This window comes from Mugil cephalus, chromosome 6, assembly GCF_022458985.1.
Source record: "Mugil cephalus isolate CIBA_MC_2020 chromosome 6, CIBA_Mcephalus_1.1, whole genome shotgun sequence".
In the NCBI taxonomy this organism is placed as follows: domain Eukaryota; kingdom Metazoa; phylum Chordata; class Actinopteri; order Mugiliformes; family Mugilidae; genus Mugil; species Mugil cephalus.
Window position 1 is genome coordinate 13,006,281 of NC_061775.1, and position 125,556 is coordinate 13,131,836.

Genomic DNA, 125,556 nt, shown 5'->3' on the forward strand with positions numbered 1-125,556 from the left:
ATTACGGGGGCAACTGCTGAAAAAAGGACCTGAAAGGAACCTTAATTAATGTCTCAGCAGGGGTGGGGGAACACTGAGACAGAGCTAAAGCCCTCACAGGCCCAGATCCAAACTGGAGCTTTACTAGCTGGGAGAGCATTTTATTTCAGAGGGTTGCATCATCACGGATTATCTAACAAGCACAAGTGTCACTAAGCCAATAAACATCGCTAGGACCTCGAGGGGTAAATTAGTCTCTTTCCTTGCACCCAGAGTGTAAAAAGTAATAAAACAAAAATCCAGCGCCTTGAAAAAGCAGGGACATGCCTTCTCTGAATGCTTTAATTGGATCTGTATGTTTGCACAGGGCACCACATACTCCACTTCCACAGATACATTAGCTAACAAAGACAATTCATCTTATATTTGGGGGGAAATCTGATTACGGCTAACACTTTGACCCTCTTTGCTGTGATGAATCGGGCGAGTCGTACACGCGGATTTTGATTTATCTTCCTGACCTTTTGTATGCAAAGGAGACACGTTCTGTATAACCATAATGTGACACGTCAGGAAAAGAGGTCAGGCCTGTGAGAAAACAAGCCTCCCGCCTTCTCCCCTCCTCTGTGATGAGTCTATTGTTTTGCCTCGCAGTGGATGCTTTTATATTGCTGAGCACTGGAAGTTTGTGTTCCCCGCCAACTTAAAATTCACGCTTCAGTGTCAGGCAACCTATAATCTGCGATGCGGGAAATGTAATCTTAACAGTGACTTTTAATACAACTGGTCATTTATTACAAAAACATTCTTGATTTTAATTTCCTTTTTTGCCCCTTTTAGGTAAATATTCAAGCCTGAATTGAAATTAAGTTTTTCTGAAAGCTATGTTATATGGAGAGTGAAGTGTTTTAATTGAAAAATGTTCTATAGGCTATATTCATATTTTAAATTAATATTTATTACTACTTATTTAATATTTTAAATCATTAAGCTATTATCCTTCAAACAAGTGTACTAGGGCATATCCTTGGCATTAGTTCTTTGTTTTATATTAGAGATTAGAGCAACATCACTGTAGACTGATTAATAAGGACAGAAACAGTTAAATAACTCTTTAGTCACACAGGCAGGTAACACCCTGAAGAGTCTCTATGTTACTTTGACTTTATGCTTCGCTCGGCTGAGGCTAAAGGTCAACTGTTTGTTGTTCGTTTTAACAGTCTGGATTCATGAAAAGGAAAAATGTGGTGCTAGCTAACCCCTCACTCCTTTTTCCTGATCTGTCAATTAATTCCACCATTCTTCTGTGAATACTCACAGTTGACCACACTGATGTAACACTTTATTTTCATCCCTTTTTCTCCATCTGGCTACGATTCAGTGACAGAAAAACAAGAAGAGTGCACATCAATGGAAGTCAAGCCAAAGCAGCAATAGGCTGGGGGGGATTTCAGCCTAATGGCCAAATTTACAATTACGCAGGATACACATGAGACCAAGAAGTGAATTAAAAAAAGAGAAAGAGAAAAAAAAAATTTTTGTTAATGTAATTAATCGTATACAGCAGGGGTCTTCAACATTTTTCAGGCCAGATTAAGAAGGGACCCCCTACCTACTATGTGTTCTATATTAAACTCTATAGCCTTGTGCTATTTATAAATATACATTATTATCATTTTGCATTCAATATTAAACTATCCCTCATCCCTTTACTAAAATATGTTGGATTCATGTCAATGTGTATTTCAAGAAATTTAAATTTTTATTGTGGGGGAAAATTGCAGGTGAAAATAATAATAAAAAATATTATATATATACACAAATATATATATATGAAAAATGTCTAATCAACCAAAGATGTTGCAGCCCCCTGCAGTACCTCTGCGGACCCCCTAGGGGTCAAGGGCCCCCTGTTGAAGACCTATGCTCTACAGAGAATTTTTTTTTTTTCTAAATGCCATTACTCCTATAACACTTGAGAAGTAAAGGACTATAGGTTTGGTTGTGGATGTTCTACAGACTTGATTGATAAGGACACCAATGCACATAGTCTGTGAGTCAAAGACTGTAGAAACACCAGGGAAGCACGTGTGTGACGGCTACTAGGTCTCAAGACCTACTTCCTCATGCGTTGGTGTTTGGGGAGTGGTTCACTAGTAGTGCTCTCTGACACCTGGATTGATGCGATTGATAACCTACATCTGTTGGCGTCCGAGCAGTTATTTTGTGTTCTTCTGTTTCTGTTTATCCGTCATTTGAGCCTCGTTGTGACACACACGCAATGAACTGCTGCGACTTTCAATGAATGAATCAGATGTCATGTTTTAACCCACTGCCCTGCCGCCCTTCAGATATGCATGACGGCACGACACAGTATGAAGTCTGAAAATGAAAAATCCTGTTGACAATGTTTTTTTTTTTGCTACTGCTAATAAGTGTAAAATGTTCATTAGACACAAGAAAGAAGCTGCATTGTTTTCCTATAGGATCAAATATCGTACATAAATGTTTCAACAGTATATGTTTGAAACAATGTAGACATTATTCTTCATACTAAATCCCAAATCAGGACTGGATTAACTAGAGATGTGTTTACATGTGTGTGTGTGAAGGGACGGCAGCAAGCACTTTAAATATTAATAAGGTTTTTTTTCTCCTTGCTATACTTCAAAAAGGCAAATAATGCAGGGGCGCAAGGAGGCGCCTCCTCTCAGATGGGAGGTCTGTGGAGAATATGAGAGAGAGAAAGTGTCCTGTCATAATTAAACATGCATGGGTTTTTCTATGTTGTTTTTTTTTTTTTTTCTTCACAGACGCTGTTTGTTCCACTGGCCTGGGTTTTGACAGGACGCCAAAACAAGCCCAGGTGGAACGGGGTGCGCAAACAAGCTTGTGAGTACAGGCATGAAACACACAAATTAGCACCTAGACCAGATGAATATGCAAGCGCTGGGATCGGGGCCAGGACGGCATCCCATGATCGGCACCCGCAGCCAAGTCAGGTGAAAGTAAACAGAACAACAAAGACGGGGGAATGTGTTTCTCCAGGTAGAGCGAGCGCAGTTGAGTCTTTGTAGTTGATTCTTTTGCACCAAAATATCACTCATTCATTAGGGAAAGCAGCCAAGAGAGCATTAGGCAGTGCGTTTAAAGCCACGCGATGAGCCTTCAGCCTTCTGCACAGCTCCATCCCGCTACTCACTCAAGTAATTCATTCAGGAGCGTTTGACGCATTGGTCAGCAGGCAGCAAACCATTTGTGAATACAGGCCTGCCAAGCCTAAAAGAAAAAAAAAACAATAACAAGCCAGGATGTGCTGGGAAGACAACAGATGGATGCGAGAGTCCGGTGATGGATGTGATACGGGCTGGTGGAGAGGTAGAGAGGGGAAAAAATTAGGTTGGAAAAATGGATAGAGTTGAGAGAGGAAGCAGACAGGGATGGGAGCTGTGGAGACAGACTGAGAAAGAGTGAGTGGTTGCCGCCGAGTCCCACAAGAGAAATTGTAAAGTAAAGCTGAGTGAGCGAGCACCACCAGTCCAGGGACATCTCGCTGATTTTTTTTTTTTTTCTTTTTTCCAGGCTGGACACTTCGGAGTGCATGTCAGGTCCCCGAGCGCCCCGGGTAGCCGAGGCACTCCCTGACATAAGTAGCCTCCCAAAGATGAACAGCATCACCTCGGCTACAGTTAGAAGGTCGAGAAATTGCTCCCACTGCACATGGCCCTCCTTCCCCCTTACATCATGTGACCTCCCCTCGTTCACCCGGAGATGTTTCCCTCCTTTCGCCAGTCCACTATGGCCTCTCAAAAAGGCAGCTTTTACACTTCTTAACTCTTCCACTTGGCGGGACACGGAGACCAGCGCAGCACAGCAGACCTTTTTCCACATGAGTTTACCCCGTTAAGGCTGTTCTAAAATAAAGCCCTCTTAGTCACACATGAACTGGGGGGTGAATTATGGATGGGGCCTTAGTGATGAAGTTGTGGGATATCTTAATGACACCCAACACGTCTCCCTTCGACTCCCCCGCCGCCGCGAATTAACTAGCTCTCATAATTAAACCGCGGAAAGAACAAGCTCCGTCATCAATAAGTCATCACTGGCAGCTCTAATTTACCAGCGCTACACTCAATGATTGTGTCGTCCTGAAGTGATTCCGCACATTCTTTGGGGTGGGTGTTTCCACAGCCTTGGTCAGGGACAGACGTACATTAAACAGTGTCACTATGTCAATAAGAAACGGTGAATTATGGATCGTGCGCCCTATTTGGACGCTCGAAACTCCATTTCCGTAACCTGTGGCCGTGATCGCCGACACGGGGCATGTAATGACACCGCCGCCCCGCTCGCCCGCTCCCCCGAGGCCCTTTTTTAGAGCTTCGTCAACATGGAATTCAGCCGAGGATACGCACGGGAGAGACGCGGAAGCAAAGAGGGAACCCAGATCCGCGTTCATTTATTCACATTAGAACGCCGGTACGTCGCTGTCCCAAATAAGTTTGCAGTGTATACTTCAGCAGCGCATCCAACATTTATGCCTCCTTTTTATGCTTTTATCACCTCGGATACGCCTGACTCAGCCAACCGTGCGCACTCCTCCCTCATTCTGCCGGTCCCAGGAACATCTAGCGGCCCCCGCCGAGGTAAAACGCGCCCTGCGCTCCGCGTCGGCCACTTCGCTTTTTGCCATTTAGTGACACAAACATCGAGGAGCATTATACGGCTGAGAGACGACAACAAATGGCGACCTAGCTGTTTTTCCATAGGCCGTTTGAAAGTATACAACACGCTACTACTCATTCTACTTAGAATTTAGAAAACTGAGGGAAAAATTACATGATTTTTTTTTTTTGCATATAAAGTTAATCAAGTCAAGGCCTTCTAATGATGCAACAATGCAAGTCAATTACAATATGGAAGTTTAGTCTGTCCCTAAACTATCTTAGTAAATTTAATGCACGATTTCTTATTTATTTCGGACTGCAAGCGTTTGCATAGAAGGAAGCGGCAGACTGCAGGCCTCGCTAACAGGGAGGCTGCAGAGTGTGAATAGAGTGCAGGAGTCAGGATGATTGAACTTGGCTGTCTTCAGGGAGGGGGGAGTACATGTGCTAATCCTAATCAGGACCTGTTCCCTGCCATGTAATGGAGTAGGAACAACCCCGAGCTCCACGCCGGACACGCTGAGGCTACATTAGTGAATAATGTTTTCTAGCATGGGACACCGTTTCTATTACGCTCCACATGCGGGAGGAAGAGGAAGCTGTCACTGTGAATTAGCCGCGGAGCGCGGCGCGCAAACATATCTTGTGTAATTGGAGTAAAAAAGTGAGTGAGGGGAAGAGGGGGCAAAGCCTTTTAGAATAACACTCGGCTCTTCCACATCACCGAGACGCCGCGTTTGAGACATTATGAAGCTTTTAGCAAACTGTCAACCTTCAGGACAAAAGGATTCTTACTCCCCGTCCTCGGGAGGCTGTTTTATTTTCTCGTTGCGCACCAGTCTTGCCAGAAAAAGCCTCTGCTAGTGTTTGTTTGCTCTGAGCACTGCTGCAGCGTTTTTCCTAAAAAAAAAAAAAAGGGAGAGAGAGAGAGACCAGTTTACCTGATTATATCGACAGCTCTACTGTAAAATCTCCTGGCATTAGAGGTCAAAAACACTATGTTTTCTTATTGTCTCGCTGAGTTCACTTCCATCTAGAAGAGAGTAAATCTCAGAGCGGAATCACTTTTCTGACAATAATTTATAAATTATGCACTGCTTGTGTTTGAATTGAGAAAGGCTTTCATATCTCTTCCATTAACTCAGATTAAGATTTCATAGTGATGCTGGGGAGAATGCTAGCAATATCCCCGTCTCATTTCGATGAAATTTTTATTAGTGCTTTTTTCTGTAGTACACTCCTATTGGGATGTCTGTGAATCTGAAGCTTGGCTTTGGACATGAACTCCCCTCAACCTGCCTGCCAGTGGCTCTGAAGGTTTCAATATTTTATGGGCTCGGGCTAACTCAGCCGTGAGATTCCAGCTGCAGAGATTTAACTCTAATGTAAAAATTGTGAACGGATGAAAACTGGGATGTCATAAGTAATACATCTGTTTCAAGAGGGGGGTCATGGTTACCATCCACGAAAGAGAAAAGAAAAAACACACACACACACACGCACACGCTGCTAATAATAAAATAAAATAAATAAAAGAACAGAGGGAAAATGGCATTTAAGAGTGAACGCTCCACTCCATTCTTCTTTTGTATTTTCAAAATGAAAAGACCTAAAGCTATAGGGCTTAAATATACCAACCTTAATCTCGCAGTGCTTCAATTGACTCCTAATTGTGTGCACTCTTTACCCCCTTTTGTGCAGCCATCAATAAAAACCCGGTCCCCTAATGTCATCCCTCTGAAGAAATGGGCATCACGCCACTTACACTTTATAGGCCAAATCCATTTCTTTGAGCATCTTGCCTTTTTCTTTCTCGCTATCCTAACGGAATTCAAAGCATTTGGAAAATATGTCTATTCAGCCTCAGCATCCCGGCGCATTCTCCCCCTGAACCGACCGAGGTCAGACGAGATGGGCCTGATGAACTTTCCTATTTCCTCCATTCGCGCAATCTATAGCTTTCTCCCTTGAGCAATGCGTTGTCCAGTGTAGTCAAGACTGCTTGTAATGGCCGCGCTAACAATGCACTCTTTGTGCCGGATGAGGAACGGAGAAAAGCCTGATGCCAGGGGGCAAAAGGCAGAAGAAACACTTTTAGTGCCTGCTTATATATATCCCTTTTTCATTCTATTATACAAGTGAACTGCACTAGAAATATTTGTCTTGACAGTAGTTTAGCATTGCTCCCCACTCCACCGCCCTCCATGAAAGATTAAACTTTTGAAATTGTCATGAGCACAGATGCCATGCTCTTTTGTGCCGCAGAATGTCCTAAACTAACATTTTCCTAACAAACTTGTTTTGTTTTTTGTTTTTTTTCTGAGGCAAAGACGGACACAGATTCATCTACGGCAACTCTCGAAGGTGCCTACGCTCAGTGGAGTGGAACTTCCGTGGAGCCATACGCTTCCCTCACACTGTATTTATTGCTTCTTATTACCAATAATAACATTGCTCCTCTGGGAGCTCAAGGGTAAGTATGCCCCCTAGCACTCCAGCCCTTTTAGAGACCCACTACACTGGACTGAATACAGACCCTGCACTTGCAACATATCAACTACTGAGCACTCTCAAGAGACAAATTCTCTGCAACTGCAACCGTAAGATTTGTCTCACGGCGAGATCTGCAAATATCACAGACTTTTAGATCGTAAATAAATATATTGAGATCAGTGGGTGGATATGTTCATTTGAAACTTTCATTGTCATTGTGTCTGCACTTCTGGACAGATTCCTGGTTCAGAAAAGCTCAGCTAATGCCAGAGAAAACACATATTATAATCTGAATAAAAATACATATCAACATATTTGTGTTTGGGATAACACTGGACTAAAGGTTAAAACTGCCACCGCTGTGGTCACCATTAAGAGGTAGACTGTCAGATACAATAGGGCGACCCAGAGCCTATATCCCACTGACCTGGGTCAGTTATAGCAACTGTCCCACTTATAAGAAGCTAGCTCAATTCTATTTGAAATAACTGTAATGGCAAAACATAATTGCAAGATAAAGACGTGCTTTCCCACATCAAAGTAAAATACCACAAATTAAGGTTATAGTTAGCTTAAAGTAACAAAATGGTACGATTAGAGTGACACATAAACAGTAGTATTAGTAGTTAGTTAGGTAAAGGTAAAAAAAGAAAGTATCTAGCAGTTAGTGGTTATAAAGAATTGATTTTGATGCTACATCAATTGATAAAACTTAAAATGTGTTATGAGTTACTGTTAAACTGTTAAACTAATAACCTAAAAGTAACTATCAGGCAGCTTAAATAGTCAGGAAAGCAAAAAGTACAGGAGAGGTAGTAAACATGATCTAAAACCGCAGAAATAGTTGACATAAAAGGACATGAAAGACAACTGAAATAATTAAGTAATAATAAACAGAGTAATCAATTAGCTAGAGGAGTGAAATTAAAATTATTATCTACGCACACGTGAGATCAATGACCCAAACTTGACTAACAAGTGTATTCCCCCCTTTAGATGAACCATCTCGTTTTCGAGGGGGTCCAACATTACATGACAGAGACATGCTCATTGCTAACATATGATATTTAGATTTTAGACAGTGTGCTCCAAGGACATGTTGGAAATGTGGGCTAACAGTTAAAGCACACACGTGTTTTCCATGAACGTGTATGAAAAGTGTTGGATTTCTTCATCTTGACAAGTGCATTTTTAAGAGTATTGTTAACTTAAATGAACAAACAAATTCTAATTTGGTAAATATATGTCCTGTTGCACCAAAACTTAGCTGCTCTACTTTGGTGAGATGTAATTGGAGCGATTCTGATTTATATAACGTATGTGTGTGTGTGTGTGGTGGCAGCAGTGGGGGGACACAGAGGCCAAGCAAGTAAATGTCCAGGTCACTGTGTAAACACAGCTGATTGTCTGGGACACTCTTGTTATCTAAAAGTCATTTCTATCATAAACACGGAAGGACACACATCTCCTCTGGGAGTAGACTGACAGCTCCGGGGTTAAAAGGCACACGCCGAACTATCAATAACTTCCACTAATTGTATGCCTTGTAATTAGAAGCATAATCAATTATGAAATCGTTTGTTCTGCCACTGTGACAAGATGACAATGGGGCCGCGTCTATATCTGCACGCAACGAAGCTGCGGAGGAGTCCATGCATATGACTGCAGATCATCACATGTCAGCGGCGAGCATTTGCATTTTGGAAGCGAGGCTCCGCGCTCCTGTGACAGAGAAGAACTTGATCGTTTGACCTCTACATCGTTGAACTGCAACTGATGCGCTTAATCGTCAGCTGTCACTTCCTATCTTAATTAATCCTAATAGACTATTGATGCGACACAACTGTTAGGCTTTATAATTAGTATTGCAATTTAGACCGGATAATCTAACAGGGCAGTCCAATTACTCCAGAGGAAATAGAAAGCTGTGAGGCAATAATTATGAAACAGTCACTGCACAATGAGAAAAAAAAAAAAAAAAAAAAAATCAAGAGCGTTTCCTTTTGAAAGAGAAATCCATGCATACATTAAACAGTAAATGACAAAACACTACCTCGGCTAATCTCATCAGCCATTCAACAGAGACGAGTAATTGAATTGATTGCTGCTATCAATAGCAAACAAATCTGCTGGGTTGTCCATGCTCATATAATCTGACCTGATTCCTTCAGCTGTCACTATCTGTGAGAAAGCTGCCACGCTACGCTTTTCTAAATCTGTCAGGCCGGGGCATTTACATGTCTCTGTGTTTCCATGTTGATAGGGCAATTAATAAAATATATGTTAATAGGAGCTTAATTGTTTTACAACGGCAGTTTGACAGGGCTGAGGGAGAGGAGACTTGTCAGGGATATGAAATGCGTGGCTACTCTCGGCAGCGTAGCCCTCAGCCTAACATATGGTCTCCTTTCCAGGCTTTAACTGTAGCACATAATAGGAGCCTGCTGTTTATTTTGAAACATTAGTGATGTCACTACTCCTTTTGTCTCTTCAAGACAATAGCTGCTGTCTCTGCCTCGCAAGCAAGACAAGCCCCCCCCACCCCCGTCCTCGTCCAACAACCCACCCACCCACTCACTCAGCCACTACCAATCTCCCCCCCCACCCAAACCAAAAGATGACATTTGAATAATAATAACAAATCCATCACTGAACGCCACCACACGTCTCAATTACGCACACGGATCAGATTTACAGCTAATTCTTTTGTTTTTCTTTACAAAACAACCATTAGGAATGAATTAAAAATAGAAAAATAACTACTGTTTTTACGATGCTTCACCAAATACATCAAGAACATTAACACTCAGCTGCTGTAACAACCAAACACATCATCACAGAGCAGTAAACTGGTTATTGTTTGTAAGAGTATGTGCCTTTTTTTAAAAAAAAATTATGTCAGCAAATAACAAATTAAAACAAAAGTGGATGATAAATTTGTTCAGAAATGAGGAGTAAAAGCAGCCTTTTTTTTCTTTTTTTTCCTCTTTGGCACTTTGAAAGCGACTCATTGAGCAGCTGGTATTGGGGCTTTCACGAACGCTGTTTATTTGTAGTTGTTTCCGTGGCGGGGCTGTGCGTTTCAGTGCAGGGCGATGCCAAGTGATTCATACACAAATGACCTGAGGGAGGCAGCAGTGCAGCGAACAAATGTGAGCACAGCGTCTCACACTCTGGGTGCGCTTTAAAGGCCATTTACATAGTGAAATCTAATTACCCCGGCTCTATGAGAGAGTATTTGATCTCAATCTTAAACAGAGCAGAACATATTATTAAGAAAAAAGAAAAAAAAAGAGAGGGGGGTGGGGGACTTTTCTTAGATGAAGGTGGCTTACTGAACAGAGGAATCAGCTTGTACACAATTCCGCACTCCCTTTTTTAATTATTTTCCAACATAGATGAAAAGGGAAGAACACTGATTTATTTGTGTCCTGGGAGACAATGTGGGCTTTTGAGACATGAAATCCAAAAAAAAAAAAAAAAAAAAAAAAGGAGGGGGGAAACTTGTGTGGACAATGCCGGGAGAGCGGAGTCTCTCCTGTTTTGTCGTTTGAGCCCAAAAGGAAATCAAAAGTTCCCAGTGCTCTCGCCCTAACAGCCTCGTTTCTGAGCGACATGCTGTTTTTAGAATCGTAATTACGGCGCGGCCAAATAGCGTGCCCCTGTAGGTCACTAATGTCAATAATTCATAACATTAGTCGGGTCCTCTTTCACTTTACAGGTCTGCTCACACGAAGAAAAGGGACAAATAAATAAATAGAAGCCCTCATAAAATATTAAAACCATCTGCATTTCCATCCATCTACGGAGATTATTCAACTGGAGGCGCCTCTAATGTTTGGCTAGTTCCCAGAAAAAGTGTAAAACTTTGTATTTTGTAGTGCTGATTTTATGTGGCATCCTACGAAGACAAAAAAAAGTGTATCTATATAAACGTGACAGTAATGTCTTCCACTTACTTTGACTCCAAAATAAGCACAGTAATAACATTATTTTAATTTCAATGTTCGCATAATATCCAAAGAAGGACGTAGTGTTTCCTTCAAATGAATCAAACCTTAACCAGCTTCTCCAACTGTGCATCATCTATTGTATCACACGCACACACACATGTGGCTGCTAATTTTCCAGTAAAAACAAAGCAGAACACGGTCACGAATGTGCCATTTCGGTCACGGTGCATGGGTAGGAATTACGAATCCCCTGTCGTCAGCATTTACCTGTGGAACGCCTGGACGGGGCAGGCGGCTCTGATTTCGGAAGCAAATATTGAAATGTACAGTTTAATGCTAGGTGCTTAGAGGACGCTCCTCTTCCATTTCATTCAGAACGCGAGCTCTTTATGCGCGATTCAGTGAATCACACGTACCCCCACCCACCCTTTGTTGTGTTAATACAATTCCAGTACCTCGCCAATTTCAGACTCCATAACCTACAGGATGTTTTTTCCATTACTCAGGCATCGCCTCGTCCTTCTAACTTGCCCTTATTTTCTGTTACGAAAATTAGGGCTTTCGGAAAAATTACCGTGCTCTTTCGGTTCTTTGTTCCTGGTCTTCCAGGAACAAAAAAAAAAATCACATGTAATTGTAGTCACTTCAAGGAAATTTTTTAGATTTGACCTTTAGTGCGCGGTAATTCAGAAAATGACGGGGAGCACATTTCTCGTCTGAGCCTCTTCTCCTTCTCGCCGGCGTCTCAACCTGTGAAGGATAGATGCCGTCTCTGGGGACATGTCCATGCAATCACTACCACCGCTGTCTGTGAAGGTTTCTCAGTCATCCAGGTCACGGTATATCCAAAAAAGCGTTAAAGAAAGTCAACTGGACTTGTAGAAGTCCACAGGTCCAGTTGCCATTTGCCACACTACCTCTACTGGTAGTGGTGTTATAAAATGCAGCAGCTGTGTCTTGATTTTAGCTTAAAATGCAAGAAAAACCAGTAGATTATGGTTATTTAAAACCACTTTGTCATACACTATAAATCTACATAATCAAATACTATTAAGTGATGACCATGCACTTCTGCCATTAAAAAAAAAAATAAACACAAGAATCAAACCTTGCACTTTTCAATCCCTTCTCCTGCACCGCACTAGTGTGTATGTTTCCCCAACACATAACTGACTTCCCGCGGACCCAGCAGGGATCTAGAGTATAATAACATCGGTAGGAGCCTATGGATTTGCTGTATAGATAACTTGTTTGGGAGATGCTGGCTGTTAGAGCAGCGCATTGAGAAGCCAGCGTGTCTCTAGATCTAATGGCTTCACAAGGGAGAACAATCAGGATGACTTCACTGCATCATCCAGGGTGGTGGTAAGCTGCAGGAGAGTGCAGCGAGGCCCTCCGCTATTCCCTTCAAGCAACGTGAAGTTCGCTCCTTCCCAATAATCTGGGCTGGGATCTCAAAGTCACGATAGGGAGCACTGTTGTTCCCCCCGGTCCATGCATGGGCCCAACATGCGGCGCGCTGCTCATTTCCGCCGCCGCCCGCGGCTTCTTGTGGACTTTTTCAATCAGGGGGTGAATGCGGCCTCTAAAACTACGACTGCCAGGCGCCGCTTCACACCGATAACAACACAAACAATGCCGGTCACCTCGCAGGCCTCCAGTGTTCGGTTAACTTAAAATAAATAAATAAATAAATAAAATAACTCAAATGGTGTGCAGTGGAGGCAGGCACAAGACTTGTTAACCGCATTGGAACATTTGCAGGAAGTGTAAATATTTAATACTAGAGTAAGCACTCAAGTACTTCGGTGAAATTAGTGAAATAAAAATTAATGAAAGTACAATTTTAAGTACTTTTTTTTTTTAACTTTCACCGCATATATTTTACATAATGTTAAGGTTTTGCCTATAACACACGACTTAAACATAAAATACACTGTGTTGTTATACGGTATAAGAGTAATAGTGACCTCCACACACCAATGACAAACTATAATGTCACTATTCATGATTAATAGACAGAATTCTGCTACTTTACTGTTTATAAGTTTGCACGATTTACAATTCAGGACATTTATATTAAATAACTCGAAGGTGCTTTAACTCTGGTCAAGGGTCAGGGTACTTTTTCCATTGCTACTTGCGCAGATTTGCACAACATACACCTGCTGATTGTACCGCAGCAACTGAATATTTACAGATCAACAAATCTATTGATAGATACCCTATACTGAACCTGAACTCACATTTAAACTCTGAAGTGGTTCATGAAAAGGTCCTCCATCAATCCTGCCGACGCCCCCAGGTACATGGCTGGAAGATGCATTCACATCCTTCACTTTAAGTACAAGAAAAAAATTTAAATGAAAAGAAAATGCAACATTATAAAAATACAGGTTTACAAGAATGCAAGATCTGCACTGAATATATTATATATTGACTATACGTGAATATATTATGTAAAATTATGAAAAAAGAGTACGTGGGAAGTATTATCCATTATGCAGTAACTCAGTCAGTCATACTTTAGTAAAGAACTAGCAAATAAAGCTCTTAAATACACGCAGTGGAATAAAAAATGCAGTATCTGCCTGTGAGCTGTGCTGAAGTTGTAAGCGGTGTTTACTGGAGTTAATACTTTTCCACAGCTGTGCCGGCGTCCCAGCGTAGTTCTTCTCACATTAATAAATCCACGCTGTCACAGCAGCGCGCCAGATTTTGTAAAACACATGGACGCAACAATCACAAAGGATTGTCCTCAAAGAGATTTTTATCATTATTATTTTTTTCTTTTTTAAACCCACCTGAACGTGGGTTTCTCATCCTGTCTCAGCCGTGACGCAGGCAGCTAATAACTTTTCTGTAACGACTCACTCAGCCCACGTAATGAGGACTTACACCGTACTTAGCAAAAATTAAAGCTTTATTTTAAAATGCGGGGAGATTTTAAATGTTAATCATTTTATATGCACAACCTGGGGCCTGCCTCGACCTACGAGCTAAAGCTTAAAGGGGTGCAGGCTTGTTCTTGCCTGGACATTGGTTATGTGTTTTTTTTTTTTTTTCCTCTTTTTCTTTTTTAAACCAAGCTGCAGAAAATCCAATTATTAGCAACAAACCAATTACTTTCCCCTCAGACTCAGCGGCTCAAATCCAAGGTTGGCTTTGTGGATTAGCAAGGTTTACCGATAGACTCCTAAAAAGGGAAGCAACAATGTCGAATTTACTGGCCGCCTGTGCTCTTCCGGGATTTGGAGTCAGAGGGTGACATGATCATTGAGAGGTGGGATAATGACAGAGTAAGGGAAAGAGGAAGGCAGGAAGGAAGGGGAGAGCGGGGGAGAGCGGAGCGGTCTCTGGACAGTAGATCACAGTTAGATCGGGTCAAAAGTGCAAGTAGGGCCTGTCAATGGAGACCGAGCCACTAATAAAGTCATATCGACTTCACAGCCATACTTAATACGGTGAGATGCTTGACACCCAAAGCACAGCAGTATTTGTAAGTCAATTAGAGGGGGCGCGCGGTCTGGCTGTCACTCTAACCTGAGGAGGATAACGCTGGACACTGACCTCTGACCTGACACGTCCTCCGACTTCTAACATCTGCAGGCCACTTCTCTGTAAACACTCTCAATCACTGGTTGTATTGATCACAGCAGACGCCGATTCATAATTAAACGGAATCCCAGACATAGATGGTGTCAAATAGTGACTAGGGCAGCACTACACTCAAGGTTATGAAACTGCCATTAAGTGTTTTTTTCTTTTTTTTATTTAACCACCCTCGCCAGACAGGGTACTTCTACTTCTGTCAAAGTGGGTCAAAAAGTAGCAGGAAATGAATTACTCATTAAATGAAACACTTCAATCTTTCTAATAAGGAGATCCATGAATGATATGCGCCACCTGCTAAATTCGCAAATATCCCCTCTAAAAGCTTTGTAAGCTTCATCAAACTAATCGGAGTGGACAGCCCCCAAATAGAATCTATTCTGAATTCTCCATTTGTGACTGAGCAGAGCAGGTGAAGTCTTTTGGCAATAATTTACTGGAAGGTATGCCGGTCTCTATTAATGTGCAAGGATTAAATTTAACACCCACCTTCTATCTCCCTGCGAGGAATCATATTGTGCTAAAGCCCACTGTAACCTGAGGTATCTCTTTCATTATTGCCTAATTAACCCGCTAATAGCCATGTCCTTACTGCCTCGTCTCCTTAATTATCCGGCGGGCCTGCGACGCGTCCGTACCCAGATTACAACTGCGTCCGTCAGCTCTCCGTCCCGTCACATCTTTTATGAGATCAATTTCTATTGGCTTTACTCTAAAAGACACTGTTTAATTAACAGCCCTTCTCATCCTTGAAGAACACAGTATCTCATGATCAGGATCACACGATTCTCTCTCTTATCGCAGACAGATATGGGCTGGGAGGTGGTGCAGGTTTCAGATAGTCACACACACACACACGTGGTGAGGGCAGAATGAGTCTCCTGTGTGTAACCACTAGATGTCCTTTGCGGCGGAGTGGACAAGCCTGACTGAGCGTGGCCACGACGACGCTGGAGAAAAGCCAAAAAGGCAAGAGTCATTCCGCTTCATCACGTGTTAGTCACTCGGGACGAGACGCTGTCATTAATTGTAATAACGACTGAGCGTGAAGGCTCTGATTCACGGCCAACGCGTCATGCAAACATTCTTGGCCACTCAGCAGAGCTTCGTTTAAGTGGAACAGCATTTTGCTCAACTTTTCAGGGCTCAAGACGCCTTTAAAATGTCACTGCCTCAGAGGATGTTCTTATAAAGGGTTTACAACTTTGTTAAAGAGTCACATAAGACCTAAGACACCGCTTATTTATCCCATGTGTGGGAGATTTTACAGTAGCGCGGAATTAGAATCAGAATTTATACAAAAAAGAATAAACAAAATATTAAAAAAATAATAATACCACATTAACCTCCTGAGACCATGTGTCCTCATATGGGGACGTAAAGTTATATATTTTATTGCAGAATATTCTGCTTCATTTAAACCCATTGTCCCCATTAGTGGACGTTCTAGTCTGCCATCTAGTGGTAGTCTCTAGTATTTATTAATGTTTCTAGTTTGATATGAAATTCATATTTAACAAATGAGCATTTTTTGCTTATTAGCAAGTACTCGTTTGAGGACGTTGGGACTTTACTGTTTGCAATTCTGTCTTTGCAGAGTCATGTTCAGGTATTAAAATAAACAGTTTTATATTCTGTCACACACTGGTGACTTTTTTATAATATAAATACTGAAGTAATCCCAGTTTCCACATATGAGGACATAGTTTTTTTTTTCTTTTTTCAAAAACTACTACTTCCCATTCAAAGATCCCAAATACCATGGAGAAATAGAAATAAAAGTTCGTGTCTCAGTTGGTTAATGAACGTTCATCCTATTCACTGCTAGTTTCAGTTCATTCCAAGTGAGTCATGGGGTCAATTGCATGTTTTTGGTATTTGTTTTAGTGAAAATAAATGTTTCACGCCATGTAAAATTTGATTGAGTTTTGAGTCGGTGTCACGTGAGCGAAAGCTTCCTTTGGTACATGAAGAAAACTTTCACACACTATGCTAGCGAGGGAGACTTTGAAGATTTATGGACATTTATTCACGATGGAAGTTTAATATATTCAGCTCGCGAGTTACACTGCAATTTAACACTAAATCGTGTCAGAGTTTTGCCTCTGAAAAACATTTTGGTTGAAAGATTGTGGAAAAAAAAAGTCAGCAGAAGCATTTGCAAGTGCTAGCTAGTGCTGGAAGTTCACAAACATGTCGGTAAAGTAAGTCACATCACCCTTAGCTAACTTAGCTAACTTGGTCAGTATAATATTGAGGAGATGTTACCCTTGAAATGTAGACCATATTTCCTTTCTTGGTGGAAGTTAGGTCAAGAGTTAAGAAGATCAATACTGCTCCTATAGCTTTTCATTCAATGCAACGACTAAGTTCTAGTAGAAATTATGGAGTTTGAAGGTCAGTGTTCTCGGCCAGGAAACCCCTACAAAACATGTTCACACTGTGGTCATTTCCCTCTAACTCATGGAGGGAAATTCAAATATCAAAAGGATAAAACAGCACAAGGCGTTGACCTGGCCTCTGAATTCCCTAGATCCCAAGCTGATCAGGTATCTGCGGGACGAACTGGAACAAGATCATGTCACTGTATGGAAAAAAGGTGCAGGAGGCAACGGTGCAAGTGAAAAAGCTACTATCTGCTGTCATTTCCCTCTAGACATACAAGCGGTGGAGCATTTAAGTCGCTAGACGCACAGCCAAGACTCAGACAAGTGAATTTATGTGTTAAGTTGGTGTGCCCCCCCCCCGCCCTTCCCCCTCGCCGTCTCAGAGGCCCAGCACAGATAGCGAGTTCCATTAGGAATTTCAAGTTGAATTAAGGTGCTTGGGGAGGACACATTAACACATGTGCCGCTTCTGTAGTTAAATGTCAGAATGGGAATGAGGCCTGTGACTTTATATTCCATTAGCCACTGCCTCATGTTTCCCTGCTGTGTATCTAAATAAATAATCAAGACAGCCTCCAAAACACGAATCATCTTTTCACAATAATAGAAAATTAATGGCTCTGCTTGGGTAAGTAAATTACACCAAGAGCATCCCACAGCCTAAATCACTACTGAGGGATGATGACAAAGGATGCATTATAGGCTACAGCAAAAAAGAAACCCGCTCAACCAGAAAATCTTGAAATCTGAATAAAATGTTGGGGCTTTCAAGCTCTTTACAATCACCTTGCACGAGAGTCTAATTCAGTTTGGCTTCTTATTAATTCATAAGCCATTAGTAACATATTTCTCTAACAAAAAGCCCCTGACAATAGGAAAAAGGAGAGTGTTTAGGAGAGGCATGTGCAATTAACATTTAAGTATGGACGATTAAAAAAAAAAAAGTTTCCACGAAATGGCTTAAAGTGCAGTGGTGAAAGATGCAACGAACTACTATTTTATGGAGCATTAGCCAGATATATTTAAATACAGCTGAAGTGTATTCCTGCCATACCGTGAGTATAACACCTGTCATGCTAAATCATGTATACAATGGGCTCCTATTAAGCTGAATAAAGCTAGGCTAGACTAGAGCCTAAAGCTCTTTTTGAATTCGCTCAATATTTAACTAGCACTAGGCAACTGCTGTATACTGTTAGTGGATGGAGATATTACTAAAAAAAAAAAAAGAAAAAAAAATACCTGATTAGCAGATCACACTGAAAATGAGGGTAAATATTCTTCTGCCTTGCCAAAACCTGATGCCCGTTACTGTGCGCGATGCAAACTGTCTAATAACTCTTTGGCCACAGTTTCAGGTGTGTCATGTTAGCAGCAGCAGCTAATAGTTTTGACCTGCTAGCCCCAAGCAGGTATGAGGAAAAGCTACATTTATCCTTTCTTTCTCCACACACTGTTATTTATTTTTTTTTTTTTTTCAAAATGCACCACAAACCTGTACCAGGCAGAAGCAGTCGATCAGGACTGAAGGGAAAAGTCTAGGTCTAGGTCTAGGTCTAGGTCTAGGTCTAAGTCTAAGTCTAAGGCTAAGTCTAAGTCTAAGTCTAAGTCTAGGTCTAGGTCTAGGTCTAGGTCTAAGTCTAAGTCTAAGTCTAAGAAGAAGAAGAAGAAGAAGAAGAAGTATGTGCTCCTCCTTGTGAAGCCACAAATTGCTTTACTCATACCACTGAATCTCAAAAGCATGTATAAAAACTGCCTGGTGGTTCAGCCAGTTTGCTTCCATTTTGTTTGGCCTACTGCACATTTGCTCTTACAGGTCCAATTTAAATTAAATGTCCTCATAAGGTTGGTCCATGTGGTTAGATCCATCAGATGAACTACTGGAGGGAGCGCAATTTACTAAAAGGGTAACGCTGATAATAAGGTTTGTTTTGATGGTGCTGCGTAACTTCAGACCAGTTAGGGTGCGACTACCTAATGTTTCTGCAATGGTCACGTGAACACCAGAACTGTTTCATGGAGCGTGGAAGATGGTACGGATGGCAAGGAACATATGGTACTGGGATGCAAGGAATGGCCACGTTGCCAAGGAGGTGTGCTTGTTCTGCATCAGCGTCACTTATCCCATTAGAGCATTTCATCTTAATAAGTTTTATTCACTTCATTGGTTGGTAGTTTTAATGTTGGCTAATTAGTATCAGTGGAGTGTGGTAACCACGAATGAGCGGTGGCACCTTATCCATCGCTACTAAGCTACAGACCATAAATAAAGATGGAAGACATGACGGCTGCTCAGAAGTGAGACAAAAATACTTTGACCACCCACGGGTGTTTGGGTACATTTTATTGGTAGTGGATGAGACATGGACAAAAGTAAAAGATCAAACTACAACTTAAATACAATTTTCCAAAAGCCAGAGGACTTTGGACTTTGCTTTAGAAGAAAAAATACTTATATACTTTTTTTTTTTTTTTTTTGTACAGCTCCTTTAATCCAAATTTAAATCTCTATTTCCGGTTTTGGTTTACATTTCCTACTTCCTCAGCCATGTAATGTCACCTGGCCACATATGCTGATTTCCCATAATAATGACCTGCTTCAAATTAACACCCTGCCAGCAGACATTCACACCTGAGAGTTGTTGTTTTTTTTTTCTCTCTTTTGCTGTTTAAAGCTTTCACAACCAAAGAGATACATGCCTAATTAAAAATGACCAGTCTAACAGATATCAAGATCTCTGATGTACTGAAAAGGCAATCGTTTTTTTTCTTTTTTGTTCTTAAAAAAAAGAGAAAAAAGAAAAAAGGTCCGAGGTGAATTATGTGTGGTTAAGGCAGCACAAACCCTAACGGGGTCTGATTCCGTAGTGGAGCAGGTGCTAATGCCGACTCATTTCCCCCACATAAACACCTTTCTCTCTCCCAGCACATAAATTATTACCACAGATGCAACCTGCTGTTTACTTTTTAAACAGGATGAGCGAGCAGCAGCATATGAAGAGGCAAAGGGCCTGGTCTGTGAGCCCATACAGGTTACAATACAGAGCAGAGAGACCCGGGACGGGTAGCACCAGGAGAGTCATGAATAAGTCACACAGCCCCTGGACCTTCCTCTGAAGGCACCGAGGCTCTGACATGGAGCTTTTTCATCTGATAGCACCGAAATGTAGCGGAGACGTGGGGAATTCAGATACATGCAAGCAGATATACTGTATATGCATGCAGGCTGTCTTGTGCATGTGTGCGAGTACAACACAGCCCTGTGGATCACACACCAGGCATCTTCATTCATCCTCTAGAGACCCCTGCAACATTCTCTCGCTCTTTCAAAGGTTTTTTTTATTCTCTCTCTCCCCTTTTTTTTTCTCTTTTTCTTTTTTTAGTAAGGCCAGCATGGTGTCGGGGTGCCAGGTGATTTTGCTTCCAGTTCAAATAATGACTGTAATTAAGCAATTAAGACCTGAGAGCCAGGGAGGCCAAGAGTTGGCTTTCCTTACACGTCCAAACAGACGGCAAATGAGGATTCACTGGGGAATACAAACATTATGGCCGTGGCATATGTTTGCTCCCTTTGCCACTGATAGCAATATTATCTGACAGCTTATGTCAAAGGGGTTAAGGGAATAAGCTGCAAGAAATGATATTGATATATATATATATATTAAAAAACACACAATAGACATATTATGTTTTTTATTGATAATACAGTACTGTCTCTCTTTCTCTCTCTATATATTTTTTTTTGAAAAACCAAAGGGTATTTACAGAATGATCTCTCGGCTGGTCATGAACTGTTTTCACAGATACCTGAGATGCTGAGGTTTTTTTTTTTTTTTTTCCCTTCTTGGCTGCTTGAATAGCCTTTCAAGGACTGCAGTGAGACACTGGGCAGCAGCGATGAGATATTTGGCATTTTCAGGTAGGAAAAAGTCCAAGCTGGCCTTACATTCAGAAATAACACAAGTTCTTAAACTATTGACTGCACTGAAGCAGTAGACTTCAAAAGGTCCTCCTGACCTGTTTGCTGAGGAGCCTCAAACCAAGTTTTTTTTTTCCTTCTTCTCCTTTCCCTCCCCAGTACTATGCGTTTCATTATTAATATGTTTTTTCTCAAGTTTCTCTCTGACCCAGGACATTAAATAAAACATTGTATGGTTCATGAAAGATTATGAAAGAGCAGAACGTAAGCAGCAGGAGGTGTAAACTCAGCACAATTCATTCTGGTATATAATGTCAATGCCAGCAACCCCCCTCTCACCCTACCTCCATGCCCTGCAGGCATATTGGCGGAACTACCAATGGATGCTAAGCTTTTTCCGACAAAGCTCCGAAGATAAAGTATCTTCCTTTTATCCCTTCTGCAAATCAATTCTGGGCCTTACAGCAAAATCCCATAAAATAACTTCAAACACCACTACTTACTCCAAAAATTTGTATTATGGCTATATCTCTTTGAACCCTTACCAGTGAAGTTTTGGAGGAAAATGATTTAAGTGTTATCTGCTAAGACATCAGCATGTCAGCACTTCACCTCAGTTTTTCTTCACATGTCAACCTGAACCTTGTATTCCTCTCCTTGTGTTTGGTTTTTGATTGCTTCTAACCATCCAGGCCTGGTGATAAATACAAATGCTGCTTGTAAACTTAATGGCTGTAGTAAGTGCAAACACGATGCTATGAAGCCCTGCTGGTGCTTCGTGCTCGCTCGGCTGCTGAAATATTCATTCCCTTCACTCTTCCTCAACAATATGATATAAACTGGGGCTGATAAGACGTGTAACTGAAAAGCAGCGTGGCGGTGTGATTAGTTCAAACCTGAAGGCTTCAGCGGCGTGCATCGCAAGATGGATGGATAGAGATATTACGTGTAAAAAAAAAATAAATAAATAGATAAAATCACACAGTTTCTCTATCCCAAGTATGTCATTAAGTAGCATACTGTAGAAAGTCTTGGCTAATTGCGAGTACCTCTGTGATTTAGGAGTTGTTGTAATTAGCAACGGCTGCAAGTGACGGAATTTATCAAGATTCTGACTTTGCATAAACTTGAATCGAACCAAAAGTTAGATCGCAATTAAAAGTAATACAATGATATAGTAATTAAAATACTACTGTAAGAATAAAGTGGTGCTCCTTTACCCAGATGGGAACTGATCACGCTCCAGAAAAGATGTATATAGCTCAGTCACGGGCACAAGAGTAGTAATGCAGTCATCCATCGCAGCGCCGGGGTGTAGACAGACAGACAGACAGCTAGAGTCGAATATGTGTATCGTAACCTGGTGATGGCTATGTTCATCTCATCATCTGTCATCCACAGGGGCAGGTTTAAGTAAAAAGTCTCGACAGTCACTGGGTAATTGCTCTTAACTACTGTATTTGGAAGTCAAATTAGATACTCCAAGGGGTCACAAATCAGTACATGTAAAAAATAAAAAAAAAAATAAAATAAAAATGAGAACAGAAATTCAACTCCCACACACTATATTTTAATGCCAAACCCACATGATGTAGCCCTAAGCTATATAAAACTGCAGCGCTGCTGATTTGAGATTGAGCCGTGTTCTAACATTTAGAGTAGGCAGAAGTACAATCTGGTAATCTCTCTGCATGGAAACTGCATTTGATAGGCACTTCTCTCTGCCGCGCTGCGACTCGCGCTCGGGTACACCCAACCTTGATCTCTACAGTTGGCCCATCTGTGGGACGAGTACGGAGATCAGAGGAGGTCAGAAAAAGTGACCTGACCACCTAGCGCACGGTCACGCAGCATTTCTGGGCCTTTTCTGACCTCTGTCAGCTACGGTGCTCCAAAATTTCAACTCAACAGAACATGATGCCCACAAAATCAATCACTTTACCTTTCTGAGAGGATAAACAATTTTACGGAGAAATTTCCCTGTTGCAGGACCCTTAAACTCTTCATTGCGGGGACCATAGACTGTACGCCCATACAGTATACCCACTTTCTTGCATTAGCAAAACTATATTTTCCTGCCCGAGAGTGGAACCACGTAGCTCCGCGATACTGATGAGCCGACCACACATTTGCTAGACAAGTTTTCGTTCTCTGCCCCACCAGTTACAAGGAAATGTAGGATTATACACAACACACATTTTATTATTATTATTTTTTTCTTTAGTTTGGCCCAAATCCTGTACATGGAGAGGGTGGATCTTACCTATATAAACCCAGTATATGGTCTATACTGAAGCCAGTCAGCCATGGCTGTTTCTGTTTCAAAGTGTACCCAAGTTAAGATGTCACGTCCTCCTTTACATCCACTATTCAAATCCAGTCAGTTTTATTCTCTCCCGATTGTAAAGCATAGATTTAATCCACATGTAAGCAATCTGATTTATAAATAAATAACTAAACTCCATATCTTCAGCTTGGATCTGTGATCATCTGTTCCTGGGAGGTGGGGAGCAAGAAATACGTTAATGCGGTAGTTACTAAATTAAGAAACATTAACATTAATTAAGACAGTCTAATTATATTTCACAGCCTGTAGCTAGAACCTGAAAATGAGCTGAAATACATATTTTTTTTTTTAAAAAAATGATGGTTTATATTGACTGACACAAGGAAACAGCTGATCCAAATGCTGTGGCTCTGACTCAGAACTGTGAGGTTAATGATTTCAAAATGCCTGACGCATAAACAGTGGAAATGACACTCCACAAATGCAACAGCTGGTTAAAACGTTTATTCCACCGTCGAACCACAGAAACACACTTACTTACTCACAAGGATGTAAAGATGTTGCAGAGTCATGTATCTTTCTACTCACTCAGTCCAGCTGCTGTGGTATTAACGATTCATTAACTTTAGCTACCTTTTGTAATCTAACATCAGTCACTTTAATTAAAGAGCTGCTAATGGTACCTGCCAGCTTTCAAAACAGACTTTGCTAATGAAAAAAAAAAAGAGCAGACAGTGAAGAATTGTATTTAGTCATCAGTGAACGAATTGAAACTGTCTCAACGTAACTTTTTAGTTTAGAAGTATAAAGCAACAAGCCATGTTGACGTTTTGTGACATGGAACAAATAAAGGATTATTACGATACAATTCAACCAGGCATATTTCCCGTTAATATGGCTACTGCGCTCTATGTGTCCTCTTATGTTGTTCAGAAAGCTGCAAGGAGCCTGCATTAAGTGTCCTGCTGTTTTGTACAATTCCTTCTTTCTCTAATCCCTGCACTGCAGTTGGAGAGTAGTTAGAATTTGCATAGCTACAAAACCCAGATGGATTGTATATATATCTAAAAAGAAAACACACAAATAAATAAAACCAGCAGCCAATTAAAAAAAAAAAGGAGCATCCAAATGTGCGAGGTGCTGGATTGTTTGCACTCTCCAGGTTTGTACTTACTTGGGGCAGAAGAGCCACAACAGGCTGGTGGGTGGGCCTGAGAAAACCATTGACATGGATCAGTCACCAACTAAGAGGCCTGTTAAACTCATGAAGTCCTCACTCACTTGTGAAGATTTGATTGAAGTATCACTCAAATCTTCACAAAACTGATGATCCTGGTGACAAGTAACTGATACCACCAACATCACAATGTTGTCCAGGCTGGGATTTGGCAGTAAGAACTTTATTGAAAGGTGCACATTTTATATTATGAGAATATACTGAGAACCTTCACAGACATTTAAGCGGGCATGTTTCCCAGCAATAGTCTGTCTCCGTGGCTCATACTAACTTTGCACAACCACCTAGAGGTTTGGGGAGTCAAGGAGTCACACAAAACTGCCTATGCCGAAGCAACTAGTGGAACCTCCCTTCAGTTTCCCCAGATTGAATTAATTAATTAAATGATGAAAATAAAAATTTGATGAAAATGAATCAGCATCATGAAATTGTGATATGTCTAATTGCATTATTAATCTGTATCTATCCAGGGATGGAGGTTAACCTAATCACCCTGCATATCCATCCGTATGAAGTGGGTATGGATGGAGCTCGGTATATGCTCGGAACCTTCTATGCATTAAAATATACAAAGGATATTATTTGCACTTAATGAACAATTATCAGGTATAACAAAAAGAAACTGCTATTTGGTCATCTACGAATGTTTGGAAACTCTTGTATTTACAATTTTTACTTCTGCAAAAGTCATTTTTGAAATGTAAGTTTAACTGCAGTGTTAGGAATAATATCTACTTATTATTTGATTATTTGATTGATATTTTATTTAGAATACTGTGAAAGTGGTTGCCATGAACCTAAAAGTATTAAATTAATTATTATTATAGCCCTCACTACGATGTTGAGTAAGAATTACAAAATAAGATATGTTACTCTATTTAGATAAGTGTTATTTGCCGTCCACAGTGTTGTAAGCTGCACAAGTATTCATGAGAATGCATTTGAATAATTCATAGTGCTCTTGCCAACTGCTAAGGGAGGCCAAGTGACAGTCTGTGCATTATCCTTTGATCAAGGGTTCCATAAGAGCGCCGCATCGGCCGCACCGGAGAAAAAAAAAAAGCATATTTAGGCCAAAGCAGTTGCACAAATCCAAGATGACAGAGCAACGGGCCTGTAAGCGGCTTCTAAATCTTTTTAGCAGCTGAAAATATGAACAAGGTTTACTATATTAAGAAACAAAGATCCACATATAAAACACCCCATCTGGTGACGCTAGATTTAGCGACCTAGAGCATAAGTTGTCGTTTTTTGGTTATGTTTTTGGAATTAATTAAAATCTCCCCTTTATTGTTTAAGCTCTCACAAAGCAAGAACACTACAGATTTGGCTTAAGAGGATTTGTATACATAGGATCCATTTAGCTAACAGAGGATTAGGAGTTGACTTCTAAAACGGATGCACTGGAAGCACAGTAACAGTGCGGTAATGGTAAAGAGTCTGAATGTAAACCTTAAAAACAACATCTTTAATACTGTATATGAACTGCTCAAGTTAGCTGAGAACCACAAAGAAGGCTCCGGGAAGCGTGAAGTGTTAAGACAAACAGAACAAAGGAAAATGGAGCACTAAGAAGTGCCGCTCAAATTCCAGACCCAACACCTTTGGACAGCAAATCCCAGAACGCGGCCCGCTACAAACTAAATCATTTCAATAAACTGTGTCACAGAATCAAGCGCTGCACCACCCAGGCATAAGCTACTACACAAAAAAAGTCACCCGCTGCTCTGAAAAGCTTTGTCACCAAAATGAAATGTGATGTAGAGCGATTTTCCATGCATTTGCCTCTCAATTATGGATAGTGATTGTAATTAGTTCAGATGGCGCCCAAACACTAAACTTCTGTTCGGTCCCATTGCAGTTTGGCAAGGATGAAAAATGCATTACGTGTGTATACGTACACCTTTTAAAGCATCTATTGCTTGTGGTTAAAGCTCTTTCGGCTCTAAATCCCACCGAGCCTCTTGAAGAATTTTTTGCTCCCTCACAGTTTTCAATCATCTGTGGCTCATTCAGAAACAATTAGAGATCTAAGTAAATGTTCTCCTCTGACGGTAGCTGTGACGCTGACAGCACTCAGATGACGGATTGTCTAGACCCAGTTTGGGGCATGGTTTTGTGTGTGCATATCTTCACTTCAGTGACAGGCTACTGTTACGAAGCAGAACCTTAATGGAGAATGATCTTTAGTTGACTGGTTCAGGGCCAGCACTTCACTGTCTGCTTCTCTACTACAGGACTCAAGGGTAGAAGAATCTGTGTGTGTGTGTGTGTGTGTGTGTGTGTGTGTGGTGTGTGTGTGTGTGTGTGTGTGTGTGTGTGTGTGTGTGTGTGTGTGTGTGTGTGTGTGTGTGTGTGTAACACGCCTGTAAGTGCTGTTTGTTGTCAGAAAAATCTACTACCCAATGTTCTGGATTAAAAATGCAACATCTCCTGTTTCTTTTCTATTTCCCCTGTTTCGTCTCCTGTAAATGAGCTCAGTCAGGTTGAATAAGAGATTTGGAGAGAGTGTAACAAGAATCTGTGGGTAAATAAGTAGCTCAGCTCAGTGCATTTCAATCTGTGGCCTTTGCCAAACAACTGTGCTGTCATTTTGACTCTGGTAATACTGTATGTTTCATGTGTAGTGTGTCTTTCATTTATGCCAGTAAATGTAATGTCAGTACAAATACGACACTGTAAATTAAGAAGCAGTGTGTGATGAATTGCAAAGGTTTTCAAGAGTTTAATTCTCATATAGTCCTGTGTCCTCAAGCTTCCATGCCAAGCTAGTTTCATACGCAGCTATTTAGCATCATATTGTTGTTGAGTACGTGTACACGGTGGTTACTTTTAATCTCCGTTTAGACTGGATTTATTGAAAGCTATTTTGGTAGGTTAAGAGCTGTATACACAGGACAGATGGAACTTTATCAAAATCCAGCCACTCGTAACAAAGATTAAGTGACGCATAGTTGGTAGTTATCGAGTTCAACTAATCTCAACTTTGAAGTGTCAACCAATGGAAGCAACTGATTGACATGTGACGCAACAGAGTTCCCCATACGCACATACCTGAAACAGAGGGAACGGCTTTGATTCCTACCACCACATTCAAGGCTCTTTTCATACACTAGCAATATGTTTTTTTTTTTCTGCTGGTGTCACTTGGAAACATTTGAGATGGGAAGATGGGAGATAGGAACACAAGAGGGTTCCCTAGACAACCAGAGCCTGGAACGGTCACTAGCTACAAAGCCACATATGACAAGTGAAAGGCTTTATAAGTAGATTACACTTTAGACCGAAGCGGAGAAATGAAGGGGTGCCATGACAATGGCACCGCCATCAATTATGAAAAAATATGAGTGACCACACGGTGTGACAGTAGAGCAAGTACAGAAGTGCTATTAGTTAAAACCAGGGAACTGACTCCGCAAGGTCAGCTAGACAGCATTATCTAAGCTAACAAACATTAGCTTCCATAATGTACTCGTCATTCCTGGAGTAAACCATAGAAGAAGAAGACTGGACTTGATTTGTAACAAGTCATTTAAACTCATTCATCTTATATGAATTCATTTCATAATGTCGCTAGGTATGGCTAAAGCTAGCTAATTTTGTGGTATTGTTATTGCATGCTGTGTATTGATGAAGGATTGCTTAGATGTGTCCTTATGTATCTTTATATACCAACCTCTGTGACTGTATAAGATGCTTACTTTTATTTTTAATATAAAGATATGAATTATTATTATTATATTTATTGTAAAGCTTGGTGTGTTTTGTAAATGTTATGCCAGGTTTTACAGCACAGATTGACTCTGTAAAACAATTGAGGACATAACTTGCAAGAGACCATAAACTACTTAGGGGGTCTTCAATGTTTCTCAGGCCAAGGACCTCCAAACTGATGGAGAGATTAAGTAGGAACCCCCTACCTACTATATGTGTTTTATATTAAACTTGTGCTATTTATAAAAATACATTATTATTATCAATTTGCATGCAGTATTAAGCTATCCCTTATCCCTTCACTAAAATATGTTGGATTCGTGTTACTGTGTGTTTAAAGAAAATTAAATTTGTAAATTAAATCAACCAAAGATTTTGTGACCCCCCTGCAGTGCCTCCGCAGATCCCCCTAGCAGGCGCGGACCCCCTGTTGAAGACACATGAACTAGATTGAAAGATAACTGCTAGTAATTGGCTCGACTCTAATATCAAAACAATAAAAACATTGTGGGTGGTTTCTTCCATGGGTGGATATTACTGTGATTAACGCAGAGTTAATTATGATAAATCAGGACGGCAATTGTGATAATAGTTTGTCTCCTTATCATTACAAGCAGAGCTTGAGCCACTGTGTAACTTGTCTACTGCTGGGCTTTCACTCGCTGCTGCCATCCACTAGAAAGAGCAGCAGTAAACTGTGTTATCTCACCTGGGCCTTGTGTGCAGTGTATGCAGTGAGCAGAGACTTGGTGGGGAGGCTCTGTAAACACAGCGTTACAGGGAGCACACATGTCTACCTTCTGAAACATCAGTCTCACACTGAGGCTGTCAAAGAAACGAGGCGCAGACTCGCAGCACAGCACACACAATGGGAACGGACCTGTGGCATCACTTTCAAATGCAATCAGAGCTCAGCAAACCAAATAACAGAATGAAAAGGCGCGCCACAGCCGAGAGTATTTCATCTGAACAAGTACAAATGAAGGTTTGCTCAAAGGATAAATAAAACCATGACCAGCGTTTAAGGCAGGGGAACAGAAACGGTTCATTGTCTCAAAATTCAAACAAAGGCGCTCAAGCAAACGGCGGCGGATCTACAGGATGCACTGAGGAAATACAACGGCTGTGGCTTGTGAACGAAAATAGTCGCTTTGCTCACACTGACATGAGAAAAATATGCAAAGAGCTCTCCCTCACGCTGCTGAGAAGTAGCATAATCGCTCATAAACTTTAGATTTTACCAAAACTAGCAGGTTTCCTGTCATTGTTTCAACACCACCCACTCAGAAGCCAAAAAAAGCAGACAGCAAGAGAGTGAAAACGGAGCCATTTATGGAATGTCTCATACGCTGAGCACATATCCTGCCATCAATCTGAATGTTTTGAGCTTTCAGATCTTATAAAAGCATGGGATAATGATTGCCAGAGACTCTACCACTTGCTGTTGTTCTCGCACAGACACAGGGCCCTTAGTGTCGCGCGTCACTCTCTGCCTTTAATTGAAACCATTTCCTCCGCTATGTCTCGACGCTTCATCACAGTCTCCAATGAGCTCGGTTAGAGGTGCTCTAAGGCAGCCACGATGCTAAAAGGATCAGACCTCTGGGGTGATCCGCAGCCGGAGATGACAGCGTTTATGCAGTGCTTTTTTAAGAGGCTGCTTTCCTGGCCGTGTGACTGGTTTTGGTCCAGGCTTCCTGTGACTGGGACACTCTGGGAGCTGACGCCAAACTGGCCGCCGTGATGTCCTCATTTAAAAAGTTCTTGCTCCGAGTTGTGTGCGGTACAATCCCTCGGCACTTAGGGAGAAAACTGCCGCTTGGGAGCACTTTGATATGTAGAAATACGAAGGCATCATATTTATCTCCCATCTCCTTCATGGGGGAACGCTTGGATGAAAGCAGCAGTGGGAGTGGGCTGAAGGCTGAGGATTAACAATGACATAACATGAAGAGGGGTCTGTCAGCGCAGTGACACCTCGTTTCGCCTGCCATTGTCTGATTACCCCAACAGCAGCCCGCCAATGACAAGAATGATCACAGGAAGGCGGGAAGAACACAACTGTCAGGCTTAGACTGTAAAGCCAATTCCCACCATTTCTGCTCCTTCAAACCAGATTTTAGACAAGAAGAAACAAGAGAGCAGGAGAGAGTGAGCGAGAAAGGGGGGAGGAGGAGGAGGAGGAGGAGGAGGAGAAAGAGTGAGGGAAAAGGACACACGGACAGCTTACAGGGGATACAAACCAAAAGATTATGGTAATCTTCCCGTCTTTGTCCCCTGCGAAATGTTTTCGTACTACGCCTTTTATCTGTGTAAGAAGGGATGTGAACCTCTTCAGTTAGTGACAGTGGGCACTTTCTGTGTGGTTTCTGGGTAATTAGCACCAGTAGCAGTCCCTTTCTTTTTCTCTGCTCAAGCTTATGGTCTTCTTAGGGACAGCAACAGGGGATTTTCCCCCTCCAACCCTCTGTCTGCTCTTAAGGAGCGATTCCCACCCCAGGCCGGGCCACAACAACCATCTGCTAGAGTTAGAAGGATCAAAACCTTCAAGACTCCCAGTATCACTGACAATCAAATGGACAGCTTAAGTTCAGACAGGTGACTGAATTAATTACACTATTGAGGGTGCATTCAGGGAGATGTTTTCAGTGGAGCGGTCGATGGACTGCTCATATGCTCTGCGCAGATTTTTGTTACTATTTCCATATAGATTAAAAGAAAGTTTTATTTATTTTTTTATTTTTTTATCGTAAGGAATTATATATATATAAACTTTATTTAAATGAGAGCACTTAATTAACCTTGAGTCGAACACGAGCTGAAGGAATCAATTATAAGCACAAAACCTTTTCCAGTTTGTTTGTTGAGGTATAAAGCTCCGACTTTCCCTTGGTGGTCATTTCGCAGGGGGGGAACTGACTGCTAATCTTTTTTCCCATGCAGAGCGACAGAAGCCAAAGGATAAATTGGCTGCTGGCACCACAAACACGCCTTTTCAATTCAAGATAGTACCAATACAAGATCTAAAAGAACACCCAAAGCTTACGCTCATCATATCAACTGGGGCTTTTCAACGGGGGGTCAAAGGTGGCCCTCAGATAAAGTGCCATACAAGAGATCAGTGGGGGCCGGGTCTTCTACGCCTAATAAAAGCACACACAGCGTTAATAGTGATACATTTCTTGATCAGAAGTGCTGGCACTCCTGTGTGAATTTGTCTTTTCTTTTTTTTACCCTTTGATGTGTTTTTTTCCTCATTTTTTTTTCTTCTTCTACAACACCTCTTCTCTCCACTCCAGTGGATGAAGCTTCTTTTTGTTGTGGTTCAAGCTGCATCTTATTGTCTCTGTCACGGGTGCTTTGTCTTACCAAGGCCCACTGCACCCGCAGAAAAGCAGGGGGGACTTCATCAAAGCTCAGGCGAGATGGACTCAACAACAGTGGATTAAGGTCTTCTGCATGATAAAGTCCCTACCTAGGGGTGGAATTAACTTAATATGTGAAAGAATGTTATTGAGAGGGAATAAAGTGCCAAAAAGCTCTGTCATTCTCTCCGTAATGTCCTAATCCAGCGCCTGACACAGAGACCTTGGGCTGGAGTTTGTTAATCACAGAGATGCCCATCTGTATTCCCTGTCCTTTAAGCTATTTAAACTTCGCCTAAACTCAATTATTGTCCCTGGGAGACCAAAATGGCATATTAAGTTACGTGAAAGGGTGTTCGTCCAAGGGAAAAAAGGAATCCCAGTCTTAAGGCGATGAGATGTCAACGCAGCCAATTTAAGTACAGCTAAACAGATTAGAGGCGAGATCTATAGACCTGAAAAACAACGTGACAATGAGTTAAAGAGAGGAGGAATCTCACTTTCAAAGCATCCTCTAAACTGTTAAGCAACCTAATCATAGAGGATCTGAGAGACTGTGCCCCGGCATATATTCTTCTATTTACAGCTCACACAAGGCTGAGATCACTTGGACCGTCGATAGTCAAGAGATATACCACATTTAACGTCACAGCAGATCGCTTGTCTGAGCGACATCGTTAGTTAAAAAAAAAATAATAATAATTACATTTCCTGAATATAATTAATTTGTTATTTATCATAAAATGTTTTATCATGAAAACACAAATAGGAATTAAGCAATTTTTTTTATTAATTAAGGTGGTAACTATGGATATTTTCTTTTATTTTAATACAATGACAGACAGATAGATAGATAGATAGATAGATAGATAGATAGATAGATAGATAGATAGATAGATAGATAGATAGATAGATAGATAGATAGATAGATAGATAGATAGATACACAGTAAATATATTAAATAATATGTGCCTTTACACAAAGTGAAGTTAAAAGTATGTTAGTTTACATGAAATGTGGTGGAGTAAATGTATAAAGTAGCATAAAACAGAAGCACGAAACCACCGTATAAGTATCACCAAAGTGTGTTTGAGTGCGGTAGGCCAGTAAATGTACTAAGCTCCTTTCCACCCCTGTGAGGTAACTATCAATCAGAAATCACCTCCAGGCCTCCATCTCCTTTAAAAATCAGATTATGTTAACATAATGGTGTCAGATCACTCTTAACTACAGGTGTGCAAAAAGAGAGTATTGGCACAGCTTGATTCGCTGCACTCCAAAGTGCAGAACAACCACGAACAAATTGGATTCGATTTCACATTCAGCAAAGCACATGAATAAAAAAAAAAAAATATATATATATGTGACAACAGCTCCGTTCCATATGCAGCCTAAATGTCTGTTCATTTCAGGCGCATGGTCAAGTGAAAGCTCAGTGGTCGAGGCAAATGGACTCGCTTTGTGGCACGCGGTGATGGCAGATTTGCTTAGAAGTGAAGACAGTGTTGCGTCTCAGAGGCGACCAAACACTTAAATGGGAGTATTTGTGCGGCAAGCTGGGGGAATCGCTGGCCTTTGTCAAACCATCCGTCCAAAACAGCCAAATGCGCCCGAGTCTGAGAGGAGTTGCTGCTCCCTCCAATAAACATACTCTGTCATGCAGGGAGTAAATGACACAAGACTGTGCGGAAGTCTGCGGAGACCCCGCTTCTCCCCATGTACTCTGAATAGTGTGATACCGCTCAACAAACTGTAAACAGGCAGATTAACAAGGTTTGCCACACAATGATTCACACGTTTGCAGCGAACGTAAGAAATACGGCTCGTCCGTGCGAAGCTGATGCGAATTTATCAGGGCTTGCGGGAGGACAGAAATGATAAAATTAGCTGACCGCGGAAACTTGGAGAGTATAATAACTAGATCTGAAATAATCCTGCTGTCAAAATAAATCTTTTTATTTTTTACTTTTCCTCCCCAACGATATTTTTTCCAGTGCACATGACGAACGCTCTGACCTTAACCCACAATTCATACACCTCCAATTATTTTGATTACGGTGTCAGATTTTTTTATTTATTTTAAGAAAAGGGAAGCATTTCTTTGCTATTTTTCCACTGGAATATTTGAAGCAAACAGGTCCGAGCCACCCATCACACCAATGTGCACATCTAGCGGAGAGGACGCTTCTGCTGACATGCTGTATGGAGACATTAACCTGGCCAACCGTCGTGCCAATGGTGAAAGCTCCCGAATAAAAAAAAAGGAGGACACGATTGTCACAGTGTGTTTGCTCTCTTTGCGTCTCTTGTCTGAGCCATAAGGCCCTTGCAGAGCGGAGGGGGCAAAAAAAAAAAAACCTACAAAGAGGCGATCCCTAATGAAACGAGAAGCGACCGGGACGCTGAACGCGCTTTAACATCAGTGCAGGGAGCACCACGTCTTTTTTTTAACGTCTTTCACCTCATTCACATGTTATAAACCTTAAATAGATATTCCCCTTGCACACCATTTTTATTTTTAAATGGGGAAATGAAGCAAAAGAAGGAGTACTAACACAGCTGTGTTAAAGTTGGCCGCTCTTCCCTCTGGATAAACCTTTAAGCAACAGCACCACAGGCTATAAGGGATATGTGTGTCTGCTTAAGAGCTGAGCAAGTTTAATTACTGTGAGTAAAATGGTTATGCCATGTGGCCTTGAGGGAACGCTACAGTTTCCCCTTCAAGTCTAAGTGTTTCTTTATAATTACAACATCTTATGCGTTAAAACTTCAAAACGAATGAAAATATTAATATCCAATGTAATGTCTTTGTTTTTACCGCTTGAGTGTCAGTGAGGGCAGCAAGACACGCTTGTCTCATAACAACTCCGGCTCTAGTTATTATGTTTGTCTTTATGACGCTAACACAAACGGAGGACCGTGCTCCACTTTATCTGTGGTCATCTGTCCACGGACACGCCATCGCCTCCCACCGTGGGGAAGCCTGGCTCTTGGCATTCAATGGGTAGCACTTTCCAATAAATGGATCTCCCTCCTGCCCTCAGGTCTTAAGGACGGCAAACATCGGATTCAAATATTACTCCAGCAACGTAGGACCGATGTCAGAGATTATGCAAAAATGCAGCGCACGATTCTTGTGTTTACACCCAATCCCATAACTTACATGTCTCCTCTTGAGGGCTGTAATTAAAGAGATAAAATCGGGTTTGAGGGCTGAATGGAGCAGAGAGTGGAGCTAACAGAATAAAAGAAATGACCTTAGGATAGTCAAGACAGGAAAGAAAGCACACATCTCTAACTGACCACTCACGCTCCATCAGAATCATATTTTTTCCACTTCATGCTTGGTTTGCCAATGAACCTTTCCTCCCTCTGTAAACAAAACACATATTTGCACAGAAAATTACATATACAAGGAGATGTGCGCTTTACACTCAATGCTTTGGACACCGCGGCTTCTCCAAATGGAGCCAAACAAGGGCCTTTATATCTAGTTACGGACAGAGTGCACTTCAGCATGGCTAAGTGGTTTTAGAGGGGGTTGGGACGGAGGTGGAGTCAAGATGCGTCTTGACATTTCTTGCACCACGATTCTGTGGGACAGAGAATTCAAAGACAGATGTGAATACTAACAGAGACAAGCTTTAAAGAGCATTAAACAAATACACTTTGGAATTCAAACCAAAGGGTGTCACAAATGCATTTCCTGAAACAGCCGCAGTGGGAGACTCCGTAGGAATTTTGACGTTTATTGGTTATAATGTGGCCTCCTTGTTGAACAGTCTGGGATGTTGCTGGAACACATGGCACAACAACTGGAACGGAATCGCATCTGACATGTATATATTCCAACTACAATTTATAAATACCTTAATAAATGTTGTGCTCTCCAGCACCACATTGCTGCTACTCTGGAAATAAATGAAAGGAGACATTTGCCCTCTGTCTTCTCGGCACACAAAGAAGGAAGTTGTTAGTAGGTTGGTATGCTCACGTCTAATATGGTAGGTTAGAGATGAAAGAAACCTGAACACCCAGATGGGAGAAAGTCTGCTCATTAAACTCAAATCCTTAAAAAGCTAAGTAAAGAAACAAAGTTCTTCACATGTGCGCTCTAAAATGAGAAACACACTCACTTTTCAACATTTCCTCTCAGCTTAAGACAGCGGTGAAAGAGCCAGTGACGGGAAAAGGTCAATTAGCTTATTAGGGCCTATTCAGATAAAGGTGATTACATGCCGTTGACGTGCAATATTCCTTCCTCAGCTCTGGTCTGACAGTGTGCTTACATTCAGTAACATTTACAATTTACACTGAAGGTAAATGTGAAACCTGCAGCAGTTCAGTCTGCATATAGATAGATACATAGATAGATGGATAAAGAAGATAAAAAAAGGTAACACAGAAAAACAAAAATGCCACCTACGCTTTTTGTAACGGCGCGTTCACACTAGCAGTGAGAGAGCGACGAGCTACAACACATTTTTAATGGAAGCTGGCGGTATGAGCTGACGAGAAACGCGATATGGAAGTTGAACTGGCCTCAACTTTAATTTGTCGCTCATTTGGCATGTCAGCCAATCATATATGTTATCCATTGCTGAGTTATATATACAGTCTCTAAAGCCTCCGTTGATTACCAAGCTCTTCAGTTAAAGCATGACACTCCGGTGGCAACCATGTCACTAGCAGCAGTGACCAAGTTGTAGTTTATTTGGCCTGTATTGTGAACACAACATAAAATCTTTCCAGTTACCCTGCTGTAAGTAAAATGTGTCCATGTCAAGCGGCATTCAGAGATTTGGATGCGGAGGGGTCAAAAATACTGCACATGCTAAATAAAATTAAGGTATCTTTAACACTGACTTTGGTGGGTTTGAAAACTTTGCAGAAAATTCTGATGTTGATGCAAAAGCTCTGATAATAACTGGAAGCATTCCCGAATTCTCCCCTATACTCAGATTTTGCAGAAAGTTGGCTCTGCAGTCACTACCTTTGGAACTGATTGTGCACCGGGCAAAGATCTGCCAGCACATGAACACACAAGCAATTGCTTGTAGGACTGTCCATTTACACGCAGAGTCTTGACACGCTTAAATAGTCTTTGTGGGAGGGGAAGATCACAAAATAAATAACAATCGAGTATAAAATAAATAAATAAATAAATAATTCAAGAGAGATTAACTAAGTCTTCACATTAAGCAGTATAGCGTGTATGCATTCACATCACTGCCTCCCGTGGCCACGGCCCCCTGAGTGGCCAAAACATGGTGAAATGTAGCAGTAAATGTGGATTATCAGATGAAATTAAGACAAGTGGACTTGACAGTGATCCATATGAACTAGTATGGGATTAGCCTTCAGTTAGTTTTAGGTCATTTCATTATGATAAATGTAGCTAAATAAAAGATGCTAACGCTAAGAGCTTTACTGATTGGTAAACCATACAATACTGTAGCGTTAAATGGATGACGAGGAGTGAATGCAAATATTCCATTTATTTTTATTCATTGTTGGAACTTAAATAATTACTGTCGGCCGTAACTACGCCAAAACAACAACAACATCGATAACTCACCTGACAGCCCTCCAGGATGTAACTTAAGGTGTGAATTCATCAAAAAAATACATCATAAATTAATATCACCTGATACAAAATATGAACCACAGCACCAGATTTCGGTGCCTTGATTCCAGTTGTTTCTCACTAATGCAACAATCCACTTACTTCTCTTTTCTTTGACTTTTGGAGATATCTGTAAAAATATAAGCTCTTGGTACAATCAGTCTTACAAACTGTTACCTTTTTAAAAATTGATTTTACAGCTTAGACGCTATTAAAGCCTACGATTCAAACTAATGCGGCTAATCTCCATGTTCAACTGTCACTTTTTACAGACCCTCTACATGAACATAATTAATTATTATTATGTTTAGATGGTATCGTGGCCCTTACTTTTCACTGTTTAGAAAACAATGTCACGAGCTTGTATGGTCAAATTTTTTTACTTTGGCCATACGAAGCTCAGCCCGCCAGCTCCTGTCAATCCAACACAGGCAAAGGAAATATTTAAATTAGTATACACTGTCTACTTTATGCAGACATTGACAGGAAGATAAAATGTCTCCACCAGTCTCTACCAGAGGGACCACTGAAACCCACAGTTCATACCTCCACAGCTTTTAAAACACCAGGAACAAATTGTGGCAAGGTGAAGAAAAGAAGAAAAAACACACAATTGGAAAAATACCTGCTGGCCATGGCTGCAGAGAGGTCAGCTCATTGATACTGCTGGCCTGTCAACTGTGTTCTTTTTGAAACAAGTCCAGTCCCAGGGGTCACTGCAGGGTAGCCACTGCCCGTCGACATTTGTGTTACTTTTCAACACCAGCCACCGAAACAGTCAATTGTTAGCTTTCCCTTTTAAGAACTAAACCCCTGGTTTGTCCTCACTAGTAGGGCCGTTCCTGATGCAACAACCTCATGAAAAAAAAAACAAACACTGTACTTAATCTAAGTTTTGGGTCTAATCAAACATAATCACTTTCTATAAATAAAACAACCACTATTCCCTACTTGGCTACTTTTGCTTGTCCCTGTCCCTGGCAGCAGAGTGAGCAAGTGAGTGGCTGTAGCTAAGAAGGAAACATGCTAGCTGAGGAGCTAAAGGTAAGACTAGCTGAGTGGTTTTAGTAGTAGGGCTAAGTTGATCTCTTGGTTAAAAGTCACACGGTTGTGTGGTGACTCCAGGACTCTGGAACTCACTGTTAAGCCATCTTGAGGTGCCTCGGGCCTAATTTAACGAAACATCGGTGAAGGAAGGTGCCCGATGATATGCCACATATTGCCTACTGCTGTTGGCTAGGCTAGTTAGCCGGTGTCTTCTTGTTGGTTGCTAGTTGCTAGCTGACTGCTATCCTGCTGGTCGGTTTTTCAGTTGGACTGGGTTTGTAAATGTGTTTTGCCTCGGACCTTGGCACAATTGTAACATCTTGCTTTGCTTTGTAACTTCCTTATTGTTTGCGTATTTTAGGCTAAATGTTTATTTACCTTTGAGTTTACTTAGTACAACTACTATTCCATTTACTGCTGTATATTAAGGTTTACATCAAAAGTCTCTTAGGTTTTATTTTTTTTTTTCCACCTTCTAGTATCATGTCCTAAATAATAAATTCAAAAAATTCTCCAGCGTTCTGAGGTAAGGCCGTGCTCCTGAGGAAGCTATAATCTTAATATAGATGTCGGCGCTCCGCTCTTGCTATGGGATTTAACACTAACACATGCAGCCAGGCCCGCTCCGTCAACGACGTCTTCCTCTAATGAACGGTGAAACGCTCCATTGACCAGGAGAAGGGAGGGCACGGGTTTGAGATCGCAGCAGATCTGTCTACAACACTAATGATCATTGCGGTTAAATTCAACTAATTAGCCACATGCACGCCCGCTGAATTTTCTGCTGGTTTAAGATGTGCGACAAGAAACACTGAGCTGGTGGTTTCAAACACAGAGACGTCTTCAAGTGCAAAAAAAAAAAAAAAAAAAAGATTTCCCCCAAAGGCTCCCGTGGCCGTGTTCATGGCACCCAATATAAGTTAAAGACATTCTCATGCTTATGAGAGAGAGCAGGCAGTGTAATTTAAATTCTGTTGACATTTACTGTCAAGGAGTATTAATTCACAGGCATCCTCTGCTGCACGGGCTTACTCAGCACCAGCGGGCCGCGGGCTCTGGAGAAAGACATGCTGCCTTTACTGTACTCTTAGCAGATTCCCCCTCAGACTGTTGCTGTGATCAGAGGCACACAACCCCCCAACCCATAGGTCACAACGGGAAAACGCAGGGATATAGCCTGGTGGAATGTCATATATACAGGTTGTGTCCTCGAAACGCACAGACACCTTCAGAGCGCATTTCAGCGCGTGTCCCTCGTCATCCCGTGTCACGGTGGAGAAGATTCAACATTTTCTCTCCGCTCAGAGGAAAGCATCAACCCGCTCTGCTTTGTGCGAGACCCATTTCTGGTCAAACTGTGACTCTTATCTGGGCTAAGCATCGCAGCAATTTCCAGAGGGTAAGAGTAACACAAAAACACATCTATTAAGAGCTAGCAGCTAGTATCTGCTCTTTGACTACTGCTGCAATTCATGTAGGGTTTTTCAAAAGAGTGAAAGAGAAAACGGTCAATGAAATTTGACCTGATTTGATATCTTAAAACACAGCACAAGCAGATCAATTCCTTGTGCTCCTCTGGCTCCCATTTACTTTTCCCTTGTATTTACTTTTTCATTGCAGTTTTTTTTTTTATTATTATTCATATTCATGATACACGCTCAGACAAAATGTGTTTATATGCTCTTTAAGGCACAGTTTAACGTCTATGCATGCACACTGCTCTGTTGAAGTAAAGTGTATTGGACAAGGCTCGCTTTAGCTTCTAGCAATGACACAACCTTGAGTGAATAATGCAGCACTAATCAGCAGATAATCTGGGGCTAAAAACTTGAGGGGAAAATACGAAGCCTTTAAATGTAACAGAGAACAATTACTTATTTGCACGAGGCTACATACATAATTGAAGATATTTAAGGAAACGTGTATTACGTGTGTGTGTGTGTGTGTGTGTTGGGGGAGGGGGGGATCAAGTTTGGAAAAACGATGGAAAAAATGTGATAAAGCCTGCATTTAAAGCAGATTCTGATGAAACGTAAGACGAATTTAACATTACATTTTGGATGCATGAATAGCCAGAAGACTCACATATATTACATCAGGCAAATGTGCTCGTTGTATTTTGTTATTTCAAAATGATTCTGACCATAAACCAGCTTTTTTTTATTGCTGTTGAATTGTGACCTAAATGGAGGATTAAACTGCGTATAACAGAGCCTTTAACTGCCTGTGCTGGAGCTGTGACAGGTCCTTGGGAGATACACAGAGACTGCTTGCAACACATGTCATATATCATAGCTTCAATCTGTACCCCAACCAGTACCTGCAAGCTACAAATGTGCACTTCTCCTGTCATTTCTGTGGAGACAGAAGAGGGGAGAAGTGGGAGGGGGGGTTGCGAGCTAAAAAACCAAATAGCTTTGCATTGTTTGTTTTTTCGTCTAGCCTACATTGTTTGAATCTGGGAGAAAGAGGAATGCTGTGATTTGAAAACACAGCCGTGCCATTTATGTTTTAGAATGACGCCCCTGGACCACGTCTCCGCCGCGAACCCTCAACATGGCTGCTTAGATGCATCATGCAAATGTAGCTGTGAGTAATATCCTGTAACATCCGTGCTGATGGGCTTAATTGGTTTTTTGAAATTTAGAATAGCGGCAGCCTGCACAAATCAGTGCAAAGATAATTCAGGGACATGTGCATGACAAGCCACATTAAATCAGATTTTTCTTTTTAAAGAGCAATTTTCCAGCTCATTTGCGAATGCAATTAACATCTGATTCTCCAGGAAATAAAATATATAATTAATATATTTCTCAGCATATATGTGCGGAACTGATTTAGGTGAAAAACGTGATTCTGCGTTCACCATCTCTGACTCGGATGTAGACCACCAGCACTCTCTCAGACACAAATGACAAACCAGTGTTTCTGTTTTGTGTTAGTAGGTCTGTTTTATTTTCATAGTAGATCAATTCTGTTGCCAATGACTCCCATAAACAACAACATATGTCATAATTTGCAGAAATAAAATGTGCAGCCATTTACAAATATTTAGGCAAAAACCTGCCATTCAACCAGGAGATTGGTGTTTGCGTCCCAAGTTGGGCCATTATCCATATGTATGGTTTGAATTAGAGAAAATGTTGGTTGTGTTTATGCAGTCAAACTACTTTCCTTACATTTGTTATTTTCTCAGCTTCCATGGCGACCAGTGCCACCCAACCTGAAGAGCTTATTCACATAAGAGAGGTAAACACAGTTCTTTTAATCACTTTTTGAAACCCACAGCCATGCATGGCTTTTAAAAACACCCCCTGACTGCTCAGATTCACATCTATAGTAGTGACACCTTCTTGAAACTTATAATGTCCATTTCTTTTTTTTTCTTTTTTTGACTGGAAATAAATATACAACGTGGTTGTATTGAACCGAATTGCATTATACAGAGAGACTTTCCAAATATTTCATCCAACCATACCAATGAGGGCACACACAGCATTAGGAAGTGAAATGAGCTGTATGAGCATCTCCTGTTCGGGTTGCGTCGGAAAACTTATTCATGTGAATTTGTCACATTTTAATACATGGAAAAAAGAAAAAAAAAACACATGTTTACCCAGACCTCTCTGAATATTACCCAAAGAGGGAAGCACTCGGCATAGCTGTGAATAAGGACACTCTCAGGTCAGTTTGCGATATTGCTCAACAGTGTAATTCACTGCTACTGAGCCAATTGGACACCAACTGCACCTGCAAATTAAATCACTCACCAACCAATCACGCTACTCAAGCGTCAAGAGCAATATAAGTCACACTGAAAATCAAAAATCTTTATGCTAGACCCAACACCTGCCAGTTCACTTAACTCGGTGGGTAAACAGATTTTTTTCCCTCCTTTTTCTCACTCAGCATCCAATCATCATACGGCGCTGCGGCGAATCAAATGGGCATGAGGAAGGAGGGCAAATACGCCTAGTTTCTGCAGAAGAGCCTTGGCTGGATGAACAGGTGTTACGACTGAATACCAATGCAGCTTCAGAAAGGGAACAGAGATGGGCTAAATCCCACACTGCAATGACTAAAATCTTTCCCAAATAAGCATTTAAGATCACTCAGCTAAATCAGATGTGAAAAAAAACACTGATGAAAAATTTGCATTCACTAAAATATAATTAAGGAGACAGTGTTGTGTATTAAATCCGTTTTTACCACTCTCTTGAATTGAATCAGACATGAAGGGTCCAGGTGGTGAATTTCATGCAGGTATTTTCACTCTAATGTATCTTATTTTTTTTTTTGAATGCTTTTAAAATGATGTTTCTGCCTCTGTCGGCCGAGATAATTTGCAGTATTCACATCTTTGTGGCCATTTCTTTACTGTTCAAGAAACTCTTTTTAGTTTTGCCTATCAGATAAAGTAATTCATTTTATTTGTGGTAATTCGTGGTGGATGGATTGAGTTGAGGCACAGCTTCAGTGGAGTTTACTTTGAGCTAGTGCAGTTGCACTTTCACTTTTCTTTCCATGTTTAAAATTGCATGTTGTTCTGCAAGTGTAGAATCCACGAAGTGACAAAATTCATCTTGGAATATTAATTATAATGACTGTGGGGAATGTAAATAAATAAAACTGAAGCCTTAAGAAGAACCTAATGTTAGTATTAAAACTGTGAGAAATTAAGAGACTTCAACCATAGTCTTTTTTTATTGTAAATTTGCTCAAACTAAATTTATAGATAGAAATGACAGACAAATGGTAATGTTAGTGTCTCTATATGCAGATGACACCCTTTCGTGTTGGTGTATGGTGTTTAGCCACAAATAAATAATTATGACAATAACTGGATCACCACACACACACATTCTTCTCCACCAAGTTTGGAGATTTCCAAAAATGTATTAAACAAAGCTACCATGCGTTACCAAGCTTAAATCATTTGTTCAAGCTAAGAAGGAAAGTCAAAAAAAATTATCATGAATTGATTTATTATTAAATTTCATGCAAAGTGAACTTTAATTTACAGTTTGGTACATATGTTGCTCCATACACCTAGAAGAATGTGCCAGGCTGGGATGGTAAGTGGATTTAGTTCGCTTTCTCAGTGACTTCTGTCTCTTTGAAGTAGACACCCGGGCTTTGGATTAGATTACCTGGATATTTATGACTTATTTACAGCTGTAGAGTATGTTTGGGGGTGTTGCAAACCTGTAGAATGCACAAACACTTCACGCCCCTGATGCTACTGTGTGATGGATGAGAATATTTTGCACCGTGCTGTACATGAACCAGACAATTATGTCCATGGAAGAATGCATCCTTCCATTCAGTACAGAGTAGCGAAGGTTTTAAGTTCTGCCAGCATATTTTTCGCTGAGAAACACAACCACCACAAGAACTAGACTAAGCTAACAGAATTAGCAAAAGACTCTTTTTCACTGACAGTGGAACAGCACCCACTCCTGTATTGATTAAGCCTTGACAACATCCTACGTGCTGCATATAGGCATACTGCAACAAGTGTTTGTTGTTGCAAAGGCTAATGATGAAAAAGTATTTGCTGACAAATGGTCTGGCCACAGATACCAGAACTGTGTTTGCACAAAAAGTTCATGAGGCTGGAAAACAACCAATAGGAGTAACAGCTGATCGATAAGCCGTTAACTCCAGTTTTAAGAAAGCTGACAAATTGTGACTCCTCTTGCTAACTTTATGCTCATTTTTCAACATGCTACATACACTAGCCCAGTCTGAGTGCTTCCATTTGTTCCGATTAAAATCAGAACTTCATTATCTTTCTGGTTTTCAGCTTCATCAGAGAGCTGCTCTTATTTATTTCATCAGTCCCTCACAACTATACTAATCTTAGCAACGAACGAGAACATTCGGATTAAGTCGGTGTTCCCTTTTTAAAATGGCACGGTGCTTCTGCAGGAGGGACTATTCTCATTTTAATTAAAGGTTTGAGTGACACCATGATCATCTCATGCCAGAAAACTTTTATTTCATGAATTCTAATCTGATCCCTGCCATAGAGAATGAGCAGGCTCATGCTGGCTTCTTAACTGCTGACACTGCCGGTCAACGAGATGATTTTTTCCTCTCCGCGGGTGTTTCTCGACTTGAAATAAGAGCATTGGCAGGACTTAAATTGGTGGCACTTTGTGGTCTTTAAAGAAAGGGGACTCATTAAAACTAACCCACGGAAGCTTTCCAGTTTCCTTCATCATTAGCCAATGTAACAGCAGATAAGAGAAGTATAATTATAGATCTGGGTAACTTGTGTTGTCAATTTAAAAGTGATGGAGCTGCATAATCCCCAACCTTGCGATATGACCCTCCACCCTGCAGCCTCATCCCGGTTTTTAATGAGGCTGTGCGGAGGTATACTCACAGAGATGGTCACTGCTGATGGCACACAGGGTATTACTTCCGTTGTACATCAGCGACTGCTTGCCTTGACACTGTCAAGTCTTGTTACCCATTTTGTTTAATATGACATGTAATATCTCAGAAGGATAAATTGTAACGGCGTGTACATGTACTATGAAAGAAGTAACAAAATAATACATAGCAGTTTGTGTGATGCAATGGTCCAGAATGATCAAACTGAAAAGCACTTTTTGTCATATCACCATTTAAATATTATTATAGGTCAGGGGTCTTCAACGTTTTCCAGGCTAAGGACCCCCAAACTGGGACCCCCTATATATTATATGTGTTATATATTAAACTTGCCCTAGTTCTATTTGTAAATATCTATTATTATTATCATTTTTGCATTCAATATTAAACTATCCCTTATCCGTTTACCAAAATATGTTGGATCCATTTAATGTGTATTTAAAGAAAGTTAAATATGTGGGGAAAACTCTCTTTATATATGTGTGTGGGTGTGTATGTATATATATGTATGTGTGTGTGTGTGTGTGTGTATGTATGTGTGTATGTGTATATATATATTTATATGTGTATATATATATATATGTGTTTATATATGTGTGTGTGTATATATATGTCTAATCAACCAAAGACTTTGTGACCCTCCTACAGTACCGTCGCAGACCCCCTGTTGAAGACCTATATTATAGGTGTCCTCTTCTGAACCCTGAGACTCTGCATGGCCACGGGCATTTCACACCGTAAATACTCAGCTTGTGAAGAGTGAATCTCTCTTTTGAAGAACCTTTAATTACACCTATTGTGACTTATTTCCTCACCTAATTTGGGAAACACTAAGCGTGATTAAACATTAGAGGATATGGCTCAAGTAGGCATTTTACCATAAAATTGCAGTCACCCCCCCGAAAACAGATCAAAAAGAGAGGGGGGGGGGAGGAAAGGAGCTACAACAGTAGTGCCACACATGTGGTCGAGGGTTTAAAAAATTAGCAATGCTCAACTGGAACGGAAGTAGCTTGCGGTGAGTGCCACAGCAGAGTTCCTCTAATCATATGTAACATCTACCTTTGGAACGTAGCGGAGGGAGTTTACAATAAGCTTAACCCCTACTTTTATATTGCACTCAGCAGGTTTCCCCCTCCATGTTGGGCACTTTGAACACTATTTTGTTATTCTGACTTCACTTGGTTTCATAATCCGCGGTGCCCTGTTTTTCTTTTTTTTTCCTCTAAAATTGCACCTCGGAGGCCTTTGATGTTTTGTGGAAAACACTCCGCCGCTGCTTCATTTGGCTGGTGTTTGACGGGTTAACCCACAGTGGACGGGACTTAATGAAACGGTTAAGTTTTGTGACTTTCGGTTCAATTTGTAACCTTCGCGAAAATATAAGCGGAGCGACGTAAGCGTGGAAAATGAGTTTTTTGTAAGGTCAGGGAAGGTAATTTGTGGATGGCGAGCGATTGGAGGAATTAGGGACGTTCCCTCCCACTGACCCATTTGATACCACACAACGGAGGCCGTTTGAGAATTTGGCAGCCGCCGCGGCGCGGCGCATTTAGCGAGGGCCGGACTTTCACAAGGTCTCAGGAAACGTGGGAAGAGAGAGAGAGATGGAAAGTGGATGTAAATTAATTGAACTCTGTACATAATTCTGCGTCAATGGCCTCCTCTGTGTCTGTGCTGAGCACTGAGAAAGAGACAGGGTTCGATTGCCCAATATTCATCTACATTTTTTCCCCTGGATAGGCACAATATGGTGGGCTTAATTAACTTCTCTCAAAGGTGAAGCAGTGCGCACCATCTGCTGTGAGACAATCACATTTGTATGCCTCTCTGAATAATCCTGTTACTCCATTAAAGCACAGCAGTATGCAGAGAAAAGAAGTCTTGGTAGAGGAGACAAAACTTCTCAATTATATATCACTTTGGAAAGCTAAACAGTCTTTATTTTACCTATCGACCTCGTGGAGAAGGAAAAGTTGGGGATGATTCCCACCAAACAGCTATCGCTGACTAAGTGATGTCAGTCTCGACCCACTCCGTTCAGACCCTGATAATTTCATACATGTTACTGCGAGACAATTTGAATTCTTTAATATATTTGAAGGACCACACATTGCAATCAAGGGCCTGCTGAACTTGCCCTAAAGCCGGGTCATTATTTGATCTTTGTGCATCTTAATCTGATTATCTCATTGTGGAGGTAAACTTCAGACTCAATCTTGTTAGCAGCTGGCCAAGATGGATTACGACGGCCAGTGAGGTGGAAAATGAACTGAGCAGTTCAGCTTTGGCCTTGCTCTCTTTCAAGACACTCACCACCACTACTTCAGCTCCTTCTGCTTTTCTTTCTGCTAGCCCTTCAAACGAGATATTATCCTCAGGAAAACCATTGGCAGCCCCTCTGCCCCCCCTCCCTCCTCTCTTTCCCCACACCCCCTTTTCTTTATCTCTGATGCTTTAACTAAGTGAGGACAATGGCGCAAAAAAAAAAAAAAAAAAAATCCTGACCTCTCCTAAACATTGAGATTTTCAGACACACCGTGTTATGAGGAGACGGTGAAGTGGTTAAAACCTTAACTGCACAAAAAAAGGACGAATCTCGCTCCGAAAAGCTTTAAACTCCGAGACTTTGCGTTTCAGCCGTTGTCGGACCATTTTGGCCGAGACGTGCAGGAAAGCCGCGATAGGTCGGGAGAGGTATGCGTTGCCTCGATTCTCATCTTAAATGAAGAGGGTTGCTTTTTTGCCTTTTCTCTTTTTCTCCCCTCCTTAAATTATGCAAATGCCTCAGATGTGTGGTCCCGCTTAAGACACTCAGTTTTGCTTGTGGTCTTATTGCGGTATTGAGTGCCTTTACAGTGAATGCACACCACAGTCCACAGCACAAAAAGTCCCCCTAAAGGCTGAAAGGAGTTCAAAGCATTCAAAAGACAAAAAGGACTAAGCTGGGATTTTTTTTTTTTTTTTTTTTTTTTTTTTATGTACACTGAAAAGAAGAATAAAATATAAGTTCCCTATTGGTGTCTGTTATGGCAGTGGCACCCATATTAAAGCATTATGCTACGACATAAAGGCTGCCTGAAATATTTCTTGCGCACCATATGCACAGAAGAAACGAGAATAACTTAGAGAGGCGGTGAATATGCAACACGAACCACTGAATGCTCTTTTTGACACACTATTGAGGGAACAAGGAATTCAAAGGAGGTTATATTCGATCAGGTTTTCTGCCTCAATAGGTTATAATCACTCCTAAAGTATTGAGCACTACACAGAGAAGAGAGCTTCTAAGGAGGCTAATCAGCAGGTTTTCTCCCTATTATCGTTTCCCATCTGAGGGTAACAGCGCACAGAAGTACCCCCTTCTATTGATTATCTGGACGGGAATTTAAATATTAATACACTGCCCAGCCCTGCTTGGCACTCTCTCTAGAGCTGGGCTGCATGGCAAAGCACTCATTCCCCAGATTAAAAACCCCTTCTTTTTTTTTTTCAAAAAAAAAAAAAAAAAAAAAGCACAATCCTGCTCTCTTTTCAGCTACAAGAAAAAAACTTCAAGGGGGACGTTGAGAGGAGAAAGGGGCGAGGGCTCTGTGTCTCTGCAGTGAATTCAAAGACGACACTTTTCCTTCAGGCCCGGGCCCGCTGAAGACGCAGGAATCACACGGCAGCCATTTAACTGCTGCTGTTTGCCATTGAGATGAAAACCGAGAAGCTGCGTCCTCCGGTTGCCTGGTCAAGCTAAAAAGAAAAAAAAAGGGGGAATTCAATGAGCTTTTAGCCCATTTTAGCGCGCGTATTGTTTTTGAAACTGAAAGTAGGTTAGAAGCAGAAGTCGGCGACGTACGGCGGTTTTCGGCGGGACGGCGTACACGTGACACGGTAGCCTCTCGTAAGTTTTGTACTTTACATCCGCGAGCCCAGAGACCCCCTCTGTCCACTCGACCTTGTGAATGTGCACATTTGCCTTCGGGGCCTGGATTCAAACGGAGGGGACAAAAGCGCGTTGACATCAATATTGGTGGGGCAACCCAAACACACAAGATACGCCCCCCACCACCCACACCACTTGACACGTGAATAGTGAAATGCAACAGAGTTCATAATGTGTAGTGTAAAGACAATGTGGGACAAATTGTGGCATTTGTAAAGGAAATACGTATGCAAAACGCTGCCAAGAGGCTTAATTATCATACAAAAAAATTAAATGGTTGGAAAAAACAAACCACCATCTTTTATTATTATCTGTCTACCGTTTATTTCCCCACCTGCCACCTCAATATACACCTCAGCAATGTTTTCGCCATTTCACGTTATAAGCCACGGATCGGCCAAATCCCGCGGTAATCACCTGAGAGCTATATAATGAAGAGATAAGCCTTAAGCACAAGACAAACAATTTAGCTTCATGTTAAGTCCTCGCCTCATACAGTGAGAGAGATGCCCATTAATACACCTGCCTCGATTTGCATTCATTCTAGCTGGACCCCTGAGTCAATCAGTGACTCTGAAATTGGTTCCTAAGACACATAAAGCTTTCCCCTCTCTGTGTGAGATGTATTGAGGCTATAAAAGAAACTGTTGCTGAATATGGGATGAGTGACTCCTCTCCACTGAGGCAGTGCAGCTTCTGGTGATTATGTCTTTTTGTGTAGCATCTATTCTCCTTTTCTGTGTGAGGCGAAAGTAAACAAAAGTTTAAGTTTCCCTCACTAAGAAAACAATAAATGAAGAGAAAGACTTCAAGAAGAAGCGTTGTATAAAGCTGAAGTCACGATGGAGTTAGCCTAGCTTAACTGGAAGCAGAGGGCAACAGCTAGCAAGTCTGGCTCTTTCCCAGAAAAGGGTTTGGTTAGTATGTTGTGTGGTTTTGGTTTAGCCCCCGAATAGAAATGCAAAAACAACTACATGTGTAGGTCTCCCTTGTGTCTCCAAACCAGTTGGGACTCCTCAGGGAATGGACATGGGTCTTCTGAGGGTGTCCTAAGGCAACACAGTGTTGTTAGTGGGGGCCCGTTGGGTCCTAAGGATTGAGGGGAGGGACCACTGTGGATCAGGCTTGTTCCAGCACATCCGTTTGGGATGTAGAGAATTTGGAGGTCAGGTCAACACCTAGTGCTGTTTCTCATGTTTTTTGAGTTGTTCCTAAACTATTTTTGTGTGTGTACCTGTGTCAGGCTGCATCCTGCTGGGGATGGCTGCTGCCATCAAGGAGTGTCATTGCTATGGGGTGGGGGTGCCTGGTCCGATCTAGGTGGGTGGGTGTCTCACATCCACATGAAAGCTAGGTCCAAAAGTTTCACAGCACAACACTGAATTTTCACAATGTGGTCAATGCTATTTACATCATAATGTTACGCCAGATTGGTTGCTTTTATTTAATATTTGCTGTAGATGACAGTGTTGCTCAATATCAACAGCTAAGTCTTTTATCATCTATCCATCGTCATCTTGGAATATTACGCCCTTATATACCTATGAAAAACACACACAAACACCTTAACCCCTGCCCGACTGTTTGAGGCCATTATAAAAACTTTTGACTTCTGATGCCACTGCCACAGTTGCTCATCCCCGCACGTCCTAAACATCCAACTTCATTCCAGGCATTAGTATGGCTTTTTCTGATTAAACTGTCTCTGAGAGGTGAGGACCTCGTCATACACCTCTGCCACATGATAATGTGACAGCAAAGGCCATTAATGCAAGAGCACAGAGGTCATTAGCATCGCTCCATGGTGTAGCATAAAGTAATCACCTCCTGAGATCTGTCTCCTGTGACTGCTGTACTGTCTGTCCTCCCCCTGTGGTTATTCACTACACGTGTAAGGTCAGTTAATGATGGTGGACAGAGATATCTGACCAGGGGAGCCGCTCTGGCAGCTGATTATGCTCTGCTCCCGACACTTCTTAATCAGCCACGAGATGACAAGGCCGACACTGTTAAGGATTTTAAACATTCCCCGCTGCTCATCAAAGATGTTGCAATGAGAGTAGGCTGACCATAAATTGGAAAGAGCGGGTAGGTGTGAAACTTTGGTTTTCCTGCAACATTTCCACCTTCCAGAGGGCTTAATGAACAAAATCCCAGCATACCATAACATAAAAAAAATTATGCGAGTGATTTATTTTAAAGTAAAAATATGTGAAAATTGTGAATTACCCCAGTGTATACATCTGATAATGGTGTCGTTTATTGACCATTAGAATGGTGGAGGAAAAACATGGCGGTGATTGCACAGCCTGACGTACAGTAGACTTTAAACCTATACTGCACTATCCCAAACTTCAAGACTCATGTCCAGATGAAGTGCCACCACAGGAACTAATGTGCTCCATGTGTAATAAGGTTGAGTGGATGAAAATTTGCAATGTTTGACTTTCAACTCACAAAATGTGGAGTTCTTGAACTCCCACCAGAATTTGACTGACAGCTTTCACACCAGCGCAAATGAACTGCACTAAACAGGCAAACACACCAGAGTTAATTTGTACTTCACCAAGAAGGTTAGGTGTGAAAATAGCATACGCTTAGTCATACTAGCCATACCTTAAGAGAAATGTAAGTAGCACTTAAACCATGTGTTTCTATCACTTTAATCATATGTTGCTGCCGTGTGCAAATAATGCAGAGCATAGGCAGTGGACGTAAAATATAAAGATACAAACGAAGACTGACCAAGAGTTTTTGCCTGATATCAGTTAGCTTTAATAGTATTCATACATATAATACATTTAATCTTATCATATTATTTGATTGTAATCAAATATAAGACAAACACACACAGGGCAGCAGGTGATTGGGGTGGACGGACAAATCGACTGCGTTCACACTATAGGTGGAAAAAATATCGATATGGCAATATATCGCGATAATCTTTCTTCCGGTACAATATCGACTTTGAATATCTTAACATCGATTTTAAAAGAAAAAGTCACGTTTTGGGTTCATTGTGAATGACTTCCGCACCTCCACCACCACTCTTTCTGTACAAGTGCAATAAATTGGAAATGGATCAGTTGGATTAATATTGTTTTTTGACACAATTCCATTTCCAATAAATTATCACTGTATACTTTATACTTAATATATGACTTATATGTTATGCTGCATTTACAATGTCTCAGTGATCTATGCAGAATATCACAATATCATAATATCACAATAATGTATCGTATTGTGACTCAAGTATTGTGATAGGTATCATATCGTGAAGTCCTTGCCAATACCCACCCCTAGTTCACACTAGACAAGTTTAGCATCTATAGTCCTGCAAATGATTAGGTAAAAGCAAAGGAACAATTGTGTGTTTTTTTTTTTTTTTTTTATTAAAAGTTAAGAAATGCATTAGAGGCAGTTCAACTTGTATTATAGCAAACTTTACCTTTAATACTGTACTCTCTATAACTAGATATTCTGACAGGCAATAAATATGTTACATAACCAGATTGCAAGATTGTTTCCGTCCAAATATATTTTTAGTTGCTATGTAATTGCGTTCAAAAGGCAATTTCCAGACAGTGTACGTCTAAAATAAAATGAGTAAGTCGCAATGTTGTGTAGATTTTAACCACCTTTGACTGATTTGTACTGATTTAGCAGTACATGTCTTGCTGTGAAGAAAGAAGTATGTCTTGTCATTCATATTTTCATGTGTGTGGTCTGAGCATCAAGAGGGTGATTGGATCAAAGCCAACAAATTCACCAGATCTAAAACCTAAGTTCCTTTAAGCACCTTCAAGAAACCCAGAGCGGCGTGTTAACATTGCTGCTGTGTGAGGAGACCAAACAAAAGGAGACAGCAGTGACAGTTAAAGCATGGATGACAAACAAAGATACAAAAGAGAACATCATACCAGAACGATATATCACTACAGCTGATGTTTCTCCTTCACACAAATGGCATCCTGGTAATTTTTCTTTGAGATGTGTGAATGATGTTTGCCGCCATCCATCATAAAAGGACATAATGGAGGTTGGGGAAGTCGGAGAGACTTGGACACTCCAGGGAGCTCATTACTGGACCTATTAATCTGTTATTTGACCCCTGCGAGATCATTCTCCAATCTTAAAAAGGCCTATGCTTCCTTAATCCAAAGATAAAAACAAAACCTCCACTGTGTCTCGGGGATCAGCGCTCCAATTCAGACAACAAAGCAGAGAAATAACATCAATGCCTTAGATTGGTTTGTTCTCAATGTTGGATAAAAGCACGTTGATACACTTCTTATTCATCTGACTGAGTGCTTTGAAAATGATCTCCAAGCAAAAGCTAAATAATTGATATTCAAGAGAAATCTTAATGTTGATGTCGATGCTGAGCCCCAGTGCAAATAAGAAATGAAGCGGGGGAAACAGAATATGAAAATTACCGTCCGGCAGACCTTTGTTATGACTGAGGAACTAACCACGGGAGTATTAGACATCGAGTGCTTTCCACTTTCCCTTTAAAGAAGAGTCCTCCTGCCATTCTGTGTATGCATCCTTCCTTCAGGGGTGATTGTCTCCTTGTTAGTGGTCTGCTGTTGAGCTCAGCACTTTGCCAAGTCAAAAACAATGTCATGCCTTGGAGGGCTGTGTGTCTCTCTGTCCTTTTGTTAGGCTTCTGCAACACTCAATTAAATTTCCTACATACAGCAGACAATAGACCCAGGTATTATCAGATAATTCCTACTGTTATCATCATTTTTGTCATGCATCAACTCCAATCATTTCATTGCAGCTACGGCACACTGTCTCTCTTGTTATTTAGATTTTTCTCTAAGAGAGATAATCACTTGAGGGTTTTTCATGTTATTCTTGGGATTCTTTCCCTCTGGTTCATACAAATTCACACGGGTAAGTCAGAGGACCAAATGCAAAGTAATGCGTTTGGAAAAAAAGAAAAACAAGACATTGGAAAGGTTTCCCACTGTTAAGTACAACTGCTTTTAGACGCAACTGGACACATCCAAAGACTTCAAATTTAACTGGGGACAGGCCAGGCATCCTACCATTGTCTGCGGAAGTCAGGTTACGGTCATAAATATAAATATAGTCAAATTATTGCATAATGTGATTGTTGAGATCAGTCAAGCCTGTTGTCTTTGGGCAAACGTGCCATCCCAGTCCAGCTTGGTATCTTAGTTGGATTAGCTTAATCTGCGATGTGATGAGTTTGCCAGTTTCTGTTCCCTTATTTCATAGGTCTTCATAGCTCCGCAACTCCTAGGGGATCCACAGAGGTACTACAGGGGGAGTCACAAAACCTTTGGTTGATTAGACATTTTTTTTAATATATTTTTTAAAGTAATTAAATTTGTTTAAATACACATTAACATGAATTTGCCCACGATTGGCCTATTCAGTCCCCAGATGAAATCCCAGATGCACCTTTTATTATTATGGCCACCCTACTATTATACATGTCAATATGGCGGCCCATGATTATGCAGTGGCTCTGGTGCTCTCCGTTTGTTGTTTGGTTGTGTGTGATTTGCCTGTAACTCCAGGCTGTTTAACGCCATTTTCAGTGTTGACCATTATAATGTGTGTTATTTAAACAGAAATTTTCATTGTAGATTGACAATTTCTAAATGGACCAAAACCACATTATAGCCTAGTTACATTAAGGATAGAAAAAACCCATGATAACATGTGTTACAATGATAATCTCTTCATTCAAAAACAATGTTTCAGCACATTTTAGGCCACAAACATAATGTTAGCAGTTGAAAAATTAAAGATGAAGCAATGTCTATTAAGCACCAGATACATGAAGGTTTGAGCGGTATTAGTATATTGATGCTGACTAACTAAAGTGTTCGGGACTTTCAGACAGTTTGTGATTACCACTTCCTTGCAACATTGGTGTTCTGCATTTTGAATGGGCAGGTTTACCGGATAAACCTCATACAATATCTAGTGCTTCAGACTAATATGAAAACTAGCTAGAACGCTGACTTGAACAGGGCATGACATACGGTTATGGAGCTGCATCCGATCTTCGCAGTCACCGATACTCTCGCTAAGGAAATAGTACATGTTCATGCTCGGAAGGTCACAAAGGATTTTATCCTAGGTAGCAGGTTAAGAAATGATGACACCATATGGACACTCCATTTCAAACTGATTCTCAGAGATACTTCTGGCTTTGATTTCGCCCTCAGATGGCTAGAAAGAAAAGGACAGTTATACATATTTCAAGGCCCAAGGATTTACAAAGGGACTTAGGAATAAAGAGGTATGAACCTTTGAACTAAACAAAGGTCCATCACCCACATTTCACATCAGATGTGGTGTGTAGCCCTTGTAAAGACGTGGATGTGGAAGGATAGGAGAGAGGGACCAGCATGGCTTTACAGACAGGTTGTCTGAGTGTTGTCTGCATGTCCCATGACCCCCATCTTCCCCGTGCCTCCATCTCTAACCCGCACAGCACTTGTTGGTTGCAGAGGTCTGTGGAGAAGCCTCCGCAGCGTCGCACATCTGTGGGCCCCTTTGAATTGAACCAGCGGCTCATAACAACAGGCAGTATCAGTTGCATTAAGTTGATTAAAGTGGTTGGCGGACACAGGCACTTGTGCGCTCACAATGCCAGATGAAAGAGCAGCGCGGCGACGGCCCCTTTTCTGGTCGTCAGAGAATCCGCCTTTGCTCTCAGCAGAGGTCAACAAAAGACCAAATAATACGAGAGTGAAAGCAATCGAAAGCTTCTTTGCCAAATGATCTCTAATTGGCCCTTTCTTCCTTGTGGATCAGTCCTATGATTTTGGTGGTGACAGTCGACTTATCCATAATTCTACCTTTAAAAGCTTCTCTTGAAAGTGGACTACTTGAAAGAAGTGACCATTACATAAACTACAATTGTGGGGGGAAAAACTAAGTAAAAAAAAAAAAAAAGAAGAAGAAGAATTTCCACTGCTGAATTACGCCTATCAAAAGGAACACATAATTGAATTGTACTTATCAAATAAGAAAAAATATTGCAGCCAAGGAGAGCGGACGACTTATGGTTAAAAAAAACAAAAAACAAAAACGGCTTCTGAGAATTGTGCATATAAAAAAAAATTTATATATATATCTTGAATTTGATCAGGATCTGACAGCACTTCGGTTTCATTTATCAGTGCTGCATGGTAATTTATTCAAATAATTACGATGCCAGATGCCATCCCCTCTTTAACCATCAAAACAAACTACAAGCTTTGTCCCTCCCATGCAGCTGAAAAGGTGTCATGTGAGGCAAGCTTTCCTTTTCATTACAGATACCATTTCAGAAACATGCCATATTCCACTTTCGGGAAGAAGTCAAGACAGAAGCTGACAGTATTGTTCTAGTATCAGTGCAGGAAAAAAAAAACAACAGGAAAAACAAACAAAAGCTTTGGCACTAAGGAGCTGTTCCAGGGAAGATAACGATAAAAAAAAAAAGAGAGAGGCGAGGTGATCAATGCTGTTCTGGATTTTGATAACACATTGCTCATGGCTGAGACAAATGATGGAAATTCTTAAGGAGAGAGGGCCTGCAATGTGCCAAATCTGCTCCAAATTAGCCTTCAAGAACAACTCTCAGTGTGTATACGGAGGCTGCGTGAGTAAATAAAGGGCCAGCATAAATTACCTTTGGATGTCAATCGTGATAGCGCACCCTGTTTTTCTTTTTGTTATCGTGTCGCCTATTCGTCTCGCTGGCGGATGACATGAAATGAAAGTATTCTCTCTCTAGCACCACCAACAGTACTCAGAGCGCTTTCTGACACTTGAAAACGCTACGGGTTCGTGAAACCACAGCTGGGCCCCCACTGATTGGCTTGCGCGCAGGCTGCCACTAAACTTTCGCTGCTTGAGGAGTTGTCTGTGCCGGGACAGGTGGTGTTTATGCAGATGAATGAACACATTACTGTGTGCTCTTCCTTTTGGTTTAAACATTAGCGTTTCAAATGTGACAAATCAGATGTTCATCTCCTGCTATATGCAGCCATTGTGCGCTGATGCTGGGAGACCTTTGTATACGAATTCCCGTAGGTGTTGATGTGCACATCCATAAAGTATGGACTGCGTACACAGACTCAGACTGTGATGTATTCAGGAAATTCTCTTTGAATTCCCGCATTCAGGCATGCTGTAGTATCACTTAAGCATTTTTAGTTAATATTTCACTTATTCCTGAATTCACAAACCTCCGTTCAGTACCTTGCACGAGCTACTAGAGACTGGCTTCGCAGCGTTAGGCGGCTGGAACGAGCGAGCTGATATCTATTTTTCAGTCAGTGGCAGAGTGAGGACTTAGCTGCCAGCTCTTACAATGAGTATTGTGAACACCATGCAATTATCTCCCTATTATCGCACATATGTTCTGCTGTAATTGGGCCTCTCCCCTAGTCATTTCAGAGGAGTGGATCACTGACAGCGAACGGCGTGCTCTAATGAGGTTACACCGCCCATACATTCTGTAAAACCTAAAGGTCATACAATTATATAACCCGGGTCCTGTCTGTGCAGGATAACTTGTGACATTTATCTTCCGCAAAGGGTTGCGACTAATGATTATTTTCATTATCTATTAAATAATTTCTCAATTAACTGGCCGCCTCGCATGGCGAAAACTGCCCGCTGCCGTTTTCCCAGACGGACGCAATTTTCCCCAAAACATTCAAGTCACCATCATAATAAATAATTAAACCTCGCACTTGAGAAGCTGGAGATGACGAGTCCTCGAAAAGCAAACACAATCCATTCGGAAAATCCTTGCTAATTATCAACTAGTAGTTTTGTTTGTTTCGCCATGACGCAAGAATACGTAATAACAGGTCACTTCATGCCTCTCTGTTTGATCGCCCAATAACAGCACAGTGTAGTCTTAGAATTTCAATTGCCTCATTGTTTCAGACATGACAACCCTAGATTTTATTGCATCCTTTCGAGGAGTCTTTTGTACGTATGTTTAAAATAATGGCAGCAAAATGAACACGCTCGGACACGAATGCATAAGAACTTAATTCGCCGCAGCATTTTCGCACGTATCGATTTATTTTTTTTCCTCCTTCGAAGTATGACGATCGGATGAAAGGCCTGCTTGACGAGAAATAACAGATTAGACGGGACATTTATAGACTGCAGCCACGACTTTATGAAATGTTCGCCCCACTTGCAGGGAGCTGCTTTGTTTCTGCGACACTCTGTGCTGTGGGTGAGACACTAAAGTCCCTATTGTGTGAGTCAACTTGACCTGACCTAGCTGGTTAAGCTGAGGCATTGTGAACAGCAAATCGCTTCAACTAGGGGGGTAGCTGCTTTGTGTGGCTATGGGGGAAAATAACCTTATAAAAAAAAAAAAAAGCCCATACCCATAGTTAATGCAGAGAAAGACCAGTTTTGTCTGTGGAAAAGCTCTGTTTATTTCCAACTGCCAAGGAAAAAAAACAAACAAAAAAAAAAAACACGACTATTGTTTCAGTGAACCTTTCTGACTCCCTCGGTGATGCGATCCTTCCTTATCCATTTAGCAACAATTTTAGCAACTCTGTCCGACTTTCGTGCCGCACCGTGTGCATGAGACGCGGGCGTATGTCTGAATATGGGCATATTTAGCGAAAGAGTCATTCCAGTCCTCGCCGGAGATGACGGCTGTGAAATATCTAGAAATGCAGCGCCAATCAACAACTCGCATTCTGGCCTGAAGCCCACAGCAGCAAAGTGGTGAGAGGGCCAGACAGTGCTTAGCACAAGCTCCTAATCACATCTCACCACTCGGCAGGCCTGTGCTTGCACATCGCAGGTACTTGTAAACTCCTATCAGTCCTCGTCTTCGCACCCCGCGCTGCTCTCCGTGTCACCCTTCGCTAAGTTGATCTGGAGACAGCTTTAATTTAAAAATGTAATTAACTGTGCCATAACACAACCTCCAGCGAGCGCTCGCTGCTTATTCTTGTGATTCAAAACAAAAACAAACAATGTGATGGAAATGAGGTTAATAGCGTCGCCCCTCGCTTTGCCATGTTGTAAAATCAGATCCGGCTCCGGTCCTGTTTCGACAAGACATCTTTTACCGCCGCAGAGATATTAGTCGACGTACGGCTCTCAGCAGCAGCAATCATCACACGGCTAATAACACTGTCTTTGGATCATTTGAATAACTGTAATCCTTTATTCTACATTATCACATCGTTGGCCTTTGGAAGATTTGTTTTTTGCGCGTAGGGAAAAAACAACAGATCCTTGTGGTAACCTTATATTTCGACTAAATCTTTATTATCACCAGTCACACCTATGTGTCTGGACACATACACACACACACATAGATGTCGGCTGAGCCACCAAAGCTATCAGAAGCAGAATTAAGTGGTGGTTTAGTCCAGACCAGTCCAAACTTGTATGATTGTCTGAACTGGGCACAGCTCTTGTTTGTGGTCTCCCACTGACTACCGAGTGGGCACAGAAGGGGGGAAGCCTTTTTCTCCCCATAGGCCCGCCGCCACCTCCTCATTTCCTGCTGGACCTCACTTCCAGACATCTCCCTCGCTCTAATTACCTCGGCGTTGGTTGAAGTTCCAGCAGCAGCAGTTGTCCTCCCCGACAGCACCTCATTCTTGCGATGAACCGCGCTGCTAATTGTTCCATTACATCAACAATAACGCATCTTAGGGAGAACAAAAGAAGAAGAAAAAAAAGGGGGGGAAGACAAAAACAGAGAGGTAGGGACTAACTTGACATGCTAATTTCCATTAACCCTGATCTTTCTGTTCTTTCATCATCCACCCTCCCTTCTCGTACAGGGTGGCGAAGCACTCAAATTATCCACAAGCATTCCAGCTATCACTAATTATCCAAAGAGTTCCTCATTAGGCTATTTCAAATCCAACCTTAGATCAACACTTACTCAGACCTTGGGGATGCTTGATTCCCAGCAGCGGTTAAACAAACAATCAGTTCAAAGGATCAGGTATTCTACTTTAAGAGGAGGAGGAGAAGAAGAAGAAGAAGAAAGCCAAGGGTAAACAACTGCTCATTTGAAAAGAAATGACTCCGGCGGCTCTCTGGCGTGGATGCCCCGATCCATATTTCATTTTGCTCAAATACGTTCGATTTCTCCCCTAAATTGGGGTCATTAAGACATGAAAAGGTCTAAACAGGAGGGTGTTAGCTTAGCGTAGACAAAAGCCGGAGCTTTCAGCTGCCTCCGCTCACTGTTGCCATGTCTTAAATCTGCTACGATCGATATCGCACATTAACGGTGGGTTGCATTTGACATTTGCATGTGAAAAGAGTCGCTTGTGGTGATGAACCCATAGAAGATTACCTGCAGTTTCACTCTTCTAACGAATCAGTCAAGTATTTGGTCGGTCAACGGAGAACCACCAAACCAGACAAGACAAAATACGCAGCTAGCTGGTGAACAGAGCGGAGCATTTAGCAGCTGTAGACGAGGTACTTTCCTCCAAAACTGGTGGAAAATTAGAATCCAGCTACAACTGGACCTAAATATAGAACGTGGTTAGGGCAGCAACTCCAAATGGATGCCCCGCGGAAGCTAAACGCCTCAACAGGCAACTGCATCGCAACACATTCAGCCGTATCAACGTAACGTTAATAGAAAGTGCTGTGTTCGGCTGGTCGCCGCTGTCCTGTAGTGACAAAAATCAGTTTTCCGTTTCGACGTTGCACAATAGCGGTTCCTCCCCGTAAAGGTCAGGACCCCTGCAAGTGGTCGCGACATGAATCTAATGAGATATTATCTCTGCTAGCAAACAAGTACACTCGCACTTATGTTGTTTTGAGCTTCTCTTCTCCACCGTTCCCCTTGCCTTTGTGAAACGGCGTGCCATTAACCTTTCAGGCCTTGATAGAGGCGTTCAAATCAAACAAGTGCCAGGACAAAAATCAATCATCCGTTGAACCGGGAGTTGGGAGGCGTGGCGGCGACTGCAATAAGACTCTTCCTCATTTCAACAGGTCACGTGTGTTAAAAGGCACTTCGAACAGATGCGAAGTTTGAACGTAACTGTGCTTTTCATATTGGGCCTTTGGGTTGTTTTTCCATACACCCATAAGGGCCGACACAAAACTCAAGAACGGCGTACTTGAAAGGGTGTTTGCGAAATGCACGTAACATTGTCCTTTGTTTCTCCTTCCAGAGGGTCACCCAAACACCAGTCCCCATGTTCCTTAGAGAGTTTCTGCTATTCCAACCAATCACAATCCTAATGTGCAGTAATTTTCTACTGCTTCTCAGCCCCCATTCTCCTGAGCACACTCCCTTAATGTCAGAGCTGTGCTCCGTGAAACACCGCCAGAATTTGAGTCTGTCACTTAAAATATAATGCCGTCAGATCTGTTACTTTAACCTTGAAGCAATTAGCTGTTGCTGAGCTGTAATGAATCCTGACATCACTCCGCTGTGATGAAACCCCTAATTGCTCTGTAAAAATTGAAGCTTTTGACATCACTGCTGACAGACTTTTTTCTTCTTGGTTGTGCGGTCGCATGTGACGGCGCCTGGTTGAAACTTGAAAGGTAGCGGAGCTTCTCTGCCATCAGCTGTCCTGTCACTTGACAAAAAGAGAGAGGGAAACTGGCTGGATTTGCTGAAATGATGAGGCCATTTAAACTATGATATGTCGCAGCTATACGGCATCATTCAGCCGGGACTGTTGCAGATGTCCACGCTAGTCTGGGCTCAGCCGCGAGGTGGGTGTTTATGAGGATGACGAGTGGATGGCTTGCAGCCTCCGTGTCAACAAGTCTGTTCGCTGGTTAGCCGCTGCTCTTAACAACCAAACTTTGGGAGCATTTTCAGCCGGGGGAAAGTCATAAAGCACTATTCGCCACATATACCTCCCCTAACTCATTTGTTATATCAGCACAGAGAAACAGGAGGTGACACGTTACCAGGTCAGAAAATGGCAACTTTTTGCAGTTAAGGTTATCTCATTATTCAGCTGCATGCCATACTATATCTGTGCATGGCAAGTTTCTTAAAATAACTTGTTAATGATCCTCTGATGTGTAATTAAAAAAATAATAATAATAATTTATTTAACATATTTAATGCATGCAGTAGATACATTTAAAAATTACATTTTTCTTTAAGTAAAACCATTTTTTAAATTTATTTCCTAATAATGAATGCACTTTCAACTATCCCCAATGGGATTAGTATTCAGAATATAAGCAATAAACACAATATGAGCCATTAAATATTTAATGCGTGTAATGGTCAGGGAGGCTAAGGCTTCTCCTTATGATGCGCAACACCGCCACAAACATGTGTAACACTACATCATCCCCGTAAATGTTTGAGACTTTACATTAATGCTACAATAAATGCTAATTAATAAGGGTCTGCCAGGGGTCTGCCCTTCCTTTCAAGGCTTTCTGTTGCTTTAAATTAGGAGTTTGCGCCCATGCTGTTTTAATGGAGCAGCTACGTGTAACCTATTTATTTCCGAGCATTACGCTGGAAGCTGAGGGGTGAGATTACATCAAGGCTTACCATCCACGGCTCGGGCTGTTTTGTTTTGTGTGTTTTGGAGTAAGATCAGTGTATGAGCGCAAACACTTTGACGCATCCACGCTTTACAGTGGCGCCGAGGTTGACCCCCGACCCGAGCGCGTCCCTGTTTCCAACTGAAGCTTTACAGTTTAAAAACTGTGATTGCGAACCGGTATTTAAACGTTCCTGGGGGCTCTTTTAAGGAAATGAGCCACTGCAACGCGCATGGACACGCAGACAGCAGCTGATAATAGGTGTACAAGACGTATCAGATAACTTAGCGCGAAGTTTTTTTTTATTATTATTATTTTTTATGGGGGGTAGGGGGAGGGTAAATTTTGTGTTTAGTGAGTGATGTAGGGGATGTGATAATGAGAGGCCAAGGAGAGCAAGTGTTACCTCATTATTGTAATGAAAAAGATATCCCACCATTACAGCAGTTGGAAAAAGTGGCAATTAAAGTGCCCAACGAGGTTCCTTCAGGCAAGAAGGGGAAGAAGAAAACGACTCTCCAAAGCCCATCTGTTCTGGATAATATGCGCCATGTAAAAAGAAAGGCCTAATCCTCTTTATTCAAGTCTGCTGCCCTTTTTTTTCCACCAGCGTCGGTGTTTTCTCGAGTAGTGCTCATCTTCACCAAAACTCAGACGCGAATTCACGAAGATTAATTATACTGCAGTCCTGACTCACATAACAGAAGGAGATTTTTTTTTTTTTTTTTTTTTTTTTGCATAACAACTGGAAGGAGAATATTCTTAAATTTGTCTTGGGTGAATTCCACCGTGCGCATTTAAAAAGCACAATAATAAATTTGCATCGAGGCTAGAATCGACTTCATAACAAATGCCAAATATTCCAGTCAAACTCGTGGCGCAGCGTGCTTTAAATCTGCGCGATTACTAACAAAAAAATGAAAAATTTAAAATGTGCAACACTGCCAAAAAAAAAGAAAAAAAGAAAAAAAATGACCAGGTACCATGAGGCTTAGGCAGTCTATTAAAGCAACGCTGCTGTATGGCTTAGCCTATTATTAATGAATTGGAAACAGCCCGCACGACCGCCGACACTCCCCCCGCCCCTCCCACCCGCAGAGTGCAATAAATAAATAATGCTGCAGAAGTCATGCATATGAACAACGTGCGTCGCCACTATACTGCAGTAATGGGCAGGAGCTGCAGGGTCAATATGGTAGGCTAATATTTTCCAACACTGGCGATACAGGCCAGAGCTGTTTTCGCCATCATTGCTTACAAGGCCGCGACGGGAGCGATTTATTCTCCAGCATCCTGCTCTCGGACGCGGGTTTTTGCAGATTACGCGCGAGTTTTAAACGAGAACCGATATCGTAGTTAGTGCAATTACTCTGAACGGTGCGCGCCGTAATTGCGTCGCGAACCAGGGCGCCAATAATAACTGTTGCCCCGTCTTAGCAGTTTGGTTAAAAGGGAAAGGGAAAGGAAAACGCACGAGGTTACGTTTAATTGGTCCAGTGAGTCCTTAACGGGGCTGTCCACGCAGAAAGTGAAACCAGCGGGGCTGTTCTTTCCTCTAAATGGATGATGGAGGTGTCCACCGGCTGAATGACAAGCAGGCGGCTTAAACAGGCCGCATTAACATGTGTTCCAAGTATTAAGAAACAGATAAACTTAAGCCCGTGTTTACTGCCTCCACTGGCGAGGTGACACTGCTGTCATGAGGTTTTTTTTTCTTCTTCTTCTTCTTGGGGTGTTTACGCGTTTTGGTGGTGGTGTGTGAGCGCATGGCCGCCTTCCTTACAAGACGGCGTAGAAAGAAAAACAATCATCAACTTGCATTAAAATGCAGTCGCGCTGTGTGTTTTTCTCTAACACGAGCAGAATTGAAATGGCAGAGGGGAACGGAGCAACAACTATTGCGCATGTCTTAACAAAGATGCAAACACGATACGCGTAAGGCCGCTTGCGTGCGTTTTTCATTTTTATAGAGCAGCAAAGGTTAATTTGGCCCACTGCATTAAGAAAAAGAAGAAAAGAAAAAAAAACTGAAGGCAACCCAAACAAACGGGCCCCGAGGCGTTAATTCACACCAAGCGGCCCTTCGCCATATTCTCCGGGGTGCGCGCTCAGAGGAGGCTAAATAAAATCAAAGTCTTTTAATAACATTTAATTCAAGACCCGCGCTGTATTTGTTCTGTTCTAGTCCCGAAGCAGCACGCTTCAGCATTAACAGTTAGAGAAAAATAAGATTAAGACAAGCACCTAAAAAAGACGTGCCAGTGCGTAAACATGCTAGAAAGTAAATTTTAAAAATGACTAAAGCAAGATTGGTGCAAAACTTGAAATGACACCGAGCGAGGGCTGAGGACACTGCGATTATTTCCCCCCCAAAAAACTTCCTGAAACAAGTTCACTAACGGCTATTGGTTATTGAGAATGAGCAGATTATCAGCACTTTTTTCTTCCTTTCTTTCTTTCTCGCAGGCTTCTTGTCCTGATCCTGCTGCACTGGTCGCTCACGCTGAGAAATTCAGGCTTATTGTCTGCTGTGCTCCCAGGGAACAGCTGCTAAGCCAAGGCCACATTCCCAGTATACCCCGACTCATCAAAACCATTCATCCCACCACCAATCAGCTGCTGCGCATCCATATGCATATGCGCTGGTAAACATAAATATAAAGGCGTGGAAACTGACCTCCAGTCGGTGATCACTGCTTCTACAGCTCCCAATTTAAAGGCCATATGCTCCTGTAACAAATTATTTAGCTGGATGCATCCATGTCAGAAAATGATGTCAGCCTTAAAATACGGCGAGCTGGGATTATGTGGATTAGCGATGGCTAAAATATCAATATGTGCAAGCTGCAAGAGCCTAAAATAAGACCACGGGAAATATGACGATTTTTTTTTTCTTTTTTTTTCTTCTTTTTCTAATTTTGCAAATTAATTGTAAATACTATGACAGCATTTAAATTTAAATTGTGGGAAAAAAACACGCTTTGGATTTTTTGCATCTCCATCTCCTGGTGTGAAAGTTTTCTCTTTATAAAAAAAAGAAAAAGAAAAAAGAAATTTCGACTCGGTTTCAATAGAAGCGCCTACAATTCAATTAGTATCATTACTTCTTTATTCATTCAGTTCTTCTCCATCTAATAAACTTTATAAGTTTATTTGCTAATGTAAGTGTATTTGTACAAAAGACAAACAAACAATCAAACATGAGCAGTCCTCTGGGCCCGGACAGAAAGTCTTTAGGACTGGGTTTAGGCTATTCGGGCCTATATTAAATACCTCCTTTACTTCTGTAAAATGTCTTTAAATGTGTCTTTTTTGGGGGGGAGTGGACAGTTAGGAAAAAGCGTCCTGCAATGTGGTTCCGATGCAGTTACTCACATCACGTGTTCAACCAGGTTTTCTGGTCATCGTCTTAATTTCGCTTTTTTTCCTTTTCTTTTTTTTTTTTTTTTTTTTTTTTTTTTTACCGCGGATGCGGTGTGCCGGACATGGGGTTAGACAGGGGGTTTAGTGCCGGCTGCCCCCCCGGCCCAAGGCCATGAATGAGCACCCTCGGGACAAGAGGTCTCTGGAGGCTGGGATGCGGCGCGGAAGGAGTCCGGTACATACTGCTGTACATGGCTGCGGCCGCCGCGGCTGCCGTCGTGCTGTCCACGGTGCCCAGCAGACTCGGGTGGTAGAAATAGGGCGACGGGAACATTCTCTGTAAGGCCGAGTAGTTTCCTGCTTCAGCCAGGAGCTCTAATCCCACCGCCGTTTGCCTCTTCCACTTCGTCCTGGAAATCAGATCAAAATACAACAGATGAATTATTTAATCACTTCGCTCTCTGCTTATTCCCCAAACGCCCCTTCAATTGGTATGCAGAGGCCTAATTATTGCAGGCACGGATATATGTTCAGGTTTAATTAGGCAAAAAATAAAAGGAGAGAACTGTGTCCAAACTGTTCTTAGATTCTGGATAAAAATGTGAAGGTAATAAATATAGACTGTACAATAAAGTCTTCAAATAAACTTTTTGTTTTGAAGGTGAACAATTTCAAAAGATCTTTTTTTTTTAAGCGAGGGAATATTTGCAATAAGATGCGCACGAGGAACAAATACGGTGGAGGAAAAACATTTAGATAAGAGATCCTTGCAACAATTTAATAAATGCACCGATTTAATATTTTTTAGTCTATAATTCAACAATTAAGATAAACTAATAGGAACCACTAAAATAAATTATTTGCAGAATACTCCCCGTGTGATTTTCCTTATAAAAACATCTTAGTCATGAAATGAGACACTGCATCACTGAACGTGTCTAAATGTGTGCCTCACTTCTGTCTTGCATTTTATTTTATATGTATATTTTTTCAGGAAGTAAATTAAATAGTATTTCTTTGTCAAATAAAAACAATTGAAGCTAAAAACAAGGAGTTTGCCATAAACGATTTAAAATAATCCCGGCATGATTTGATTTACTTCCTGTCCCACTGACTGAATTAGAGGTGTGAAGGAGAAGCAGTGCAAAATATAAACACAGGCCTTTCAAATTTGAAGTAAAGGAGCTGGAAAATAATTGTGCAACTTCAAGGAAAAAAAAAAATATGACGTGACAAAATTTCTTGTCTCATCAGCGTGGTATTTTTTTTTTTATTTTTTTTTCCCCTACAGGACCAAACATTCAAGTTCTTGTTGCGCCTCTTCGATCAGGCTTGGTTATTGCTGTTCTGTTGTGCAGGTGTTAACAATAATAATAGTAATAAATAATAATAATGATAATAAGGATGATGGCCGCCTACCTTCTGTTTTGGTACCAGGTCTTGACTTGCGTGTCCGTCAGGTTGAGAGCCGCGGCCAGGTCCATGCGGTCCTGGACGCTGAGGTATTTTTGTCGCTCAAAGCTCCTCTCCAGCTGGTTGAGCTGGTGGTCGGTAAAGGCTGTCCGTGCTTTCCGAGGCTTTTTCGTGCGCACCGGTGGACTGTCTCTGCTACTCGAGATTTCCCGGTCTCCTTCTTCTTTAGTCCCTAAGGCGAAAGAGTTGCAGTTAAGCAAAAAAAGAAAGGCCTCCTTGAAAATCCAACCTCCACATAGCATGCAGAGTGCACATATATATTTTCGGAATGGAATAAAAAATAATGACACGGAGCGGTGCATGAGCCTCCCGTCAAACTTCCAACAACTTCTTCTGCCACATGTGTGGCGGAGCAAGAAAAAAAAAAAAAAAAAAAAAGCAATAAAAGAAACTTGTGCGTGTTCGTCACGCGCAGTTTTTTCTTTCAGAAAACGAGAAATCAATATATCAATCCATCTCTATTTGTAGCTGTGTTTCAGTGCGCCATGATCCCCCCTCTAGGAAGAACAATAATCTCTCTAATTGACCCACTAGGGAGGCCCCGCGCACAGGGAAAATCACCAGGCTTACATCTGTTTTCACATCTATTAGACTAATAAAGGAAGCTGGAAGAATAAGACAAAGAATCTGATCATTTAGATTTTTATCATCAATATCATTATTATTATTATTTTATTATTATCATTAATGCGCAATTGTGTAATTTGCCCCAGTCCCTAGCTGTGTTTAGGCTTTTTGTAGCCTACAATCTCTACTGCATTCAAAAGAATGAGATGTTTTAGTAAACGACGCAGGCAGCACATGGCATCTTTCTCAGGTAAATAACACGTGATGTGCCCTTACCGTTGCATTTCATTTCACTTTGAATGTCATCTCTCCTGTCCAACTTGCTTCTGTTCTCGTCTTGTTCCAACTTGGGCCTGAAGCCGTCCGGAGCCGTGGCACTTTCTGGTTTTGGCGTGTGATGGGGTGAGGATACACTGGTGCTGTAAGGTGCGCAGGCTGCCAGCGGTTTACTGTCGCCCAAAATGTCTTTGATTAAAAACGAGGAGGTGGCAGTCCTCGGGGCGCAGCCGGCCCCGGCGAGCGGCTGCTGCTGCTGCTGCTGCTGCTGCTGAGGCGACAGCGGCAAACTCTGCGGCTGGTTGTGGTGATGGTGGTGATGCTGAAGGCTGTCCGGCACCAGATGCGGATCGCCGCCGTGCTCCATGGTGACCGAGATGGGGGACGAGGGGGCCGTTCCCACAGTGTCTATCTCCGAGCATGGCGACGGGGTTGCCTGGCTCCTGAAATCCGCTGTCCTGCTGTCGCCGAGCCGAAAATCTCCGTTCATTAGCACGGGGTTACCAGAGTTAGAAGCGCTGGATAAAATAGTGTCTATCCCAAAACTCGACCCGCTGGATCCTTCCATATTAAGAAAGGTGGGATGAAGTCTTCATAACAACAGCGAGGTGCTTCTCCTCCGGTGCAAATCGCAAGAAATCAGCCAAATTAACTCAGAGTTATATATATATATATAAAAAAAAAATAAAATAAAATAAAGTGAAATAATAATAATAAAAAAAGACGTTGATAAATAAACCCAGGAAAGAAACAAAATCCACGTTTACAAGCGGCTCAGACTATGGTCCAAGATGTTACATTCAATGAAAATGCGAAAAAGCAAAGTGTGGGTCTGGTAGTCCACGTCCCTTTTAGTGTTTGGATATTGAACTTTGTGTTAAAAGTTGAGGCGTATAGAGAGATATACATAGGGCTGACTCCTCGACATCAGGCTCCCCCTTTTTGCTGCTAATCGCTCCAGTGTTGCTCTACAATGACTTCCTATACTGACGTCACGGCCCACGGCGAGGGGGAATTAATATTTTCTCCTTTATAATAAACACTCGACGCCTTTTTCTCTCTCCCTCCTCCCCACCCACACGCCCACCTCCCTGCGACGCCATTGGCTTGCATCCCGACCGGCTCCGGCGCCTCAGCCAATCGGGGAGTTGTTTCTTTATCTAGACGGTTCAAGCCAACCATCGCGCCGAGTTTAGTAGGCTACGGCTCTTTGAAAAAAAAAGGAGGAAAAAAAAATACAAAAAAAAAAAAAGAAAAACAAAAAACACATGCATGTGCTTTCAGGCCACGCTGGAAACAGTTTTATAAGAAATTCCGGGCGCGACAGAAAAGGCGTGGGAGAATTTTTAAATTTAAAAATTAAATTAAGAGCTCTAAATAATTTTACAAAGCGCAGCTTAAAGGGAAGAGGAAATCCTCAGCGGCAGCTCCAGCATGGTAGGACAAACAAGTAACATTTATTTATTCATGTACGGACGTTAGACTTTTATTTTTTTTTCTAACGGTTCTTCAACTCGTAAAAATTGTGCGTAAAATGCGCAACTGTTGCCGTATTTGGAATTGGCTACATTTTGAGTTTTTGAGTTGAGAGAGAGAGAGAAAAAAAAGTTAAAATGTAAAACACGGCAAATCAGGCCACGGAGGCGCCCAGATAACCGGCTGCGGTGTCAAGGGATGGCATCTGATCTATCTTTATGGATATATTCTGAGAGCCGCAAGGTCGACATATTTAGGAGCGGGGAGGAGTAGCGGTGACTGTCATGACAGCGCATCTTGTTAATAACCATGTCACCCTAATTAGTAAAGTAATTATGAGGTGCTAATGAGCGTTCAAAGGTAGTAGAAATTCAGCACTTTTTTCCTCCTCTCGACGCGGATCTGAAGGATGTGGAGGGGGGTAAAATGTGCGGCTTAAGCTGACAAAGTGTCTGCAGAGAGAGGCTGCAGCTCTGGAAGTGCAGACTCTCCGGATGATGGGAAATGCCACTTCTCATAGGTAGGTGAAGGTGGTTGCACATGATATATATATATATTTTTTTTTCATCCTCCTTTTGACGGACCTAAATGTAATTTCTCCTTGCTTTCTTTCTCCACAGTCACCGCAACCTTTCCCTGAATTTGTGGACGGATCATCGAGCAGGGTTTTTAGCTCCCGTTATTATTATCATTTCCCTTTTTCCTTCTTCCTCCCCCGGCAGGTTGGCACAGAAGATGGTGCTGATGGGTGATGGTTATTCATGTGAGGCGGATGAAGATTATTTTATGCTGCTCAGAAATCCGGATTTATAGGTTTGTTCTCGATTTAATTTGACTTTGAAATTAGCAACAGCAAATCCAGGACAGTGTTTAGTTATTGAAAAAAAATTATATATTTTTGCCTTTGCATTCAACAAATTGTGAAGATTGTTGCAAATCTATTTTTTTAATTCCACAAAATAAGTAAGTGTCTTCTTTTCTTTTCTTTTTTTTGGTTATATATTAAATTCGGGGACTGCAGCAGAAAATGAAAGTTATTAAGTTATTACTAATTACCACCTTTTCTATTATGACAAATCTCTGTTGATAATATATTATTCATGCTTTGCTTTTAATGTTAATATTGAGGCCAGCATTTCACTTTTAAACGCGTTTTCTCTCATACTTTAAAATCGGACAATTTAAAGCTTATTATTTTACATTAATTGCTTTAAATTAAATTTCACAGTGGACTAACCGGTAAAGAAGGAGAATAAGGTTTTACTCCCAGATTATCTCTCAGTAGGTGATCATCCTGCTCCCGCATAAAATGCAGGCAGAGTTTGAGCACAAGGCGGCGACAAAAGCGAGGCCAGTCTGTGCTGGAGTGAAGTTCAAGAGCAAACCGAGGCCTCAGCTGCCCTTTAACGAGCAGAATTGCTTTACATTTCACTTACAGAATTCGCTTTTCTGCGGTTATCGACCACTGATAGCGCACGGTGGATGGAGCCGGTCATATTAACGAGATTTTAAGGCGCACGTTCACAGCGCGCATTCTCGACACAGTGGAGCGCCAATTAGAACATCCTGTCCACACGCAGCCTGTAATCAGGCCTTTTCGGAACCTTATTCCCTACAAATCGCTCAGATCGGATCAAAGCGATGCTTAAACACGTCAGTCAATGTGCGGAGAGGCGCACGGGCTGCTCATCAACTGAAAACAGGACCAATCAATCGCTTTATTAGATTTAAGGCGCCGCGGGAGCAAATTGAATGCTACCAGTTAGGGGATCGTCTTATTGGCCTCAGCTGATGGTCGATGATGGGGACGGTGCAACAGTGGCTGGCACCATATTGATTCTCTGGCGGCTTTGCGTGTAAGCTGTCACTTCACCGCTGGCGACCTTTAGGTTGCACAGTTGCAGCGTTTACAGAGAGACACCCCCGCATTTAGACTGTCAGTCACTGCTGGGACGGGATGGGATGGAGGGATGGAGGGGTGGTGGTGGTGGTGGCGTGTGGGTGGTTGGGTGGGGGGCGGGTGGGGGGTGCTGGAGCAGCCGGACATGCACAAAGACTTAGGAGAGTTTTGCGCAAGTTTTAAAACAGGACACGGTAAAGGTTAAAAATAAAGGCGGGATTTAATGTAATTGTCTCTGTAATAGCATTAAATAAAACTAGGAGTTGTTGTAAATATAACACAGCTTGGGTTTCGTTTATTTAATGTATATTTGCAATTTTTCCGGGGAAATGTCAAAAAACAAAAACAGGGTTTTTAAATTGCGCATGCAATTCTTTTTTGCTCGTTTTAAAAGCATCTATTTATTTCTCTACTAAACTACGATTAAGTTAATTTTGATGATGGTAATAATAATAATTTAAATTCTAGGTCCTCAAAAGAAAAAGCTAAACTCATGGCTACCAATATGCAGCTTATATAATGTAAATCCTTACATTTCTTGCTTGTAATAAAATTAAAATCAACATAGGAGAGTTCCATTATAACGTCCAAACAAATACTACTTAGGTAAAACAAATAGAATTTGACAAATTGACATTTTGTGGAATTACCTTTAGGTGTATATGATCCAACCTGCTGTTATCCCTAATAATGGCTTTTCAAAATAATTTTAAAGCATCGCTATTATTCTGGAAAATTGCAAATAAATACTTTAAATGAGGAGCAGCAGAACCACATCCCGCACTCAGTCACTTCACATTGTTATGGCATGAAAACGTGTCAGCGTGTGAGGGCTGCAACCGGCCACCCCATCAAAGTTGCCCTTGACAGATGGAGGGGGTGATTACATTGATTAAATGCTGCAAAAGAACAAGCTGTCTAATATGCATGCATGAAGTCAGAAGATCACAGTGACTAATCAAACCGGTATCACACAGACGTCACTTCACGCCGGTCAGGGCCAAAGCAAGAGAAATGCTTTTATTAACAAGACGTATAAGGCTATTAGAGGATTTGTTATTCTTCACAATGCTAAAAATCGAAATCCTTTTAAGTCCCGGAATCAAGTTGGTGAATATCAGCCTGTTGCAATGATGACTTACTTCTAGTAAAGTGAAAACGAACCTCTTGTGAAATATCCTCCCAGACTTCAAGACCGTTTTAGCACCTGGGCACACAGGGGTCTTATGTGTTTTGAAGTATCTGGCTCGGGCAAATATCAGACACTTAATCTTTTTTCTTTTGTGTGTGTGTGTGTGTGTGTGTGTATGAGGTCAGGGTAAGATGAGCAGGAATGTGTGGTTTAGAAGAGGAACTGGTGGAAAGTGGGAAATGAACGGGGTGCTATTGACACAAAAGTTCAGGGTGAACACAGACATCTTTGCCTCTACCAGAGAGTTACAAGGCTAAAATTAAAAAGTAATTCCTCACTGGTCCATGAACACGTTCATTCTCTCTATTTTTTATTTATTTATTTTTTTTTTTTGAGAAATTATATTTTACACCTTTTCGGGTGTTCAACTTTTATTTTCTGATTATGGCCCTGGGAACCAAGATAAGCTTATTTTAGACTTCGTAGAAAAACATTTAAATCCCTCATCCAAAATTTTATTTTAAAAACTTTACATATATATATATATATATATATATATATGTGTGTGTGTGTGTATATATATTAGACTTGAAACCTATTTGTAATGAGGACAGTATATGCACCCCTTTCAGTTGCCAGGGTTTGGACGTGACTCGTGCACTTGAATTTGACTCTTTGTGAGAGATGTTGGTGCAACCGCGGCAACAGTTTGCTCAACTCTCACCTCGGAGCCAGCTACCGATGCTCTCCAAATGACAAAACTTCACACCTGCCAGCCGGAATCTGAATGGCTGCGGTGGTTCTGCCGTGACGACTCTGGATACAGAGGTGGACTGGTTGATGTGCTGCGTACATTAAATCACATTCAAGACCAAAGTCATTTAACATTTAGCACAAAGACGTCGCGTACAGATGCTTAACGGGCGGTTTATCACGCAGTAATGTGGTTGCAATCAGATTTAAGGGTAGATTATTAATATGCAACTTTGGCTATCTATGACAGTGCACAGACACTTGTTACTACTATATCAATTAGTTTGGTCAAAAATAAATTGTGCACACAAATCCTTCCTTTAGTGCAGGAGTCTTCAACGTTTTTCATAACAAGGACCCTCAAACTGATGGAGAAATTAAGTAGGGACCCCCTACCTACTATATGTGTTCTATATTAAACTCTGCCTAGTGCTACTTATAAATATACATTATTATTATTTTACATTCAATATTAAGCTATCCCTTATCCATTTACTAAAATATTTTGGATTAATGTGTATTTAAATAAATTTAAATTTGTGGGGGAAAATAAAATATAAAAAAATGTCTAATCAACCAAAGATTTTGCGACCCTCCTGCAGTGCCTCCGCGGACTCCCTAAGGGTCGCAGACCCCCTGTTGAAGACCTGTGCTTTAGTGTGAAAATTTGGGGAAATCATGACACTGAGAAATCTTAGTCCACTGTCTGCATCACATGGCATCAGCAGATGAAACATATCTCGAAATAAATAAAAAAAAATGAATATTCACAAATGAATATTGTCAATAATAACTATATTTTGTTGCCAGTGCTTCGTTAACTGTTCACCTGCCTCCTTGATTGAATAACTGTTAATATACATACAAATGGTGGAAATTCTACATTACGTCGTGTTATAATCATACATTAGGTTTTCATGACTGGCCCGCGCCTGCTAAATGTTATCTAGACGGGTTAAAATGAAGTGTTTTAATACGTTTGTGGATGTGCCCTCTATTGATTTAACATGACCTGAATACTGCTGAGACTAAATGACAGACTGCACACAGGACTGTTTGCCTTAGTAAATACATGAGTTATCAACGACGCATCAGTATGTGCTGGACGTCGAGACAGTCTTGGGGACATTCACGCAAATTACTGTCTTTTATGACTGTATTAGCGATCACATTACACATGCAGCACAACATCCCTGTCCTCTGGCTAACGGATACCATTTTTCATTTCAGCTCGGTGGGGAAAAAAAAAAAAAAAAGAAAAAAAAAGAGGCAATGATAAGATGATGGGAATCAAATTTCGACGCAAAATTACATCCTGCGAGCTCTGGAATTAAAGGTTGCGGCGCGAGAGGGGCCTGACATTTCAGACGGACATGCTGTATATTATTCCAACCCCTCCGCGTCACGCGGTAATGAAACATGCGGCATTCAAGTTCAGATCTGAAGTGCAGGTTAGTATTATTCCATGCCAATTCAAAAGTGTGATACAACAGGGGGGGGGGGGGGGGGGGGGGGGGGAAATCTACCTAGACTGATCAGGGGTTAGCACGCTGGGCTTGAACAATTCCGGCCGGCGCTTAAAAGAAAACGTGCTGGAAAAAAAAAAAAAATTATGCATCGTGTGCAAGTATTTTTTAAGCTCTCTGCTGCCGACAACAAGTATTCATGGAAATCCTTGTCAGTGCTGCGTTTTTTCTCCCCCCCTCCCTCCTCCTACCGTCTGAGGTACATGATCAGAAATGCTCAGGGAACGGAGAACACATTGATTTGAGTGTGTTCCAAACACAGACTGGCCCTGACAAGGTTGTTATAACAGTCGGAGGGGTCTATACAATCACTTAATTACCAAAGCTGTCAGTCAAAGTGGGTCGCTGCTGGCTCCGTCCATGGCTGCGAGCGGCGTTCCACTAGCAGCCTCCCTGAGTGATTGATCCATGCTGATGGCATCGCAAAAATAATTACAACTCGTCTCCTGATGTGTGATTCCATACCGCATTCACGCTTCACGAAGGTAATCGGGGGGATCAGGAGGGGTCAGTGCCATTTCCTATTACCTGGAGTCCAAGCAAAAGGGTAAAACAATGCAAACAGAGCGAGGCGGGGAGAAAAGACGGAGCCGGGGTTGGGTTGGGAGATGGGGGGGTGTGGGTGGCGGCGGCGGCCGATAGACGTTACGAACAGCCGAGGAAGCTTGTGCTCACTTTGTCAAACTGCTGTGTGATTTTTTTTTCCTTCCTTCCTTCCTCCCCAGAGCCAGAAGCAGCACATACTGTAACAGATTGATGGTGTCCAACATGGGGGTTATGGAAATTCAAAATAATCACTGGGTCATTAAGTTGATTGGCATCACAATTGTCAAGCTGTTGGAGGCTAAGTGAGGAGGCCTGCAGCTCATTCGCGAGAGTCTGCTTTTATCTGGCACGCGCGGCAACGTTTGGTGTCGGAAAACATTGGGAGAGTTTGGTTAAATGTCGCACATCTGTGCGGCGCGCCCTGGGACGGAACCTGGTGGAAATCTACACGTAAAAAAAAATCACCTTTGTCACTCCTAATATTAATCACTTTATTATTTAATCCTTCTATATGCCAGTATTTTGTCAATCCACCTTTTCCCTTATATATATTAAAACAAATGGCGCAAGCGTCAGAGGTTCAGTGGCGACTGGAAGGCAAAAGGAATTCACAGTCTGCCATTTGTTTCAGAAGCACTCTGCAGAGGCATTCGCATTCATGAAAGCATTAACCGTCATTAGCCGTCTCGCTGGTCCTGACACAGAAGCAGAACATTGAGGAGGACCGGCAGAGACGTGGCACATTTGTTCCGTGCGTTACCCGCCGTTCAGTACCTGACAGCGCTCACTCCCCCTGCACGCAGGAGAACACAAACAGCACCACGTAAAACCGGGAATCAGGCGAGTAAACAATGTACATATGGTATGTGCACCTGAAGGGGGCCGTCCCATTCTTCTTGTGCCGCCGCCGCCGCCGCGAGCAGGGCGGAGAGGAGGCCCCGGTGTCACTAATGAACCCGGCAAAATGCGCCGGTGAATAATGAAACACAACGCTGCATTTTGCAACAGAAAGAATAAAAGGTGAGATCATCAGCAAGCGAGGGAGGAAAGAGTGAAAGAAAGCAAGCAATGATTAAATGATCAAAAGCTGGCAGAGCGAGTCTCTGTGTCACTGCAAGGCACACTCATCTACCCACAAGTGAAAGTTAGGTTTCAAGCACAGTGTAATTATAGCTGGGGATGTCAGTTTGACATTAATGCAGCCAGCAGAAATTCTCTAATTGGCCTCAGAGGAGAAAGTGAACCAGAAAATATATTAACATTTTAAAAAAGCATATTTTGCCTAATCCTTTCACTTTCCAACAATATTTGAAGACCAAAATGCCCCAGGCATGAGAATTTAAATGAGCAATTTTGTTTTTGAAGGAAACGGCCAATGAGACAGAAAATAGACTAAAGGGAAATCATTAGTGTATGAGAGATCCTGACAGGCTCGCCTTGCTGACTGGCTGGCCTGTCACTAGGAGTCTGTGTTCTTCAGCTCCACGCTATGAGCTAAGCTGATAACATGAAAAGACCCATAAACGTGCAGCCAGAAGTCAAAGCCTATTATCTAGAAATTCAAATGCGGGGGCAAGGATGAGAAGAAAAAAAAAAAAAAGAAAGAAAAGAAAACTGGGAGGGGTGAGGCACAGCTCTCTCTCTGTCTCCTGAAGGGGAAAACTGGCCAGATCGAGAGATCTTGTAATAGGCCCTGTTATCCGACACAAACGTGTGGCAGCGACGCTGCCAGAAAATACTGCAGCAAATCATAACATCACTCAAAAAAAAAGAGGAGGAGAAGGGGGGGGTGGGTGGGGGTGAAAGCAGAAAGAACATGGATGGCAACAAACTGCTTAAAGTTAGGGAGAGATGCAATGTCACATGTGCCCAGGCTGATGTGATATGACCGTATCAGAGAAACACAGCTAAGCGCAGTCAGGAGACGTTAGCCGAGTCCCCCGGTGATGAAGCAGCTGAGGCAAGCATCGCCCCTGGCGTGGGACTGCAGGGCAAACTGCTCAGGCTGGAGAGCCTTGCCCTTTTGAAACAAAACAGAGAGGAATGGCCAGGGGAAGCTAGCCGGCCTCAGCAAAAAAAAAATAAATAAATAAAAAAAGAAGGGGGCTAGGTTTATTTCCTCCAGCAATAAAGAGAAAAAACAATGATTGAGAAGACAGAGGAAAGTGAGAACAACAACAGATCTCAAAGCCCGCGTCTCTTTTCGCGCGACAACAAAGGGCATGTGATATTCCAGCCTTCTATACAGCTGGCTGGTCAGAGGTTTCTTCTGACACCTCGGCACCCCTTGCTTTATTCCGCTCACAATCATACAAGCGCTGCTTTGTCAAGGTATGGGGATTTCACTTTTTTTTTTTTCTATTAGGCTGTTACCCCGAACACAGCAATTTAATCAGGCCCTTTGATAAACATTTGACACAAAGCAGTGGGCTTCTGTCTCTGCTGCCTACAGCCCAGGGCAAGAGATTGAGACTGACGAATTTTCATCCACAATTTTCACTATTTTAACTCCACCTGTCAAACAGTATGTCAGTCAGCGTGACACAAAGATGGGGGGAATCAAAGCCTCTCTCTTCTTAAAGGAGCACAGGCGTGCAGTGGGCTACAAGTTTGGCGGGGGATTGCAACGGCGCTCAGACGATGAGCAGATGCAAACCAGGTGCCTGAAACCGATTTTTTTTTTGTATTTTTATGGGCATGTATTAGAAATGAAGACAAACAGCGACATAATGCTAATGGTACGCCACATTGTATTCACAAGCAGCCCAACACCTCAATCACCTCCTTGAGCGAAATGTCAAAAAACAACCCCTCGCTCCTCGGCTATCAGCCCAAGTCCGCCCTGATCTCAGCAGTCGTTTGCAGCGAACATCTAGAGGACGAGAGGAAACTACAAACTACAAAACCATTTGACCCTGGAGCGCAGAGTATGGAGCGGCCCCTTCTCGCCCAATGGAAGCGGGCCGAGGGTCACCGGGGTCAACACCTTCTTTGCTGAGCCTACAGCAGCGTGGAAGCCTCAGACTCGCGGAAACATCCGGGGACCCAACATGGCCCGAGAGCGGCCGCGGGCCGGCGCGCAGCGCTCCCCGGAGGCCGCGGAGGGAATGAGCGCTGCGGTGACGCCGCGCAAGCAGCGAATCTAAATGCAAAAAAAAAAAAAAAGAGATTATCTGTTCATTAACTCCCATAATTGAGGTGAGCAGCAGTAGTTACTAGACTGTCCTAGTATTTGCCCCTCTGGTAGCAGCCAGCGATGGAGCAAAGGAAAATAAAAAATGAAAAAAAAAAGAAAAATATCGCATACAGCATTCCAGACGCATCAGTGCTGAGAATAAATGATATGACCTCTGGCTATGGTATGGCCTTCAAATCTAAATCCCTACCTGACCAGCAAGAATCATCCTCGTTTATTCATTCCTCCTGCATACCAAACACGTTCTGCACCGAATCGCATCTCCATGAATCTTTTGATTCCTTTCAATCACTTTCAAGGACTGTAAACAATGGGGCCCGCGAATATGATAGGGAAGCAAATCTACCTCAGCTCAATTAAGGCGCTGCCCTGCAGCCTCCTGCGGCCCTGAGAGATAGGAGCTATAATTAGAAGAGGGCAGTACACTTGCAGACATTATTGATGATCCGCTCCTGACACCTCCCTCATGTTAGCATTAGCATTTTTCCCTGAGCCGGGGCTCATGTCAAGAGAGGCCGGTCTCTCGGAGTCCGTGTCAGCAGGGGGGCTATATACGAGCTGCACAGCGAGGCCACATTACGGCTGCAGAGAGGAAGAGAGCGGGAGGGAGGGAGAGGGAGAGGGAGAGAGAGACGCCCGTGCTCTCCTCCAGGCTCCTCTTGGTGCTCGTCCACCTGATGGGAACACGGAGACTTGGCTGTTCTCCCCCTCATCAATACAGCAGGGCTCTTTGTCAGTAATTTGCAATAAGTGTCCGCGCCACATCTTAAGGGACCTGGAAATCATTACTGGCTGAGGCCCTACTCCGCTACTAATTGGATGCGTTGGGCCTTATCAACTGAGGATTTTCCGAGACCTTTGACAGATACCAATTCGAAAATCATTGTTCAGTTGTCAATTTAAGAGACCGTTAAAAGAGCTTATTTTAATTTTAATTGGAACTTCCTCCTGCCTTCACAGTGAGCTGGGAGGATTAAAAATGAGCTCGGGGCGTATGCAAGTGTGTGTGTGTGTGTGTGTGTGTGTGTGTGTGTGTGTGTGTGTGTCCGTACTCCCCTGGAAGAAGAGGGAAACTATGCAGGTTAAATTGACGGGTAACAGTTCTGACCAGCGTACGAATGAAGACAGCATGCACGCACATTTAGTTTACAAGAATCTCGCCGCTTCCCTGGGACTTCATCATCAACATCAAATAAGTCGGAATCTGAGCTGCAAAGCTCCCAATTAAGCAAAACCCGCATCCGCTTAAGATGTTTGTTGGGGCGAGTGTGCCGGGACCATCATCGATCACCCCCAGTAAACTGACCGGCTGATAGTGCTGCCCCTAACATATTTATGCGCTGCACTCTCTCAATGACCCTGAACTGAAACACTCTCTTGGCTTTAATAAGGCCTGGGAAGGCTCAGCCCTCGCTAGATATGCGGCCGCACGGGTGGTGGGAATGGCTGCGAATGCTGGCAGATGCGGCGAAAAAAAAAAAAAGCTAACATGTGTAAACGGGCGCAGGGCTCGGACGAGACGCTCCTGGTGACACGGCCACCCAGGAGCGCAGGGCGCAGGGCTGAGGGCTGAGGGCGACGGGGGGGGGGGGGGGGGGGGGGGGGCGGGGAATGAAAGGGAACTGAATTGTTTTGACACCACTGTTAATTCAAGATTCTGGTGATCCCGTTGGAAAGCGCGATGACTTTATTTGAGCGAAGCCAAATATCACTTCAGCGCGCCTTAAAACACCAGAACGTGGTTCAAACAGAAGCTTCACAAATATGTGCAAAAAAAAAAAAAAAAAAAAGTGGGGGGGCAAAGCATGTTTTTATTTTTTTAAAAAGTAAATAGAGCTGTGATTTGATAATAAACCTGGCATTAATGTTAATTCTCCCAGCCAGTATTTGCAGTATTAGAGGCTTAGAGTAGAAGAGCAATGCTTTTCAGAGGGTAATAAGTGTCTAATTAAGGACTAGACAGGAGGGAAATTGCCAAGGTATAAAAGAGCTTTTTATTTTTTTCTCCCCTGCTTTTTTTTTTTTTTTTTTTACAGCCGCGTCTCTGGGAGCCAGCGTTGTGTTTGCCGGCTGTTTTACTCGCTGTCAGAAAGGATTTGAGGAGAGGAGCCATCTAAGCATGCGTACGAGAGGATTCATTTGACCTCATTATACATCAATAAAAAAAAGGAAGCGGGTTTACTAAATATCACCATGCTGCCCCGCACTTCACGTCAGATCATGCAGGAGTGTGCTAAAAAGATGATTCCAGCAACGTCTGGCGAGTAAGGAGAGCGAGGGGAGTGGAGGGAGTTGGAGTCGGGGAGGAGGGAGGGAGGGAGGGTGGATGGTGGTGGAGGTGTGGGGGCTGGGGGGTGGGCGGGTGTGTGTGTGTGAGTGGGGGGGGGGGGGGGGGGGGGGGGTTTGTGGGGTTGAACCCTGACTAGCCAGGAGGGATTCTGACAAGCACAGGAAAAAAGCAGATACGCAAAGCCCTGTTTAAGAGCAGAGCAACTGAAGAAAAAGATTTATGCTTTTAATTAATGGCAATTAAACCGTGCCTGTTGGGCTGGCCTATGGCAATTGTTCCCAGTAAAAAGGAGGCCGAGCTGGTGACAAGCATTTGAATCCACTAAGTTCTACCAAGGGAGCTGACACTGCAGGCATCAAGCCTAAACTAAATCAATAAAAGAATTAAACTTTTATAAATTGCATTTTGACAAGTATCAGATAGCGCTAAGCTTTGATATTACGAATTCCTCCGAGGTGATGCAAACAAGGAGAGGCACACTTAGAGATCCAAACAATCAAAGGGTCTCGTTAGCATGTGCTGTCAGATGCAGCGGTGCTATTAATTACTACAAATTAAAGTGACTCTCTCCACCTCTGCTGATTGGAATGATAATCAAGCTCGGCTCGGCGCGGGGGAACATATGCAACCCTGCCAAAAATAATAAGGACAGAAACCAACAGACGCTCCTCTATGGCTTGTGTTTACAAGCCACAAAGTGCTTGTTGCTTATTCTATCCTGCAGCAACGCGCGCACGCACGCATTAGCGAAACCTGCGCCGCAGCTTTTGCTAATTTGATATGTAGCTGTGTGTGTACATAAATGTACATAATGTGCTTCATTTGATTTTTCAATGAAGCCCTGTACACATAAACAAGACTTCAAGGTTGCTGATCACTTACTACTCCTTCCCACCCCCATGCTCCGCCCTGTACACACACACACACACACACACACACACACACACCACACACACACACACACACACACACACACACACACACAGAGACGTGTAAGACAAAAAAGTAGCAGTTAAACTGAGCAATATGTGTTCAGACAAATGTAAGCGTCACACTGTCTAGAAGAGGAACAAAAAAAAAAAGAAAAAAAAAAGGGGAGGGGGAAGAGAGGTTTTGGGCGGGAGGGGGAGGTGGGGCGGGGTGGGGATAGGAGCTGGCATGACAACTCAAACATCCTGTCACTTAAATCACTGTTCATATCCGCGCGTCACAAATCCAGAAAGGCATCCGGCATCGCGGCGACACCGCGCTCCGCCGAGTGCCAACAGGCTTTCTAAATGAGACTGAAAGCAGTAATTACCGCACGCCCCCGCGCTAAATTGTTTACCATGAGACTGATCCAGCTCGCTGGTGCTGCTTACTCGCCCAATTTTCCCTTCCCTGATATCAAATATCTTTCGTGGCATCCCAGCTAACACCAGCGCGCCGGAGCTCACACCAGGCTAATTTGTTCAGCGGCCATGCATTATTCATTATTATTCAATGCATTTTCAGAGTGATTTGCAAATTCCATCAGTATACTTAAGTTTACACACATAATGCAAAATGTAAGATTTTATGTTCCCCTACAAGACACAATCGCTTTGAGGGAAATACATTTTACACAAGTTGGAAATGTAAATTTAATGGCACAGATAAATGGAGACTCCGCCTTCGTGAACATTATCATGTGGAAATTACTTTAATAACTTTAGACAGTAGATGCCCAGGAAAAGAAAAAATTGAAGGGAGACACACAAAAAAGGGGTTACGAGTTGGAGTGGAAATATCTTCATTGCGTATTGGCAGGTGAGTGTTATCAGCGCCACGGGGCAGCAGCTGGCCTGCATGTGTTTGCCCTTGTTGACGCTACCTTAAAGCGCAGCCTACATGATCTCATTCCCTTGATAAATTTGTCCCAGGCTCCACCTGGCTCTGGCAACACCCCCCCTGACCCCGGCCAGATCTGCTGCACGCCCCCCCGAGGACCCTAATCGTGACCTAACGGCGACTTGGAGCGTGTTATTAGTTACTGTTCGTGTGTGTGTGTGTCTCTGTGTGTGTGCGCAGAGCCGGAGGAGCCGCGGAGGTTTGACTGGGTGAAACGGAACCTGTCAAGGTCCCAGCGGCGGAGAACATCACCTCCCCTCATCTCCGACCGAGACGAACAGAGGAGGGGATGGAGGCTCCGGTTTCAGACTCATTCCTATGCAAGTCTCCCTCCTCTGATCTCGAGTTAAAAGACAGCGTCGACACTCTTAAGCGCACGCTCGACTCTTTCGCGCATAATGCGCCTAAAATTCAGGTCATCTGTTGTATTTTTAATTTCTGACGACCTTTGCGAAGGAGCACACGAAAACGGAGGCCCCGGCGCCCGTTTTCTCTGCGATTAACCCCTTCCCGGTGTCGCCGAGGCGCCTTCGCGGCCGTTGAATACGCTGCGATGCAAATCGATGCTATATTATTAAAAGGGGAACGTATACATGTAGGGTGCGCAGCTACGGAATCACTTTAGCATATTTGTGATAAAGAATGTATGGCATTATGTGTAACCTCCTCCTCTGATTTTAATGCTGAGCATTTATATGCAGTTAGGCCTCATTATGATAATTTGATATTTTGACTGAATGGCTGGAGGCAGGATTATAAGAGAAGTCTGTTTTAGAATGTTAATGTGAGCCTTTGAAACTAATGCATGTATTTATTGATTTTTCACTCCTAAATCTATCCTTCTTAAGTTGTCATGGTTTAGTTGGAAGGGGAAGGAGGGGGCCTGTCTTTTTTTTTTTTTTTTTTTTATAACAAAGTGGTCAGGGCCCCGAACCGAGGAACGCGAGCGCTGCTGTGTAATCATTAACAACGAATCCCCCCGCAATCGTGTTTCACGCCTCATCTTTCTTTCTTTTCTTTTCTTTTTTTTTTTTACCTGCAGCTTCAATGTCACATTTCACAGATGTAGTATTAGCGACGAGACATAAGCAGAGGCAGGGAACGACGGAGGAAAGAGTGGAGGGGAAGAAAAAAAAAACCTGGCGGAGGAGAATCTGAGAGACAGATTAATGCCTTGCTGGTACTTCAGTGTATCAGGACAAGGATTACGGCGGTAACAGCTGCGCCCATGAGTCCCCTGACTGAGAAGAATTACAAGTATTATCACCTACATCATTAAAGTAGGGTTCATAGATGTGGAATGGCTTCAATCAATTCATCCCCAGATAACACAGAGCCAGCTGGACCCCCTGCGTGAGAACTTGACTTAATTGGCCAGTAAGTGGTGGGGATGGGTGCACGCTATTTGATCAAATTACGGGGGCCCCGGCGAAGGGATTACAGTTTTTCGGGAGGAGCGCGGTGAGGGAGGCTGGCGGCGGAGGCGGGCGCGCTGCGGGTCAGGGCTACCGTTAGCGCGGGCCCGCGTAAGCTCGTCCGTGGCTAAGTGTGAGGCCGGTGAAAAATGGTGGCCCACTTGGCACAGGGGAAGGGGAGGAAGAAAAGCAGTATCCAGGTCAGCCTTTTGCTTGGGGAAATACACTCATTCATCATCCCCCCTTGGCCTCATTTCTGGCTGGCGATACTTGTAAACTAATAAGTTCCTTGTGCTATTTAGTTAGGATCATTATGCTACAAATTCACTTACTTTCACTGTATCCGTACGCGCCGCATCGACGCGCTAATGCAGAACAGTGTGACAACGGCAACAAATAAATAATGAGCTCCGAAAAAGCTAAGGAACTACATATTGCTCATTTAAAACCATTGTGCAATAAATTGTAATGTAATTATCTGTCTTGATGCTCGGAGAACAGAGGAGCACCAGCCATGCCGAACCACTGTTTCAGCTTATTATTCAAATGTTTAATTAGCATTCAGATGTATGGTTAGGCTCTCGTGGCCACAATGCACACACAACTAAATCTGCTCCGGTAACCATAAAACCAGCCAAAAACACTGGAGCGATAACAGGAATTTAAATTAGCTAAAATGCCAACGCTTCGCTGAAATTACCTCTTTGCAATATTCATGGGTGAAATGGCTCGGCTGAAAGGCATTTTCATTATCATTATTCCTAAGTAGAGCACAATTTAGTCATCAGTGCCCGATTCGGCGGCGGTTTTTATTTTCGGAGGTGGGAAGGAATTCACCTCTACAGGACATGAGGGTAAAGAGAGTCTAATTAGCGCTGCGGCCCTGAAAGGCAATGGAATATCTAACAATGAGCCGGACCGGACTCTGTTTACAAAAATGGGGATTCATGATGCAATTTCGGCGTGCGCTCGTGTGTGTGTGTGTGTGTGTGTGTGTGTGTGTGTGTGTGTGTGTGTGTGTGTGTGTGTGTGTGGAGGGAAAGAGAGTGTGTCTCCACAGCCATTCCTCAAGATAATACCTTGCTGGAGAGCATGTTTGTCATCGCTGTTAAAGTGCGGTGCACATTAATTCTAGTTTTTTTTTGCCGTAGTGTAATTCTGGCAAAATGAGCGGCCCTCCAGGGGGCCCTGCATGTAGACTAACTACTGGACAGAATTAGACTCCACAGTCCCTGCTATTCATAATGTCATTAATATAAAGGCAATTAAATGAGTTTTTAACCTCCAACCCCTTATTGTTATTAATGAACAAGCGGGTGGAACAAAAAACCCACCCGAGATGAGGCTGGTAATTATCTTTTGCATCGGAGCCCTTGGAACAGGTTTGAAAATTAAAGCTCAGCGAATGGATCGTTGGGGTTTGTTTCCAGGCGAACCCAGAGGGAGATGATGTGGTTTAATTTAATCACATGATGTCATAGCGGGAGGGTTAATTAGATGGGTTTTTACTGTCGCTGGGCTCGTCGGGCCGAGGAGCTGGCATCCTCGAGAACACACGCGGCATCTCCACCCGCCATCAAACTGTCAAACTGGTCATTAGCATCTCAGATTCTTTGGTTGTAAATTGTAAAAAAAAAAAAATACTATATGATCTAGGTAATTAAAAAAAGATGGGGATGGAGTGCCTGAAGGTCGTGTGCCTCGATGTGCTCATTATGACTTTTTTTTTTTTTTTTTTTACAATAGTAATTATGTAAGTGATTGTGCAGCTCAGCCAGTGTTAACAAGTACCTAACACGTTGACATTATGAAGCACTCAGGGGTCAATTTCACACGCCGAGGAAAGAAAAGAAATGCTTGCGCCTCACCCTGAGCCACAAAACATTCGAGGAAGAGCCGCGGAAGTTCTCCGACCAGCAGCAGGAGGCGGAGAGGCGGCGAGCGAAAAGGGCAGGTTCTTCTTCTCCAGCCCTCCCTGCTCCCCAGACGACGTGGGCGAAGGTCAGGGGGTCACTGTCGCTGTGTACCCACTTCTGCAAACAGCTCATTAGTGAGTCGGCGGTCTCGCCACAGACGGCACTCTTGGGAGCGAGGTCACGTTGGTACCTGCTCCACGCCCCGTTTGTTTAGGGGTCTCTTCAGGGACCGCATCCACGCCCTCCCCAGTCCGGCTTTATGTTTAATTAATAATTAACTTATGTCAACCGCTTGTTTACCCACATGGGGTGACACGGAAAGAGAACGCTCGGATGCGTTGACTATGATAATTCACATTTACCGCTGGCTTGTTAGATGAGCCTTCATGGTCGTGCAGTCGCTGCCCTTTGACTGCAAAATGCAAAATTTGTGGAGTTTTATGGAAAAAGACATTTGCAAACACAATAACAACAAACTCATGTGTCCGGGGGGAACGGCAGCGAGAGTTGGACCTCGGCTTAATCTCACAATTTTCCAGTCTCACATTCTCTGTTTGGCACTCAAATTGGGAAAAGAAAAAAAAAATAGAAAGTGTGATATTTCACAAGTCCTTGGACTGCTAACTAAGCTGTCAAATGGGTAAACTGCGCTCCGTCTCGCTGACAACAATCTGCAAATGAGCTACAAGTAATTTACCGTGATTATACCGGCAAATCAGACGTCGATGTTTTTTTGTTTTTTTTTTTACCCCGCCTCCCCCTCCAATCAGCCCGTGTCGTCTGACAAGAGGACAGAAAGGCTACCCATCAAAGTCCTCACCTCATCTTATTTGGCTAATGCATTTGTTTGAAATCTGGGCGTTATTCGGCAATCACGGCAATTTCCGGTGAAATGAAGAGAGACGGGGGTCACAGCCTGACGTCTCTATTACGGTCGTCTGCGATCAGGAGGGAGGTGCGGCTGCAGCGGGAGCGCCGAGACTTGACAGTGTATAAATCTGTCTGTCTGAAGGTCAACAGAAGTGAAGAGGTTCCCTGACCCGGTGACCCACAGGTCCAACTTGACAACTCTATCTATAGCCTGCGCCCGTGACAAAGGCACAGCTGACAGATAGGAAGAGAAAATGAAAGAGCGGGCTGCGCTTCTGATGACCTGAGAGGTATCTTTTCAAGGAGGATAATTCCGTGGTTAAATGTCAGTCCTGTGGCCGATTCTCTGCGTTTATGGCGTTTGAGGGAGTTACGTTAATGACCTTCTCATTTTGTCTGACTACACTCATGTAGAAAGTCTGCACAAGATTGGCGGGGTTTAGTTTTTACTCTTCTAGCTGATTGACTTTCCCTGATTTGAGCTTTCACACTCTAAACTCACGACATTACTTTTAAATCACACATTCTTGAGGTAGCCATAAGCATAACTGACCCTAAAAATGAGTTCCCTTTTAACGTGCTACATCAATAAAAGGCCGCTTCCATGTTAACACTTTGCAGTCGTTAATAAAAATGCCTCCCGTCGCCAATTTTTTTAGGAGGTAGCAGAGAGTGGCGGCCTAGCTTCAGTGAAAAGAACGTAGCATGTGTTGTGTTTAATTTCTGCTGCGTCCAATTTGGACGAGTTGAAGCTGAGAGTTTTTAGAACAGTTCCAACAACTTTCACGTCATTGACGTAAAGCTTTTACTTGTGGGTTTTGTCGGTAGTCACGTGTCTACAGCGAGACGCAAGGGTAAGGAGAGGATCAAAATGGGATCTTATCCAAAGGTCACGCCAGGTTGTTAAAGTAATAGTGACTCCAGCTGTGCAACTGTTACTAGGACTGAAGTTGGTCGGATTTTAGGACGGAAGTTGTAAAGAATAAATAATATAAAACTATTCGCTTCATGAGTCATTTTCCAGACTGAGCTAATGTACAGTTTTTGGTAATTAAGCATTTTTTGCTTTACTTTTACATAAATAAATAATCTGAAGACATTAACACAGTCCTAGGTTTGGATGAAATAGTCAAAATCCTTGTCATGCTACAATAACAATACAAATTACTATGTATTGTTAACATATGCTTTTAATTTATTATGAAGTCAATGAATGCAATCGCCTGTTCTGACTTCACGTCAACACTTTGTGCTTGGTCCAGACTGATGTTAACACAAGGAGATATTTATGCATTAAGGTCACAATTAGCAATGTATTTGACTAGATTACATTTAAAGGTGTTTCTAATATTCTGGCACCCCCTGGCAATACAAAAATAAATAAATAAATCCAGAATAATACTATGTTCAAATATGACCTCAACAATAAACATATAAATGTATATACATTTGTATATACATAAAAAAAAAGCATTATAAAATGTATTAAGATAAAATCTAGATTCTACAGTCCTGTACTAAACTGAGAAACTGATACTGATTTTGCATTAAAAAAAAATAAATCCAGAAATATCAATATTAAGTTCTCTAAAATTCACATAACAGACACAAAAGTGAGCTTGGCTGAGCTGAAACTGACCACACCAACATGGACCTCCAACCTCAGACATCTCATCTCATCCTCATCCCTCCACATCTCCTCATTGAGAAAAGTGTCGATTATCTGCAACCACACCAAAAGCAGAATTTGTCCTCCGATATGTCCGCGCATCATTTTGCCAGCGCGTGCCTCTGGCTCGGGCCCCTGTGGCTCTGATGGCTTTAATTGACTGTCTCGCTGTGATTAATGGTCACATGTTAAACATGCACATTGTGGACATTCTTACACAGATGTGGAAGGCAATTTGAGGGAGAGGGGCCATCTCTGGAGAAGCACTTATCTCTGACTGTGAGCTCAGCATTTGGGATGGGCTCTTAGAAAGGAGCACCGCTCTGGTCTACAGGCCCCAGAGCCGACCTACGCTGCATCGCAGTGACATTGAGGATATTTAAAGAAATGGCCTCTCCCCACTGGGCTTCAGACAATGGGCTCCGGTAGCAAGGAAATTCATAGTTGAGGCATGATAAAAGGTTGAATAGAAACTGACTGGATTAGAATTGGTTTTGCACAGAAATAAGATAAATGGTGCAAATCAATTTAAAGCAAAAGGCCTAATCATATCTAAGCAGTACAACAAAAGGGACATGTAGTGTCTATAAAAATCCATAAACACTGTCAAGTCTTAAATGTGATCACAGTCCGTGATCCCCCGCATGCCTCCTTTTGGTCACTGCTGAAGATTACAAAGCTTGCCACTGATCTGGGCTTTAAAGAACTAAGAGATTCAACGCAGTGACAGTATTTACACAGTGGGGTCCGCGTGGCAGGCCTCTGTGTGGATACACAAGCCAACATCAATCAACCAAGCACCAGGCAGCCACCAGCCATCAGGACCAACCACTGTTCCGACTGATTATCAGGGAGGCTTTTACATCATTAGCCCAACCCCCCCTGCCCCCTTTACCCTACCTCCTGATGACCAACAAGGCTTGGCAGGCTGCAGCTGAAATGTCTTGGCCAACACAACCAAGGACCCACCATTACCGAGAGTCGCATAAACATCGAACAATTTGACCCCATTTGCCAAGGGGCAGTTGATGGAACATGCAAGGAGGATAAAATGCAGGGAAAGACAAAGCATTTTAATGAGAGCGGTCAGTATTGGAGCATGTGATTGAGCTAATTGAAATCAACATCCATGACTGGACACAAGCTAGGGCATTTGGCAGCACGGTCCATGCCAACATCAGTCACCGTTCGACACTGCCCTGCCGGCTGTGAGGGCGGCCTGCTGAGGAGTGGCAGGGGTCGCATGCCCGTCACGAGTTCGCGGAGGGAAGGATCAAAAAAAAGAAAAAAGAGGGGGGGCTCTACAACGTCACTGCTGCTCTGCGCGACCCGCACCAGCGTGCCATTGCAAGGACATTGGAGATATGGATTGGAGGGAGCTCTGAGCCTTCACCCGAGTTAAGGCTGGACCGGGTCTGCAGCACTCTCACCTCCCAGCAGGCTGCCTATGGGGCAGTGTTAATGGTGGCCGTTCCACAGAGCCATGCCAGCCCCCACACTCCCCCAGCAACTGTGGCACCACACTCGCCCAAGGCTGCGCACATTAATGCTACACTAATTAGCAAAGGAGCTGACCAACCAATTATGCACAGTTCAGTCAAGATTCAGAGGTTAAAGGGTAGTCTAATGCTGCATCACACACTTCGACATGATCTAAACGTACAGCTGTGTGCGCGCGCGTGGGAGGCGGTTTACACACTGTCCAATAAACCTACCTTGCGCATCCACTTTTCACTAATTCAAGCTCACACCCACTTTACAATGTGCAGATAACGCCATAGAAGCCAATCTGGGAGCAGTTAGCACACGATTCAGTCACACCACGTATAGTGCGGTAGTTTGTTTTATTTAGGCCGGATGGAGGAATTGTTTGTTACATAAATTGCACAACAAAAGCCGAGTTGCCTACAGCAACCTCCTGGTAGGAGACAGTCTGTGTTCAAATTTTTACAGTGCACCGTGATTATCGTACGCCAGATTAATTTAGTTGCGTCTGCTTCACATTCAGCACAAGTAAACAAACAAGTATCCACCTGAACATGACATCCTATTAACGAGATGCAGTTATTGCGTTTTCTTCCAATTGTCTGATGACAGGATACAATGTTGTCCTGTTACGTGGTTGTCAATGTAACCTGAAGGAAAAAAAAAAAAAAAAAGGACAGCAGCCCTGTTTATCGGTCATTGCTTTGTTTAAGACACAAATATACACTGACCCATTTCTGCCACATGCTTTTGTCAAGGGTTGTCACACACTAACACCATGCATGCCCAACCACACAGGGAATACGGCATTGACAAAATGTGACAGAACACATGCTTTTGTTTGAACTCGCTGAGCGACAACTGGCCAATCTCAGTCAGATCATACTTTGGCGATGCACATATATTTTTACAAAGAATGGCCCGACATTTAATTTCATGTATATATTACAGGAAAGAATTTTAAGAACCACCGGGGGCGGGAAACTCTTTGAGGAGCCACTGTGCTATGACAGAAGAAGTATCATTTATTAATGGATTTAGGCAAAATTATGTCAGTAAAATGCAATGAAAACTAAATACTTCCTAAAACCTTGAAAATGCATAGATATTTATAGATAATGGGCAAAAATATTCAACGCCCAACACCCAATAATAACCTCAAACAAACATTTCCAGTAGTAAGATGCCTTTCTTTTTTCAATTTTTGCTATGTTCTCATGTTCACAGTCTTCCAGGTTTTTTTAGATTTTCGAACTGAAACTGCTTTTTAAATCCTACGATTTTCATTGATGAGAAATGATTTCTCGACCAAACTGTAGACTTGGGACCATTGTCTTGTCTACAACAGGAAGACGTAGGCCTACATCCTTGACCCTTGGATTTGGCGTACTCTCATGGATACTCTAGATCCACGAGTCCAAACTGAATTTTCATCAACCCAAAAACAGAACGCTTTAAGTCTTTGCTTGTTTATTGTTCTTTTTCTAGTCTGTACTTAACAAATTGCAGATAAGTTAATAAGTTACTGACTATAAAGGCAGTTATACCAGACAATTATGCTGCCTTCTGGCTTCAGGTATGCCGCTTGCAGTCAGAAATGCTTTATTTAACCAATAAAAAAAAATGTTTTAAAAAATGAAATGAAATTTTTTAAACCGCTGTCTCTCATCTTTTGCGTCAGCATTAAAAACAATGCTGGATGACCTGAGGGGTATCATGTGTTTAATTTGTAGATGATACGTAAACGGACAAACAAATATCTCTTCAGAATGCTCTGTACTGGTCTTTTATATTAAATTGGTATCTGGCACATATAAATGCTTGTTAGAGGTGCATGCTTACTGAGGTCTGCCGTGGGAATAGACGACTACTGCTGACAACGCAAAGTATAATATAGACAGGCAGCTAATAAGTAGGAATATGCTTACCGACTTTAAATCATTAGAAAGCCACCCATAAATCAAATCAAAAACACTGAGATTCAATATCATGAAATTGAATCTCATTAAAGCAGTGAAAAATCAACTGGAGAGGAAATTTAACTCTTTACATTCAATGCTAACAAATGAGCCTCAACTTGAATCCACCTCATCTACCTCAACTGGCCTTTGAAGCACTTCCTGCTGTTAAATGAGTTGATATGACAGAATACGCTTTAAACAGATTAAAGTGATGGAACTTTGCGTGGGGCACCAGTAACCAGGGGGAAAGATGGTCTGCTGAACAATTTCTGAAATCTACCCACAGCCCAATTAGCAGGGATGTTTAAAAGCCCAGACTTGTGACCAGAAGGTTGGAATCCCAGCTGGGACGCTGCTGTGTATCTAAGGTACTTAACCTGAATTGCCTCACTAAATATCCAGCTGTATTAACAGATATAGGACATACAATGGAAGCACACTTACCCCTCATATGGGATTTAATGGGCGACATGAGCGCACTGTCGGTTTTGCAGCTTTACGCGCATCACTTCGATAACTTTGCACAAATGAAAAGTTCGCTGCCATAAAAGCACCAACAGCAGCAGGCTACGGATTATCCCAGAGGCGGCCATTACCGTGCCTTTGTCCTAACGGGATCCACGGTTCACTCTATTGGACGGCAGTCATTTGTATTCTGTCCACACGGCACTGATCATCTGCCACCATCTGCATAGTTTTACTGCCTGTGATCATGGTGCTGTTCTGAGGGGCTGTCATTATGCTTTACAGCATTGTTACAGCCTGTCTGGGTGCAGCATCAGAAGAAATGGCTCATTCAAACATGGTCTCCCCCTCCGCTTCCCCTCGCATGGCTCTATCAAGGGCTGCAGAATACACCTCTTCTGCACACAAGCGCCTCAAGACAAATCTGACCAGCACTTTGCAAAGTGATACACAGAGCCACTGAGGCGAGGCTAGATTTAAAAGGTCTACATTTTTCAGAGCTCAGAGCAACGGAGACTTTTGACATTTCATTCTTCATTAGACAGACACAGCAGACATAAAATATCCCCTCACACAGCTAGAACCCATGCAGCTGCTTACATATATGGCAAACTGATGCAATGTGACATACGACCAGGCCAGGAGTTACTATATGTAATCCCAAATTACCTATTCAATGCAGATAAATCACACGCTTCTCTATGCTATGAAAACAAAAATATAGAACTTCCCCGAATAATGACTTTCCAGTGATTTAATGCCGAAGTCTACTTCCTTTTAAGAGTCCCAGGTGATAGCACTTTGCATATTGTTGTGAATAACATCCGTTTGTGTGATGGGGGAAAACCTAGCATTGCCCCTTTGGCAATGTAAAGCAGTCCTTTAGTGTGAATCACATAGCCGGAGGTTATCGCTTCATATGCTTAAAGTCAGAGGCAAATCAAAGCTCGGGAAATGTAATTATTCAACAAGCAGTCAACTATTTTGTAAGTGTGGGTGTTGATCCGGCTTTAAATGCAACTCATCTGCAGCAGCCCTTTTAATACTTTAAGTCACGTTAAGAGTGCGTCATTAGCAGCGTTGCGCTTATAGCTGCGGTGCAAGAAAAGAAACGCTGTGCAAGTGTACTCTGCAAACAGGATGGATTTCCTTCATTAAAATGTTCCTCATGAGTCTGCAAGGCTCTGCTCTAAGAAAAATAAAGGTTTGGTTCTCATAGTAGCAGCTACAAATTTAAGAGCAAATGAATCCTTCACCTGCCGTGTGGCAAAGACTGTTACTTAATAATCACAAGTTTATTTGGGCTTCCTATTTCTGCTACTATCAGTAAAGGTAAGAAAAGTAATATGAAGGTGAACTTTTTCACTGAAGATAGGAAACTTGTGGATAAAGGTAAGGCTGATTGTTGACCTTAGAAAGTGTCAGGCAACGGATGCACCACCAGTGATCAGAGACATCACTGAAGTGCCCTTGTGAATGGAGACCAATGGATTTTTGCTCATTTGAATATGCCTGAACTTGTTTCTGCTGTGAGGTGAAGTTTTGAAAATCCCCCATGAGACAGCCTTACTTTTAAGTCTATCTCTTACAAATGAAGAAGTGAATTAATGTGCAGCAGAAGTCTACTTTTTTTTTTTTTAAATGTAACACGCAGCTTTAGTTGGTCTGGTGTGACTGGTTGCTTACGATGACTAATGTTAGCTAAAGTTAGCAAACTTCAGACGAATACAGCACTAGAAAGGGACATGACTGAGTCAGCCAACTCACTTTAATGACTCTTCTTCCTTGTTACATTATTTCCTGGTAATTAACACAACCCACGGCCACAGTGGGCGCTGTTCAGGTGACGTACGCTTGAGTAGCGCAACACTCAGCTTTTTTTTGTTGTTGTTGTTTATTCCGTCTGCATTTCCGCTACTGTTACGTGATTAAATTAAACGGGGATAATTGTAAGACCGGAAAAACTATGGATTCAATTTTCTAGGCACAGAAGTAAAGAATAAAGAGGTGCAGGAAAGTCAGACTGTGAAGGAATTTGTGGTTTGGAGAACGAGGAGCCAAGAAGAGGGAGGCGGCAGGCTCGTGAAGGCCTATTGATTTCTAAAACACATTCTAAAAGGTCCCATGCCTAACTTTGGTTTGACAGCTGGATTTGTGAAGACTTTGAACTACTCCAGAACAAGGCTGCCGAGATCACTCCTAACAAGACAGCCCTGGTGTGGACCGGGCTAAGAGGGCCTTAAGGAGGCATTCAGAAAGAGTTGAAGACTTTGCTTCAACCGTCAAGGAGGGCAAACCGTGGGCCACAGCCATTAATGGTATGGGAGGATGCTCGAAAAATGCTTGGCCCAAATTTGCATGTTAAAAAAAAAAAAAAATGCCAATGGCACATTCGGATAACAAGACAACAGAGGAGGAGGAGGAGGAAGAGGCAGGGTGGGAAGAGTCAGCAGCATCTTTAATAATATCAGGGAGAAGTCAGAAAATGAAAACTCTGCCTATAGGTATGGGGCTAATTAACAAAGTTTTGTCTGAGAGAGGAATCCGGGGCAAAAGAGAATGGTTAGATTCAATATTCCCTGAAGATTGTCTTCAAAGCTTAAACCGAGGATATTAAATGCATCAGAAATAATAATAATGCAAGCGTGCGTGTCACTGCTGCCGGCTTCTGTCTCTTTGAGTAGGCAAGATGTGTGTGTGTGTGTGTGTGTGTGTGTGTGTGTGTGTGTGTGTGTGTGTGTGTGTGTGTGTGTGTGTGTGGTGTGTGTGTTAATAGCGAGTGTGCGGGAAGGATGCGTTAAACTCCTGAAATGAACTGTATTGTTCACAATCAGCAAACAGCACTTTTTTTTTTTTTTACGACAAGAAGGAATATTTTCATACATGCATGCATTAAGAGACACACACCTCCTCCTCCGCCGTGAGCCCCGTACCGTGGAGACGCCCCATTACTAATTAAAACTCTTGACAAACCGTCTGTCTGCCTGGGACACGGTCACCATAGGACCCCGTCGCGCGTTGATGAGACGATGAACAACGCAGATGAGCAGAAGTTTATTTTTTTAACACATTCTTCAATAGACAGAAGACAACCACATTTATCTCCACGATAATTGAAGCTGCTCCCGTGACATTCTGTCAATTCATCACAAGTCGGGACAGCTAGTCTCATGTAAATGTGCTCACTTGGAGCAGCTCGCCTGCTGCTATGTCAACGCATGCGGTCCAGCTATTTGTCTCTAATTTTCCCCACTCAATAAAAGCTCACCACCTTAACTTGACGGTGCTTTGAAGACAACTAATAAGTGATAATGCTGATGTCATTCTGTATTACATACAGTACTGTGCAAAAGTTTAAGGCAGGTGTGGAAAAATGCTGTAAACTAGGAATGCTTTCAAAAATATAATGACTTTTTTTTTTTATCAATCTACATCAATATTTGATGTTACTACATTTTGCCTTCAAACCAGCATCAATCTTTTTAGGTTCACTTGAACAAAGTCAGGGATTTTGTAGGATCGTAGGCGCAGTGGTTGGCTAAGGAAACTTAGTGAAGCGGATAAAAAACACATCAAACTTATTTCCCTGCGAAATGTCCAACAGAGCCATCAGCTCAGAACTGGCAAAAACTGGTGGGACCCAGGTACACCCATCTACTGTCTGGAGAAGTCTGGCCAGAAGTGGTCTTCATGGAAGAGCTGCAGACACAATTCCATCCCTCTGATATGGAAACAAGAAGACTCAACTATGCACGGAAACATAGGAACCGGGGTGCAGAAAAATGGTGAAATATCGATGAAATATTTGGCTGCAGCAGAAGGCAGTTTGTTCAGTGAAGAGCTAGAGAGCGGTACAATAATGAGTGTCTGCAGGCAACAGTGAAGCATGGTGGAGGTTCCTTGCAAGTTTGGGACTGCATTTCTGCAAATGGAGTTGGGGATTTGGTCATTATTAATCGTGTCCTCAATGCTGAGAAATACAAGAAGATACATATCCATCATGCAGTACCATCAGGGAGGCGTATGACTGACCCCAAATTTATTCTGTGGCATGACAAAGATCTCAAACATATGGCCAAGGTCATTATATGCTATCATCAGCATAAAGAAGAACAAGAAGTCTTGGAAGTGATGGCATGGCCCCCACAGAGCCCTGATCTCAACATCATGGAGTGTGTCTGGGATTTTACATGAAGAGACTGAAGGAATTGAGGAAGCCTTCATCCATAGAAGATCTGTGGTTAGTTCTCAAAGATGTTTGGAACAACCATTTATCAGGCAAGTTCCTTCAAACAACTGTGTACAAGTGAACCTAGAAGAATTGATGATGCCTTAAAGGCAAAGGGTGGTCACACCAAATATTAATTTGATTTAGATTTCTCTTCTGTTCATTTACTGCATTATTAACACTTCCATTACTGCATTAAATACTACAACACCCAGCTGTGTTAAGAAGTTATCAAGCCTGATATAAGATTTCAACTTCAGTAGCAACCACAGTGTTTGAGACTGGGCGCCACAAGGTTTTTTTTTTTGTTGTTGCTTTCTTTTTTTTAATATATGCCATTTCCTGTATTCTCATTACAAATCCATGAGGGAGAGGGAGATCCAGCTACAACCCTGAAAGCTGATCTGATTTGAAAAGTCTGACAACAGATAAGATATTGCGAAAATACCACAAATCTCTGGAACCAATGACAACATTAGTTTTGCGAAGATGTCTCTCATAACTAAGCAACACTGTTCTGAAATGGAGTTATCTCTAAATTAATCAAATCGAAAAACACATCGATTCAGGAAATCGTTTCTTCAATATGAAGTAGTTCAAACAAAATAACTTGGAATTTGTGGAATATTAAGTGCATCGTTTCTTGAAACGCACACTAAATTTCATTTAACACCATTTCATTGGGATGGAGGCAGAGATTTCTACAAGCCTGGGTAAAAAAAAAAAAATAATAAAGGAAAGTTATCAGCATGGCAGATACTGCTAACGGCAAGTCAGGAAATAACTACGTGTTTTTTTGTTTTTTTTTTGGGTGAATCAAACCTTTAAAATCCTTTGCAATGAAGGGGGACTAAAGTGCATACACTATCTAATTTCTGTGACTGCTGCTGCAGCAGAGGCAAACAACTGGTGTGGTGCTCTTACAAGAGCTTTTCCTTTGAGGCAGCCCTCAAATATCTGAGGCCAATTCAGCATGGCAATAAGTGAAGAATTACCATGGAAGCACTCCTGATTTGAGCCCTTTAGCTTCCTTCCAGCAGCTTGTTTACAGTCGGGCTCGCTGAAGGTTGACCCCGGCTCTTGTCAACCTTGAGCAGGTCTCTGACTCCAGGCCTGTCCCGTTCAACGCCTCCGTCCATTTGTGGATCTTGGAGGGCTGAGGGGTCAGCTCCATTCTTACACCGTCAAGCCCCCTCGCCTGGATCCTCACTCTGCCAAGTCCACTTACTGTCTCCTGCCCCTTCCCCTGCACCCTCTCCAATCTGCCGCTACCTTCGACCGACCCTGATACATAGCAGAGCACCACAAGACATGTTTCCCTCTCAGCCGGCAAGGGAGGGTTACGTGTTGTGTTATCTTTCACTATCTGTGCCTTTCTCCGTTTTTTTTTTCCTCCCCAACTGTCGACTCACATTGCATTACAGCTGCATGCTATAAGACTCGGAGCCATTGCAAAGGCTCAGCTTCTATTAGGGCGCCTATTATCATCCCAAATCAGTCGCATTTTAGCATTTAAGTGTCGAAAGTTCACGCTGAATTTTCCAGCACCGTGCCTCAAGGTATGGAAGGCACATCAGGCAGCCGCCAATAACATGTTCTCTCTCCCTCTTTTTTTTCTTCTTTTTTTCCTCTCTTCTACTTCTCTTACACGCTGACTGTTTGTAAAATTACAAGAGATTTCACAGGGCCGGAGTTGGGTGTGATGAAATGCTTGCTGAAAGTGCCTGGCACTGGCAATGAGTGTTCACAATGTTCAGCCAGTGTTGCAGTGCGCAACAAATATTAAGCTAATCATCAGTCACTTTTGTCTTCTAGGCAATGCTGGGGTCCTCTTTATAATCCTATTTACCATTTCCATTGAAGCCACCCCCTCTCGTGCCAACTGCCCACCCCCTTGCATTCACACACATACACACACACATGCACCCCCCACCTCCGCTGCCTCCCCCCCTCCCACCACCCATCCATCCCCAGGCTGTTCATCTCTAATGAAAGAGAAGATAACGCACAGACAGTCGGGATCACACACTAAGATGCCTGCCCTACATAGTGCCTTTTCTTCCACCAAATACTTCACAAGATGCCACTGACATTATTTAAAGTGATTACATTTAGCAGAAGTGAATGTCATGCAACGGCACAATTACTCTCATGGCAAATTTAGCCCTTTTGACAATCTCCCCTACAGGTTAGCCGCGACCGCGAAACGCCCCCAAACCCCCCCGCCCCCCGCTCCGACGCAAAAACGTCCCGTCATCTGCGCTGTGAACACTATACATCATGAAACAAAGAAAGCGCTGGCTTATGTCTCAATCCAAGAGGAAACATTTGCTGTCAGGCGAGTTCATTTCAGTAAACAATGCGCGAACGCCCCGGCTCCGTTACTGCATGTTTACAGCATGTTCACACGTTCTGAATGACAAAAGAAAAAAACTGCAAAACTGCTTAGCATTTATAGATGTTACACTGGGCACACATTTTTTTTTTTTTTTTTATGTGAATTTAAATGGGCATTTTCTTGTTACTTTCGGGAACATCCTAAAACGATGTGGACCAATTCAGTAAAATACAAAACACAACATCCTGAGTCAATGCATACAACATATCGAGCAAGAGCGGTTACATGGCACACTAATCGAAAAATCTGTTTGGTGCATAGCATTAAAATCCCACTATTAATGTAGAAAGTATATCTGAAGCAGACACACACACACACACACTTTCATTCACACACGTACGCACAAATAATTAAGATTTTTTTTCACAAGGACACGCAGAGCCTGGAGGCAGGGCTTAATTGCACGAGCTATCATTACACGGAAAATCAACAATTTTAAAAATACACCGAACACCTTTCATCTTCACCCTCCTCTAATCGCACCAGTAAGAGCCGTCTGGAAGGGAGCTTGATGTAGTCAAACTATCTAAACAGCGCCAGCGGGTGCCTCACAATCAGCACCACTGATGCAGATACTTTTGGACACGGCGGAGCGCCGCAACGCCGCCTCGCGCTGCTGCCATCCTATCACCGTCTCGTCTCCAATGGGGAATCAGATGTGACCCCGCGTGCCATGTTTGCCTGTTTTGCCCATGGTGAGCAGCAGACAAATGAACCAGAATCGCAGACGCCGACACAGATCTCTCCCCGCCGCGTTGCTCTCCGCCCGCTTTTGAAAAGCCATTTGGAGATTGGTGTTGAAACCAAACTGTTACTCGTCCCTGTCTTCGCCGAGCGGCGAGGATGCACTTGTCTCCCTCCTTTCTAACAGAAGCGCTGGCCTCAGCCCTCAGGGAAATGATATAATGAGGATCCCTATGCCTACACTCTGCCTCATTTCAATTGTAAACGCTGCACACACCCTGCACTTTGGACCAGTGATGGTTACATTATGGGCCGCACTCAGAATGTGACAGTCCATCATGTCCACACAATCTGGCGCCTCACTCTCCTCCGCTGCATTGGTCAGTACATTTTGTACGTCGCCTTTTATCATCCCGCTCCCAGAAAGTTGGAAATATATCGACATTACGTGAAAGTGACTCCTAAAAAGCTAACCTAGTTACGCCAGCGTGAGCGCGTAAGGAACCCACTTAAAATTGCTCGGCATCTTCGGTGTAAGCGACTAACCGGTCGGTGCCGGCGAATCTGAATGTAGCAATTAGCAGAAACAAGGCTAGTGAATGAGTGGCACGCCAGGGTTAAAGGTCAACTCACGCTTGAGTCAGGCAAAGGCACCGAACTCCCAATTTACACACACCGGCCCAACCTCTTAGCCTTAATATTGACAAATGCATAACAGCAGTGTCAAGTGCTCAAGGGTGATCTACTTTTCTCCTGATGTGGGGCTCCCTGGAGTACGGTGCAGAAACATATTCTCTTCAAACAATCCCAATGACAGCCAAATAGCCTGCTTGTCGCTTGTAAAAAACCTTCTAATGATGCGTGTCGAGGGAGCGCCCTGCCTTCTTGTAGCAGACGACTCCCCAGTGTACGAGGGGAAAGCAGAGGGAAAAAATAATCATGTTTCCCCCAAATCATTCCTCCTCATGAAACCCAACGACACCCGAGCATCTAAACAAACCTCTCCTCTCTGATTCTCCCGCATTTCCTTCCCTCCTGCCTTTTCTGATCCGCTAAGTCAACATTCATTACAATAACCATTAAATTTCCATTTTCAAACAGTATTTGCACATATGCGCGCGGTGGAATATCTATTGGAAAAAAATTGGACATGATAGGTACATGAGTGGAAGCACGGGGCTCCTCATGCTGCCACTGCATCAGTGTAACATGGAGGCAACTGTTCCATCCAGGTTCCCCCTCCCCACGTTCACCTTTCATATGAAAATGAGAGCAGAAATGAGAGGAAGTTGGATGTTTGCCGTCTGGGGCTTAATGTTTCTTCATGAAATATTGTGGGGGGAGAACACAAAGATCATATTCATGTATCTCTAATAGGATTTCTTGTTAGAAATTGTAGACTCAGCCGCAAGGGGTCTGCACATTTTTAGTCTGAAATGTTAGTTTAGACGGGTACTGGTAACTCATTTTCGTTATTAAAGGAGTTTTAAATTTGGAGAGCAGACGATTATTTTCTTAACAAACTGATCATTTGGCGCGTGGTCGCTCAAAAAGAAAGGCCGCCGGATCCCTCAACATATTCTTCCCCGCATTAAAAGTCCAAAACAAGCTTAGGTAATTAATCAATTAGAAACGAAATTAATCGGAACGGTTGCGCATTCAATTTCTATTGACGAATTAAGGGTCAGATGTAGTGTAATCATGACGACTCAAAGGCCCCAATTTCATAAAACAATAATTTAACAAAAAAATTCACTGGCTAATAAGATCATTAGAGAAGCAATAGAAAGGAATCTTGTATCTTGAGGGAGCGGGCTGGTTCACTGCGAGATCACAGAGCCTCTATTAAAAACATATCTTTTTCATGTTCACTGAGCATATGACAGGGCGGCCAATGAGAGAGCAGGAGGCTCTGTGTCTTAATGCCAAGAAAGTGGGAGTGCTAACGGGCCTTGATTAGCTCCGTTTATCTCTAATTAATTACCTTTACCTAATTAGATGCTCTGTTTCAGCTAGACACGGAGTCAAGTAGACTAGATTATTAGTGTGCTCATCGGGCCTTTATAAAGGACTGAAATTAATGTGACGTGCAAAAGAATCCGCCGCTTTAATTGCACAGGTGTTGCCTTATGGCAACACTTCATCATCCGCTGGCTCCCCAAGATTATTAGCAGGGATTCATACAAAGGACTATTCTGTGAACTGCACCACCGCAACAGCTCATTAGTTAGGCTTGTTATTGTATTATTTATTACATTTGGCCTTCCCCCCATTGCCCATATTGATTCATAGACCCCATTTTTTTTTTTAACTCCTCTTCTTCTTCGCTGTCTGTTATTTCGTAGCGAGTCTAATTTCAAAGCCTTGTTTTCACAGAACACCGGAAGCCATAAAGGCAGAAAGAGTAAGTGGAAGAGCGTGTTTTCACACTTGCATCTCTTTATGGAGAAAAGCCCCAATGCATTTTCACATAGCTTCCTTTGATAAACAAGAAAAACACAATACAAAGATTGCAGGCGGGCTGGCAAAATTAATTTAGTGATAACAAACGTAACACTGATAAAATTACACATTTAAATCCCCGGTGTGGGTTTTGTGGAGGATATTCTGAGTATGCAGGCAGATTTTTAAAGGAGATATATATGTAAAAAAAAAAAAAAAAAGAAAGAAAGAAAAAATCTTTGTATTTCATTAGAAACCAAATTAGCAATCGGGTTCACACACGTCAACTTATTATTCATGGCTGCTTAATGATTTGGTGAGGTCATGCTAACATTTTGGTAACAAATCCAACCAAGAAGAACTGAATAAATACTAGGACTGCAACGACTTGACAATGTCATCAAAGCACTTAATAAGATTGAAACTGTTCCCTACTGTAGCTAAACCACAGAGCACAGGAATCTATTCTCGTTAACGGTCAAACCCTTATAAATCTCATCGTGTCCTTACCAGATATTGCTGAGAAAAAAAATCTATATACATTTTTTATTTCTTGTACTTTTTTTCTATTTCTTTGTTAAATTTTTCTGTTTCATGCTGCTCTTTTAAAATGCTTTGTCTTTATGTAAAACACATTGAGTTGCCTCTCGGTATGAAACGTGCTATAGAAATAAAAATGCCTTACCTATATAGACCTATAAAACCCAACGGCGTAAATTTCAATCAATGTTACGCTCTAAGTGGGTGGAAGCAGCCTTTAACAGTGGTTTTAATCACAGCACAAAGGTCTTCGGTTTGAACCCGCTGCCACAGCCGGGGTCTTTCTGTGAAGACTTTGCATGCTCTCCCTCATAGACATGCATGTTAGGTTCATACGAGAATGAAAGGTGACCCTCTAGTACAGGATAATGAATTACAATCCAATTCAAGTTCAGCCACACTCAACACTGTTTATGTTAATTAATGGGGAAAAACTGTTAAATTATCTTTCCTAAATACACTCAAAAATCTGAATTTTTGTAGAATAGTACCGTTTGACAAAACTTCCAAGTCCCAAACTGATTTTTCATTCATGTCCAAAATTGTTCATTCGTGTCCAAATAGGTCATCATTATGTTCGAATAACATTTATTAGGAAACATGCTTCTATATTTTAGTGGTTAGGTACAGGATTAATCATCTACTCAGGAAATAGTTGAGGCAGTAATTAAAAGAATGATCTAAAAGGATAATCTAATTTCCCATATGTCGGATAAATAAACGTTGTCTTATGTCTTATCCACAGATTAACTGACTGATTGATTAAATTACAACTAATTGTTTCTTGTAGCCCTAATAAACATCAGAAAAGAGACAATATGTGAAAACGTTTAGTTATCTTGCTGGCATTTATTTTGCTTATGCGGTCCACTTGTACAGCCACTAAGTTTAGTTTAGAAATGGATGGACACAGTTAAACCATCGACAAATTCCCTTAGCTACCATCTCTAGACCTTGTTAACTCACACATTAAATTATCTTACTGTCAGGCCGAACCAAGCTCGTCATTTCCAACTGTTTCCAGTCTAATTACTAAGCTAAGCTAACTAGCTGCTGGCCCCACCTACACATCGCACATAGTGATCTTGTCAGCTAACTTTCCACAGTAAAGCAAACACTTATTTCAGACCAAAGCCTATGATGAAGCTGTTCTGTGGGTAGAAAGTGTGATTTTACTGCCTATTCCAGACTACACATCATCATCATCATCATCACGTGACGTTGAAAGAAAGATAATAATATCGAACATGTCGCGGTTCGCTGCAGTTTAAGCATTACATCAAATTACATGACACTAGGTCCCGGCTCAAACGCTGTGACAAGCGCACCGTCGCTGTCGATCACAATCGGCTTTAATTGATAGTGGCAGCAGCCAAATAGATAAATAATAATAAATAATATCCAAATACAAGGGTTGGTCTACTCGTCGTTCTCCAGCTCCGCCAGCTGCTTTCTTTCTTACTCTCCTCCAATGGCGTTGTTCCGAGGGGGGTGGGGGGGGAGCGAGGCCGACAGCTTGAGGAAGTCTTATGTCCTGCCACTTATATAGTAGCCCTGGCAAAGGAGAGGGTAGGCAGTGAAGTGAAGGATGTGGAGAGAGCGGCAGAAAGAGAGCCTGAGGGAAGCAGTCCGCTGGACATGCATATGGTCCTCTCCTAGGTTAGCTTCTCCACCGCTTCCTCCTCACCACTTACGGCCCCCTCGCAACCTCGTCTTATGGCACCTTTGCCAATAAGAATGGGCAAGGCAGCTGTAACCAAGCATGCTCAAGGCCACTGACCTGGAAATGTGGCTCAACCTAGCAAGCCCACTCACTAGCCCCTACTGGATTTGTATGGCCGGGAGAAAACACACACACACACACACACACAACACTCGACTTGCTGGCAGTGGCGTTATTGTTCTACAACACATGTGCAAATGCTCAGTCAAATATGTATATGAGCATGACGAGGCAGATTAAAATGTCAACATCCTCCAACACACTTCGTCGTGTTCACATCAACCGTTCGCGTTAAGTGAAGTGAACGCTTCAAAAGCTTAGCAAGTCAAGACTCTATGTCTGAGGGTTTTCTTTAAAGTGCTCGGCTGTAATTGTCTTTAGTTGGCTGTGATGGACATATTAAAATAAAATACCCCCCCCCCGATCCCCACCACACACACCTCCCATCCATCTTTACTTTATTTCATCACGTCTGTAAGATATCACACGGCGTGACAATTTCTTAACAAGCCGGCGCGCTTCAAATGTATTCAACGATAACCTATCATTTCACAAATTTCTACAAGAGAGCAAAGAAAAAAAAAAAGAGAGAGAGAAAAGAAGAGCGACACGCCATGTTTGTTCAATGGCTCGGAATGAGCGAAATTAACAAAGATGATGTGACACTATCTGTCATCAGCCATTACAAATCAATGGGCTCTCCACTCGCTGGAGCGTATTCCCAGTGGTTTCACTTCCTTAAAAGTACAGCAGGTATTTTAATGCGTGATGAAAGGCCCCGTTTCATGGGCGAGCATGAAATGTGAGGGACACATGACGACTGGGATGCGACCTCCCGTCTCGGCAGCCGGAGACGAGACGGTGGGGAGGGGGGGGGAATCAAGCGTCACTTTTGAGACGCGACGGCGAGCTTTTAACTGAAGTATCTCTACTTGTGTCACGTTTAGAAACAATTAGGGCCCATTTGATGTTTGATGCTTAGAGTGTGTGTGTGTGTGTGTGGTGGAGAGTGGGGGGGGGCTCATTTTAGACGTTTAGCATTTCAAGTATGCTGACATATTCGACTTAAGACAAAAGGAACGTCTTCAGCTGTGACGGCGTGATGGGAGACGACGCTTTAGCTCGTCTTACACCTGTGTCGTAATCAACCCACTTCACCATTAAACAAGTACCAGTGACCTAAATTGGCTCCATATCGCACGCTGATGTTACTCCTTTCATTCCATTATGATACACGTACATACGACAGCACGGCGCTGATTTTGAAGTAGGATGTTCACATGCTGTTGTTCGCTTGATCGTTTATTTCTGAACTTCTTTAAAACCTGTGAAAAGTTGGATTGAGGCTCGCCGCCAGACAAAGGTCACTCAGCCAAGAGCACAGAGAACATTCTCCTACTCCTCATCCCGTTTCTTTGGAAGTGTGGGTGGAGCGTGGGGGTGTCTCTCACACTCCCTCTCCCTGACACACTCCCGCCGCACTGCTGTCCTCAGCATCTCCGTGGGGCGGTGACTAATTGCCCCCGTAAATCACTGCGCGGGCCGCGCGATCCTCCGTTTATTTTTCCTGACAGTAATTTAGTGCTTGCTCTTTTACACACTTGTCATCGCGTGTTTTTCCTCACATTAGAGGCTGGTGGAAAAAGGACGGTAATTAACGGCGCGACGCGCGCTCGCCACGGCTCTTTCATCATGGTGTGATAATTGTGCTCCTTGTCTGTCACAGTAACCTCTCAGCTTCCCCTGGAACTTCCGCGGTGCTATTTGTCAACCCACCGAGAAACGGGGGGAAAGGAGGATTCTCGGGGCCTGGCTGCGATTCCTGCTCGCCTCGCCGCCGGTTTTCCTATTTGTACCGCGGCTGGGTCATTTATATTTCACACAAAACACGTCAAAAATATTAGCTCCGTCCTGCACAGGAAGATAAAAGATATATGGTAAACACACCTGAGTGCTTGATAGCTGAAGGAGCTCGACGCCCTCCTCCGCTTTTTATTTCCTTAGTCTCCTTTATTCCGGGGAAGGAGGGGAGGTCGCAGAGGAGTTGGCAGGGACAGGCTAATAAACAGTTCTTGAATTCATAGTGCTGAGATGCAAAAGCCGGGGCAGTGGGGATGCGCAGAACAGCTGAGGCCATAGAAAACCCATTCAATGAACTAATCTATTTACAGGGAAGCCCAGTTCACTCATCTCTTTAGAATTTACAGTGGGATAATGCAGTGTGTACGCTGTAGAACATGTCATATTCTATTTTTATCAGCTGTGGGCAGGTGATTCACTGTCTACCTTGTTATCCTCTGCTGTTCCACGCTGCGGATGCACAGTATCCATCACCCATAACCTGCACCCCAGAGGTTAAGTCATCAATAACTTTGCTGCTGAAAATATTGCAGAGGACTTGGAGGTTTGCGTAAGGTCCTTTGACTGGCTGTCCACGGCCCCCCCGCCCCCTCTCCCCGACGCACCCCTTTCTCCCAACTTCTCCCGGATTTTTTAATATCTTTATTCTCCTGTCACAGACAGGGGCTAATGGGATGTGTGGTCAAGATTTCAGGATCCATCACTGGCTTGCTGAAGAATTAGCATGGGCCCCATGCATCACCTGCCAGAGCTGTCAGGCCTGCTGTCTACCGCGCTTCATTATAGCGCTGGCACTGTGCTGCCTGTCTCCCCTCTGCGCTCGCTTCTCCCCAGCCACAATCCGTGGCCGGGGGGGGGGGAGAGGAAAAAAAAAAAAGAAGGCCCTACCACGCCCCTCAATGTCAGCCCTGGTCACCAGCCACTAAATTAGGATACACTGTCGCGCTTTTAGAAATTAGGAAGAGGAGCGGACAGAGCTTCTGACTGCAGAGGATGCTCTCAGAGACAAGTGATTCTCCCTCCCTCCTCTTATCCTTTCACTCCTCCTTCTCTCCGTGACATAGCTTTAAGTGTGTGTGTGTGTGTGTGTGTGTGTGTGTGTGTGTGTGTGTGTGTGTTTTTCCCGTCTTCTTCTTCTTCTTTTTTTTTTTTACACGAGTAAAAAGTCTTTAAAAACTATTAGGGTAATTAAGCAGCATTTGGCCCCTGTCGCACTGAAGGAACTATTTGATTACTCATGTCCCTCCGGTTGGGAGTAGGGGGGTACTGCTCTCATTTTTTTTTTTTTTTTTTTTTTTGGTGGCTAACCCCCTCGTGCCTCATTCGGAGCCCGGACCCAGAAAACCCCCTCGAGAGCCATTCTTTATGTCTCCTCTGTAGCGCAGATTAGGCCAGCAGTGCTAAGAAGGTCACAGCGAAAATGAAGAGAGCAAAGCAGGACTACAGCTGGGGACCCTGCCCCGGTCCTTTCCCTCTCCCTCTTATTAGCAAATCAAAGCTGCCTCCAGAAAGATTCACACTCCTCACCTGATTTTGTCCTTTTCCGCTAATCACATAGCCACTTTGCCTTGACTGACAGTTTTCTTTATAATTGGCCCATGATCTGGCAAGGATCTAATAACCAGAAAATCCCCTCTGAGGGTCCGCCAGGCTTGGGCGACCTGTCTACACACACACACACGCACGCACACACACAGCATCCACCATCCCCCTAACACCATCTGCAAAGGGCCGTTGCCATGCCACACTGTTTGTGCACGACAGCGGCAAGCTAATCTTAACGTTCAATAATACTGTGAATATTCAATGAGCAGCTCAGACAGAGGATCCACAGTAGCACACTCTAATTACTGTTCATTTGCCAGAGTATCAAAGCCTAATTACTGTTCATTTTAATGCTCCAGAGAAAAGGGAGGAGAGTCAAGGCAGGGTTAGAGGAAGATGCCCTCGAGAGATCAGTCAGTCAGCCTTTATCCGTCTCTCCTCTCCGCCGTCTCCGCTCGCAGCCCGGCTCATTGTCTCTGTGCGCGCCCCGCGCGCGTTTTTTTTTTTTTTTCTTTTGCGCGCCCGCGTGTTGTGTTGCGCTGCGCGAGTAAACATTCTGAATTTCTTCAAACAAACACGTTAATCAATCACAGAGACGGCTTAGAGGAGGAGAAGGGAAAAGGAAAAAGAAAAAAAAAAAAAAGAGGGAAAGAGACGAGAGCACGAGACGAAGGAAAGGAGACAGGGTCCATAATCCCGAAGCTTATTGTTTCTTTTCTCTTCTTTATCTGTTTAATGTGTTTTGGGTAAATATCAGACGCGGGGAGGGAGGGGACTGCCGTCATATTGTCTTTGCCTTCACCAGAAGAAAGCGCCCCTTGCGTTTTTTTTCCTCCCTCCTCTCTCTCTCTCTCTCACCTAATCCTGACAGAAGCCACCACAATCACTACCTGCCACCCATTTGACAGTTTCTGTCACCAATTAGCAGCTAAATCAGCATCTCTCCAAACAAGAAAACGAAGCAATTTATATGTCTATTATTTAGCGCTTGTCTAAGTGGGTATCCTTCTCTTTTCATTCGCACTCTTACTCCTTCACATTAGGAAAACAGACGACTGCGGTGCGGTTGGTGGCTCGCTGGTCCTCTCAGATCTCCGGGCTCCCCGCTACGGCACGGGAGGCCCCTTTGGGTGGGGGAATAAACCCTGTCTTCCCTTATCAGGAAGTCGTCCTGTGAATTCTCTAGCCCTTGCTCCGCGGAAATTTACAAGGCTTCAACAGCCCCTTTAATGAGGCGCGCCAAGCTGTTCGCCGGCTTTCCCCGTGATAGGATGTTAAATGAAAAGCCGCGTGCAACACGCAAGGTTTGTTATCATTCAATCTGCTCGGGACCGCAAACTGGTCATTATCCAGCCATTATTTTCCTTGATTTACAGTCGCGGGCGGAGGAGGAGATTGCCGCGGCTTGTTCTCCCCTCGGTGGGACGGATGGTAACCAGCTTGAAAATTTGCATTTACATGATCCGGCTGAGCAGCTTATTAGATCTGGATATTTATTTTCCACTTAAACCGATGTTTGATTACACGTTAATAAAGAACGGGGAAACCACAGAGCTGGCTGGGACTAACTGATCCTGCCCAGCGGTTTCTCTGGGATTTTGTGTAATGAAATGAGAGGGACAAAAGATGAAGATGCCTCGGTAGTTTATAATAGACACACAGACGAGGATGATTTGCAGGACAAGAACGGGGGAATGCACCCTGTAAAGTCGCGGCGATCCCTCAATGCAGCTAAACTGTTAGTGGCACGGAAAAGGTGATCATACGGGATAACAAAGACGTTCAAAGACACTGTTCAGATCACACAGAGATACTTCAGGCGGGCTGAGGCTGCAGTTAGGGAAGAAAATACCAAACATCCGCCCTATAAAATATGTCGTGATCTACAACAATGGCAACAAAGAGCAGCGCAAAAGGTGTCTCCGCGAAGTGGCAAAGTGGAACAAGACAGTGGGATTCAAATGAAAGCACGCGTCTACACGAGGGGAACCCAAAAGAGAAAGAGATGACACCTTAACTATTTAATTCTGTAGCGTGTCTTAATGAGATACAACAAACCGCGGCGTCTGACGGAAAAGAGCGGAACGCGCTCAAAGGAGGGAGTTCGCTTAATTATCTACTAATGTGACAGCTCACTGTTTATCAGTCTGTTTGCGGAACAAAGTGGCGGAAAATAGCTTAATAATGTCCATTACGATAATTAAAAATGTCCATTATAATATCCGGAGCCCAAAGTCAAAATCCCGGCAGCTCATTTGTCAAACCAATTCAGTTTTTGAAGGTTCTGAGTTGGGATGAATAATAAACGTAGGTGATGCTTCTCTATTCACTGCCTAATAATTTAACATTATGACTTTTTTTCAGTTATTACAGGTTTTGCAAACTGTTCCAGGGCCGTTTATGAAAACAATGGCCCCAAAGGATTTTTGCAGACATGCTTTAAGACATATAAAATAATTTGCATGTGATAGTTTTTTTTTCCACAGATCTGTTCAAGTATCTTGTAAAAACCTAATAAAGTTACATACAGTGCCCTTTTTACCAGAATATATTAATTATCAAATAGTTTTTCATTGCAAAGCTTTAAATCCTTAAAAACAATATTTATTCTATCTCACTCCACAATGTATGTGCGTGCGTGTGTGTGTATGTGTGCACGTTGGCCGAAAGTTTCCGATCCATTTGCATACTGGTGCACGTCTGGCCTCCAGACCAGTTGTTGATGTCACGCTATAAGCAGATTTACAGTAAAGTGAGCAGAGCGGTTAAGTGTGAAAACGTACACTATACCGCTCTGCACAGCGTAGGTCAAACATCCAGACGCACAGTTCAAGCAACAACAAGCCGCCAACTTGCCGTGAGCGGACCTCGACGTGAAGTTATTCTGTTCTGTCGACAAAATAAATCTGCAGACATATTTACTGTAGACTTTTTTTGTGTGCATTTTTTTCAACGACATCCTTATTTCTTTACGAAACCTTTTTAAAGCCGGAAAAATGAACTCCCGCTGACGCTCGGTGAATATTGTGTTTGTGTCTGTGGGGTGCTGCTTATTGAATAACTATTGACACCGTCGGTACAGAAAAGGAGTCCTGCCTCCACCTGACAGGACGTATGGGAATATAAAACAAATGAGCGTGTCAGCCGAAACAAAAATGGAAAAGAGACTAGAAGCTGTAATTGCTTATGGACATTTGCTTTAAGCTAAACGATGTCACACCTGACTTAATCAATATTTGCCTTAAAAACACATTTATAACCAAGTCACAATTGATGAATAAGTCACAACAGCGGCGTGTATCTCTAGTGTAAAGCAAAAGGTCATGATCTGTGACAGGGAGGTGGTGCAGGCGAGGGCTCCTCACAGACACGCCGGCTCATTTTCGGTTTTCCAGATGATGCATGTGATCCGGACAATGGGCTCATTTGCGCCGCGGCTAAGGAGGCGGGACCTTTGCGCACACCGTTCGACAAGGTAACGACAAAAGGTTTAAATTGCGAACTTGAGCTGGAGCTCCCGCACCTTTCCCGTGCATAAACGCGCAAAAACATACATAATTCCTGTCTCGCAGTTACTGTAACTACTGCATGCTGTCCACGGCACAGAACCCGGCACACACAGAGAAAATGCAGAGGTGAGCCCTTGGCCTGGAGTGCCCCTCATTTAAGACGATCGACAAAATCAATAAAGTGAAGTATGTTTCCTCGCTCTTTTGGCTCTGTTCCCGCTCCTGAAGCATTCCCTCAAGTAACCTACTCCAGCTGAGTTCTATTACTGCAGCTCTTCCCCCACGTGTATACACCCTCAACCGCTCTGTCTTCCCCTCAGCAACAGAAAACTCCACCAAGCACAAACTATACGGAGTTTTAGTCTTGATGGTTAATGCACCGTTGGAAAAAAACAAGCCCGGCTTCGACGCCAGCGCCAGAGAACAATCTTTAAAAGACTGTGCTTTAGACCAAAACGCCGCGTGTTGTCGTTGTGTAATGTAGTTCAATGGGAAAACAAATGCATCTGCTTTCGCTGCCCACTGAGGTAGGAGGAAAATCGAAATTGGGAAAACATACTTCATGAAATAAGTTAAATAAACGTACACTAAATGAATAAATAAGTAATTAAAGAAGATGACCGGACCAGATTGAGAAATATATTTAATTTTCTTTGTGCTAAGAATCGGATGATAAAATGATGATATTGTTCGGTGCATACCATCAAATGCTCCATTCAGTTATTCCAAAATCAACCATTTTGGTTTTAGGTTTACCAACCATGTAGTGCAGTGCCTAACTTGTCTACTTTTAGTGTGCCCAGCATTTGAAGCTTTTTATTTTAAATGAAGTCATTGATTCTATTAGTGTCAATTGTGTTTACAGTATGTAGAGCCATGTTGTCAGAGCTAGGGTTAGGGTTAGGGCTAATAGGTCCATTTGTATGCCAGGGTTAGGGTTAAGCCATTTTACATCCATGTATTTGGCATCACTTTTTAAATCTCAAAGTTACCAGAGAAATTAATACATCACATGCGAAATCAACCCAAACTCCAACCTGGTCTTTGAAACATCATTTTTGTGGTATACATTAGACATCATTCTCCCAACACCCTTCGAATTTCATTTTAAAACAGATGATGCCTCACAACAAAGCTCTCCTCAAGCATCCCAAAGACAGCTTTGTGCTGAACCATCACCAGTCTGAATAAATGTATTAAGAGAAAAAGGTGCTGCTTTTACTCTTATTGTTTTCTTTTCTCAGTGTTCCCAATTAACTAGCACCTTGCTGGGTGTGCCCTCTGTCCGTTGGGTACTGTACAAATCGGAGGGGGACTGAATAAACCATGGGATTTTAATTCTTTGATGGGCACAGAGGCATCCCCAGGCTGTGTGTCTATCAACATAAAAGTAAATCAACTGTGAGAATGTGTTAAATATTAAATCCATATCCAGATTTTGATACACTTTTATCCATAAAACATTGATATAATGGTTATTCATAAGAAACTCGCTTCTCCAAAATATAGAGTGCGTACCTGCTTAGCAAATAATTGTCGAGTATAGCTCGGTAAGCTTTCGCGGGGGTCTTTCAGGAACGGTTTCTGCAGGCCAACACAACCAGCCAAAACAAAACATTAACTTTTAAAAAATAACTTGCTTTCTTTCTTGCCAAGAGGGAGATAAGATGACGAACACGGTTCTCAGTCTGGAGCTTCAGGCCCATGCGGTGATTAGCTTAGCATAGAGACGTGTAGCGGGGAGGAAACAGTTGGCCTTGCTTCTTCTAAAGTTAAAAAGAGCTTCAGGACTTCTAAAGCTGGCCACGGAACAAGCTCTATCTTGTTCCTTTAATATGAACATAAAGAGGATTATGTAAAAGCCCTATACTTAACACATTGACAGGAACATTGTATCCATGTTCTCACATTTTCAGAATATAAATTTAGCTTAGCTTAGCATAAAGATTGGGTAAAGCAGCTAACCTGGCAACATGTGGTGAAGAAATTTAACAATAGCGTTTTATTTATGATATTATGACGTCACAGGGAAAGTGACCTTTAACTTGTTAGATGTTTCTGTGTAATTCTGTCATAATTACATTAGGATTGGCTGAGTTATAGCCCAGAACATGTTTGACGGGGTCACAAAACCTCCTCAGACTGTGAATGTCGAATCGCTTTATAACAGTGTTCAAGTGAGTTTGTGCTCGGCCGGCAGTGATGGTTGCTACCTGAGGAGTCAGTAAAAAAAAACAAAGGTGGAATCTCAAAGATGATGTGTTCATGCACACTTTATTTGACGCAGATGCTTGTAGCAGCTCTGTATAAGGTCATACAAGGTGCAGCTTCCAGTGTAAAAACTGAGTTAAGCTAACTGTATGCATGTACTATAAATGTTATAATTAATTTGGTAACCCTAACCCTAACATGAAAGTAGTAATGCTCTTTTCATCTAACCATTGGTTAAAGAAAAAAAAAAAAAAAGAAAGCATATCGTCAGGAATGGTGGCTATTCCTTCAAGCAGCTGATTATACACACTGACGCAAAACCGCTCATTGCGTGTAAAATGAAAGCAATTTTGATATTTTACAAAACAATTTTGGTTTGGCCTCAGAAAGGCTTGACTTTGTGCCGTACGGTGATAAAACCCGGCTTCAAACCACCTTTGCTTTGTGTTCTATTAAGAACTCTTTGAGGTGTGAGAGATGAGGGGGGGAAACAAAGCTCAAGTCTGCAAGGTCAAATCTTTGGGTTCATAGACCCCGAGGAGGTAAATTGATTGTTGAGTGTAAGGGGAGGGGTAGGAGGTAAGCATTTAACTGCTGACAGACAAACTCTGGCCCTTCAGGGCAAAGCAGGCAGCACATTGCTTGACATCATTTCCACGGGCCTCTGTTTCACAATTCTCTTCTGTTCAATGGGGCAAGACCCCGCGCTTTTGTTGCAATTAACCCATTAGGAGGAGCCCTTTCATTCGCAGGTGATTCCACACTCCCTCGCGTATCTCAATAACACTATTTTGATCGGAGGCAGTGTGGCCCGCAGACATTTGCTGGATAAATTCTCCTGAAAAGCGGGAGATGTTTCATCAGAAGCGATGGCTCGCGACTAGCGCCGCTCCATCAAAACTTAACCACGTTTTGTGGAAACGAACAACCTTAGCCACACTTTGTGTCCCTCGGCTGGGATAAATGTGTTGTTTCTGCTGTGTGTGTCGTATACAGCCCACGATAAAAATAAATGACTCTTACCCTTGGTGAAAAACATAAAAGTATTTAAAAATTGACCCCTAGGGTCTGCTTTGTCCGTGGCTGGAGGCATTATTATACCCTGGTTGTCACAAAGTACCCCCTCAGGTCATTACTCCCGGGCAGCTACGCACCCTTTGGCAGACAGAGGCTGAGCTCTATTATCTGGGACGCAGAGAGAGGGGCTGTAGCAAAGAGGAGAGGGGAACGAGGGGGACACACTGGCCGTGGATCTGAGGAAACGGGGATGTAGCGGGGAGACGGCACCGTTCTGATGTGACGTTTTCTGGGGCCTCGCCCAGGCCTGGAAGCCGCCCATTTGGGACAGGTTCTAGTGGTAGCTGGCATGTGCTGGCAGGGAAAAACTTAACCCAATCACGAACATAATTGCATATTTTTTCATCTGCTTTTCATTTGATGCATATATTCTCTTTAGTTAAATTGTTTCCTTCTCGCCAGTTCCAGCCCATTGGAGTGCAGATGAGAGCGATAGTTGTTGTTTTTTTTGTTTTTGTTTTTTTCTTTTTGGTGCATAAAAATCAAAGCAAAAGCTCATTGTGAAACACATCGGGAACGGCATCCAGAGGCCAAACAAAGAAATATATGTCAAGCCGGAGAGTCGTCACAACGTTCAGGGGATAATGTATACGAAAACAATAAGCCAACTCTTTAAAATCAAAACCTGGGTATCTAGGTGGGTAATATACAGAACACGGATAGATATGTGAACAGGCTTGTCAGTACAGCAATTAGGGTTCATTCACTTCCACTGCACAGCAAAGCCAAATGTAAGATATATCGACTAGGTGTGTAAAATACCACAATCCTCTGGAACCAATGCCAGCCTTAGGTTTTTAAAAAATCTCTTACGTAACTATGTGTAATTCTTTAAAAAACTGGAATATACACACAAGGCAGGTTTTAAAAGCCAGAAGAAATTTTCTGGACGTACCACCTCAACCAAACTAAACAAAAACACATAGTGACACTTGCAGCTTTGTCACAACTATGTACTCTGCGGAGTTACATGACAAGGAGTTTTACTATTTACTTACAGCAACATGCTTTATGTTGACGAAGATAAACCTAATTTGGATTAAGTATTTCATTTGGGATCAGAATCAGTGATCTCCAGTAGTTAGAGGATGTGTAGAGGCTACCATGTTCACATTGGTCACCATTGGTCATCGCCATTTGTTGTTAATTCCACATATATACTGTCTATTGGCCTCTCATGCCAAATTAAAGCAAAACTTCAAAGATTGCACATAGTTTTTGATGGCTTCACAATTCTGTTTTAATGATGTTTACAGTCAAATGTGTTCGATGTGTGGTTTTAATTTATTAATTACTTAAGAAATTACTTTTTGGAGTTTTTTTTTTCTTTTTTCATTTTTATTTCATTAGAAGAACTGTAGGCAGGTGCGAGGGGCAAACAAAATTTGCTTCTCCGCGTTTTCATCAAGTACTCTTGCTCTAAGAAGCCCCTAGTATTATACCCTTTAGCAGTAATAATGTTTTGTCTGAGTTTCAGGCATAGTTGCCTGGCATCGGCTTACTGAGATGTTTGGCCAGTATCTCATGCTAAATTCCTTCAGATTGAGGATGTTTGAAAGGTTTTCTTGTCTATTCTGCCCATTTCGAATACAGAATTCATAGTTATTTCCGTGGTTGCTTCGCTGCCCCAGTCCCCGAGGCAGTGAAGCAACTTTCAAAACCATAACATTTCCACCGCTGTGCTTCACAGCTTGTATGAGGTTGTTCTCCTGCAAAGTTTTGGTAAGCACCAAATGTATCCAGCGTTACTGTGGCTGAGCAACTGCGCTTTTGATCCGTCTGTCCGGAGAACGTCTTGCTAATAAAGCAAGGAAGGTGTGTTGTTGGGGAAAGTACAGCGCAGGTATCATGCTGGGGATCCAAGTTCAGAAAGTGTCAGAGCTGGAGAAGTTTAAATGAGCGGTCGTCACATTTTGGGTGCGACCGTTGCCAACTGACCCGAGTACGGGAGTAAACTTTTAGAGGCGCTGGCAGGACTTGGCGAACCATGAGGACCAAATTCTCCACAGTCCACCTCCAGCGCCCTCCAGCATCCCTATTCTTAATACCGTGAACAGTGCCCGGTTCATATTTTGCACATACCTCCACAGACTGTACAGATTCTTTATATAAAATTGTAGCACCTGTTTTTAATGTCTTATTTTCTCTTACTATGTTTACCGGTATTGTGGTGCACCAAACACTAGGACTAATTCCTATACGGACAAAGCTAACGGACCAATAGACACAAACCCACTGACTGAAAGATTCAAATTTTCAGATTTAAAGTAATATAATGTTACAATCCTGCAATAAAATCTGCATTTATTTTAAATAACTTTAATGCTCTACCGGCTCTAATGTGCTTTTTCTGTTTAGCACCATGTTCAACTTTATGTCCAGCAACGTGGATCCAGTCATTTACGGTATAAGCTCTTATGGATTTTACGCAATCTCTTTTGCATGAACTATGAGACATCTCATTTGAGGAAATGAAGGCTAAAGCCGATTTTTTGCGCAATGACTCATTCATTACCTCTTTAGTTTGGAGACAGCCGATCCGCCATGCTCCGCGTCCTCACTGAATTTCTTCCCCTCTTCCAGGGAATCACATGTGCACGTCAGCCCGCCAATCAAACATGACAGCTATTTACACTCACTGGGTGAGATGAAAGGTTCTGGGTCTATCACTCAGGCCTCCGTTCACCTAAGAGAATGGGAAAGAAGACAGACAAAGCAGGAAAAAGAGCCTGTAAATTTTTATATTCTGGGCTGTCTCGGATGCTTTGCTTTTGGCAGGCAGGCCGACGCGCACACAAGGCTCACACGGGCAACGTGCTCGTGTGTGTGTGTGTGTGTGTGTGTGTGTGTGTGTGTGTGTGAGCGTGTGCAGAGTTACAGCAGAAACAGACACACTGTTACTAATACCGCAGCGCCGGTCTTTGATGTTCAAGGTGCTGTATCTGTTGTGCATGCCTGTCCTCTCAAATCATTTCCAGCACCGGGAGTAAAACATGGAAACAAAGGCAAACAACATATTCAAAAGTGTCAAACGACACATCTGGTGTTTCATGTTCGCTGGATGACGGTGACACAGAAGCGGCTTCACTCAGCGAACGTGCAGGACAGGCTAATTGACACAGGCTGCTGCGGAGGGTGAAAGGTTACGGAGGCAGAGGGAGTAGCCATCGTGCCGTGCACCCTCTTACAGTAAAATTAACCCTAATCAGACCGTGGATGAGGCTTCAAATTCACTTTTTAAAAGGAGAATTTGACTCCAGCATCACCGCACAGAGCAGTAGTATCTGTTATTCAAGTCAGGCATAGAGTAAAACACTTGAACTGATACTTTGTATATTGTACATTCTGGGGCCTACGTGGAAAATGAAGGGTCTATGATAATAATACCTTTTGGAAAATACATCATGTATTTGATTTAAAGGTACAGATTTAACTTCTGTCTAATGTGTGATATCAATCTCTAAACGTAGGGAGTATCAGCACAAAGTTGTTTTTAAATTTCAACAAAAATCGTTAGTGACACTACTCACCAATTCATGGTACAATTAAAACTTATTTAAACGTTTTTTTTGTTTTTTTTACTCTACAGTGCTTGTTCAATGTAGCAATGTGAAGAAAACACGACTAGCCAGTTCGAGCTAATCGTACATATGTTGCAGTCAAGACAAAATGATGACGCTTCCAAGACTATTTGTTTAGGAAACTGTGCGAAAACAGGAAAATTCTATGAGTACGTTTCTTTAATAATTACAATCTAATCCATGTACTGCATGTATTGTGAAGACTCGTCAACACTTCATCCCACTGTAGCCAAAATATAAAAAAAAGGAAGGTGCCATCTTTGCGCATCGCTAACGTTTTTTTCAGTTGGATTCCGATTTCTTGAGAGATATATATCGTCTTCCAAATCTATAATGCTGCCACATATCAGCTTCCAGTCCCGACGGTGTTTGCTCAGGTTTGTAGCTTCTGTCACATTTTGGATCTCCTTTCGCATGTGGAGTTCTAAACAGACGGATGCAGGAAATAGCATATATCCAAAATAAATAAATAAATAAATAAATCTATCCAAGGATTTTATGAATCAAAAAGCAAACTTTCAAACCCAGCTCAAGCCATGTTAAGTCTTGACTTAATGCAACTTTCATCTTCTAGTTAAATATAATATTTGAATAAAACAATTTACTGATAATTGCCAGGTATCCAGCTATACATTGAATAGGGCTTACGTTATTTCGTGCTTTAGTACTTTCTGAATTTTGCATGTACTCTTGCTCCTATAACTAAACTGTATAGAAAGGTTGGCTGCGCTTCGTGCTTCCTAGCTATAAAAACAGCATTAATTTAGGGATTAAAGGGGTGTTAATGACCTGTGCCACAACCTGGACCACAGTCAAAGATATTCCTTTCCTCTAAATGCAAATACGATTGCAAGTAAATGCGGGTCGCAAAAATATTACCACGACTAAATCAGTGCGCATGATTAATGCAACATAGAACAGATCAGGAACTGACTGACTGCTAAAGGACAGCTGGGACTTTAAGCTCCAGTAATAACTGCACAGTTCTTTTTAAAACAACAAAGGCATCCATCTTGCAGCATGTGCCAACGCCGGCATCAGAAATTATAATGAAATGGGGGGGGGATGGAAAAAAAAAAAAAAAAAAAAAAAGCTGCGTGCATTTTATAAATCATTTTTCAAAAACAATAATAGACGCCGAAATAAATATGACAATTATTGGCCGAGGGGAAACTTTTCAAATAAGCAGGTTTACGGTAAGTCATATCACTTGGTAGTTGATCATCATGATCACTCCGGGATTGTCCCAGAAGGTGGCACATTTATTAGTATGCAACAGATGTGGGGCATGCGTTTTCCTCGCCGCGGCTTGCGAAATTGGTCTTTTGGTGGCAGTATAAATATGACGAACTGTAGCCTATAACAAGCACGGAATGCCACAGAAGGACAAAAACGTCCAAATGAGCAGCAAAAGTCGTGGTGTAGCTTCTTTACAGCGGTGCCATCAGTGATTGATCTACACCCCGCTGAGCCACTACAGGAAATAAAGTACAGAGCCTATAATTTAGTTGGAAAACAATGCGTGAGACCGTCGGCCTGCGTATCCATTTCAGCGCAAGCATTCCCTGGTGCAGATAGATCATTAAACAACCAGGCGCTTAGCAATATGGTGCAGTCAATGTCACTGAAAAGATGGGACAATAAAGGGAGGTAAGGGGGGGGGGGGTTGCAACAGCAGGGAGAGAGCATGGAGATGTATTAATGTCACATAGGCTTTAGCCTGCCTCCTTAAGCCCTGCAAAGAGTCAGCCAAGCCAATTTCCATTATCATATTGATTGAAATAGTTCATCATAGTGTAATTTTAGGTTTATCGCCACCCGGTTGGGAATAAGACCAAAGCATTATCCAACAAAAGCTATTGTTCCAGGGGACGTTTCGCTGTTCCAGTTCATTGATGGAGTTGATTAAGTTTAAATGAAGCAGACACTGGATAAAAGTGAGGGTATTGACCAGCGAGCGGTGTGCCGCGCTTGAAAAAAGCCTGATACATGCGGAAAAGCAAGATTTGCTAAATGCTCTAATCTTCAATCAAATCTCACATCAATACAGACAAAGTTTGGTAATGAGAGATTCAATGAAGCATGCAGCAGAGAGAATTAATCCCCCTCGCCTAAACTGAGTTCAACTTTGAAGCTTGCTCCTCAGGATAGATAGTTATCTAAATGCTAAATAAGTAACGTATTGTACTTTTCACAGCATACTAATCATTTGTTCATTTTGTCTCCATTATTTGTTCTCTCGCTCTTCCCGTTGTTGACCTGGTGATTAGATCAACCTTGGGTAGTGCAGTGGAGCAAAAGACTCCTGGGGAGGTTACGATGCCCAGTAGCCCATAATCTTCAGATTTGTGGGGACGCTTTCACTATACGCTGTTACAGTGGGACAAAAAAATGTCGGGTATTTAAAGTGTACTTAAAATACTTTAAGTAAAATACTTTATTTAAATTAAACAGGTTACTGCACACTGGCCAATTGGTTATGAGGAGGTTACTCTGAATTATCCAAATAGCGGTTCGCTGGTGTGAAGAAAATAATTATTTTTTAGATAATTTAAGATTCTGATTCTGATGTTTATAGCTCACTGTTATACAGCAGGCCAATGGTTCCCAACCTTATGACCTGGACACCACTGAAATAGGCCCACATTGGTTATGTGACTGATATTTTTGCTGCTATGCTAAAACAAGAAAAAAAGCTCAAGCGATCCCACTTAAGCTATAAACTGGCCTGCAACTGTCTGCAAAATAGTTCGATGTCACTAATGCTAGGTTTAAAATAAATAGGAATTTTTGATATTGATCTTTGAAACATCAGGTGTCGATTCATAAAATTCTCAGATCAATTTTGTTTTGAAATATCTCTAAATGAACTGACACTGAACTGAATCACATCTAAGTCATGCGAATCAGATTTGAATCAATTTAGGAAATCGGCAGTGATACAACCTTATGTCACAAAATGCAGCTGGTACAAACAAATTATTCAAATGAGATTTGTGGTGAGAATTGAAAATTTTTACCCTTGGGCGGGTGAATATAAAAGCAACCTTCTGGTGTCAAAGGCTGCAAAAGTCTAGTAACTACAAGGAAAACATGCCTTCCAGTAGTTGCTATACTATTATTATTGCTATTAGTTAATGAAAAATAAAAAAGGTGTATCGTTTTCTTCCTAGTCCTTTTTATTAGCTTGTGACCCTTCAGTCTGAATCTTGAGACCTGTTGGAGGATCGCGAGCCGCAGGTTGGGAACCACTGGACTTTATCAGATGGTAATACAATACCGCACATATCACAATGTTGGTCAAACGCTGTGGAACCTTAGAGAGAGAGAGCTAGTGAGAGAAGAGCGTCGTGTGTGTCAGGTGTTGATAGTGTTGCTGTACCTTCAGCGGATCAGACTCCATCAATCTGTCCGAAGCTCATCCTTGATCCCCAAACGGTGTCCTTTATCAGGTGTTTGCACACAGTTGTATCCAGACGGATAACTGGCGTTGACCGTCCGCATTAAATTGCTTGAAACCGTTTCAACCCGTATTTTACCTGTATTTTACACGTCTGCGCGACCAAAGAAAAAAAAACGCGCGGTTTACCTGTATTTCCGGGATTTCGGTGACCTCATGACCAAAATCGGCGTCACGTGGCCTTTGAAAATCGGGATCCTGTAGAGTAAACATTTAATTTATATTCTTTTAAATTAATTTTTAAATGTATGTTTATTGGGTCACATGAATGTCACTGACACGTATATATCTTTATGTCCCGTTTTATTTTTGTTTTGTTTTTGTTTGTTTTTGCACTGGACTTGCTGCCCTCCATACCCTATAACCTTGCACATCTGAAATGATCAGCACCTGGAATGATGTGTGGATGTATAACCTCTAGCGTGGTAATTCACAATCACAGACATCTAAATAAACAGTTTACAATAACAATAGTGTCATAAAAAACATTCCTCTTCGAAACTGGTACGATTGTTAAATCCATTGCTATATGCTGTGCTTTGATTATTACTGATGCACATGAAACTCATTTTAATATGGTATTTGTTGAGATTGAGTGTATTCTTGCTATTTTTTTTATTTTTTCTTTAGCAGTGTAGCACATACAACACGACCTTCTTAAATAATAGTTAAGAGTAAATAAGATTTATTTAAATATGCAATTCATATTTTACGTGGACATTTTAGTGCAAATGGTACAAATTGCGGTCATGTTGGACAATTATTAGCCTGTTGTATGGTTTCATTTATAGTCATTCAAGTTTGTCAGAATGTCCGAAAATGCCTGACATGCAACAGAAAGGGGGAGTTGAGGCACAGCTTTTCTCTCTAAAACAATACAGCAAGGCAGAAAAAAAAGCACAAACGGTACAAGAACCTGAGCAAACATGCATGACTGTTTCCATATTTTCATAACACATATTCACATGGGATTCCTGCAGGTCCAGTGGTGGAAGGTGAGTGGGTTTGTGTTGAGTCTGTGCATGCTGCTGCTGCTGCTGCATGGCCTGCTGTGGTGGCAGTCCACAGCGGAGCAGCATCCGGTGAGTGAGTGCTGCTGCTGACATGCAGCCTGGTACCACATAACAGGTGACAACTCCTTGCACTTGAAGTAAATGTTACACGTGCCCTGTGAGGTCTGATTTCTTTTTCTTTTCTCTTTATAAGAAAGGCTTCCTGCTGGCTACGCCCAAATCCTCTTGTGCTCCAGTGCCTGATTTAAATCCTATTTTAGATCTGATAAATATAAATATATATGTTTGTGCCAAATCCATCAAAATTCGCATTTATCACATTATACAGTAGATGTTTTGTTATTATTATTATTTTTTTTTAGAAACAGCTATATAAAGCTTTTCAGTGCCACCCATTGGGTCTTAAGCGGACCAGAGTTGTTATCAGTCTGTCTTGACTCCCACTATTTATTTCCAGGTGCCGCCTCATTATTTACATTTACTGTTTGCAGGATGACGGTAAGTGTTGTCAACTGCGCGCTGAGTGGATTTTTTTCAACCCTTTTTTACCCCCCTCATTGTTGAGAGATGAGCTGTGGGACATGAAGTCTGAGCCGTGTGTTGTCAGAATCCCATCTAATCTGCATGTTTGTTTCTTAAACAGGGCTTGTTCGCTTACCCCCCCCCTTCTTTTTTACCCTGCAAATCGACAGGAGATGCAACCCGGGAGAAGTGCAATAAAACAAACTCTTGCTCTCAAAGGTGTGCGCGGCTTTGTACCGGCGCGTTTTTGCCTGTTAGCTGCACATCCTCCGTCTTTTCATCTGTCAGTTCTTCCCCCTCATGTTTTGTCATTTGCTCTGTATATTCATTTGTCGCCGGGTATTTTTTTCCCCTCTCAATGCCTCCATACACCCGCGGTTGTAATTAAATTTTTTCTCTCAAAAGCGACAAAGGCAAACCTTTTTTTTTTTTTTTTTTTTTTTTTTTGTTCTGAGACGTGTTTGATTACTGACGTGATGCTGAGAGAATCGGCGCAGCTCCTGGAGACGTGTGCGTCCTGAGAGCAAGATGTGAGCTTTCAGTAGCCAGAGCAGTTTGGTTAATTAAATGGAGAGAAGTCACACACGGAGACCAAAAAGGACTGGCCTTAAATGAGGTCTGGATGTCAGCTTGATTGCTGCTGCGGTCATTAGGCCCGCAAAAGAAAATAAAAGGCATTCACCTGGATGCAAATAAAATGCTTGTGCATTCCCCCTGACTGATAATCCCTGCTAGTTCCAATCTAAAACAACAACAGGAATGTCCCTGGCAGCTTTCTGTCAACAGCCATGTGCAAAAGGTTAAAAATAAGCCTTTTTTATTTTACCGCGTCTATGTTAAAATGCCTGGCTTTTATTTTGTTAAAATCCCCCATCGTAATTTCCTGCTGCTGCGTGTGATTTTCATCGCATTGATTATTGTTTGTTGTCAGTTTCTGTGTTGCCACGTCTTGTGTGGCTGCCCGGCTCTCAGAACGAAACGAGCAGCTCCCCCTGCCGTCAGACCGCGAAACTGCAGACGCACCACATACAGCTGATGGGCCCATTGGTGAGTAAACAGTTTGAAATCCCATAGAGTCGTTTCACACCTCTCTACGTGATTACCGGGATGCAGTCGCACTTATAAATATCCACTTCCTGTGTGAATTAGTGCGGGAACGTTTTATTTCATTCCTTTATTTATTTATTTTTTTAAAAAAGAGGTGAAACTGAAGGTTAAAACGCAATCAAATAAATAAACACGTAAATAAATACAATTGAAACTGTCTTTGAGGATGTCCAAAACTAAACGGAAAGCTGTTCCGGCAGTCCGGGAGTAATGTGATGGATCACCGCAGACACTTCCGTCCAAAAGCAGACACGTTCAAGATCTTTCTTTTCTTTTTTTCCCCCTCTCTCTCTCTCTCTCTCTCTCTCTCTCTCTCCATAATTTATTCTTTGGTCACACCCGAAATACTGTCTGACTCGTCATTTCTGGCTCATATTCTACATTTCTCCCCTCATCCAAATCAAAACCTCAGCAGCGTTCGCGCACGCGGCTTGTCAAGCCTCCAGTTTGGTGATGTACGAAAAAAAAAAAAAAGGAGGTCAGCCCGAGCCCGGCGGGATGGAGGGCAGCTGCTCCCAGACCAGTCCCCCACCCCCCACACCCTCCTCCGTCACACCTACTGCAGCTCCACTTCTTCTGAAGGCATTTGGTTGGCGGAGTAATTAATAGGAAATAATGATGTTGCCGAAGGTGCGGCATCGCTACCGAGGACGACGTGTTGGCTGCATTATTAATCTCCTTACTGTAAATGACACATCGGAGCTGATGCTTATTTATATGCATGTGGCGGAGGTGCCTCGGTTGAGTTAATAGGCAACGTGTGATGATAGGAAAAAAAATGGACAACTTGATTATTTAAAAAAAAAGGAAAAAAAATAGCGCGTGTTTTTGGTGTTTTTCAAATCTAAAAATAAATACGTTTACTGTTGCAGCACGGTATAAACTCTGACTCACACAGAAACAACCATTTTTTTTCCCAGACAAAAAAAAAAACAAAACAACAGATATTGCAGCCGTGTCATAACGCACTTGTCTGCCCAATTAGCCGAAACAATTACTGCAACTTTGACTTTAATTACGTCTCAATTTGAAGCCTCGCTGCTGGTCTATAATTCAGTGATTAAAACCCTCTTTTGCCCCAGTGCCTGTAGGGCAGCAGATGATTAGGACCTGTCAGCTGCTGGAGTGAACAGAGCCAGCCATGCGTGTTGTGCAACATGACCCGCTGTTGTTAAACCTTGTCAACATATTAACCTGAATTCCCCAGTCATCGCGGGCCGAATTGCCCGCATACGAATGGAGAAAACGCGCACATATGTAATTGAAAAAGAAACGCATGGCTAGTGTTTTTTTTTTTTTTTCTTTCCTCAAGTGCATCAGGAAAGTGACGTCAAACGCAGCGCATGTCCCAAG

At 42.5% G+C, this 125,556-nt stretch overlaps 1 protein-coding gene and 1 long non-coding RNA gene across 4 annotated transcripts; both read right to left on the reverse strand.

Moving 5' to 3' along the window:
* Positions 1 to 51,484: 51,484 nt before the first annotated feature.
* Positions 51,485 to 121,655, reverse strand: LOC125009941. 2 transcript variants are annotated; one of them, XR_007112997.1, is made up of 3 exons: positions 121,484 to 121,655; positions 117,036 to 117,206; positions 51,485 to 53,916 (listed from the first exon to the last, which is right to left on the reverse strand). It is a non-coding gene; the product is annotated as an uncharacterized LOC125009941 (long non-coding RNA). The 2 variants fall into 2 exon arrangements; XR_007112998.1 differs by lacking the exon at positions 51,485 to 53,916 and adding an exon at positions 72,931 to 73,187.
* Positions 65,247 to 68,771, reverse strand: barhl2 (BarH-like homeobox 2). Of its 2 annotated transcripts, none has more exons than XM_047588203.1 (3): positions 67,835 to 68,771; positions 66,938 to 67,154; positions 65,247 to 65,928 (listed from the first exon to the last, which is right to left on the reverse strand). In XM_047588203.1, exons 1-3 carry the CDS (start codon positions 68,400 to 68,402, stop codon positions 65,616 to 65,618), a joined length of 1,098 nt encoding a protein of 365 aa, XP_047444159.1. In that variant the 5' UTR covers positions 68,403 to 68,771; the 3' UTR covers positions 65,247 to 65,615. The 2 variants fall into 2 exon arrangements, with proteins under 2 accessions (XP_047444159.1, XP_047444158.1); XM_047588202.1 differs by having other exon boundaries at positions 66,938 to 67,163; positions 67,835 to 68,768.
* Positions 121,656 to 125,556: the final 3,901 nt, after the last annotated feature.

What these genes read in the sequence shown, in the direction of transcription:
- barhl2 (XM_047588202.1), bottom strand. Translation starts at nt 68,402, where the DNA reads ATGGAAGGATCCAGCGGGTCGAGTTTTGGGATAGACACTATTTTATCC. An exon ending in AAGTGAAATGAAATGCAACG is followed by an intron (nt 67,164 to 67,834) that starts GTAAGGGCACAT and finishes CTTTCGCCTTAG; the next exon opens with GGACTAAAGAAGAAGGAGAC. An exon ending in ACCTGGTACCAAAACAGAAG is followed by an intron (nt 65,929 to 66,937) that starts GTAGGCGGCCAT and finishes TCTGATTTCCAG; the next exon opens with GACGAAGTGGAAGAGGCAAA.